At 44.1% G+C, this 121742-nt stretch overlaps 2 protein-coding genes across 2 annotated transcripts; one reads left to right on the plus strand and one right to left on the minus strand.

Moving 5' to 3' along the window:
• Positions 1-4601: 4601 nt before the first annotated feature.
• On the plus strand, positions 4602-61253 carry SCG3 (secretogranin III). The gene is made up of 12 exons (XM_060260208.1): positions 4602-5043; positions 5874-5926; positions 12231-12276; positions 12372-12587; positions 19053-19195; positions 21103-21264; positions 21789-21942; positions 23336-23452; positions 49232-49306; positions 50229-50354; positions 58035-58115; positions 60980-61253. Exons 1-12 carry the CDS (start codon positions 4953-4955, stop codon positions 61096-61098), a joined length of 1383 nt encoding a protein of 460 aa, XP_060116191.1. The 5' UTR covers positions 4602-4952; the 3' UTR covers positions 61099-61253.
• Positions 61254-75546: 14293 nt separating this feature from the next.
• Positions 75547-89184, minus strand: LYSMD2 (LysM domain containing 2). Its single transcript, XM_060260307.1, has 3 exons — positions 88758-89184; positions 83422-83753; positions 75547-76317 (listed from the first exon to the last, which is right to left on the minus strand). Exons 1-3 carry the CDS (start codon positions 88983-88985, stop codon positions 76269-76271), a joined length of 609 nt encoding a protein of 202 aa, XP_060116290.1. The 5' UTR covers positions 88986-89184; the 3' UTR covers positions 75547-76268.
• Between the last annotated feature and the right edge of the window lie 32558 nt (positions 89185-121742).

Genomic DNA, 121742 nt, shown 5'->3' on the forward strand with positions numbered 1-121742 from the left:
AGGTATAATCAAGGAAGAAAAAAAGAATGTGCTGTTGAGGTGTTTTTCTATTGCCTTCCTCTGCATAGCACTCCCAGTCTTCCTTGGTAGTCACCCATCCAAGTACTTGGCATGGCTGACCCTGTTCAGTATTCCAGCTCTAACATACATAGACCAAAGTGAACTATTCAGGCTTCTATAACCAAGGGAAGCTGCTAGGAAAACAACAAATTTAATATTTCAAACTAGGATGCACAGGTAAGGGGTTGAAGGGAGAAGCTAATGACATGGCAGGCTCTACACCCAGACATTCTTTCTTGTTCATGGGATTGTTGCCCATATATGATTTTTTGTTGCACCTTTTTTCAGACTGGCAAAAGCAGAATAACACTCGGGATCGGCATGAACTGGCTCATGAACTAAAGTTTGTGATAAGTTTGGGTAGTTCATGGTTCATGAAGTGAAGTTCATGGCAGGTCAACCTGCACGAACTTTAAAGCTGTTTGTGGCAATTTGTGAATGGATACGTTTCCAGGCAGACTGTCTCCACTCAGTCGAAATGGTTACCAAACTTCAAATCAATGGGGATGGAATTTGGAGGGCTTGGAGTAGAGTGTCTGAGGGAGGTCCTCTGTGACTTTGATGTCTCTAGCTTAAACAGAATCTGTTCTATACACTCCTGAACCTATGCCGGTCAAAATTTCCACCTGTCATTTCCCCAGAAAGCACTTTCCTGAGGGCACCTTCGGTGGGGGGGGGCATAACTCAGACCCTGTAAATTTGAATCCAGTGACACCTTTGAGATCAACAAATTTCTAGGTATAAACACACTTCTAGTGTGCATGCACATGAAAACCTATATCTTGAATAAAACCAGAGTGCTTTTTTGTAGCAGGAACACCTTTGCATATTAGGCCACACACTCCCGATGTAGCCAATCCTCCTGGAGCTCACAGTAGGCCTTGGAATAAGAGCCCTGTAAGCTCTTGGAGGATTGGCTACATCAGGGGTGTGTGGCCTAATATGCAAAGGAGTTCCTGCTACAAAGAAAAGCTCTAATAAACTTTGTTGGTCTTAAAAGTGTCCCTGAAGAAAAGGAGGGATAAAAATTATTGATATTTGCTGTTGTTTAATTAGTCAGTTTAATATCTGTTAATTTTGCTGTTGGCTTGTGATTCTTTGTTATATTCTGCTGCTATTGTTCTGTTTGGTTGTATTCTAATGCTAGTCATACATTCTTATTTCAATTGTTTTATTGTTCCTGCAAGTAGAGATTTGAACCCACGTTTCCCTACTCCTAGACCAACAGTCTAACCCAGGTGTGGCAAAACTGTGGCTTCTTTACACATATTGTGTGTTTCTTGAAGCCCCCACCACCCCATGGCTGGCTTGGTGAAGGCATTTATCTCTTTAAATTCCTTCTCCAAGCCAAACCAGCCAATGTAGGAAACTTGGGAAATGCATTTAAAGTTAAAGTTGCTTTATTTCCACCTCTTTCTCTCTCCCCCCCCCCTCTATTTGCCTGTCTGCCTGTCTAGTGGCTCTCAAACATCTGACATTCATATTTTGAGGCTCTCAAACATCTGATGTTTATTCTATGTGGCTCTTACATTAAGCAAGTTTGGCCACCCCTGGTTTAACCATTATACCAGTAACCTACCGTATGGGAGTGTTGTGCAGGTTACTGAGAAAATGCCTTGAACTTTCAAAAAACGCTATATCCCTGAGAAGTACTATTATTATTAAATCAATAATATTTTCATCTAACAAATGCTTCTTTCAGAATTGTTGTTGTTGCTGCTGCTGTTTATTTGCTTGCTTGTCAGCCAGTCACATCCAACTTATGGCAACTTCGTAGGCCATAAGTTGGTTTTCAAGGCAAGAGATGTTCAGAGTTGGCTTGCCACTGCCTGCAGTGTATACTAGTTTATTGTATTACAGCTATCGTGTTTCTGACTATGTTTCTAATGATGTCTTACTTATCTTCCTTCTGGTTTTGTTATTTTATTTTTGCTGTCTCAAGAATCTTGATAGGAACAAAAGACCGAAAGGATCCTCAACAACTCATTCATTTCCCCTGAATCTGGAATGTGTATTTCTGGGAATTAGGCTATGAATAGAAAGCTGAGGAGAAAAAGAGCATGTAGTAATTATGGTGGAAGGAGGAAACGAAATTGCTTAAGACAAATTTACCTTTACGTGTGCTAGCAAAATTGGGAACCTAATTTAAAGGCCCGCTACAAGGTCATTAGCACAACACTGGGACAGAAAATCAAGGCTTGAATAACTGCTTTTGTGCCTCAGTGCTTTGGTTTAGAGCAGGGATGTCGAACTCATTTGTTATGAGGGAATCTGACATAAATGAGACCTTGTCGGGCTGGGCCATGTCGGGTTGGGCCGAGCCATGTCAGGCTGGGCCATGTGTGGACCCAGCAGACAAACACAAATATAACTTTTTAAAAAAACTTAAAACATGCTTAAAACGTTAGAACTCATTGGTCTTAAAAGTGCTTTCTTTGTATTTCTCCCATGGGATCCAGGGAACTGAATCCTTCCCCAGGGACGAGGGGTGTGTGGGGAAGCCTCAGTCAATAGAAGAAAGAGAGGTTTGGCTCAGTAGCTACTTTACAATTGAGAGAGCCTGGCTATTCCTTACCCCTTCCTCCTCAAGGAAGGAGCCTCAGCCAATAGAGAAAACAGAGCTTTTGCTCTGTAGCTCCTGTGCAATTGAGCAAGCTTGGCAAAGGAAGGAAGTAGATGACAGCCAATTGCTCAGGGTCCTGATAAGAGCCCTCCGGGGGCCTGATTTGGCCCCCGAACTGCATGTTTGACACCCCTGGTTTAGAGTCTGTGCTGTAATTTCTTTTCATACCTCTGCTAGAGGGAACTATATCGAGACATATCACCAAAATAAAAGGATGAGTCAGGATTCACCTGAGCCCATGCATCAAATGTAATTCAAAAATAAGCTTCAGTGGAATATATTACCTTCAGGTAATTACAAATATGTCTTTGACTTGGATGGCTTAAGCTAGCCTGATCACATCAGATCTCAGAAGTTAAGCAAGATTGGTCCTGCTTAGTATTTGGATGGGAGACCACTGAGGAAGTCCACAGTTGCTATGCAGAGGCAGGCAATGGCAAATCACTTTTGTTTACCTCTGGCCTTGAAAACTCTACAGGATCACAAATCAGCTGCGACTTGCAAGCACTTTCCATCCCCCAAGTGTGCATAAATTATATTATAGTTAAAATAGTCTTAAAACTGGGCAGAATCCCCCCAACGTTAAGGACTTTTAATTTGGATGGAAAGTTGTAGATATGTTTAGGTTCACTGGATCATACAGTATCTTCTCTTCTGTAGTCTTTATTCAGTCTTTGTTTTCTGCTTTCCTATCATTTGCCTTTGAAAAAAATCACAGCTGTCCCAAATAAGAACAAATGCAGCAAATGTTTAGAAGTGTGAATAATTCGACTAATTCTTTGAATGTCCGATATGCAAAAGTGACATACTGTTCGTTTGTGTGGATTTTCCTTACAAAATAAAATTTTAACCAGTTGTCTTCACAGTCCTTGAGACATAATGGACTATGAGAGATGAAAAGATACCTTAGGACCAAGAGGCTGGAATCCTTACTGGAAATGCCCCTTACATTATCTGTTTGCTGTTGAAAACTCAGCTACCATTATGTCCTCTGGGTACTTTAGACCTAAAATCCAAGACTCGCTGAAATGTATATTTAGCATACCAGCAGCCTGTGTTTTTTTCTTTGCTTGCTTGGCTGCTGTTTAATGCACATGTACACCCTTAGCCTCTGCCAATACACAGAGAAGCCCCAATGATTTATTTTTCACCTCTCATGCCTGCTTTTTAAAAATTCTCATCATCACAACACAGAAGGTGAACTGTGGCTCAGTTGATTTATTATATCCTGCAGCTGTCGGAAAAATTAAAGTGCCATGTGCAGAGGATGTGAGCAGAATGTAGGTGCTGGGTTACTTTGGATGCTTGCCCCCTGCGATGGGATTGGATTTCACTGAGTGGGAAAGCTGTTTTAATTTCCTGCTTTCCCTTACTGGCCGGAAATTGATAGTTTCTCCATAAACCTCACCAGGTGCGGCATGACATCTCCAATTCACCCTGAAGCTTTGGTTTAGGAATTGCCGCTCTACTGTTCCTGCCCACTCTAAGCATGAACTTGGAAAATGACACTTGCCATATATGAGAAATATTAATCATATGCCTGGTGTATCATGTAAATGGGCACCACTTGTTGTTTTTAAAAACAACATCTCCAGTGATGTGTTTGACCTTTCCTCCTCCCTGCTTGGGAGCAAGATCTTGCATTGTAGGTGGAGATTTTGTATGCTAGCCCATCTGGAGGCAGCAACCCTTTTGCTTGCAGATTTGCAAGCTTGCTGCCTGCCCAGGAGGAGTCATTCTGTCCTTCTATACAGCCGGCTGGGTTAGCCTTGAGAGCTGTGTGTGGGACCAGGTGGTGCACGCATGCTCTTACATCCCCAGCCACCCCTCCCTTTCATTCTCCCTGGCCGCCTCCCCTTCTTTCTCCGCCCACTGCTATCTTGAGCTATTCACGGGGGAAAGAACTGGCTCATCTACTGGTATCAAGAGGGTGGGGGGGAGAGAGGGAGGCTAAGCAAGAACGGATCTATCCGCATCTCTGAGCAAACTGCCTGCTCGCCTTCTCTAGCGGCAAATGACGCTCCTGTGACTTCAGCACTGGCAGGTCTGGACAGCTCCCGGTTCAGGAAGCTGCCGCGGCTGGCTGGGATCAGCTGAGTCTATAGGGAGGCATTGACACAACAAAGGCTGCTAAAGGAAGAGGAAGGAGGCATCGGCATCTCCCCCTTTATCTTGCTCAAACAGCCCCCCTGCTCCCCTCAAGCTCCTCCAAGGAGGCTTTCTTCCAAACCGCAGCTGAAGCAGAGGAGAGGGCTGAAGGGAGTGAAAGATGTTTCTCAAGCTAGCTGTCCTGATACCAGCGCTGGCACTGATTGTAGGCCAGGTACATGGCTTCCCTAAGCCTGAAGGCACCAGAGGAGGTATGTAACTCATTGGAACTTTGCATGGTTGTAGGAGCCATTTTAAAACTTCCCGGTATTTGGGACCTTGCAGTCGCTTACTCCAACAGTTCATTGCTTTATAACATGAAAGAGAGCCTTACGAATCTAATTTCTGCATACCGAGTTGGTACAACCAACTATTATTTACCCATCTCTTTAGAAATGAGTTCTAAATGTATAGATTTTTGTTTTGATAGTCAGCATCGGTGAGTTTGTCTAGTTAAAAAGGAAAATGGTGATTTAAATTTTCTCCCCCTGGACACCTGGACAAAATGAATGTTTAGGTTGGTTTATTGTAGCTTTCCTTTCTGGATGATTTCCATCATTCCGGAGGGTTTTCTGAGCAACCTTGTCTGTAGTGCAGCAATTCCCAAGTCTGTCTTTGTGGGCTTGCTGTGAATGTCAGAGATCTTTTAAGCTCTTGATTTTTTCCAATCCGATTATAGGTTACTGCTATTTTGGTCCAGCTCTTATAGGAGGTTTTTAAAATGTGTGTGTTAGAAGGTTTTCTGATGAGGAAACAGAGGGCTGGTTGAGCATGAGAAGCTATTGAAGGAGCTCTTAGACAAAGGCAAGAACCTCCCCAAGTACTTGTTTCTTCTGCAACTTTAAGGTTCCCTTGTCTGTGAGTTATTTTCAGCACTTTGTGCTTTTTTTACAAGGACTGATATCTATAGAAGTTTAGGAAAATCTTAAATACTGTGATTTGCTTATTTTTACTTTGTGGGGCTTGACTGCATGTGTGTGCGTGTGTGTGTGTGTGTGATTACATATCACAAATGTGTGTATATGTGTGTCCCTTTTCCTAGATAAAGCCATACACAACAGAGAATTAAGCGTGGAAAGGCCACTAGAAGAACAGGTAGGTTAAAAACTGATACCTGAATAAATATCCTTTTGGCATTTTTACAATGAGCAGATAAGTAGATAATCTTGTCTTTTCTGCCAGGAAAATCCCAGTGGTTTCTAGGAATAAATTTCAGAATGGTAACCATATGAGATACTGTAGCAAAAATAGCAAAATTCTTTACCACTGTCAAGGCAATCACACAGCCTGAATGCATGAATGGTTACATGCTTGTAAATCCCAAAGAGCTGAATGGGGCTCATGGCCAGGTGAGCACTAGATTCCAGCCCTGTGACCGTGGCAAGAGCTTATTTCATTCAATACATGGAGATTGGATTCAGTTGGTGAGAGCCAGGGAGGACTGTGAGGCACTCCAGAGAGGGGTCTGTCAAGGCTGGGTGTCAGCATGGCATATGAGGTTCAAAATGGGCAAATGCAAAGTCATGCACATTGGAGCCAAAAAATCCTAACTGTAAATATATATTAGTGGAGTCTGAACTGGCAATAGCTGACCAGGAGAGAGGTCTCGGGATCCTGGTAGATAAGTCACTGAAGATGCCAACTCAGTGTGTGAGTGCAATAAAAAAGGCAAATGCCATGCTGGGGATTATAATGAAGGGGATTGAAAGCAAATTAGCCAGTATCATAATGCCCCTGTAAAAATCTATGGTGCGTGACCTTATTCTGTATGGTTCTGGTTACTGTACCTTTAAAAAGATATTATAGCATTTGAAAAGGTGCAGAAATGGGCAACTAAAATGATTAAGGGGATGGAACACCTTCTCTATGAAGACACGACGTTTGAAGGGTGACATGATAGAGGTTTACAACATTAAGCATGGGATAGAGAAAGCAGAGAAAGAAATAACTTTTCTCCCTTTTTCACAATACAAGAAGTTGTGGGTACTTAATGAAATTAATGAGCAATAGGATTAGAACAGATAAACGGAAGTACTTCTTCACCCAAAGAGTAATTAACATGTGGAATTCATTGACGCAGGAAGTGGTGGCAGCTGCAAACACAGACAGCTTCATATATATGGAGCAGCAGTCGATGACTGGCTATTAGCCTCAAGGTATACATGGAAATACACTGTCCAGGGCAATGATGCTCTGTTTTCTTGGTGCTTGGGGACAAAACTGAGGGGGCTTCTGGAGTTCTGGCCCTGCTGGTGGACTTTCTGATGGCATCTGGGTTTTGGCCACTGTGTAACACAGACTGTTGGACTGGATGGGCCACTGGCCTGATCCATCATGATTTCTCTTATGTTCTTATGACCTTTATGTACAGCCTACCCTCCAGAGAATTTCAAAAGCAGCTAACAGATAAAAACAAGTAGTATGACTCATAAAACTCAGGGACAATATAATGAATTAGGGAACAGTAGTTAATACGGCAGCAACATAAAAAGAGATCAGTTTAAAACATAGGCAAATAAAGGGACCTTCAACTTGTGCATGAATACCAGTAGGGATGGCATCAGATGGGTATCTTAGGGGAATGAGTTCCATAATCAGGGCACCAACACAAAGAAGGCCATGTCTGTGCCTCACCTCTGAAGCTTCAGTTGACAGGCGGGTTTGTATGTGATGTGGTCCTCCTGATGTCCATGCATCTGATGGTGGACATTTGCCTACTGAAATGTCATGCTACATTGGCCTTCAAGATGATTTGGATGCTTGAGCCACCTTGAGCAAAGTGGAAAGGCAGGCTATAAATATTTTAGTGAATAATAAATCAAATGCTTTGAATCATAACCAAAGCACTAGGGGGGGGGGGGAATGATGAAATGACCACCACCGGATTCCTGCTTTCTGCTCCACCCACTGTTTCCAGTAAGAGTCTAATCCCAATTATTTAATGGAAGCACCTCTTTCCCTGTCCGAATAATAATGCTCAATTTTTAAATAATCTGTCTGAGGCATTTGTCTTGTTAAATGCTTAAAAGCATCCTGAATGCATGTCTTGGCTTTAGCATCTGCATGTTTAGAAACATGGATAACCTTTGGTGTGTCTTAAGCAGAGGTGCAAGTAGAAAAGAAAGTCATAGACACTGTTATTATTATTGATTATTATTTATTAAATTTCTAAACCCCCCTCCCTCAGAGGGCTCAGGGTAGTGTAGAACATATTTAAAACATCAGTACATAAATAAAGTAATTTGAAACCAGCTAATGAATAATAATTCTAATAGGGTTGCCAATTTGGGGCAGGGCATCCCCTGGTTTGGAGGCCCTCCCGCCACTTCAGGGCTATCAGAAAGTGGCAGTTGGGGGGGTGGGGTTTGAATGTCTGCTATGCACTCCATTATACCCTATGGAGATTGATCTCTATAGGGTATAATGGAGAATCAATCTGTGGGTATCTGGGGCTCTGGGAGGATCTGGGTTTTTTTAGGTAGAGGCACCAGATTTTCAGCATACCATCTCCTCAAAAAACCCCAAGTTTCAAAAAGATTGGACCAGGGAGTCCAATTCTATGAACCCCAAAAGAAGGTGCCCACATCCTCCATTATTTCCAATGGAAGGAAGGCATTTAAAAGGAATGTGATGGCCAGAATTCCCTTTGGAGTTCAATCATGTTTATCACAACCTTGTTCCTGGCTCCACCTCCAGACTTCCCAGATATCTTCTGAGTTGGACCTGGCAGCCCTATCACTGAACCAGTAGAAGCAAGGACCTTCTGTCTTGGATGACGTCCTGCATGTGGCCTTTTCCTCTAAGGGTGGGGTCATGGGCTGGATGAGATGGAAAAACTGTTGCTGTACTCAACCATAGGCTATGGCTATGCTGTGAACGTAGGAAGATATGTTATACGAATGGTCCATCTAGCTCAATACTGTTCCATCTGACAGCTCTCTGGCAAAGAAGGGTCTTTCCCAACACCTGTTACCTGAGATCCTTTAACTGGAGATGCCAGGAATCGAACTGGAGGACTCTACATGTAAAGTATGCGCCCTTCTAATGAACCACCAATCCTCCCTTTGAACCATGGTCCCCCAAGGTTTTTTTGTAGCAGTAACTCCTTTGCATATTAGACCACACACCCCTGATGTAGCCAGTCCTCCTGGAGCTTACAGTAGGCCCTGTAAGAAGAACCCTGTAAGCTCTTGGAGGATTGGCTACATCAGGAGGGAATGGCCTAATATGCAAAGGAGTTCCTGCTACAAAAAAAAAAGCCCTGGTGGTCCCATCTTGCATGGTCCCATTCCTCCTTTAGCCATGCTCATGTAGTGCAATGTTCTTTTTAAATGGAAACATAGAGGGGTTACGCTAAAGTATGCCTGAACAGTATATTGATATTTTTTAAAGGATAGGTTGTTGTGATGTTCCTAACATTTTTTCTGCCAACAAATCATTTTGACCAGTAGATTGCTGTCACTGTGAGAGCACCTTCCCTATGAGGAAAGGCTGAAAAACTTGGGACTTTTCAGTTTAGAAAAGAGACAACTAAGGGGGGACATAATAGAGGTTTATAAAATTATGCATGGGGTAAAGACAGTTGGCAAAGAGACATTTTTGTCCCTCTCCCCAAATACTAGTACTCAAGGGCATCCAGTGAAGCTGATGGGCAGTAGGTTCAGGACAGACAAAAGGAAATACTACTTTACACAGTGAGTGATCAAAATGTAGAATTTGTTGCCAGAGGATGGCCACAGGAACAAACCGATATAAAAGGGGATTAGATAGATTCATGGAGGATAAGTCTATCGGTGGCTACTAGCCATGGTGACTGAGAGAAACCTCCACATTCAGAGGCACTAAGCCCCTGAATCCCAGAGCCAGGAGGCAACATCAGGCCTCTATGCCCAGTTGTTGGCTGTCCCGAGGAACTGGTTGGCCTCAGCGTGAGACAAGATGTTGGACTAGATGGACCACTGGTCTGATCCAGCAGGGCTCTTCTTATGTTTGTAAGTCACCACCAGTGTTCCCTCTAAGCTGAGTTAGTATGAACTAGTTCACAGATTTTTAGCCCCCAGCTCACAGGAAACTCAGGAAAGTTGGCTCCAGAGCACAATAATTTATGCAGTAGCGCACAACTTTAATACCTGTAGCTCACAAAGTAGAATTTTTGCTCACAAGACTGCAGCTTAGAGGAAACATTGGTCACCACTAGCTTTAAGCTTTCACTAGCTTTTGTAACCATTTCTGATATGTCATGCTGACGAAGAAAAAATATCCCATCAACTATACGTTCCAGCAAAAATATCCCATATCTCAGCCACTATATGTTCAACAAAAATATCCCATCCACTATTTGTGCATTTGTTGCATTTTCATTGTACCATGCAATTCCTGCAGCAAGCCTGGTGAGAGTTCAGAAGGGCTGCCTAATTCTTCAGTTCTTGTTTGGGTCACTCCTGTTGTTCAGCACAAGGGTTGTTGTTTTGGAATATTAAAGAGATCAGATCACTTCTGACACCCGGGGGATGGCATTGGGCAAGCTAACGTCTCTCCACATATGCCAACCTCACAATGTTGTTGTAAAGTTAAAGGAGATGTAAAGAATTCTAAAATATGTACTCTACTGAAAACTCCTAGAGGAGGAAAATAAAAGCAACGAGAACGCTGTGGGCAGTACTCCACCAAGGAGAAAGGCACCACGCTCTTTTCTCTGGCTGAGAACGCCACGTTTAATCTAAGGGCAGAGGTATAGTAACTGATCCACAAGGATCAGTGATTCATTCCAATGATGATCTTTCCCCCACAAAAAAACAGATTTATAAAAATTTGTGGCAATCCATATTAAGGAACTGGAGTTTATTTTTAGAATGGGGAAATTCCTGGCTCAGAAGAAAAGCAAACAAACAGTGGTAACAGATGGCTCCTAAAAGTGTTCGTACTGCAAACAATATCATACTGATGCACACTTTCAATTTTGCTCTCTGGAGATTATCCCTGGCTCAAGATCACCACAAAGTATGCCCCAAGGGGGCTTTGGCTGTTGACAAGGCCAGGTACTTAAAAGGTGCCAAGGGTAACTTTAGGAAGCTATTATTTATTTAAGCAAGGTGCTGATTTAAGTTCACTACACTACCCTGACCTGGGTAACCCAGGCTCGCCCAATCGTGTCAGATCTCAGAAGCTAAGCAGGGTCAGCCCTGGCTAGTATTTGGATGAGAGACCACCAAGGAAATGGACCATTGGCTGATCCAACATGGCTTCTCCTATGTTCTTATGTTCTCAGCCTTCTCGGGTTCAGCTGTGCTGCCTGAGAGCGTTCCTGTTTCAATGGCCTGTGTTGCTCCGACCCGTCGAACTCATCACAACAAAAATACAAAAAAATACTAGGTGTAAAAGACCCAGACACTGGAGAGCTGCCACCAGTCAGAGTAGACAGTGCAGACCTTGATGAATCAATGGTCTGATTCAGTATATGGCAGCTTCGTATGTTCTTGTGTACTCTTAGCATAATCTGCAGCACAGGCCAGGGTTGTTGTAAAGTTACAATGAGAGACTCATGTGTCTAGCTTGACTTCCTTGGAATAAAGGTAGACTAAAAAGGTAATCTGGGTTCCCGGCATCTCTAGTTAGCTACAAGAGTGCTCTCACTAGGCAAAGCCCCATCTCCAATTTGTCTAGCGCAGCCAGAAGATTGATTGTGCCTTAACTGCTCTGTTAGAAGAGGCAGAGAAAAAAAAAACCCTTTTTGTAGGTAAAAGCTGTTTTTCCTCCTTGCTGACTGGAGGTGTGAACTGCCCATTTCATTGACTCAGGCCAGGGAGATCATTAGCATTTCTAAAATGTTGTTGGGTGAGGCTGGAGACTATGAGAAAACCTTTTTTTTTTAATGAAAGGGATAGTTTTGAACAATCCAGATTTTCAAAATACTTCACAAATAAAGTTAATATGTAGTTTCCTATAAATGCTTGTTTGCAAGCCCTGATCAATTAGAACTTTGTTGGGAGTAGGTGGCAGGGCTAGTGAGAGCTAGGAATTTTAGAAAAATGGATATTTATCTTTTTAAAAAACATTTTGGTGGGGGAGAAAACAAACCTTTTTTCAGTCAGATTATTTTTTTGGCTTTACAGGGTCTCATCCTAAATTATTCCTTTAGGAAAGTTTTTTTCCACAGCGTCTCAAGTAAGCAGCACCATCCAAATCATAAGGGGTTAGGGGAGATGGTTTGTTATTTGCTTCAGGGCACCAAAGGTAGTGACTGTATATATTTTCCGGGGCTTTTTTGAGCAGGGATGCACAAAAATACCCTTCCAGCTGGCTTGGTGTCAGGGGCGTGGCTTAATATGCAAATGAGTTCCTGCTGGGCTTTTTCTACCAAAAAAAGCCCTAATATTTTTCATCATTCTCCCCAAAACAGATTGCCAAGGCAGAGGAAGACAGAAAGAAAAAAACCATCCTGACAGGTAACTCTTGTGTGACTTATGAATTGCCCACTCGTAATGCCAGTTGCTCAGAGATGTGAGATTGTTTCATTGTGCCTGTGTTATACATCTTCCAGAAAATAAGCCAGAGTTTAGAAATTATTCCTTTGTTGATGACTTGAACTTGCTCAAGTCGGCAGCAGAAAAAGAGAGGAAGGAAAAGGAGAGGGAATCGATCAGAAGCTCCCTATATGACCAGCAACTTGCCCTTGATGACGCAGATTCCACCAAGAGGCGCAGGCTAGTGGATGACTACGACACCACTAAAAGCGGTCTGGACTATAAATATCAAGGTACTTCATCAGAAGTCATGTTCTTAAGCATTTGCTTTGAATGTATATTATGTATACAGATGAGCCAAAACAGTTAATCTCAGGGGAGAACATGGTCATGCTCATCCAGTATATCTAGAAGAGCAGCCACGAAAAAAAAGAAACCCCAATAAATCATCTCTTGGCAGCTTAAAAGCTAACGAATTTATTTTGGCAGGAGCTATTAGATTTATTGAAGTTGACAACAAAAGCGTTGTGTTTGTGCATGGAAGTTTGTAATATTCATGACACAAAAGGCAGCCTTAAAAAATAGAGACATGGCTTGGAAAACTAAAAATAAGATAGGCCCTATCCACAGGCCAACAGTAACATGTGTCCCTATATGGAGGGCATGCACGGATTGATGCAGGGAGGATAGCTGTTTTGAAAAGTAAGATTAAAAAGTGAAATCCATGCAATACAGGGCTTTTTTGAGCAGGAACGCACAAGAACGCAGCTCTGGCTGGCTCAGCATCAGGGGGTGTGGCCTGATATGCAAATAAGCTCCTGCTGGACTTTTCCCACAAAAAAGCCCTGTGTGAAATAATTGTGATGTTGGGGGTGTGGCCTAATATGGAAATGAGTTCCTGCTGGGCTTTTTCTACAAAAAAAGCCCTGATGCAATGTATGTCAGTCAATAAAGGTAAATAAGATGCAGTCACAAAGGGGTGGGGGAGATCATCACATCCTGAGATGGATCTGAAGACCACCTTACCATTGCACAGAGAGAGATTATTACTGTTTGTGGTTGGGGCAGAGGGTGCCTTGACCCAAAACATAGGCACACACCCTTCTCACCTGCAAGGGGAGAGATAACAAGGCTCCCCCTGTCTTTTATCTATCGTGGATGGGAAAGCTTTGGTCAGAAAACAGCCCAAAGGGAAAGGGTGATGTACCCCTGACACCACCTCCCACATTTGCATAAAAAATAACTCTCAGGTAGTGATCACTCATCTTCTAAGATAACTCGCTGAATTCACACATAAGCCCTGATGAGGTTGTGTGAAACCTGCCAGTGAACAACAGCCTTAAGCTCAGTCTAACCTTATGTTCCGGGAGCTCTTGGAATAGCTCCATTTCTTTCTAGGCATTTTGCTTACTTATTTAACTCATTTGTACTCTGCCTTTCTCCCCAGTGGGGGCCCAAAGCAGCTTAGAACAGTCTCCTCTGCTCCATTTTATCCTCACAACAACCCTGTGAGGTAGGTTAGGATGAGAGACTCTGATTAGCCCAAGATTGTCCAGCAAGCTTGTACAGTACAAGTGGGGACTGAAACCTGAGTCTCCCAGATACTAGTCCAACACTCTTAACCGCTACACCATACTAACTGTGCAGTCTGGGAGGCCCCCTAAATCAAGAGGTTAAAAGCATGACATCCAGGGGTGGAATTCTAGCAGGAGCGTCTTTGCATTTTAGGCCACACTCCCATGATGTAGCCAATCCTCCAAGAGCTTACAAGGCTCTTTTTTGTAAGCTCTTGGAGGACTGACTACATCAGGGGTGTGTGGCCAAAGGAGCTCCTGCTAGAATTCCACCCTGATGACATCATCCTACCTCTTCCAGAGTTTCACCTGAACAAAAGTGCACCCTTCTTAATTTCATTTGCAGGTTTGACACAATTTGTGACTTCTGTTGGCTTCTGTTGCTTTATTTTAATGCTACGTTAATGAGATGAATCCACATTCATTAATCCAGTGTAAGTACTATCCCCTCTTCCCTGGTTTTGTACTCCCAGTTTGTAAAACGTATTAGAACATAGACTACCAGTTTAAAGGGTAGATTGAAATCAAGTGGCGTACACGTGACTAAACTTTAGTTATGAACAACTGGAGCAATCAAAGACACGGAAGAAATACTTGCTTGCTATATAATTGTTGTAGGTTTGCATGTTAACTATTAGCTTTATGGCTTCTAACTTCATAAAGTGGAAGCCACTCTTTTTACCATCCTTTCTGTGATGATGACAGCTTCCCCCAAGGTCATCCTTTGAGCTTCACAACAGAGTGGAGATTTGAATCCAGGTCTTTTCTGTCCTGATATAAACATCAACTTCCAACATGTGTCTGAGTGGTATTAAGGGGTAGCTAATCTGCTTTAAGACATCTTGAGTATGTGCAGGGGTAGAATTCTAGCAGGAGCTCTTTTGCATATTAGGCCACACACCCCTGTTGTAGCCAATCCTCCAAGAGCTTACAAGGCTCTTTTTAATAAATACTTGGAGGATTATCAAAGATTTCAGGTTTTCACGGCTGGTAACATCATTAGGGTTTGTAGAATCTTTCGGGATCAAGTGCCATGTTCTACTGGAGAAAGTTTTCCTTCCAGACGTTTCGTTCTCAGCTGCGGAGAACATCCTCAGTGGCGTTGCAGCCGGAGCAGGCGCTCAGACCTTCTTGGCTGCTGTGCATTGAGTGGGGCCAGGGCTGCTGGAGAGCTGCTATTTCTAGGCTGGAGGGGGTGTGATGAAAGGGCAATTGGTTTGTGGATGTGCCCATTGTTTGGTGGGGCTTCCTGGAAGGGTAGTGATAAGGAAACTTGGAGGATTGGCTACATCAGTGACGTGTGGCCTAATATGCAAAGGAGCTTCTTCTAGAATTCCACCCCTGAGTATGTGATTTTAATTACATGTAGTGAGGCTCAAACCATCTTTCTTGACTTGGGGAAGCTCACTCGAAGCAAACTTTAAGAAGTCTTGGTCTGTGCTGTTGCTGCTGTGCATTTCAGAAGCCGAGCACAGTTTGATACTGAAAGAACATCTTAAATTGTTGCCAAATGACAGCCTGTTATTGTGAATGCATTCCAGATCCATAGTAACCCCCATATGCTGTTAGAACCGTAGATGGTAGCAAGATGGTTCTTCTAATGCATCTATATTTCATAAACACTTGAATGTGGATTTGAAACATAGCATTAGTATATCATTATGATAGATCCAAGTGGGCAGCCATGTTGGTCTGAAGCAATAGAACAAAGTAAGAGTCAAGTGCACCTTGAAGACCAACAAAGTTTTATTCAGAATGTAAGTTTCTATTCAGAATGTGTGTCTTCTAGCACACAAAAGCTTACATTCTGAATAAAACTTTGTTGGTCTTAAAGGTGAAACTTGACTCCTACTTTGTTCTATATCATTATGGTTTATCAGTATATTCAATCTATTGGGGGGGGGGGGATTTCCCAAAGAACAAAAAGTTGTCATGCTATTTTTGAACATGGTGTCCTCATTTATCCATTGAGCATCTGACCCACTCACATCAACAAAAGGGGCTGCTGCACATATCCAAAGAAATCATTTGCAGAACATTCTTTGTTTAAAGGAATTGGAAAACTAGTGTGGGCACTGGGGCTCCCTGTGCATGTCATGCTTGCAGGAAATCAGCAAGCAAATGATTTCAGAGTACATCCATACAGGAAGCTTCCCCACTCCTAATTTGATCCCCCTCCCTCCACATAAAGCTAGCTGCATGACTTTGGGTCAGTCACAGCTCTCTCAGATCTTGCTCAGCCCCACCTATCTCACAGGGTGTCTGTTGTGGGGAGGAAAAGGGAAGGTGATGGCAAGCTGCTTGGAGACTCCTTCGGGTAGTGAAGGGGTGGGATATAAATCCAACTCCTCTTCCTTCTCCTCCTCTTCTTCTGCAATCTCCACTGAATTCTAGTTCTTTGAAAGAGAATACTTTCTCTCTCATTCCCTCTTCCGTGTTTTAAAGAATTTATGTCCATCCCATCTCTTTTTAGTTGCTTTATTTTAAAAAGCTCTGTTTTTTTTTTTAATCTTTGTCTGTTGATGGATGGATTTCATCAACCAGAAGGTAAATCTAGATTCAAGGACAGTAGCACAGAGACCAAAAAGACTTTCAGAGTACATGTTTTTGAGGGTTAAAGCTCCCTTCATCAGATACAAAGTTCTGATTCTCAAAAGCATATACCTCAAAAATCTTCTTGGTCTCTAAGGTCTACCTGCACTCCAGTCTACCTGTTCTAATGCAGACCAACACAGCTACCCTCTGAAATTGTCTCTGAAAGGTACATGGCAGTCTTGATAGATGCAGCACGGGGCTGTAATTTTTCATGCCCACCTTGTTGAACATACATATGAACATATGAAGCTGCCTTATACTGAATCAGACCCTTGGTCCATCAAAGTCAGTATTGTCTTCTCAGACTGGCAGCGGCTCTCCAGGGTCTCAAGCTGAGGTTTTTCACACCTATTTCAGCTTGTTGAATCATCTCTGCTGACTCTACCTCTCAAACAATTTGTTGTGGCAAGAGTAGATAGAGGTTCAATCATGATATGGTAATAATAATTCTAAAAATGCATTGTAGCATTGGTCATCTCCCAGACAGGAAAGTGATCACCAGCCATTGCCCAGCATAAAGGGAATTCAACTCTTATCGAATAATCATGTAGTGTTCTTACCATATAAAAGATGAGCATATGAATCTGCCTCATTCTGAGTAAGACCGTAGGTCCATCTATCTAGCTCAGAATTGTCTATACTGACTGTTGTGTTTTCCGGAGTCCTAGCATCTGCAGTATGAGATTTTCTAACTCAGGGGTGGCCAAACTGTGGCTTGGGAGCCACATGTGGCTCTTTTACACGTATTGTGTGGCTCTCGAAGTCCCCGCTGCCCCATTGGCTGGCTTGGAAAAGGCATTTATCTCTTTAAATAAGAGATGTAAGACTTTAAATAAGAGACTTCTCCAAGCCAAGCCAGTCAGTGGTTTGGTGAATGCATTTAAAGTTGCTTTCTTTCCACCTCTACCTCCCTCCTCCCTATCTATTTTCCTTCCTTCCTTCCTGTCTTGTGGCTCTCAAACATCTGATGTTTATTCTATGTGGCTCTTATGTTAAGCAAGTTTGGCCATCCCTATTCTAACTGGAGGTGCCAGGGTTAAAGCTGGAGCCTTCTTCATACCAGAAATTTGCTCTGCCACTGAGCCAAGCCCCCAAACCAAAGCTGCATATTAGTAGGCTTGAGTACATCTTCAAAATATAACCCCATATAGCTGAGTCAGAGCAGTGCTATATGACTGAGAAAAACTATCCAAGGACCCCACCTTTCTGTCTGAGGTCCTGTAAATGGAGATGTCTGGCACTGAACCTTTGGCAAGCAAAGCACACAGTGTGCCAGGAAGCCACAGCTCCACCCATTCAGTTCCAGGACAGAGACACACATAATGCAATGTGGTCTACTTGGAGCTACCCTTGAAGAGTGTTCAGAAGCTGCAGCTAGTACAGAATTCTGCGGCTAGACTATTGTCCAAGGCAAGCTGTTGGGAGCATATGACCCTAATACTACAGCAATTACTTGCTGAGACTGAGAGCGGAAAAGATCTTGGGGTCATTGTGGGTAGCTCAATGAAACTGTCAACCCATTGTGCAGCAGCAGTGAAAAAGGCAAGCTCTATGTTAGGGATTATTAGGAAAGATAGTGATAATAAAATGGCATATTGTGATGCCCCTGTGCAGAGCTATGGTGCTGCCTCATTTGGAATATCGTGTACAGTTCTGGTCACTGTATCGCCGTATCTCAAAAGGGACATTGCAGAGCTGGAAAAAAGTACAAAGGGAGGAAGCAAGATGATTAGGGATGTTGGAGCACCTTCCCTAAGAGGAAAGACTGAATAGTCTGGGCCTTTCCGGTTTAGAAAGGTGATGAGTAATGATGCATAGGGTGGAGAGAATTGGCAAAGAGAAAATGTTCTCCCTCTCCTCAATTACTAGAACTCGAATGAAGCTGATGGCAGTAGGTTCAGAACAGATAAAGGGTGCTAATCCTCTGAATCCCAGAGTCAGAAGCTACCTAAGGGGAAGGCCTCAACATCTGTGCCTTGTTGTTGGCCATCCAGATGAACTGGTTGGCTGCTATGTGAGACAGGATGCTGGACTAGATGGACTATTTGTCTGATCCAGCAGGGCTGTCCTTGTACTGGCTTCCGATCTGGTCCTGAGCCCAATTCAAGGTATTGTTGTTGTTTTTCCTTTTAAAGTCTTTCATGGCTTGGGATTGGTATTACCTGAAGGACCATCTTCTCTCATATGTTCCTACTGGGAATTAAATTCACAGGGAGAGACCCTCCTGGCTGTCCCACCAATCAAAGAAGCTCATCTGGTGGGTACAGGAGACAGGGCCTTTTCTGTGTCAGCCCCAGCAAAGTGTGCCTGGCCCCCTCATTGTCAGTCTTCAGGAGACAGTTGAAGACAGCTTTATTTAGAACTGCATTTTGATTGGTTTAGCTTTTATTACTTGCAGTCCTTTCTGGTGTTTTTAATGTCTGACTTCTATAGGTTTTATCACGGTTGTTTTTATTGTGTTTTTTTCATAATGTTTTATTTATATTGTACGCCACCTTGAGTTCTGGAAGGGAGAAAGGTGGCTAACAAATGTTTTAAATAACAATGCCAAATGCTGCAAGGTTGAGCACTACTTTGTCATGCTTGCAGATGACCCCGATGGACTTCACCAGCTTGATGGCACACCGTTAACTGCTGAAGATATCGTCCAGAAGATTGCCATGAGAATATATGAGGAAAACGACAGAGGGGTGTTTGACAAAATTGTTTCCAAGCTTCTAAATCTGGGACTCGTAAGTTTGTGGACATCAGTTCCTTTGCCTGCATATCTTGCCTAGATATTTGTTTTAGCCCCCCGTTTACAGTTTAACAAAGCATCAAATTAGTGGATATCCCTTTGAATCAGAGCTCAGGCTTGTGGTAGTGGTTTCATTTCACATCAATATCACCCTGCAGTTAAACCTGGGATTTGAAGCTTGGCCGTGCTGTGCAAGTTGCCAAATTCGTGAATGGTTTTTGAGGGTGAAGAAGCCCAGAAGAGAATCAAAACAGCAAGGATGAGAGAATCACACACACACCCCTTCCTACAAGCTGATGGGGGTTATAGAGCAACTTGTGATATGAAAGGGAGCCATGCTGGCTGAGCCGCCAGTGGGTATAAACCGGCACGGCATGACTGACTTCAAGCAACTAGGACTCATTTACACCAACAGAGAACCGGACCTGAATAATGGCTTTTCGTGTTGCTGTTGAAATATGTCATCAAAGAGCAGATGTTCTGGCTCGTGTTTTCACCTCCAGTCTTTCGCATCAATCGATTAGTAATGTCTTAACCAAGCAGTTGAGTTGCAAGCTGTGCAATGAAACTTTTCAGCTGTTTCAAGCTAGTGACTATTGATCTCAGGGAGAAACCTGTAGAGAGGAGACTGAGCTTCCATTCAAGTTTAATGAGAGAACAGAAACTCCAGTCTTACGGTGCTAAGTCAGACCCAGGGCAGGCATCGTCGGCATGTCCTCAAGTGGGGCAGCTGCCAGGATCCATGACTTCTGATAGGGCCTGCTACTGCAGTCCCCATACCCACCCATTCGCTTGCTAGCACTACACTAACCATGGTCCCAGATGCTGTCATTGCTAGTGCCATTTCAGAAGGGGCTAGGGGAAATGTGGGCAGCTGTGAGCATTGGCAATGGGAGGGCTTGCAAGTGGGAGGCATGGTGATTGGTGGGAAAGAGGGAGAGTGTGAGAAGGAGAGAAAGGCCCTGGGAACTCTCTCCCTGGACCCCCCAGAACCTGGAACTGGCCCCTATCAGACTATTGGTCTTTCTAGCCCAGAATTATTTGCGCTCTTTAGCCATTGTGCAGGGTCTAAGTTAATGGCAGTCCTCATTCCCTAGGGTTGCCAGGTCTGGGTTGGGAAATACCTGGAGATTTTGGGGGTGGAGCCAGAGGAGGCTGGAATGTGAGGAGAGGAGGGACTTCAGTGTGGCATGATGTCATACAATCTCCCTTCAAAGTGCCCCTTTAAGACCAAAGAAGTTTTATTCAGAATGTAAGCTTTTGTATGCATGCACACTTCTTCAGACGAGGGGATAAGGGTACCCTGTCCCCTCATCTGAAGAAGTATGCATCCATACAAAATCTGACATTCTGAATAAAACTTTGTTGGTCTTAAAGGTGCTGCTTGACTCCTACTTTGTTCTACTGCTTCAGACCAACACGGCTGCCCACCTGGATCTATCCCTTCAAAGTGGTCCTTTTCTGTCAATTGTTCTAATCCCAGGAGATCTCCAGCCACCACCAGGCAGTTGGCAACCCTATCACAATGCAACATGTCATGAATTGTTATTATTGCTGAACATGTTTCATAGACGGTCCCCTGGCACTGAAACTGAGTTCCAAGCAAAAAATTAAAGAGTTTTGTTTTTAGATAATTAGCACGGATAGATTGTCAGGAAGCAAAGACGTTGGGCCAAAGTCCACTCATGACACCATTGTTCCACTGAAGCCAACGGGATTGAGCTGATTGAAGTGCAGAGGCATTAGAAGAAATGACTTCAGGACTGCAGCTCAATTCGTTGGGATGAAATCAAAGGACTTTTCCCCCCCTTTGTCTCTCAAAAAAGCTGGTCTACAGCAGAGAGCTGTAATGAGAAATGTCATCTTTCTCTTTCTTTTTTTAATCCTTTTTCTTTCTTTTAGATCACAGAAAGCCAGGCCAACACGCTGGAAGATGAGGTGGCTGAAGTGCTACAGCAGCTAATTGCTAATGAAGCAAAAGATCGGGAAAAGGCGCCTGAAGATCTTGATTACCTTCCAAGCAGAATAGACAGTAAGACTGGAGGAAAACAGGAGGAAAAAATGGTAACGCTTTTCAGCTAATTGTTCTGGCCCACTTACTGAACAGAATGAATAGACACCTCTCCCCCCACACATACTGTTTTTTGCTTTAGGGAATTCAGCTTCTCTACACTGAACTAATTACAGAAGTTCTGAAGGATGATCACTAAGACAGTCATCCGAAATACGTCCCTTGAGTATTTGTACAAAATTAAAAATTGCCTTGTGTTCCATTTTATACTGCAGTGCTGACAAGCAGTGTATGACAGCAGAAGTCTACTGCCCTTGCACATGGAGGGTCCCATTAGCAACCATGGGCTGATAAGAGCTGTCCTTCATTAATTTATCTGATCTCATTTTAAAGCAAATCTAAGCTAGTGGCTAGTACAGCTAGTACATCTGTGAATCCAAATGGAATTATTCCACTTGAAAGGCATTGTCTTACTCTAGCGTCATAGAGGGGGGGAAAGAATGCGATGTGAGCTTGTTTCTCTTTCAGTTTTGTTGCTCATATTTACGTATGTCCATTTTAAACATTTTGCATGGAGGCTCCCAAAAATATGGATCGAGATGATACCTTGGATAATACATGGACTTCCTCCAACATGTTGGAAAGAAGGAATGAATTGCCCCCTGAGGATAATTTTGAAGACCTCCAATATTTCCCTAACTTTTATGAGCTACTGAAAAGCCTTAACTCAGGTCAGTTTCATATCTTCAAAACCACTGTCCTTAGCTTTAAATTATTGTTGTTGTTTTGTTATTTGGCTGAAACCTTTTTAGAACATTTGCAATTTACATGTTGTGAGCCGCCCTGAGCCTGCCCTGGCAGGGAGGGCGGGATATAAATAAAAAGTATTATTATTATTATTATTATTATTATTATTATTATTATTATTATTATTATTATTATTATTAATTGTGTCGAAATCTCAGTTTATAAACACCCCACTTCAACTTTCTAAACAGGATTCATTATGCATTAGTGTTTTAATTGGGTTATTCTTGTCACCTCTAGAAAAGATTATTCTTGGCTGGATATGGTTCCCTGACTTCAGTACTTGAATGTGTACTCCTTTCCTGTTTTGTTCCCGGGTGGGTGGTTGTGTTGGTCTGAAGCAATAAAATAAAGTCAGAGTCCAGTGGCACCTTTAAGAACAACGAAGTTTAATTCTGGGTAGAAGCTTTTGTGTGCACAGAGACTTCATCAGATATAATGAAATGGAAGAAAACCATTCTATAAACCTCAGCTTGAGACCTTGGAGACCTTGCCCGTCTGAGTAGACAATACTGACTTTGATGGATCGAGGGTCTGATTCAGTATAAGGCAGCTTCATGTGTTCAATATGTTCAGGGCTGCTTTCAGACAGCTAATTTGGGCTGTCACAAGAACGGCCCAGGTCTGGACCAAAAGGGCATGTTCAAACGCACGGATCTGGGCCCCATCCCACTCCTGCCCTTCCCTCATTCCCCACTGTCACCATGCCACTTCAGAAAGCTACCATGTTGGAAGGGGTAGCTAATCAATGAAGTGCTTTTGGGGTGCCTTCCCCAGCCATCTGAACCAGGGCTGGATCAGGGGCAGAGGGGGGTGCTTGCCCTGGGCGCTGACAGAGGGGGAGCACTAAATTGGGTATGGAGTCCATTGTGTTCTATGGGACCATAAGATAGAATGGCCCGTAAAGGGGCGTCATTTTTTAATCCCCCCCCCCCTCAAAAAACATGTAGATCCGGTCCTGGTCTGAACCACCAGGGAACTCCAAGGAAGAGGCATTCAAGTGCTTGAGCAGCGTGACTGCTCCTCCGGGGTGTGCGTGGCCCATCCCCATTCCGGCAGTGAGCCACGTGCCATCTGACCACACCAGGGCACTTTATGTCAGCTTACTTCCATGACAGGTGGCTGCCTGCCGCCCCAAGCCACCCATCTATACCTAGTCCAGGACTGCTAAACCACATTGGATATCATTAAACAGGAAGGCAGGATACACATTTTCAAAATCAATATATGAATTCCTTCCTTCTGAGCATGGCTCCATCACGTTCCTAATTTTCAAATCAATCATGTTTACACTTAACGTATTGTTTCTGTACCCAGAGAAAGAAGCCAAGGAAAAAGAAACGTTGATAACTATCATGAAGACCTTAATTGACTTTGTGAAGATGATGGTTAAATATGGAACCATTACGCCCGAAGAAGGTGTTTCTTACCTGGGTAAGTGCACATTTGGAACTTAGTATAATGATGTTGTTCTTCTTGTGGCATGAAGACTGGTAATTATATTGTCATCTTATTCGACTTCAGGGCGGTTTGTGTCAAAGCAATTTTTTTTGTGGCAGGTTATTTTAAAAAGTATCGAACTGCATTGTTTCGTGATTTTGAGGTCTTGTAATTTGAAGTGATTTCAGTCAAAGTAAGAACACTGAACAGACAGACACAATAAATTGGTACAGAGCTAGGCAATCTAGAGCAATAGGGTGTCTTGTGGCCAAGAAAAAAAAATCTACTTTCCAAATCTACTGATTCTGCTATTATCTAGAACAGGGGTGGCCAAACTGCAGCTCGGGAGCCACACATGGCTCTTTCACACATAGTTTGTGTCTCTTGAAGCCCCCACTGTCCCGTCGGCTGGCTTGGAGAAGGCATTTGTCTCTTTAAATCATTTCTTCAAGCCAAGCCAGCTGGTGGTTTGGAGAATGCATTTAAAATGAAAGTTGCTTTCTTTTCACCTCTCCCTCCCCCCCCATCTATTTGCCTTCCTTCATTCCTGCTCTCAAACATCTGACATTAATGACTTGTGGCTCTCAAACATCTGATATTTATTCTGTGTGGCTCTTACATTAAGCAACTTTGGCCACCCCTGATCTAGAACAATGGAAATTGTTTTTCTAGTCCTTGGTCTAGAATATTCAAGCACTATGAGCTGGATCCTTTGACTCCAAGAAGGGGCTGTGGCTCAGTGGTAGAGCATCTGTTTGGCATGCAGAAAGTCCCACTGCAGATGTGAGAAGACATTACTGATGGACCAAGGGCCTGATTCAGTATAAACCAGTTTCATGTGTTCTGCTAAGCTGGATTCTATTATTTTCTTCCACTAAGTCTTCTTTCAATGGAGAATGACTTTTCTGATGGACAGGGCTTTTTTGTAGAAGAAACCCAGCAGGTTCTCATTTACATATTAGGCCACGCTCCAGATGTCACCATTGTTTCACACAGGGCTTTTTGGTAGAAAAAGCCCAGGAGAAACACATTTGCATATTAGGCCACACCCCCTGACACCAAGCGTTCCTGTGCATTCCTGCTCAAAAAAAAAACACCTGCTGATGGAGAAAGGCTTCCTCTGATGAACAAAGGTCTTTCTTTGTTAAAGGCAGCCTTTCTCTGTTGGAGAAAAGCTATGTGAAAAGGATGTGTCTGAATTTATGTATCTGAAGAAGTGTGCATGCACATGAAAGCTCATACCCAGAACTTTGTTGGTCTTAAAGGTTCTACTGGACTCAAACTTTATTTTGGTGAAAGGAACTTACAGGATCCAGTTTAGCAGAAGGGAATCATAGGATCCAACTTGATGACCTGATGATCATTTTATACCTCCACTCAGTAACAGCCCCTGAAACTACTAGTTACCAGAACGATTTCAAGTGACAGTAACTCATAGACCTGACAGATCCAGGTGGGGAGCTGTGTTGGACTGAAGTTGGGGGAGCGATTTGCCTGCTTAATTCTGATAATGGAAGAGACTCTGGCATGTTAACTAGTTATGCAGCCCCCAAGCATACCGTGAACAAAGCTTTGTTGATCTTCAAGGTGCCGCGGGACTCGCACTTTGTTCTGCTGCTTCAGACCAACATGGCTACCCCACCCCATTACAATCACTATGTATTGTTCTAAATAATATACTGATATATTGTTCTTTAGAGGCGTTATGTCAGCAAAATCTGTTCCTGCATATTGCATTGCATTGCATTACAAAGACCTGTCAGTTGATCCTTCATCTGGTTCAACAAGATTTGGGGATATAATCAAGAAATAAATCCCCCAGATTTTCATGGTTAATGATGAAATTGTAGTTGAAAGATGACCGAGGCTTGGTAATTGTTGGGTTCAGTTCAAGGCAGAGCAGAAGGAAGAGAATAAGATTTGGACTATGAGTAGTCAGAGATGTGCCTATGGGACAACATATGCATAATCTGAAGCTGCCAGAAAACTTGATTCCCTTCTGAAAGAATGCTGCATTTGATGGCTCATTTCCATGAACTTTGTTATTCCCGTTATATTTTGGCATTGGCTGACAAAACAATCAGGTCTTGGCAATTTTTTAAATTACGGTTAAAATAGCAGTTGAAAGTAACTCAGTTACAAATGAATGGTTTAGTAAAACAGAAGGAGCTGTATAGATGAGTAAGCAAACTTATTCCCAGGAAGTTACTAAAAAAAAACAACCCTTGTATTCAGTCACAAAAATTGCACTGCGATAGAAAACCTTTTGTGAGGCTCTTTGAGAGTCTTTTGTGTGGTTTTCCCCTCTCTATAGAACTCTTTGCCTCTAGAGGCTCATCTCCAGTAACACAAAGGTGATAGGTAGATTTAAAATAAATAAATCTGTCTGGCTTTTTATGAGTTGCAAGGCTGACAGTGAACCATTTTCTTTTCAGAAAAGCTACTGGCAGAATAGGCAGCTGCTGCTATTATTTTGTAGGGCTGGTTTGAATGGCATGTTGCTTTCCTCTGCTTTAGAGCTTTAATTTTGTTGAACAAATTGTTTCTTCTTTTTAGTCTTTATTGTGTTATTTTTATTGCATTATGGTATGTTTTAATTTCCTGTCAGCCACTATGACAGACTTTTTGTGTGGTAGTGAGCCAGATACAATATTTTTAGTAGAAATGAATAAACATGAGATCCCTTTCGGTTCAGCTCAAAGGTCCACCATCCTGTTTCCAATCCCGGCTAGCCAGAGGCTTGTGGGAAGTTCACAAGCAGGGGATGAAAGTGATGGCTTTCCCCTCTTGTTTGCTCACAGCATCCAGTATGAAGACATAGACTGCATCTGACAGTACTGGGATTCCCATTTTGCAAACAGTTGGGTTTCTTATCATGACTCGGAGCAGATAATAGCACGTTAAAACTCAGGGCACTGCTTGACGTACATGAAACTTAATTGCTGCGTTTAATACTATAGTGCAAGAGTGTCAAACATGCGGCCCGAGGGCCGAATCAGGCCCCCGAGCAACTGGCTCTTGTCTTCTTCTTTCTCCCTCTCTTGCTTCCTTCTACATCTCAACTTGCTTGGCAATGCTTTCTCAATTGCACAGGAGCTACAGAGCAAAACATTTGCTTTCTCCATTGGTTGAGGCTCCTCCCCCTTCTGGCACTCTGAGGGGGGGGGAGAACCAGAGATTCCCTGGTTCCCATAGGAGAAATACAAAGAAAGCACCTTTAAGACCAACAAGTGTTAATGTTTTAAGCACTTTTAAAGTTTTTTTAAAAAATGTTTAGTTGTGTTTGTCTGTGTCCTTTATAAAGTTTATATCTCTGCTGCCTAATCTTAAATAAGTATAAACATGGCTTGGCCCAATATGACCCAGTCCAGCAAGGTCTCATTTATGTCAGATCTGGCCCTCATAACAAATGAGTGACACCCCTGCTTGTAGTGTATATTGTCAGCAGTGACCCTCCTTTTTTTTTTTTGCTTCCCCATTCTTCTTCCCTCCTCATAGCCACAGTAGTTCTAAAAAATATTAGAACTGAGCACCATCCTATGGAATGTTCACACAGTCCGATTCTTCATGTGGGATGACCCACCAGTGATCAACACTGAGAGCCCTTTCTCAGTCTAACCAGTTGTGGAGAAATGCCAACGTCTGACGTTATTTCTAGCTTCTCCTCCTCCTCCTCTGCGATCTCTGTAAGAAGAGAGAATTGGCTGAAATCCAGAGAAGCCAGGCAGAGGGCTTATTTTCCCTCCCGTGCTTGTTTTCCTCCCTCAAAGCTCTCACCTTTCACCCTGCTGTCTTGCCAAGTGCTTTTAAAACTTGGGAGTGTCCAAAGTAATTTGTCGTGTAGTCTTCAGGAAGAAGGCTGCTGTCTTGGAAGTGGTTGTCAGAACGGAGGCCCTACTATGTGCACGTAGGAATCAACATGCGCTTAAATGGTTTATTTGATTGTAACCAGGCCTTGAATTCAGCAGGAACTCACAGGACTACAGCTCCTGAACCTTTCTGACAGCCCCCCTCCTCCCCACCTTCTTATCTTGTCCCTTGAATAGTAGGTGCAGCTGCATAACAATCCCTGGATTAGGAGAGCAGGCAGCCAGCCAGCCACCAGAAGCTTTGCCACACCCCCAGCAGCCCTCATTAACCCCTGGAGAAGCCCACAACATCCTTTCTCCACTTCTTATGAGCAGCGGGTGGCTTGCTTGACTCGAGGGGGGGGGGCAGCCAAGGAGAGCCCCAGGTAAGGGAGGCCTGCTTGGGCTGACTGGATCTCTAGCCAGCCCAAGCAGGTCTTGATTGCCCGGGGCTCTCCTTTCTTGTGTCAGGTTGCTTTTGGCTGGTGGGGGGCAGCATATTCTAATGAGTTATGCTAATGAGCTCCACCACCTATTTTTCTACAAAACGACCCCTGATTGTAACCATGTTAGAATAGTATCCTTGACAAAGTTTGATTTTAAAAAGCCATCTGAACACCCACCTTGGGTAAAGTGATGATGTATCTTGAACAATATGGAATGCCTTGCAAGTACAATTGGAGAGTTATGATCTATGTCAAGGGATTCCCAGTGGGAGCCTAATAATGTCATGAGCCCTGCCGAGGAGGAGCTAAAAGGGTTAACAGACCTGGAAGAGTTGCCAGCCAGTTCCTCAGCTGAACAAACAGCAGCTGGCCCATCAATCACTCTCCAGGCACCAGTGTCAGCTGTTGACGATGAATCTCCCCTGAGCTCTCCTCCTCCCATCTCAAGAGTTTGAAGCAGGCTCTGGAAAGAACTTTCAGAGCGAAGACATGAGGCACGCTGATGCTTCAGATCTCTCAGCCCTGAGTTCTAGTAGAGTCACTCCCACCCAGGGAGCAGGCTGATTGAGACTCCCATATAGCTCCCATCCAGGACCTGGTACCCTTGCGGAAGCAACAGGTCTATTCTCTGACTTGCATCCTGATTCCTGATCCTGACCTGCTTGATTTCCTTGGCACTCTGACCTTTTGGCTTTTGGACATTGACTTCTGATTCCGGTTTGTGATTCTGCATTGGTGACTTGGCTCCTGCTTGACTTCCTGGACTTTGACCTTGGACTGGCTTTGGACTCCTGCCTGTCTGCACCCTGAGAACGTTACAACTAACACCTTTCCTAACAGCTGCCAAGAGTTTTTTTAAAAGTGGGTGAGGCTAGATGGGTTCCTGCTTGATGGAGCTTCTGATTTCCTACTGGAAATCTGATTGGCTGTTCAGATTAAAATGTGGTCCTTTCAGTGACAGCTGCCCCTTCAGAGTTGGTTTTATTCTCCTTATGACTTCTCTTTCCCAGTGTATTTTTAAAATTTACTCCCCTTGTCTCCTGCACTTCAGCTGCCTCATTGTGTGGTTAGCTCTGTCTCCCATCTCTCTAATAGTGGTCATTTTGCGGTTGTGCCCACCACTCTGTCATAATTCCAAATGTGCCCACAGTCTCAAAAAGGTTGGGGGCTCCTGATTTGGAGGGGGGCTCAAAAGGAGTCTTGTAGCATCTTTAAGATTAATGGAGTTATTGTGCTGTGAGCTTTAGTTGACGAGAGCCTACTTATGATGTGTGCATGATGTGTGTCCTTTGTTGACATATATATTTATAATAATTAGTATGGGTGGGAAGTGTTCTAACTTACAAGGCAATAAAATGTAAAAGGTCAAGTCTGTGGCATTGCTATGCAAAGTTCATTGTGTTTTTGGAACAAGCAAGGTGATCATATACAATGCCAAGGACATATTGCAAACTCAATCTAACATTGCTATGCGAGCTTAATAGGCTTGCCAGTCTCCAGGTCTGGACAGGGGTTCCCCCGTTTTTTCAGGCTCCTCCCCACTGCCAGCCAACTAGCCGGAAGGGGGAAGCCCCACCCCAGCAGTCACCATGTGCCTTCAAACCTCAGCAGGTTTAGAAGAGGCTCGCAAATGTTTGTCTTTCTGAATGTGCGTGTGCCTTTAAATCTCGGCAGGAAAGCTGCAGGGAGGTGGGGTAAGTAGACAGAGCTATGTGGCTCTTGGTCCCTCTGTTTGTTTGGAGGAAAACTCCACCCCTTAGGCTGTTCTTGTGTTTTTCCTATGAGTCTGAGGAAGTTAGTTGAAATACATCAGATGGTTATATTCAGCAACGTGAGTAAATTGCCCAGTGAGATCACAAAAGTGTGTGCTTGCTGACTGTGTTTATTGGCTGCTTTATGAGAGTGTGTGTGTTCACTTTCATTTTGTGGAAGTTTAGCTGCTGGGCGGACGAGGAAATGAAGACAGTATTCAGGGGAACTGTGCTGCTGTATTTTTATTTATTTTAGGGAATGGAAAAGTCTCCTGGCTCCACCCTCAAAGTCCCCAGATATTTTCTAAGTTGGACCTGGCAACCCTGGAACTTAATAGCTCTAGAAGTGAATGAGAAAACTTTCAGACTAAGATGAATACAGTCAAAACAGCTTACTAAATTGCATGACACCTCGCTTATAGTCTCACTCTTTTAAGTCTGTTCCCAACTCCCTATCAATTCCTCCATCCATTTTCCTTACAATTTGCTCATTAGCATCCACTTGATCTTTGGCATGAAGCTTTCAAGTCCATTCAAAAGGAGCAAGCACAGCTCGGCCCAAACACCTAAGGGCATTTTTTCCACATTGTCGTCTTTGGCTAAGTTGAGTCTAGTTTTGCCTCTTTCAGGTCTACCTCCTGGCCAGATATCTGTGAGTCACAACAGCACCTGCAATGTCATTTTATATTTTGATCTGTAAATACCATTTAAAGATACAGGGACATTATGTAAATACTGATTGGTTGCCATTATCACTTCTGCGATACAAGTTTGCTAGATAGGGCTAGAATATTTCCCCCTGCAAAATTTTCATTAGTCCTTAATAAAGCTTTTAGCATCTATTCAGGAATGGTAATCATTAGCGATTCCAAATCAGTTGCCTTCAAAACTAGGCCATTTTAAAGTGTTTTATCATCCTAGAGGGGCTGAGCTGTTTGGTTGCAGAGGGCACTGGCTGCAATATACTCACTGATCTAATTATGATCCCTAATAGGGTTTGATTAATATGAATGAGATTAAGAAGACAGCAGATGGAGTTGATGAGCTGCGGTACATTCCTTCTGTAAGGGATTCTTTGTTTCTTTTTTAAAAGAATCTTATTAACTCCCCGCCCCCCCCCCCCAATATACTCATTATGTCCCCAAATCACACAATATGAAGTGTGTACTTTAAGGCACAAATCCAGTAAGAATTTAAACCAGAAATATGGAGAGGTGCTAGAATTAAAGGAAGCCTGAGAATGTGCAGTGAGAAAGATGCCTGCACATATCTTGTGTGATTCCCCTGCTTTTGAGTACTTGTGTGCACTGGACGATCAGCAGCTGAACCCCCCCCCCACCCCTGCCACAAGCCACCCACAAACCCTCTCCGGCCCCCACCTTGGACACAGAGGTAGTTGGAGCAGCTTTTCCTTGGGAAGCAAAGGGACATGAGAGTTCTGACTGTTTCTAGAGACGTGATGCTCTGTTCACATTACAGAGCGTTAGATAAATCAAGGGATGAACATGAACACGTAAACTGTTCCCAGTGGGATTTTTAGCCGCAGATGTGACCTGGCTCCATGCTGACAGGCTGTTACGCTCCGGGAAGCAACAGAGAGGCAAATTCCATCGATGCCTAATGTTATAGGAAACATTTTCTCATAGACTTCAAGCCACTTTGTCAGTGACCTATTTTTAGCTTCGCTGTTGAGAAACGGCTTTGTTTCTGACCTTCGAATACTGATCTAATATTCTCAAGAGTGCTAAGAAACCATGAGAATATTAACTTAAATGGAGTGGTGATGGAAGAAGCTCAGGGTTTTGTTGTCAGAACCGCTACGATTTGTGAAAGAGTTTAAGGGCGTGCAATACTTTGGAGTATTGAGTGCTGTTTGGTAAAGTGCTGTTGGTAGCTGGGTGAAACGCACAGCATTGTAAGTGACAACTGTTTTAGATTTAAAGCATTAAATCAAGTTGTTTTATTTCCTTTACTGACAATCTCATGATGATGCCTCAGGCCTTATTGCCTAAGAATGTTCATCTCTGTTTTTTTTAAGAAGGAGTAAGGGCCATTAAGCATAGATAACACCAGGGCTTTTTTTTTTTTTTAGCAGGAGCTCCTTTGCATATTAGGCCACACACTCCTGATGTAGCCAATCCTCCTGGAGCTTACAGTAGGCCCTGTACTAAGAGGCCTGTAAGTTCTTGGAGGATTGGCTACATCAGGGGTGTGTGGCCTAATATGCAAATATGGATAACATCTAATATGGATAACACCTACAGTTGCCAGTGGTGGCTGGAGATCTCCTGGAATTCCAGCTGTTCTCCAGGCTACAGAGATCAATTCCCCTGGAGAAAATGGCTGCTTTAGAAAGTGGATTATGTGGCATTTCACCCCACTGATACCCCTCTCCACCCCAAACCCTGCCTTCCCCAGGGTCCACCTCCAAAATCTCCAGGTTTTTCCTAATCCAGATCTGGCAACCCCAGTACCACCTCTTCCTGTGACATCCTGCTTAAGATACCTGGAGCATCCTTCCCTTAAGGGTTACAGAATTTCAGAAGGGATGGTTGCTTTAAACGTACACCTCCTGTCCTCTTTTTAAGGGCTGAAATGACAAGCTGGAATTACGCACTCAAAACAATAAATCATTTACTCAGCCAAGTCACATGCTTTAAGCTCCTTCCTCAGCAATCTATAGAGACAGTAAGTTTAAAAGCACATCTTGATAACAGCTGGTCTGGGATTTGAAGGCCCCACATTATGTCATCGTTGCAGGATCTCCTTCCAGGGGGAACAGTCCTGGAGCATCGTTCAGTGAATGATGCTATTACATCTCACAGTAAACTGCACCGTACTTAGCTTCAGAATCCAGGGCCAGATGGAAGAATAGCAAAGCTGAATGTGGAGCTAGATTCCAGTCCCATAGCATCTCAGAGGCCAACAAGTTTTCAGGGTAAGAGGAGTGTCCCAAGGAGGTAGGCTTGCCAATCCCCAGGTCCCAGCAGGGTCTTTCCCACCCCAAGTCAGCTGGCCAGCGGGGAAAAGCCCTGCTCCAACAGTCACCATGTGCCTTCAAGCCTCAAAAGGCTTCAGAAGACTGGGAACAATTTTCTTCTAGAAAGGTGTATGTTCCTTTAAATCTTCCAGCCAGGCTGAATGGGGGTGGGAACAATGTGCAGAACAATGTGCCCGTTGGAAGGAAAGGAGCCCAGAACTTTTGTTTGTTATACAGTCTCTTAAAAAGCCGTTTGCATGCTCTGATTTCCCTGTGTTAGTCTGGTTTCCCTGTGTTTGCATGCTCTGGTTTCCCTGTGTTAGTCTGGCGAACAGGGTTGAGTAAAGAGCAGTCAACAGCTCCCATGGTGAGTAAATTGCCCCAGTGAGACCACAAAGTGTGTGCTTCCAAACTGCATTTATTTTGGCTATCTGCCTCTGTGTGTGTGTGTGTGTGAGAGAGAGAGAGAGAGAGAGAGAGAGAGAGAGAGGAAGTGCAGCCAGCTGCTGGGGGAATGAGGAGATGAAGACTGCATTCAGGAGAACTGCACTGCTGTATTTTTATTTATTTATTTTAGGGAATGGGAAAGTCTCAGGGCCCCACCTCCAAAGTCTCCCATCCCCAAAGTCCCCAGGTATTTTCTGAGTTAGACTTGGCAACCCTACAAGGAGGAGCAGACAACCCTACAGCCCTGGTCCCCTGCTAGCAGCCAGGAGAGACCTGGCAACCCTACTCTGCTGGGCTGCTAGACCAAGCAAGCAATGGCCACCCAGCACCATTGGAATGCTCAGGGGAGGGAAAGGAGGAAGAGTGGGCATAGGCAAAAAAGAGCTGTTCAACTGATTTTTGATCAGAGAGGGTTTAGAGGTAGGATGAGTGATCTTGCTGCATCTCTGGTCTATGTTTAGGGTGGTGTCTGGAGTAGCCTCCACTGGTTGAGGTTCTCCTGTGTCATTTTCCTGGTGTGTTTAAAAAGTGCAGGGCAGACTGAGGCTCTGCTTTAAAAAGACTGCATTGCAATCCTAAAAAGTAGGAAACCTATGGAAAAATTTAACAATGTTTACAAGTCAAAAGTCTTCAGTTTACTTTATTGCGGTCCACGACCAGAGGCACAGCACAATACAAACAGCAGCAACCACAGAGAGATTATAAAAAGACACATGAGTATATAAAATATAAAGATTAAATATTGATACTTTCCAGTCAAAAGCAGTCTGGCAATTACTGTTTCAGATGGTACCCATGTTTGTCTGTGGTAGAACAGCTAGATAGAGACCAACAAGATTTTTCAGGGTATCAGCTTTCAAGAGTCAAAGCTCAGTTCATCAGATATAGGTAGGAATGGAGATCTCTAAATCCTTACATCCCAGTCAGGAGGTGGAAAGGGCATTACAGAAAAGGAACTCAGGATGCAAAGGTACAAGGCCTATTGTCATCAGTTTGGTTAGAGCAGGGGAGAAATACACAGGGGCAGAAAATTAGCATCTGTAGTGAGGTAAGAATCCTACATCCCTATTCAGCCCTGGGGACTGCATTGCTCAGTTAAGCAGAATGACGTCAAGTTCAGCAGTCTTGGGTTGTAAGCACCCATTGAAGCTTCTGTGAGTACTACCACTCTTAGGTCAGCAATGGAATGACCTGGAAGATTAAAATGTTCTCCCACTGGCTTTTTTAAAGGTTGTGGTTTTTATGGATTTATTTCATTTATGTCTTTGCATAGGGACTGGCCAATGTAGCCCAATGTAGAGAGTGGAAGGGCGTCACTGAGATTTGATGGCATATATAATGTTGGGGGAATGAATTCGCAAATGAAGCTGAGATGAACGTGGTATGGCTGATGTTGTTGGGACCGGTGACTGTGTTGTCAGAGTGAATACAGGGCAGAGTTGGCATCTTGGTGTTGCAGGCCCTTGTCCCAGAGTCTGTGTACATTAGGGTTGCCAATCCCCAGGTGGGGGCATGGGATCCCCCAGTTTGGAGGTCCTCTTCCCGCTTCAGGGTCATCAGAAAGCGGGGGGTGGGGGAGAGAAATGTCTCCTGGGCACTCCATTATTCCCTATGGAGACAGATTCCCATAGCGTATAATAGAGAATTGATCCACGGGTACTTGGGGCTCTGGGGGAGCTGTTTTTTGAGATAGAGGCACCAAATTTTTAGCATAGGATCCAGTGCTTCTCCTCAAAATACCCTCCAAGTTTCAAAAAGATTGGACCAGGGGATCCAGTTTTATGAGCCCCAAAAGAGGTGCCCCTATCCATTATTTCTAATGGAGGGAAGGCATTTAAAAGGTGTGTGGTCCCTTCAGAGTTCAAGTATGCTTGTCACAACCTTGCTCCGGCTCCACCCAATGTCTCCTGGCTCCACCCCCAAAGTCCCCAGATATTTCTTGACTTGGACTTGACAACCCTAGTGTACATCTTAGGAAGTGCATTGTTGTGGGTGAGAAGTTCTTTGTTTAGCATAGGTTGTTGGTCATTAATGATGCATTGAATTGGTTTGAGCTGAGAGCTGTATGTGACCGCCAGTATCATTCTAGTTTTGTTGATCTACAACAGGTAGGTATTGTCATTCCAAACATATGTGTTGTAGATCCTGCAGGTGGGAATCTTTGTCTGAGGAATTGGAACAAACAAGGCTGTAGCAGAGAACTTGGCTGTAGACAGTGGATTGTTTGGTGTGTTTAAACTGGTGACTGGAGGTGTGTAGATATGTTTGGTAATTGGTTGTTTTCCAGCGTACAACAGTTTTTATGCTTCCATTACATATTTGTACAGTGGTGTCTAGAAAACATGTGGATTGGTTCATGGTCAGGCTGATGTTGGAGTGGAAATCTCTGAAGGCCTGGTGAAATTCCTCCAGTGTTTCTGTGCCATGTGTCCAACTGATGAATACATTATCAATAAATCTCAGTGTGACGGTAATGAACGGGTTAACAAGAAAACTAAGGACACATAGAGCCTGGGTGGGGGCCAGAGTGCTCGGAACTCTCAGAGGTGATTGACAGCTCACGGCTGAGGGCAGTTAGTGTGAGACGGAGTCTGGGGGAGACTGCTGAAGAGAGCAGTTGGTCGGAGAAGGAGCTGAGACAGGAGCTGAGGAGAGTCTTCGAGAGAAGCAAAGCTCACTGTTCACTCTATTTAGACAGCCACGGGGCTGTGTGTGACTAGAGGAGAGTCACAGTAAAAGGCCTGAGAGGTCACAGAGACACTTCTCTTAAGAGCTAAAGAGGTGGTTGAGGGAAAGATGTGGGTCTAGAAGTCTGAAGGGCTGGGAGAAGAAACACCAGTCAACTTAAGGGACTTGGCACATTATACCCAAGAGGCCAACCCAGAATAGTGTTGGAGAGTGAAAGCTGTATGATCTGTGAAACCTGAGGGACCTAAGTGAACTAGATATTATAAAGCCTAAACTACGAAGAAACTGTTAACTGCTTGAGATACAATATAGCCCATGTATATATATATTTCCCATTCCCCAGTTGAAGATGGTGTGTGTATGTTAATAAATTTCTGTGGTTTACTTTAAAGTTCTCTGTTGCCAGTATATTGGGAAAGCTATCAAAGCTGCTGTGGTCCCCTACCTACAAACTGAGTTTATATACATCTGAAAGCAAAACAAAAACCCCGAAGAGACTAGTAGTGAGAAATCCATATTACACCCACCCCTTGAGTTCCATAGTCGTGAGGGAAAAATTCAAAAGGAAGAACTGAGGTGGAAGAGGGGCTGGGGTAGCCATAAGCCGCATATAGAAGCGATCCAGTGAGACTGCGAGGCGCGCGGTTATACTCAGGTACAAGAGGGATGTTAACGGGCAGGAGATTGGGAAGGACTGTTCCAGGTCAGCCATGAAGGCTACGTTTTAAAACATGAAAAGTACATTTTAGCTGCAGACAAGCCAAAGCAAGGCATACTGTGGGAAAGACAACAAGTTCAGCCTATAAGCCATTAGGCCACACACAAAAAAGGAGTGTCTCTAGTTGTGCCTGGTAGGCAGCAGGAGGGCTTTGGGCAGCTATGTCTCATGTTAGCTCTTAACTGAGAGTCCCATATCCCTGCCTCCCTTTCATCTGCTGTGGGGCACTGGGGAGTAGGGGTAGCCAGAGGAACTTACTTCCCTTTAGTCCATGCCAGTCCTTCGAAGAGGAATAACCGGAGATGGCTCAGATTGTTGCTGGTGATCCCGCCCTCTTTCCCTTGGATTGAATATTCTGATGTTATTTCAATTGTCTGTGCTATGACCTTGAGATATCAGCTTGTTGACCTGGAAGGAATTTTACCGAGAGTTGCAATGCCAGGACCTGTCAGTGGCACATAGGATTGGGAAATACCTGGAGAGTTTGGAAGTGGGGTTTGGGGAGGGACTTCGGCATGGTGCAATACCATAGAGTCCACCTTACAAAGCAGCCATTTTCTGCTTTAATCTCTGTCGCCTGGAGATCAGCTGAAATCCCAGAAGTTGGCCACCCTAGTGGCACATGTTGTTCTCCACCCCTGTCACTCCAAGACCTGAGGACTCTGTAACAGTCATGTCTTAATTTTCCCCACAATGCTATGTTATTGTTGCCCTCCCCTTCTTCGCCTCCTGACTTCTCTCTACCCCAGGGACAAAGAATCAGCCATCTTCCTCCTTCAGTGATGGGCTGCAGTTGTCTCTCCTCCCACTTTGGTCCAGAGCCACCACTACTGTCTCACTGCCTTCCTTAGTCATCAGGATCACACCTTCCTCCTTCACTTGTGACTCACGACTCTCATCCCCCGGCCTCCTTTGCCGCTGAGTAGGGAATTGTTTTGATGAGAGATGGATGTGTCCAGATGCCACCATACATCTCGCCTTCCCCCATGTTTTGCTGTTCTTTGGAAAGTCAGGCAAGTCCTACCTCCTACAGACAAGGAGTCCAGTCTACTTGACATATGGGAAAGTGTTAGATCCATACTTTTCTTCTAAACAATTACATCATTAACATACGTGACCAAGAACTTTAGAAGGTTTTGAAAGTTGAATCTGATCTACTTTTATTGCACGACAGTCTGTCAACCGAACTGTACCCACTGTCATTTTTTGTATATGGACTCCAGGCCAGTACCTGAATTGAGATCTGTGGCCATTCCAGATGAGAGTGGAGAGCAACCAAGGAAGGCTTGTTCTACATCTAAGAAGTTCAATCTGCTGAATTAGGCCAGCTGGCAACATAGGTTTTTTTTATTTAAACATGCAGAAAAAACCACAGAGTAGAGTCCTCCTTGGACTGTTCCATTCAGCCAGCAGGGAAAAGAGGGAATCAAATGTTTCAGTTCTTCTCTAGGACAAGAGCTACCAGCACATGGAAAGCTCAACAAATCAGGACAAAGGCGCTGGCCTGGCTTAGCTTCCTATTCAGTGGGTAATGAGCCGCAATCTTTCGAGTAGGGACTCAGAAGTGGAGAAATGCACAGAACCCAAGAACCTGACACTAATATCGGTAACCTTCAGGAGATGTCCAAGCTAAAGAGATCAGTTCCTCTGGAGAAAATGCCTGCTTTGGAGGATGGACACAATAGCATTATACCCTGGTGAGGTCCCTCCACTCCCAAACCCCACCTTCCTCAAGCTCCACCCCCAAGTCCCCAGGAATTTCCCAACCCAGAGCTAGCAAACCCTACCTGACTCACAGTTTCAGAGGGTAGCCATGTTGGTCCGCAGTAAATCAGCACCTTGGAGACCAACAAGAGTTTCAGGGTATGAGCTTTCAAGAGCTGACTTTCGAGATGTGCCACTGGAGTCAAATCTACCTGACACAAGCGCCAAGGAGGAATAACCTGAAGATCTCTTTGAGATAGTGGCTAAGCTGTCAATCGTTGAACATGACTGGGATATTTGGGGTGGGGAGTTTGGAAGCCACACCAGTATCAACCCATCTGCCATTTGAGGCAGTCCAAACCGTGAAAATGTGTTTGGCCAAGGAAGCAACAAGTTCAGCCAGGAGCAACACAGTGCATGCCTTGGTAGCTTAAATATGTGTAGACCTGATATCCCCCCCCTATCCCAGCTGTCTGTTTCCATGCTCAACAGTGGTGTGAAAAATAAGCCCGAGTATATTTCACCAGACAATGCTTTCCGGTGACTATTGGAAAATAATACTGTCCTATGGCTTTCCTATTCATTCCTGCCTAGCAAGAACTTGGATATGCAGAAGCAATTAGTATAGGAATCCATTGTTCAGATGCGATCCGATTTATTGCAGGGTTCTTTCATACCTGTAGAACTTGTCTTTCATAGTTCTCCTTACCACCATCCTCGTTAAATTGCTGTTTGATTATCTTTTCTCAAATGTGGTCTTACCATCCCTGCTGTTACCCACTTTTGGCTGGCTCTGCTGCTTTTCCATACCGGTCGCATTATACTGGAGGATCTTTTGAAAGACAAAGATCCAAAGAGACTTCTGCATTCACGTCCTCCAGCTGAAAGACCGCAGGTGTGCCAAAGCGAGGAAATCGTATTTCGAGTCAGTGGAAGTAGCAAGGCATAGAACCTGGGTGGCCTGCTCTGAGAACCCTGATCAAGAGATTGGCTGCAGCTCTAAAAATGCGTTCACCAAAGTTATTAGCAGTCAACATTTTCCAGCTATCTGCTGCTATCATTTGTGGGCTTATTTCTCTGGTCGTTGCCTCTGCTTGTCAGATCAATGACCCACATTGCTTTGATGATAATAAGGGAGCAACAACCAGGACTTTGTTTTTCTTGAGCAGTTGTGTAGGTGAACAGAGACTAAAGTTGCAGTCTTAAGAATATTATTCTGGAAGTAAGCCCCATTGAATAAAATTGAACTTACTTCTAAGCAGGTCTCCTTAGTGTTGCTCTCTAAGACATATTACATTTTCCATATGACGGGTCATGGAACATGCTATCAAAGTTATGGCAACCCCAACCTTTTTGAGCCTGTGGGCACCTTTAGAATTCTGACCTAAAGTCATGAGCACAGCCACAAAATGACTGCCACTGGAGGTGAACATAAGAGAAGCCAGGCTAATGGCCATCCAGTCCAACACTCTGTCACACAGTGGCCAAAAAGCAGGCGCCATCAGGAGGTCCATCAGTGGGGCCAGAACACTAGAAACCCTCCCACTGTCCCCCCCCAGCACCAAGAATACAGAGCATCACTTGCCCCAAGTAGAAAGCTCCATCTATACCTTGAGCTTAATAGCCACTGATAAACCTCTGCTCCATATGTTTATTCAATCCCCTCTTGAAGTCGTCTATGGTTGTAGCTACCAGCACCTCCTGTGACAGTGAATTTCATGTGTTAATCACTCTTTGAGTGAAGAAGTACTCACTTTTATCCATTCTAACATGACTGCTCGGCAATTTCATTGCACGTCCACGAGTTCTTGCATTGTGAGAAAGGGAGAGAAAAGTACTTCTTTCTCTGTCTTCTCTATCCCAATCTTGTAAACCTCTATCATGTCACCCCTCAGTTGTCTTTCTCCAAGCTAAAGAGCCCCAAGCACTTTAACCTTTCATTATAGGGTTAAAGCATTTGGGGCTCTTTAGCTTGGAAAAATGACACTACACACAGAGGAAGCCCAAGCACAGGACAGAATTTTTTAAAAATGCCCTTAAGACAAAAGTCCCACATTGTAGTGGCAGCTGCCACTGAAACGATGTTATTATGATCTGCCCGGTCAGTTGTTTATTGTGATCTGCCCAGCTGCCCCGAGCCTGCTTCGACAGGGAGGGCAGGATATAAATCAAATAAATAAAATAAATAAATTGTTCAGTTTACTTACTTAGAAACCAAACCACACTTGCTCCGATTTTCCTGGCGGCCAGAGCAAAAAGTGCCATCCTATGGGAAACAAAAGAATCCACATCTGACAACATAAAAGCTAGTTTATCAGGGTCAGACAAGAAATGTAAAGCGATTGAAATCTTAGCCAAAAATCTGTTCCCAGGGCTCAGCCGGTTGGATCTCCAGTGGCTAGTCAGAAGCCCTTCTGGGCAAGTGCCCACCCACTTTCTAAAAATAATTGATGCCCTTCAGGCAGGGCTTTTTTTTTTCTGGCAAAAAAGGTGCCAGAACTCTCAAGAGGGAAATTAAGGAGAAACACACAGGTGCCCTTCATGAACTTTTAACCATTTTTTTGAGAATTTTGTTTTTATAAAGAGGTGCTGGAACTTAAGAGTTGCCAGGTCTGACTCAAGAAATATCTGGGGATTTTGGGGGTGGAGCCAGGAGATTTTGGGGGTGGAGCCAGGAGCAAAGGTGTGGCAAGCACGATTGCACTCCCAAGGGAATTCTGGTAATCACATTTCAAGGGACTGCATGCCTTTTAAATGCCTTCCATCCTTTTGGAAATATAGGATATAGGCACCTTTTTCTGGGGGTCATAGAATTGGAACCCCTGGTCCATTTTTTTTAAAACTTAGAGCGCGTTTTGAGGAGAGGCCCCAGATGCTATGCTGAAAATTTGGTGCCTCTTCTTCAAAAAACAGCCCCCCCTAGAGTCCCAGATAGCCACAAATCAATTCTCCATTATAACCATTTGGTCTCCACGGGGTATAATGGAATGCCTAGCAGACATTTCCCTCCCCCCTCCCTGCTTTCTGATAACCCTGAAGCAGGCAGAGGGCCTCCGTACCAAGGGATCCCCTGCCCCCACCTGGGGGTTGGCAACCCTACTGGAACTCCATTCTGCCATGATTCCCCAGAACAAAAGCCCTGGCTTCAGGAAAGATGTTGGCAGACACCATGGCACCCACGGGCACTAGGCTGAGGACCCCTGACATTCAGAGGTGGTTTGCCACTGCCTGCATCTGCATAACCACCCTGGGCTTCCTCAGAGGTCTCTCTTCCAAGTACTAACCAGGGCCGACCCCACTTAACTTCCAAGATCTGATGAGATCAGGGTAGCCTGGGCTATCCAGGTCAGAGCAGAAGAAGAAGAAGATATTGGATTTATATCCCGCCCTCCACTCCGAAGAGTCTCAGAGCGGCTCACAATCTCTTTTACCCCCCTCCCCCAGAACAGACACCCTGTGAGGTAGGTGGGGCTAAGAGAGCTCTTACAGTAGCTGCCCTTTCAAGAGCTATGGCTGACCCAAGGCCATTCCAGCAGCTGCAAGCGGAAAAGTGGGGAATCAAACCCGGTTCTCCCAGATAAGAGTCCGCACACTTAACCACTACACCAAACTGGCTCTCCTCTTAGTACTGGGCTAGAAGACTCTTAATCTAATCCAGCCTGTGCCTTATGTTCCCAGTCCCATGTGTGTTTGGTTGTCTGTTTTAATGCTACAATCAGACATTTGAAAGTGTTTAGTAATCCAATTAGGAACGTGCCTGTATAAACCAGCCTTAAATGTTGTCTTTTATTACCATCATCACAATGACTTCACTACTTAAATATTTTTGTTCCAAAATGGAAAAGCGTTTCCATAGCAGACTGTTGGGGGGAGGGGAAAAGGTCTTCCCCCAAGAGAATTATTTAATGCCACATATATTTAGATTCGTTTTCGGTACCAAGTCATGCTGACAAGTGAACAAGTGTGGGTTGAAAGAATGCCTTTCAGGCATATGGTGATTATGCAAAGAAAAACTTGCCTTTTCAAGATATGTTATGGAAACTCTGGAAATCTATACAGTGGGTGGATAATTTGATGTGACGCAAAAAGCCCTTCGCCCTTTCAGTGATTGTGCTTTATTCTTGCCCAATGCTTTCGGCTTCAGGAATTCCATAAGAGACATCCATGTGAGAAAAACAAAGCCTTGCCAACCATTTTGGTCAGCTGTTTTGCAGAACACATTCACATAACCACCATGGCATTGGTGGCAGGGAAATCCTACACATTTAAGACTGTGGATGATAATATGTTGGGTCAGGACCAGGGCCGGCTCTTCACTAGGCAAACTAGGTGATTGCCTAGGGTGCCAGCCCTGTAGGTGTGCCAAATTAGGCACCCCCACCTTTTTGTTTAAAAAAATCCCTTCCCCTCCCTCCCCGAATCACTTCTTCCCTTTGTCGCCACTTCTCCCCACCCCAAATCGCAGCTGCCTTCTTCTCCTTTTCTACCACTTCTCCCGATCTCCTTCCCGTCCCTCCCTGCCACATATCACTGCTGCCTTCTTCCCCCTTTGCCACCATTTCTCCCAGCCTCTTTCCCCTCCCTCCCCACCCCAAATCATGGCTGCCTTCTTCCCCCTTTCTGCCGCTTTTCTCAGCCTCCTTCCCCTCCCTCCCTGCCTCAAAGCCCTGGTCAAGACTCAGGTTTTGACTTGCAAATTCAGTGATAGGCTGGCCTTCTAAGCTGCTAGGTCACCGTCTGGTGGCTGGTTGTGGCCTGCACCACCCAAAAAACAAAGGGAACACACCAAATTCCAGGAAAACCTGTAGGTGTATGCAAACGGTGTATGCGGATGTTGAAGCATGCATCCACAGATGGTGTCGTTTGAGCTATTTGATGCACTCTGATTGAGGCATCTCTTTGATGCACATTTGGTGATTTCCATTTTAGTTTGAGGGCTATCCTATCCAGGACTTTCCAAGCAGATCCACTTAGTGGAGTACCGCCATATATTACCCACCCACAACTGAGCCAATCCCTATGATGGTAAGAATCTTTGTGCTGGTTTGAGAGGCTTTGGCTGGGAAAGTAGAAAATGCTCTACAACCACACACACATGCAAGGTGTTTGGGTGTGTATCAGACAGACAGACTAACAGATTGACTAAGGAAGGAAGGAAGGAAGGAAGCCAATCAGAGGTTGGATCAGGAGGTTGGATCAGCTTTGGCTGGGAAAGTAGAAAATGCTCTGCAACCACACACACATGCAAGGTACTTGGGTGTGTATCAGACAGACAGACTAACATCAGGGGTTGGATCAGAAAAGCCATTAGCCAGTCTGGGCCTCAAGCTCAAAGGGGGCTTCAAATTTAGAAACTTGTTAATTTTTTTGGCCTTTGGAAAGTTTTGCAACTTATACTTTTGCTCAATTAATTATATCTTTTTATAACTGCAGCTTTTTTGCCATCAAGGTATGGCCCACTTATGGCAACCCTGTAGTTTTCAAGGCAAGAGAAGTTAAGAGGTGACTTGCTATTGCTAGTCTCCACGTAACCCAACTTCCTTGGTGCTCTCCCATCCAAATACTGACCAGGGCCAACCTTGCTTAGCTTCCAAGACGTAGGCTATCCAGATCAGGGCAGTTACAGCTAGAGACCTCAAAAGCTGAAAGTGGCCTAGGCCTCTCTAGCCAATTGAAAATGCCTGGGAAGAAAGGAAAGAATTGCCTCCTCCACCTAGCAGAAGTCATAGGTGATGTGAAGAGCAAGGAGCCAGTGCCTGATCCACAAGACATCTGATGAAGGGTTGCCAAGTCCAATTCAAGAAATATCTGGGAACTTTGAGGTGGAGCCAGGAGACATAAGGGGTGGAGCCAGGAGAAAGATTGTGGCAAGCATGATTGAACTCCAAAGGGAATTCTGGCCATCACATTTAAAGGGACTGCACCCGTAAAAAGTCTGCCATGAAAACATTGTGAAAGCAACATCACCCCAGAGTTGGAAATGACTGGTGCTTGCACAGGGAACTACCTTTACCTTTTTACACCCTTTAAATACCTTCCCTCCATTGGAAATAATTAAGGATAGAGGCACCCTCTTTGGGGCCTCATAGAACTGGACCCCCTGGTCCAATCCTTTTGAAACCTGAAGGGTGTTTTGAGGAGAGGCACTGGATGCTATGCTGCACATTTGGTGCTTCTACCTAAAAAAAAAACAGGGCCCCCCAGAGCCCCAGATACCCACGGATCAATTCTGCATTGTACCCTATGGGAATTGGTCTCCATAGGGAATAATGGCGTGCCCAGGAAACATTTCCTCCCCTCCCCTTCTGATGACCCTGAAGTAGGGGGAGGGCCTCCAAACCAGGGGATCCCCTGCCCCCACCTGAGGATTGGCAACACTAATCTGACATCATGCTGCACAGGTTGTGAGTGCTCTCTGCAGCTACTTAAATACACAGAATTGCCTCCCTTCCAGGCTACGATGTCTTGTTGGAAATTATTAGGAAGCTCCAGGTTCTGGAAGGGGTTTTTTTTGCTATAATTGGCGCTCTTGGAAATAGGGGGCCAGATGGGTGAAAGGTTGTTGCCTGGATGAGTTCTTAGCCCATTAAAGAAAGTTGCTAAGGCAACTGGCCTAGCAATGACATGGGAGCACATTAGAGCCCCAGTCCGGACACCCTGTTGCTTAGCTACTGGCCATGAGGATGACATTTCTGCAGATGACTCACCCTATTAGTGTAATTCAAAGCAAATATTTTGCACTCTGATTCAGATCACAGCTGGTGGGCCCATAAGTGTAGCCTTGACTTGAAATGGAGCCAGTTGGTAGCGGCTTGCCTTCTCTCTCTCTCTCTCTCTCACGGTGCATCAGAACGTGGCCTCGAACAAATCATTCTGCGTATTTGAAAGCACTGTGGGGGATTAAAAGGAAAAGGGCACTGTATAGCAGGATATATGGGCTTCCCAAAATCCAGTGTTTTGTGTGCCATTTGAACTCTATAGATCCCTGAGGTTCCCAACTTTCTGTTTAAAATGACATTTCCAACCATTCTGAGCATAGAAATGATAGCAGTATAGTCAGTTGGGAGTAAGAGCGCAAGAATAGCCATGCTGGAGCAGATATATGGTTCATCTAGTCCAGCTTCTTGCTTTCCAAAGTGGCCAGTTGGATGCCACAAGGAATCCCACCAGCGGAGCCCAATGACACCAGTCCTCCCCTGTCGGATAATGCTGTAGCATCTGAAAATAAGAGGCATTCTGCCCAGGACCAGCCTGGCATCCTAGGCAAGGCTAGCTTCTGCCCCCCACACACACACTGATAACATCATTGAGTCATGGGGTGTGTATGCCCAATTTGGCACCCCCGGGAGGCTGGCACCCTAGATAGTTGCCTAGTTTGCCTAGTGGCAGGGCTGGCCTTGATCCTGCCTCTGAACCCAGAGGCCCCGTTCAGCTATTGAGGAGGGGCCATGGCTCAGTCATAGAGCACCTGCTCAGCACTCAGAAGGTCCCAGGTGCAATCCTAGGGTTGCTGACTTCCAGGCGTTAAGGCAAAAACAGGAAAACACTGTGTAATTTACAAAGCAAGAATAAATGCGACCACTCTTATTATGCTTTCAGTTCATTGGAACATCACAAACACAACTTTCAACCGAAATACAGTGGCTCTTCACTGAGCTCAACATACATAGTCGTCTCATCTGCACACTTGGTTCTCCAGACATGTAAGCTTTGTGAGAGCCGTTGCCTAAGCACGGGTTCTGGAAAAAAATACAGGCGGCCAGTGAAAGTGGCATATGAAACACGTAAGGCACCTTGGCCCCGTGTCGCCGTACCTGTGGGATTGAGGACTGCTACCCTCACTACACTTGAATAAATGGTCCACTTGCGTCCACCAAGAAACAGGACATTTGTAGACAGCAAGATATTGTACCTGTACAGCATTGCATATTGATCTGGAACGACTATGTATGTTGAACTCAGTGAAGAGCCACTGTACTTTGGTTGAAAGTTGTGTTTGTGATGTTCCAATGAACTGAAAGCATAATAAGAGTGGTCTCATTTATTCTTGCTTTGTAAATTACAGTGTTTTCCTAATTTTCTTTACCAATCATAACACTGTGGTTTCCTATTTGCCTGACCTCCAGGTGGTGACCGGAAGTCTCCTGGGATTACATCTGATCTCCAGGCAACAGAGGTTTACCTGGAGAAAATGGCTGCTTTAGAAGGTGGATGGCATTATTCCCCATTGAAGTCCCTCCCCTCTCCAAAACCTACCCTCCTCAGGCTGTGCCTCCAAAATCTCCAGCTATGTCCCAACCCAGAGCTGGCAGCCCTGTTCAGTCCCCATCATCTCCAAACAAAATGACAAGGTAGTAAGTGATGTGAAGGACCTCTCCTTAAGACCCGGCCTAGAGTGCTGCTGCCAATCTGATTAGACCAGGGGTGTCAAACATGCTGCCCAGGGGCCGAATCAGGCCCCCAGAGGGCTCCTATCAGGCCCCCAAGCAACTGGCTCTTGTCTGCTTCCTTCTCTCTCTCTCTCTCTCTCTCGCTTCCTTCTGCATCTCAACTTGTTTTGCAAGGCTTGCTCAATCGCACAGGAGCTACAGAGCAAATCCTTGATTTTCTCCATTAGTTGAGGCCCTTCCCCCTCCTGGTCCCCTGGGGAGGGAGGGAAAGAGCCAGAGCTTCCTTTGCCCAGTTCCCTGGATCCCACGGGAGAAATACAAAGAAAGCACCTTTAAGACCAACAAGGGCTAATGTTTTAAGCATGTTTTAAGTTTTTAACAAAATCTTTAGTCGTGTTTGTCTGTGTTTATCTCTCTGCTACCTAATCTTAAATAGATACACACATGGCCCAGCCCGACACATCCCGACAAAGTCTCATTTATATCAGATCTGGCCCTCATAACAAATGAGTTCAACACCCTTGGATTAGACAATACTGACTTTGATTGACCAAGGGTCTGCTTCAGGATAAGGCAGCTTTATGTGATTGTGGCTAATAGCCGACAATAGACCTACCCTCTATGACTCTATCCAGCTTCCTTTACATCCATCCAAACCAGTGGCCTCCACCACATTTTGTGCCCAGGAGTTCCACAACTCAGCTGCCTGTTGTGTGAATCATTAGTTCAGTACTGATTCTGTGAATGAGGCAGATCATGAGAAGGAGGGCAGGAAGGGTTGCATCAGTGCTTCGTTCTCGCGGCCCTTTCTTATACACCCAGAGAAGTGCTGATCATCACTTTGGGGTCAGTCAGTTTTTCTCCAGGCCAGTTTGGCCAGGGATCCTGGAGGTTTTTGCCATCTTCTGGGCATGCAGCAGGGGTCACTGGAGCGGGGAGAGGTATTTGTGAAGGAGGTTAGATTAGATGACCCTGGAGATCCCTTCCAACTCTGTGATTCGACTATTCATTTTGTCTATCTTCTAGTGCGATTTAGTTTTGTAGGGAGAAAGTTTATCTCCCCATGCATCATTTTAGAGACCTCTATCATGTCTGACAAACAGTTTTCAAGAGGTATTAGAACAGGTGACAGTTCTATCAACTGCTGTTAGCCATGATGCCAAATTTAGATGCAGTGTACCACTGAATAGCAGTAGTTGGAATGCTCCAGACCTGCTTGAGGGCATTGAAATGGGATGTACGACTAGATCAAGCTTTAATTTGATCCATCAGAGCGACGCTTCTATTTTTAAGGTTGAATTGGAGTAGTAGAAAAAATGGTCTATTGCTAGGGATGTCAGCCTCCAGGTGAGACCTGGGGATCCCCCAGAATTACAACTTATCTCCAGACTACAGAGATCAGTTCCCCTGGAGAAAATGGATGTTTTTGTGAATAAATGCATTTTTCCCTGGGAAATTTACAATCAGCAAAAGCCTCCATGTTGCATTTTAACAGGATCCCCCCCCACACACACTGTGGGCAGAGAACAGCAAGGGGGGGGCCTTACTTCAGCCCACCTTCATACAAATGTCAATAGGTCTAGAGTAGACAATGGAATGGTCAAGCTTCCCCCTTCTCACCCCCCACCCTTTCAAGCATGGAACAGAGATTTTTGGAGGAATTAAATGCTAGGACACCAGGAAGGAAATGTCTACAATTTTCAGGAAATGCCTCTTTGATCTGGCCTGACTAGTTCAGTGGGAAGGAAAACAGATATAAAAAGCTCTCGCAGGAGGAAGCAGATCTCTTTTCTTGAGTGCTGCATCCATGAGAGCAGGGACAGACTCCTCCCCTGGGAAAGCAGCCATTTTTTACCGTGTGCTGCTCTGAAGAACTAGAGGGAGCTCCCAAGTAATGGAACTTTGTAAGAATCTATAACTACCTAAGCTCTAAAGGGGCCTGTCCTATATTTTAACATCTGATAGGACATGTATAGAGAGAGGGGCAGAAGATTTGTGTTTTACCCATTTCTTTTGAATCCCTTGCTCAGTCTGGTGCTGTGCTAAAAGTTTGCTTGTGAACATTTTCTTTTAGATAAATACTCGATAACTTTTGTTGCTTGTACTGGTTCTCTGTACTGTATAAATCTCCACTGTCTTGGACACACTCATGTTTTGAAAGGAGTGCTGGGGGAAAGCAGGCAGTTGGCAAGTGGCTATTCCTCCAGGGCCACACAAAGCAGTAAATTGTCCCCAGGCTCTGGGCCTTGGGAGACACAGAAACAAGGCCTCAAAACATGGAAGGGAAATTGGAAGCCCTGACCTTCCCAGTGGGTAATTCCTGCAAAAGGTCAGGTGGCAGTGGCAAGTTACTGGAGAGAGAGAAAGAAAAGCCTCTTCATGTGTTGAGAAAAATGTCAGAGGGCTGGGTAGAATGGGGCCTGCAGGCCTGTTCTGCCACAGTTTTGGACTCTATGGCATTGTACCCCAACTGAATTCTCTGTCCTCCCCAGGCTCCACCCCAAAATCTCCTGGGGTTTCCCAGCCTAGAACTGTCAATCCCACCGCCCGCCAGTGGCCAAGGGGGACACAGCAACCCCATTGCTGAATAACACTGGACTGCTTGGATTTCCTGGGCTACACCTAGGCTTCATAGCATTTTATAATCATCACCAGCATTTTCTCATAGCGTGTTTTAAATGCCTGGCTATCTCTACTTCGTGGAAGCAAGCAAACAAATGTCATAACTTTTGCAAATGCATCAGGTCTAGTCCCATGGGACTGATGCTGAAAAATGGTCATTTTCTCTTTTTGTTTTTCAGAAAACCTGGATGCAATGATAGCTCTGCAGACAAGGAAGAAACTTGAAAAGCCCAGTACTAAAAGCAAGCTGTCAGGTTGTGGTTCTTACTATCATCTTTGTTTAGATTTATAAACTGCCCTCCCTTGGAGGGCTCTGGGTGGTACACAATATTAGACCACAAGGGTTCTGTTCTGTTACTGTGCCATTTTCCTACAAGGATTTTCCTAGACGATTTACTGAGTTAGTCAACTGTTACTCAGCTAGTGTGAATAATGAAAACTTGAATTGGCTGCACATCTCTTCCATTCCTTGGTCCACACCTGGAGTAGTTTACTTTCCTTTTATCCCATATTTCCAGATGGCCCTGCAGCACCTGCTTTTGTGCAGAGGGTTCACTGTTCCATTTCTAGGGTTGCCACCCAAAAGGATCTTGGGTAACCGGACTGGGAAAGACAGTATAGGGCTACCTGGGTCAGCATTTGCTCAGTATTGTGGTGGAAAATGCCATCCAGTTTAACGACTGTGTGGTGACCCCCTCGTGGGGTTTTCAAGGCAATCCCCAGCATCTCCAGTTTAAAGAATGAGGAAGTAGAAGGATCATTACTAGAGACCCTGGAGAGCAACTGCCAGTCTGTATAGGCAATACAGACTGTGAGCTTCCATAAGATTTTGAACCCAGTTTTCCTTATTTAACCCCAAAATCATTCTTTTAAACATAAGTTTTTTATCCATCTTACAAACTCCACTGAAATTGTTTAAGCCACTTTAAGCCTCCTCTCCAAAAAGGCCCTGAATTTGTTTAAGAAGGAGAGCCAAAGGCCATTAAAGTTGACTAAAGCTGCTATGAAGTTTGCAATAAATTTAGAAAGTCATCCTGTAGCCATTATCACCCTGTGAGATCAGTACTTATTCAGAGATCTTTATCTCCTAGTTGTTAGATGATGTGCTTTAGAAATGACTACTCTTCTGATGATACCAGAGTTAGTAATAGGATTCCTTGAATGCAACCTCTCTAGACAAGAGCACCGAAGAGGCTGACAGTACAAAAGCAGCAGCAGCAAAAATGGAAAAAGAATATGAAACTCTGAAAGATTCCACAAAAGCTGAAGAACAAAATACAGGAAACAGTGAAGAGCCAAAAGGTAAGTGGGATTCTTCACCGTCACATTTCCAGATAGTTTCTGGTATACATAATCAAGAAGCTTTCCAAATATTGCACCATGGTGGCTGGGATCCAAAGACCATATGCCATATGCCCAAATATTTGCTTGTCTGTCTCCTCCCCCCTTTTTTTGTATTTTTGTATTTATATGTGCATATCTGTGTGAGTGTGTGTGTGCACCTGGAAGTCATGGTGACCTCTAGTGACTGGCCCCTACTGGGGGGCATGGAGGATATTCAGAGAGGTGTCTGAATAAAGCCTGCCCCTGCCTCTGGGCTCTGGTATTCCAAAGAGGTCTCCCATCCAAGTTCTTGCCAGAGTAGACCCTGCTTAGCTGCTGAGATCTGATGAGATCAGGTCAGGGCTCTTGTCTGTCAGTCATCATATTCCAAACTGCTTTCAAAGGCCCCTCAGTTCCAAAATTATTTGCCATGTGACATCAGAGGAAGGATGGCTGCTGGCCAAAACCAAAATGCTCTCAACACACAGGATTTGTTGAATGACTCTTTGGGGAATAGCTCAAGGTTCAGGTGGAGCATATGCTTTATGTGCAGCAGGGGGGTTTTGTAGGAAAAGCCCAGCAGGAACTTATTTGCATATTAGGCCACACCCCCTGACACCAAGCCAGCCAGAACTGCGTTCCTGCTAAAAAGAAAAAAGAAAGAAAGCCCCGACATGCAGAAGGTCTCAGGGTCAGTCCCTGAAATTTCCCATTTAAAAGATCTTGTGTTCTTGGCTAGTGACAGTGGCTGTGTTGAGGTAGACAGCGTGTTGGACTGGAGAGACTTTTCAAAGCCTACTCAGCCTTAAAAGTCCCAGGGGAATCTTAGCTATCACGACCCAACTCAAAGCATTCTTGTTATTATTTAAAGCATAGCCACATGGAACTTCTTGTGGAAGGGTGACCTTAAAGATGTGAAAGAAATAAGGGAGAATTCATGAATCTAGAGCCCTAAAAAAGAAGAAAATGAGAACATCAACCCTTAACACAAGCACCACTCTAACATGGGGTTGACCTATTGAACTGAGAGCAAGTTGTGCCATTATCTTTTCTTGCCAACTCAGAATGCTAGTTTTGCTAACCAAATCCAGCACATTCAATATACCACGATAGCTGGCGGTTCCTTCCTAATGGCATCTGTACCTTTTAAAAACATAAAATCGTTACTGAGTTCAATAGTCTGGGTTGAGCCATATTGATTGGTCTGTAACATGAGAGGATGGGAGGAAAACAAATCAAAAGTCTGTGAGTCGTTTCCAGTAGAGAATTCCGCTGTTTGAACAGCTCAGAATGAAACAGAGAAGATGGATGAGGCAGGTTGCTTTTCAATACCTGTTCCTTGCAGACATGATTGCTTGAGTAACTTGGCAAGCAGCCCTTCACAACTTTGTGTACAGTGAGTTGCTAAACAGTAAGGCACTGGTGGTTTTTTGATCCGTGGATAGTTCATTCGCATGTGCAGATCACCCCGATGCTGCAATCATAAGGTAATCGTTGGCATCTGTGACCTAACCTTCAGAGATGTATGGTGCTCCCTTTTTGTTTATGGAGCCAACATCTTATATTTATTGTACTGGGCTCCTCTCCACCACCAGGAGGGAGAGAGTCTAGGCCCAGTGCCACCACCTTTCTTTCCCTTTGGGGAGAAAATCATTGTATTCTTAGGATGTCTTTGTAGTATTTGCTTCCTTTCCTTTCTTACTGGAATTCCTTTTATTTTTTTATTATTTTGTAAGTATGGGGGGTGTACATGTGCATGCATTCCTGAAAGCCATGGTTGACTTTTGGCGACCCCTACTGGGGGCTTGGGCACCCAGAGAGGTGGGTCTATTGCCTGTCTCGGCATCCTGGCCCTGGTATTCCTTGGAGGTCTCTCATCCAAGTATGGGGAGGGACGGTGGCTCAGTGGTAGAGCATCTGCTTAGTAAGCAGAAGATCCCAGGTTCAATCCCCAGCATCTCCAACTAAAAAGGGTCCAGGCAAGTAGGCGTAAAAAACCTCAGCTGGAGACCCTGGAGAGCCGCTGCCAGTCTGAATAGACAGTACTGTCTTTGATGGACCGAGGGTCTGATTCAGTAGAAGGCAGCTTCATATGTTCATATGTTCAAGTACTGTGGAATGTGGAATGCCTTTATTATAATTTCTGTTGTGACTTATGGATTGTCCCTATTTTAACAAAATTACCTTCTACCTTATCAAAAGACAATATTGTCCCCTATCTGTTGGTGGACAGAGATCCAAGGATAACACTGAACGTGGCCACCATATTTTCCTTAAAGAAATATAAGCTCCTTTCATAGCTCCAGATTGTTGGATCAAGGAAGGAAGGAAGGAAGGAAGGAAGGAAGGAAGGAAGGAAGGAAGAAAGAAAGAAAGAAAGAAAGAAAGAAAGAAAGAAAGAAAGAAAGAAAGAAAGAAAGAAAGAAAGAAAGAAAGAAAGAAAGAAAGAAAGATTTACTTCATTTATGAATGTAGGAGTAGAGCATAGATGGAAGTAAAAAGGAGCTCCCATCAGGCAGTAGATCTGGTACCCCAACTCAGATTACTGAGGGAAGTCTCATGCCCTTGTATTTCTTCTCTGTCTGTCTCTGTCTCTCTGTTCCCCTACCTCCACTGCTAGATCTTCATACACACGCAACCACAGACATACAGACACACAGACACACACATTTACTGTTCCCTAAACTGCAAGGGTAACACCTTCTCCAACCTCTGATAGGCCGCAGCTCAGGAGAAGGGCTGAAACAGACCTGAAGAATATAATAGATGGTTCTCTGTAGGAGCAATTGACTCCCCACCAGCACAGCTGATCCTCTGGCTGGCTTCTCCTGCAGCCCTGTTTAAATGAGGCTGCAGGAGGAGCCAGCCCAAAGCTGTATGGAAGAGTAACAATCCACTCCACACCTCAGGCTGGCTTCTGTTGCAGTGCCATTTCAATGAGGCTGCATGAGAAGCCGGCCCGAAGCTGTGCAGGAGAGGAGCAATTCACTCCCCACCAGCACAACAAAACAGTTTGATTTTGATGCCTCCGATGAGAACGATCCATCCATCGGGATAGGTGATATCTTGGTTCCTGAGATAATAGGTGGAGTCACATAGATAGATCCAGATGGGCAGCTGTGTCGGTCTGAAGCAGTAGAACAAAGCAAGAGTCAAGTAGCATCTGTAAGACCAACAAAGTTTTATTCAGAATGTAAGCTTTCGTGTGCTCTAAGCTTGTTCTATAGTTATGAGAGACAGACATAGTTATTGTTTAAAAGAGGAGATTGTTTCTAGATGCATGATAGGATCATGTCCAGGAAAGTCCAGAGAGAGATTAAGGAAATGTGTGGTTCCACATCTACGAAACAAAAAGGAGACCTTTTAGATAACGTTCAGGAAGAGCTCCAGGGAGAGGCTGAGGAAGTGTGTGATCCCACACTCATGAAAGACAAAAGAGTATTGTTTGGTAGCAGAATTTCTGACAAGGAACAGCCACCTTCCTGATGGCTCTGAGAGTCATACTTACCTGAGGGAGGTGGGATGCTAGAGTGAACAAATCAAATTATCCTTAGGCCAGTGCAAACATAGTCTATTGTCACAGTGCACAGGGCCCATGTTGGAACTGCCTCCTGCCTGCATCCCATCTAGTGACTTCATGCAGACATTCAGAGGTGTCCTGAGAAATCCTGTGCCAATCTTGTTCACTTAAAGGCCTGCCATGGATATAACAACAGTTGAACCTGGGACCTTCTGTATGCCAAGCAGATGCTCTACCTGCATGGTCCCTCCTCTTTATGTTGCAAATTGCCATTAGCATTTTAAAGAGAAATATACTAGTTTTTTTAAAGGAACATATTCCCTCCCCTCGCTGACTTAAATGCTAATAACAGACTAGAGGGCCTGGTTTCAGTTGCTAAAATTAATTGTGGGGTTGAGTTAATGTTAGATCCAGACTAAATTTTCTACTAGTGGAGTGTAATTTCTGCCAATTCCCCCTTCTTGCTGCAGTTTGCCCCTCGTGCTATTCCTCTGTCTCCTAGGAGAAGCACTTCAGGGAGATCAGTGGGCTGCAGTGGCAGGGGTGGGGGGGGGGGCAGGAAAGTTAGGTTCTGATGACAGAAGTGCTTTCCATCAGTGGAAAACTTAGATCCAGTCCGGACCAGATCCATGACTGTAACACATGTACTTTTTTCACAGGTTGAGATCCATGACCTTTTGTCTCATGTCTGTCTCCCAAGGGTGAGACAGTTTTCTAACAGAGATGTCAAACATGCGGCCCGGGGGCCAAATCAGGCCCTTGGAGGGCTCCTATCAGGCCCACGAGCAACTCACTGTAGTCTACTTCCTTCTCCCTCTCTCCTGTGTCCTTCTGCATCATCACTTGCTTTGCCAGGCTTGCTCAGTGCACAGGAGCTACAGAGCAAAGCTCCTCCCCTTGGGGAGGAAGTGGGGGAAGGAGAGCTAGCTTTGCCAGGCTCACTCAATTGCACAGCAGAGCTACTAAGCCAAGCCTCTCTTCCTTCTGTTCCTCAACAAGCCAGTGAGGTGGATTAGACTGAGCGTGTGTTTTTGTCTGTGTTCTTTATAAAGTTTATATCTCCCTTACCTGGCATTACATTTTATGACACACATGGCCTGGCCTAACAAGGTGATGATCCGGCCCTCATGAGTTCGATACCCCTGTTTTAACAGTTAGCTCCACATTGAAGAAAAATGCACAATCAGTACAGGACACTAGTATCCTTTTGTCAGGCCCATCAGGTGTCAGTGTAAATTAAACTGCAGTGATAGACTCATGCACAATGTTCTGTATCACAAGTTAACAATATCACAATATATCACAGTGTAACAATATCATATTCTACTCTCATGCAGCCTTCTACAGACTTGCATATGGATAAGGCAGAGAAGATTGTGGCTGTTTTAGCTTGCTGTGTGATGTATACACCAAATACCAATCTTCTACTCTCTTTAGTCAAATATTCCCAAACTCTGCATGTTTAAAGTGCTGTCTAGTCACAGCCGACTTAATAGTGACCCTAGAGGGTTTTAAAGAGAAGAGACCAAGCAGGTTTTTTGCCACCGCATGCCTCTGCACAGCAACGTTCTAATTCCTTGGTGGTTTCCCATCCAAATACTGAACAGGGCTGACCCTACTTAGCTTCTGAGATCTAACAAGATCAGACTAGCCTTGACTAGCCTAGTCGGCCCTGGTTAGCAATGGGATGGGAGATCACCAAGGAGTTCCAGGGTTGCTCTGCAGAGGAAGGCAATGGCAAAACACCTCTTATGTTCTTATATGGAATTCACTGTTCTTATATGGAATTCACTGCCACAGGAGGCAGCGGCAGCTACAAGCACAGCCAGCTTCAAGAGGGGATTGGATAAACATATGGAGCAGAGGTCCATCAGTGGCTATTAGCCACAGCTTATCGTTGGAACTCTCTGTCTGGGGCAGTGATGCTCTGTATTCTTGGTGCTTGGGGGGGGGCACAGTGGGAGGGCTTCTAGTGTCCTGGCCCCACTAGTGGACGTCCTGATGACACTTGGGATTTTTTTTGGCCACTGTGTGACACAGAGTGTTGGCGTGGATGGGCCATTGGCCTGATCCAACATGGCTCCTCTTATGTTCTTACGTTCACCTCTGTTGATATCTTACTGATACTTAATTCACATGTTCCTCAAATTACTGTCTCAGTGGGATGAGACACGCAGAGGTGAGAGTAAGAGTCTTCTAGGAAACTAATAGCTCTTGTCTTATCTGACAAAATGTGAGCATGTTACATCTATGAGGCTCTTGCAAAGTGAAGCGTTTCAGAAGCCATTAAACTATTATATTACTCAGGGGACCTTATTAAGTTAGCTTTGAACTAATTTTGTCTTGGTTGCAAACCATCAGCAGACTGGCTCAGACTTATTTAGCATTTCAAACACAATGAATAATGTGAACAAGAGAACAATAATGAAAATAATGAAAAATAAAATTCAGCTTTCAACTTGGAAAAGATTATAGGACTGAAGGGGGCACAAGGAAGATCATAGATCTCAGGCAGTATCTAAACAGTAAACCACGTTTACTTAGCCACAATGGAGGGTTTTTTAAAAAAGAAAAATGACACAGTCTCATATTATATATTTCCTTCTTTGGATGTCTTTATATTGCCCCTCTGTTTGAGTTTTATGCCATTTTAAACTGTATAATAACTGTTTTATTGATCTTGTTATTTATTCTGTTTAATTGTATGTTGTATTTTAGAAGGTTTTTAATTGTATGTTGTAAATTGTTGTCACCCACTCTGAGCCAGTTTCAGGGAGAGGGGGTTATAATCAAATAAATAAATAAATGATATACCTTGGTGGGGTCAGTTAGGTTGTTAATCTAGAAAAACTGAGACAGGAAGGCTTGAGTTCTGTTGCATTTACTCCTGAGAGACCTATTCATTTTGTTGTATTATTTTGTTGGAAGCTGCTTTGAGCTTTGGAAAGGAGAAATATAAGAAGTCTGAAAGAAATAATGTGGTGGACCCAGCCAGTTTTTCCACCTAATCTTGCCCACCTTCCTTCTTTATTGCAGCCTCTCTCTCATATGGCTTTTGTTCATGCAGGTGCTGTGATCCCCAGTATAACATTTTGGGGCAGTTAGAGACCTTTTCTCCCTTTTTTTAAATTGGTGAATGCAGAAGAACTGGTTGGATGCAGTCCTAGGGAAAGACAGAACCCAGTTTTGCTTGAACACAGACTCATTACTTCATAATATAGTGCATAACAACCAGGGCTATTTTTGAGCAGGAACGCACAGGAATGCAGTCCCGGCTGGCTTGGCATCAAGGGTGTAGCCTTATATGCAAATGAGTCCAATCCAATCACACCTTTATTGGCACAACGAAAAGAGATATACAGAGACTTGCCAATCAAACAACAATCAGATATGTCTGTTCAAAGCATAAAAGGCTAAACTAAGATTAAGATCACAATAAAACCTGCTTAGAATAATTTTTAACAATTTCAGCCAAGAATTTGGCAACAGCTTTTGTGATATTGATTATGTTATCATTTAATAGGAAACGGCAATCAATCCTATTTTATTGAATGTAGGATGGTAAGGAAAGACTATCTAACAGAACCTTCCGGAGATTAGTATACAGTTGGCAGTTCAATAAGATATCCTGGATGGAATCCGGTGAGCTTGAGCCACATAGACAATGTCTCTTGCTAAAGGGGACTTGAAGAAATCTCCCATAGAGAACATTGGAGGGAAATGCATTCATCCTAGCCAGCATAAAAGCTCTCCGATGTTGCGGATTATCTAGTTCAGATAAATATTCCTGGCTGTCTGATCAAGTCCAAGTGAGGCAGGAGAGCAGGTATAAAACTGGACAGGACACAGTTTATGAGATTCTAGATCTAAGATTCTCTGTTTGATAAATCTAAAATGAGTCCCTGCTTGGCTTTTTTGTAGAAAAAAGTGAAACAATGGTGATGTCAGGGGTGTGGCCAAATATGCAAATGAGTTCCTGCTAGGCTTTTTCTGCAAAAAATGCCCTGGTAACAATTACTGGTTTGTCCTATTAAACTAAGACCGATGGTAGATTTAATTAAATCTACAGTGTAACAAAACACTGTGTCATAGCCAAGCATTTCTAATAGACTGATTTCTCCTTCTTTTTGATTTTCAAGGGAAAGCAGAAGCCTATTTGGAAGCCATCAGGAAGAACATTGAATGGCTGAAGAAACACAACAAGCAGGGTAACAAAGAAGGTAGGTTTATTTGTTTGATTTGATTTATACCCCTCCGCCTCACAAGCGGGTTCTGGGCGGATAACAACAGGAGATTTTACAGAGCTAGGTTGGTGAGAACTGGGGGGTGGGGGGGGATGGATTAGAATTTGGCTTCGTCATATGAATTAGCCTGAACTGTTGAGATACGCATTAGGAATGGATTATGAAATACAAAGCTGAGAGGAGCAAAAGAGCAATGCAATAATATAGGTGTCATCTGACCATATTTCTGAAAAATGTCCCATAATAGGAGGAGCATCACAGAGATAAGAAGCCATGTTGGATCAGGCCAATGGCCCATCCAGTCCAACACTCTGTGTCACACAGTGGCCAAAAAAATTATATATATATATATATATACATACACACACACACACACACACACACACACTGTGGCTAATAGCCACTGATGGACCTCTGCTCCATATTTTTATCTAACCCCCTCTTGAAGTTGGCTATGCTTGTAGCCACCAGCACCTCCTGTGGCAGTGAATTCCACATGATAAGCTCCGTCTCTCAGATAGCTCCGCCTCTCAGTCAGCAGCACACACCTAACCTCTGCCAGAGGGATTACCCCCAAAGGACCTCTGAAGATGTTCTTAAAAGATCAGCAGCCTCATATGGGAGCTGGTGGGAAAGAAGCGAAGAGCAATATTAGGTCAATGAGGGAGAAACGGAAATTGAGCTAAATTACGAGAAATGGGACAAGAGAGGTTGCCAAGGTTGCAAATTATTCATTCATTCATTGAGAGGAAGATGATGATACTGGATTTATATCTCACTCTTCACTCTGAATCTCAGAGTGGCTCACAATCCCCTCCCTCACAACAGGTACCTTTTGAGGTTGGTGGGGCTGAAAGAGCTCTCACAGAAGCTGCCCTTTCAATGACAGCTCTGCGAGAGCTATGGCTGACCCAAGGCCATTCCAGCAGCTGAAAGTGGAGGAGTGAGGCATCAAACCTGGTTCTCCCAGATAAGAGTCCATGCATTTAACCACTACACCAAACTGGCTCCTTTTGTACCCCACCTTTCTCCCCAAGGGGGTCCCAAAGCAGTTTATTCCATTCTCCTCTCCTCCATTTTATCCTCACAACAACCCTGTGAGGCAGGTCAAGCTGAGAGGATGAGACTGGCCCAAGGTGACCCAGCAAGCTTCCATGGCATGGTGGGGACTCGAATGTGGGTCTCCCAGATCCTAGTCCAACACTCAAACTGCTACACCATGCTGGCTCTGTAATCAACCCCAGGAAAATGTTACATCTGGATTCCCTTAGGCATTAATGTTATTTGAAGCAACAGATCAGGAGATATGGCTAGTTGTCACTAATGGGCTCATTTCTACAGTTTTTCCCAGAACTTAGCAAAGTTGCATGCTTTGTCTATTAATTAGTAGAGCACTGTGGAACACATTTACATAATTACCCATACGCAAGTCTGAGGCACAACCTTCTTAGTTATTTTGTCTTCTGGAAGATTGAACCAGATGCCAAAATGAACTTAAAGGAAATGATGTTTAAGGCTTAATTTGCATATTTAATTCAGATATGTTGACTGAGCAATTCTAGAATTTTCTCAGTACCTAGGATGTGGGCTACAGTGGCTCTGTCATAATTGTGTTTGCTGATATATTTCCAACAAGCTGATTTGCAGGGGTGATCTCAGTGATTCCTGCACCCTGGGCAAGGCGCAAGGATGGGGCCCCAGAATCACTGCCTTGGCCGGGGGTGGGGGGGAGTGAGCAAACCCACCCATGCCACCCACTCCCTGTATAAGGCAGTTTCACACATTTTAAATCAATGCAGGGATTACGACACACCATAACCTGCTTTCAATTGGCATGCAGAATTATTATAATAAATAGCATGAATTAAGATGGCCCATGCTAACGTCTTTAATTTGCATAACTGGGTCAGAGTGTTCATCTCTCTGTGGCACAGACCCCGAGCTAGCCTTGTGACAGATTTCTGTGTATTCAGCCTGAACGATCTTTAATCGATCGTGCTTTGACTCCAATGCGGTTATGAATTTTCATTTCCCAAGCGTGCCTTTTAAAAGCCACCAGGAACTGTGTACAAACCCTTCAAAAGTCCTTGCCCGAGCAGTTCATATGCTCATTTCAGTTCAGTTTGTTTCGATACAAGATCAACGTAATTCAGATGTTGACAGAGGGAATGTGACGCAGAGAAGGCTTGTGGTATGGCAGAATGAATGAACACTTGAAGCTGCCTTATACTGAATCAGACCTTTGGTCCATCAAAATTAGTATTGTCTGCTCAGACTGGCAGTTTCTCTCCAGGGTCTCAGGCAGAGGTCTTTCACATCACCTACTGCCAGATCTTTTTTTTTTTTTAATTTAAAAGTTTTATTAAATTGCTATAGAAAAGGGAAGGGGAAAGGAGATAGAAAGTAGATAGAAATACATAAAGAAATGTTGCATTCTGCATATCAATATACCAACAAAGTAATAACAAGGATTCATTAGTTCAAAGTACATTAAAGATAACAAATACTATATGGATACTGTAAGTTCTGGCTTATACAGATCTTGATTGGGTCTTTATACCAGTATATACAGTAGCAAACAATAGCATTTATCATCAGAGATCAACATTTAGAAAATTAACCATGAGTGTAAAGCCAAATGTATAATGGCTCTCAAAGTTTTTTAGCTTCCTCCTTACATTTGCCACCAAGTAGGGAAGATAGATAGTCCATCTCAGCTGTCTCCAACTGCTGCCAAATCTTTTAACTGGAGATAGTGGGGACTGAACTTCCTGCATGCCAAGCAAATGCTCTGCTACTGAGCCACAGCCTCCCCTGGATAAATGCCTTCTGTGTTTCAGATTATGATCTTTCTAAACTGCGGGACTTCATCGATCAACAGGCCGATGCTTACGTGGATAAGGGCATCCTTGATAAAGAGGAGGCAGACGTGATCAAACGTATCTATGGCAGCCTGTAAGAAACAGAAAGGAGGACATCTCTTGAAGCTGTAGGGAATTCTAGTCTAGCTTCATCCTCTTACAGTCTACAACCTGTTTGTTTTCTCTCAGTTTTCAAAGGGATTATTAGAAAGTGTTCTGTCTGCATCGTATTGAATCTTTTCCAGGTTAAAAACCCACAGTGACTGCATATTCACCTTACCTGCTCATTTATCATCCCATTGAAGGCAGGCCTTTGCTGCCCTTTTTCGAGTTAACAGGGTAAAACGCTGAACTTTCCTGTTCCCTTTAACTTAAGATTTGACGCCTGGCAATTCTGCTAGAGAAGCCAGATGTCCTTGTGGGAGGGGTCTCTTGCCCCAGCACCTACTTACTTGCCACATTGTTCAGTTGGATCCAAAGAACCAAAGGAAAAAGGAGCCAAAGGAAAACAGCCACTAACATCATTCTGCAAATGCTTGCAATGAGAGGTCATGCGGTGCTGGGATAAGTTGGTTCTGTCACAGTTCTCATGCTTCCAGCTATGCAAGCAGTGGTGCCAGTTCTCCCACAAGCAGAGCACCTTTGGCTTTTTCTTCTCCTTCCTTGCACAATGCTCTAGTAGTGCAAGGCATACTACAGCCCTTCCATATGCAGAAGCTGCCTTCCGGGTCTGGAAAGGTGCCTTTGGATCTAACTCAGTGACTTGTTAGATGTGCTGTTATTCATTCGTAAAGGGTGTTATCAGGGAACAATAGCAAATAAAATTCCTGCAGCTAAACACTTGCAAAGAAATCTCACTTTCAAGTTCCCATCAGTCTTTACTTGTTCATTGGGTGTCCAAGACTGTCTGGTTTGTAATGCATTTGTGTATTCCACAATTTTCTTGCTGTTTGTGCATTCCGTAGTGTGTCCCCATCTGTGTGCCATTAACTAGCCACTGTATGTTCAACGAATGCATCGGCCTTTAACATAGATCTTGCAGGGAGGAAGAGCCGGATTGCTACGGTCAGGTACAGTAGCAATGTTGTCATTAACATACTTTGTAGCTTTTTAGTAAGTGTTATTTCTCTGTGCATGTATAAAGAATTGAATTCTCCATGTGAGTAGCTTGAGTACACATGTAAATAGCTGTTAATTTCAAATGACAGGAGAAAAAAAATACTGTAAAGATAAACCTTTCTGGGAACTTACAATTAGAGGTACTCAGGAGCATTTGGTCAAATGTTTCCATTTAGATGATGCATTGCTTTTGCCAATCAGGGTGCAATAAGTTTTAACTACTAGTCTGAAGCGAAAGCAAGTGCTGTTTCTTGTTGAGAACATAAGAGCAGCCCTGTAAGATCAGACCAGTTGTCTTTCTTGTCCAGCATCCTGTCTTTCTCTCACAGTGGCCAAACAGTTCCTCTGGAGGGCCAACAACAGGGCACAGAGGCTGAGGCCTTCTAATGTTGCCTCCCGGCACTGGTATTTGGAGGCTTTCTGCCTCTAAACTTGGGAGGTCCTCTTTAGTCACCACGGCTCCTAGCCACTGAAAGACCTATCCTCCATATATCTGTCCCCTTTTTGAACCTTTCTATGCCTGTAACTATCACTACATTCTCTAGCAGTGAATACCACATTGAAATCACTTGTTATGTAAAAGAAGCTTTTCTTGGTTGAGTTTCCCAGACTTCTAGTCTTCAATGTTCAGTTCTTTGTTAACTAAAACTGGAGGTCACAAAACTTTCTTTTAGAGGCAAGACTGACTGGAGATTGTCCTGACTGTCCCAGAAGGCTACTTCATTTGTTCTTTTGATGTTGAAAATGCCTTGCCTGTAAGAAAGAGCAGTGACTCATGCAGGGCTGCAACAGGCATGTAATTCTGCTGAGTCTCTGCATCAGTTGAAGGACCTGTTGAAGGGACTTGACAGAATTATCCCCAGCAGAGGCCATGCAGGGGGCTGGGCACAGCCCCAGCAGGCAGCTTGCTCCGCAGGTGTTGCGGGGTGGGGGCTCACTGGGAGCAGCTTTAATGATTTATTGTCTATGTCACAGTAGCCTGTCTGTCAGGTTGTCTGCTGTTATATACAACACACTCTTTGGGAATAAATGATTTAGCAACAACAGGAATGTGAAAGATAGTCCACAGTCAGAACTTGCAAAGGGAGTAGGAGGCACTGAGCAAAGTTAAGTGAAGTGAATCGTCCCAGTTAAAATGTCTGTAGATGTTTCCTGTTGACTAAGAGCCCATCGCAAACTGCGCTGCTGGGGCCGAGTTTCTTACATTTCTGGTTTCTCATTAAAGCCCTCCATCAGCATCAGGGGAAACATCAGACATGCCTGGGCAGGCAGGAGAAATTATTGCCTAACCCACCAGTTGTCTGCACACCAAAATCCATTGGAATTTGCTTTTCTTCTAGGGTTTTGCTACAATCCAAATTAATGAGGTTTGTCAAAAACGGTCTTGTTCTGGCATGTCCATCTCAAAGTCTTTGTAAGATAGGTTTAGGTGGGTAACCGTGTTGATCTGAAGTAGCAGAACAAAGTTAAAGTCCACGGGACTCAAACTTTGTTTTGTCTGTAAGCATAACCATCCTGTGCATGTTTCCCCACATGTGTTGGATGCTTAACTTTCTTCTCTCTTGTTCACTAAAGCCCCCAGATCACACAGGGTCAGCTTTTTATATGCATTCAGCCTAGGACAAGCTTCTGCAAAAATTCCCAAGGGATGAGTGTTCCTCCTTTATGCAGGAGTGTCTGAACGTTCCCTAGAAGGTAAGAATTTTTTTTTCCTCTGAGCCAGCTCAAGTAAACTCAGAGCAAGAAGTTGCAGAGCATTAAATGGGGGAATAAAGGAAGAGAGACTGAGCTTGCTCATGCCCCTGAAAATCCTGAGAGGTTATTTTTTGGGGAGAAGGGGCTGAAATTGCCCTTTTCCCTGGTGATTAATCATGGGCATCCTGGTTGTTTAAATACTGCTGATGGTATACTAAATTACATAGGTTCTAGAAATACTGCAGCCCCTTCCAAGATGATCACAAGCTGCAGTGACTGTGCACAGTGTAACTAGGCTAGGAACAAGAGGCTTAGGGAGGGACATAGAAGAGGATTCAACTTAACAGAGGCACCTAGAAGAACGCACTGTAAAATTGATGGCAACAGGCTAGGGAGATTACAGGAAGTGATGTCAGATGAATTTGCAGGCAAGGAACACGAAAGGAACATAAAGACAGAGAGGGGGGAGATATAGGGCAAGAATGAAGATGGGTTAAAAACAAAGCTCCCAGTGCTTATTGTTGAGGGGAATTTACAGGATGCCAGTCCAAAGATGGAAGGAGATAAAAAAGGAATGACTGAGAGCTGTTTCAAGTGGAACAGAATGAGCAAAAGCTGGACCAGGAGGTGGTGAAAGAAAGGTAGACTGCAGGTACTTGCTCAAAGGAGTGTAGAAGAGGGAGCGAAGGGGACAGAGGAAAGGATGGGAGACAAAGGAAAGGCTTTAGAGGATGGATGTGGAGAGCTGAGAGGGCAAGGACGAGAGAGAAAATGATGTCTTGAGTTTCACACGGGAGCCTTGAAGGAATGTTCTGAGACAATTCCCTCCCCCCCTCCAAAGTTTAAACTGCCATGATGTCCAGAGAACTCCTTGGATCATGTATCTTTAGAGATGTACATTTCATGTAAGTCACAGCCAGTGTCAATGAATGCTACCTTTTATACAGCCAGAGAACCATACCATGAAAAGCAGCGGATTCGGTTTCCTTTGCTTTATTGAGTGCCCCGGAGCCTAGATGCACTTGACATGTCAGGTTGCCTCAAATGCATCTCTACCATTGGTAACTTGAGATGACAAAGCAAACAGGAATAGCCTCATCCATCACCCTGCACTGCAGAAGAGCTGTAGCTTGTGCTAAAACAGGGCTGGAGGGAGTGATCTCAGTTATTATAATTAGCACTGCAGAGGCCGAAGATCCTGCTTCACAACGTACTGTCAGGAGGATGCTTTCTGCTCTCCCAGCATTTGGGGGCAATTTATAGATCACATTTGGCTAGCATTTTCCTTATTGCCAATAAGGGAAAAAAGTTACCTTCTGTCTCTTATGGTTCTATTCCACCCAATATTCTCTGGGGTTCTCCCCCCCCCCACTACATTGTTAATATCTTTTAGATGCATCAAGATGTCTTCACTATTATGAAAAAAAAATGCTGAAAATGTTAACAAAATATACTACACTCACAACACACTTTTCTAATAGAATCCTGTTTCTGATACTGTACTTTATTAAATGCTTTGCTACAAGAGTTGTTGTGTAGGTTTTTGTTCCTTTGCAATTTGTTGCCTCCTTTAAAAGTTGCGATTTTGCACTGTATGGGTCTCTCTGCACCTCTTGAGACCAATATTCCCCCTAAGCTGGAGCAAAAATTCAACTTTGTGAGCTACTGGCGTTGAAGTTGTGAGCTAGCGCATAAATTAGTGTGCTCTGGGGTCATCCTTCCAGAGCTAACAATCTGGAGGCTAACAATCTGTGAGCTAATTTACACTAACTCAGTTTAGAGGAAACACTGGTTGAGACATTTGTGAGATATTTGATATGGACTCCTACTGACTTTCAAGGCCCACTGAGAACACAAATTTATTACCTGTCAAGTAGATGTACCTGAGGAATTTTGTCAATGGTCTGCCTCCTTGAATTTATCACTTTTATGATGGCTGAGAGTCTAACATTTTACAATCTTATTAGAATCCGGTTTTGTGACTTAGCAGAAGCCTTTTGTGGTCACATTTGTACACACACATTTTTAAGTTTCAATTTTCAAAGCTAAATAGCTAAAAAGTTATCATATTTCATCCATTTCTGTGTACACAATTAGGACAGAGGGTCTCTCCAAGATTCATAATGTTGAGGTCCAAGCCTAGAATAACAACTTGCTGTTTATGACTCTTGGCATGAAAACAGTAATTAAGAAGAACCAGTAAACAATTCCATTGCAGGCTTCTTTCATAAGAGCTAGAGAAAGATCTGATGGGAGAGCTTAAATTTAATTCATTCCATGGCAAATTTTAATACATATAATATCACTTTGCTTGAATAAAACAAAGGGAGAAATGACTGAAGTATGAATTTTTAAAATTGCCAAATATTACATCATTGGCTTTAGTTTTAACCTAGACATCAGAACCACAAGCTTGGGTTGATAGTCCAGAACAATAGCATTATTTAACAATGGGTGTTGAGGAGGTTGCACAGATAGGGAGTATTCTATTACTTTGAGTGTGTTTGAAACCGTAGCAAATTGGATGTAGTTATCATGGCCAATAGTCAAAAAACAACTTCCATTAATTTGTCTAAGCTTTCTAAGCCAGTGGTTGCTATATCCTATAGCAGCAAATTCCATAAGTTAATTAAATTACATGCTGAATGAGAAAGTACTTTTTGAATTTGTTTTCCACAGGGGATTTCATTGGGAGCCTAGTGTTGTGAGACAAGTTCTCTTATCTGCTTTCACTGTTTACTTCTTAAAAATCTCTATGAAGTTCCCCCTGTAGTCACCTTTTCTAAACCCCAAATGCTTCAAGAGCTCCTCATAGAAAAGGTGCCCTAATCTTTACATCATTTGAGCTGTCCCTTTTGGTACCATTTCATCCCCACCCCCTTTTCATACAGGGCAATTTTACAGAGTATTCCAAAGCCAGCAGCAGCAATGACCATATGAATTTTTTTTTTAACTTAAACTTTTTTATTTTTATAAAAGAAACACCATACGGCATATAAATACATAACAAAGGTGCAGAAAATAATTACTTATGATTACATCTTGAGCAGAGGATGTTGCATTGCACAGTACCTACCATAGCTCAAGATAAACAGGTTGCTTACCTGTAACTGATGATCTTCGAGTGGTCATCTGTGCATTCACATTTGTGGGATAGTGCGCCTGTGCTGATCCCGATTGGTACCTAAAAAGCCCAGGATTTTTCACACCAGGCCCCCCGTGAGCATGCGCAGAAGCTCCAGTATGCATACTCATGAGGGCCAACGTGAGGATCCCACCAGTTTCTTCCGACTGCTGGAAGCCCCTATAACAGGGAGACCATCAGCAGTGGGGAAGGAGGGCGGGTAGTGTGAACGCACAGATGACCACTTGAAGATCATCAGTTACAAGTAAGCAACCTGTTTATCTTCTTCGTGTTCTCTGTGCTTCACACTTGTGGGAGATTAGCAAGCTAGACATACCTGGAGGCGGGAACAGACGGTCAACCTGAAGAAATAGCTTGCAGCACCATAGCTCCCAACCTAGTCCTCTGCTGCGTATGAATGTCCAGGGCGTAGTGCTTCATAAAAGCATGCAGAGAGGACCACGTGGCTGCCTCGCAGACATCCAGCAAGGAGAAACCCTTCAGGAACGCTGTCAACATAGCCATAGCCCTAGTAGAATGCCCACGGAGTTTAATAGTCTCAGTGAGCCAGTTGGAGAGCCTTTGAGAGGAAATTTTGCACCCCAAACTAGAGCAGCATAGGACACAAAAAGACGTGGATCCCTACGAAAGCTCTTGAAACGACTCATATAGAAGAGCAGTGTACACTTGACATCTAGCTCATGCAGATGCCGCTTCTCTGTCGAGGTAGGTATAGGGTAAAACATGGGAAGTTAAGGTGGAACTGAGAAACCACCTTGGGGAGAAAGGAAATGTCTGGGGCTAGGGATACACCAGACTCATGGAAAACTAAGTAGGGGTGGTCACAATGCATAGCTCCCCCACACGTCTGGCTGACATGATCGCCACCAAAAATGCAGTGTTCCATGATAGCAGTTGCAGAGAACAGGTTGCCATAGGTTCAAACGGCCATCTAGTCAGCCCATCCAAAACTAAGGGCAAGTCCCACAAAATTGGAGGCGCTTTAGATGGAGGATACAGTTTGAGAAGCCCTTTCAAAAAATGTTTTGTCTGCGGGTGCGCAAACACTGAGTGTCCCTCAATTGGCACATGCAGGGCGGATATAGCCAACAAATACACCCTGACTGAGGAAAAGGCAAGGCCGACATCGATGAGAGACAAAAGAAACTCAAAGATGGGGGGCAGGTCAGCCAGTTGGGGCAGGCCTTCCTTTCCGGCCAAAAACTTAACAAACCGTGCCCACTTCCTCTCATAGGAAAGGTGGCTAGACAGCTTCCTACTGTTCAGGAGGACGTGTTGGACCCTGTCTGAAAAACCTAGGGGTTGATGAACCACACCGTCGATTTGAGAAGAGGTGCACTGTGATGGAACACTTGACCTATCTGAGCCGAAAGGAGGTCTGGTTCTGCTGGAAAATGATGAAAAGTTCCCTGAGTGAGCTGGAGAAGTACCAGGAACCAATTCTGCCGAGGCCACCATGGCGTTATTAGTATACATTTCGGCTGTTCCTTCTGAAGCTTGTTGACTACCCTTGTCAGGAGTGGGAGAGGTGGGAACATATAGAGGAAGCGATCTGCCCAAGGGAGCAGAAGTCCATCTCCTAAGGAGGATCCCCTCCCTCCCTTGGTGCAGAACCGACTGCACTTCCGATTCAGAGCAGTCGTGAAGACGTCTATCTGGGGATGTCCGCATTGCCGAAAAATTGGTTGAAGGTAATCCCTGTTGATTTCCCATTCGTGGAGAGATGCAGCTCCCCTGCTCAGGGAGTCCGCTTGCAAGTGGAGAACCCCTGGGAGATGGGAAGCCTTCACGTAGATGTTGAAGTCTAGACACTTCCGCCACAGTTCGATGGCGAGTGTGCAGAGTTTGCAAGACACTGTCGCACCCTGCCTGTTGACACAGCAGAGGGCTGTTGTATTGTCCATAAGTACTGCCACAGCTTTGCCCATTATCAAGGGACGAAAGGACCGGAGCACAAAATGGTTCGCCAATAACTTCAGATAGTTTATGTGGCAGAGTCAGTGGTTGAGTCTATGGCCCTCCCACACACAAGGAGCCCAGGTGTGCGCCCCACCCCCATAGGGAAGCGTCCGTGGCAATCATGACTATCGTTACAGGTAGGTGGAAGGGTGCTCCCTGACAGATGTTGTCCCGAACACCCCACCATTCCAGAGACTGTAGGACTGAGGGGGGGATCCGGAACTTCTTTCGGGGGGAGCCCCATAGCGGGCGAAACGTTTTTAAGAACCAAACTCGGAGTGGCCTCATGTGAAGTTTCGCAAACAGCAGTACATTGGTAGTTTCTGCCATCAGGCCCAACAGCCTCTGCAGCTGCTGCGCTGTACCCCACTTTCTGAGTCGGAGAAGATTAATGAGAGCAATGATATCCGACGCTCTCTGGTGGGGCAGGAAGGCAGGTGCTGCTCTGTGTCCAGGAGTGCCCCGATGAATTGAACTTTCTGGGAGGGGAGCAAATGTGACTTTTTTGTGATGACTTGCAGACCAAGGGTTTGAAGAAGGTGAAGTGTGATGCAGAGGTGACTGGATAGACAACAGTCCTCCAAATCCGTGACCAGCAGCCAATCGTCAATATAGAGAAAAACAACGGTCCCTTGGAGTCTGAGATGGGCGGCTACGACTATCATCACCTTGGTAAATACCCTTGGTGCAGTACAAGGCCAAAGATGGATGGATGCTGACATGGAAATAGGCATCCTTGAGGTCCAGGGTAGCCATCCAGTCCCCTTTGTTGATGAGGGGTAAAATGGTCTGCACTGTGGACATTCGAAACTTTTGATACACAATGAATTTGTTCAGGTTCCACAAATCCATAATCGGTCTCAGGCCACTGTCCCGCTTGGGAACCAGGAAATATCGGGAGTAAAACCCCATGCCTCCGGCTGTGGGGGGAACTGGTTCTATGGCATGTTTCTCCAGAAGATTGCGGACTTCTTCTACCAAGGGTGGGGAGGGTGGTGAGATGACGAAGATTGAGTTTGTCTGAACCCAATCAACTCTATCGTGTATCCCCTCTCTATTATGGAGAGGACCCATTGGTCTGTGGTGATGGTCCTCCAAGCAGGTAAGTGGGGGTGGAGGTGGGTGGGGCCAAGGGAGGAAGGCATGGCAGACAGCTTAGGAAAGTCAAAGGCCCTCTTTTGGGTTTGCCTGAGGTGGTAGTGGCCGAAGTAAACTTTGATTTGTTGTTTCCCTGGTGGGGCGATCTGCTGTCAGCTTGCACCGAGTGAGGTCTCCTGGAATTATCAGGTGAGTACTTCTGGTAAAGTTTCTTAGGCCACAGCTTGTGCCAAGGCTTAGATTTTCCCGTGTGAGAAGAGGCAGGGACCCCAAGGTTCCACGAGGTTTTTATGCTTTTGTCCATTTCTTGCAGGACACTGTCCGTGGTACAATTGAATAGCCCTTCTCCCTCAAAGGGAAGGTCTTCCACATATGCCTTAGTGTCGGGTTGTAGGGCTGTCGACCGTAACCATGAATGACAGTGAAGAGAAATGGCGGAGGTGAGTGTTTTAGCTGACACATCCACCATGTGCTTGGAGGCGGCGAATTGTTGCAGAAGGCAAACCCTCCTTCTGCAGCTTCCTCGCCGATGATCACTTGTCCTCCCAGAGGGAGGAAATTAAGGGTGTAAGCTGCTCCCAGGTGGAGTACTGGTAGCGCGCCATGCAGGCGACATAATTTGAGATCTTCACACCTAGAGCCCCTGCAGAGTAAAAACATCTGCCTGCATTGTCTGTCTTCTTTCCCTCCTTGTCTGGAGGGGTAGAATGGGTCTTGCGTGCCTTAGACGATGAGGAGACAACCACAGAGTTGGGCTTAGGGTGGGTAAAGAGAAATTCCGCCCCCGTTTCCTGAATACGGTACATATGGTCCAAGCGTTGTGAGGAAATTGGCAGGCTTAGACCAGGGGTCCTTCATTGCCTGTAGCATGACCTTGGTGATGGGAAGAGCTACGGCTGTTGACATGTCCTGTTGCATAATATCGAAGACTGTGTCATTGATGACAGGCTGTGGCTGCACCACTGTGAGGGAGAGAGTTTGTGCCATGCGCTTTACTTACCTTAAGATTTAAGGCCTTCCAACGGGGAAATGGGAAGGTTCTCTGCAATATGAGAGGTCAGGTGATGGTTCGAACTGTGTCTTGTCCAAGTCCTCATCACCGGCCTCGGAGTCGGACATCGAGGATGCGTCTCTCGCATCAGAGCGCTCCGAAGCTGCGAGGTCGACGCGTGAACTAAAGGGCATGTTGGTGTCGATGGTTTCCCTTGGGATTCCCCAAGCCTCTCCTTGTGCCTGTCCAGGGGGGGGGGGGGGGATCGATACCGATGCCGAGGGTGTGCGACGCGGTGGCAAGCACTGCAAGACCCTTGAGAAGTGAGACGTTTCCGAACACTGATCGCAGTCCAACGGGTCGCGAGGAGGGTACAATGGATATGGTGATTGGTAGGGATAAGCCCCATAAGAGTATGGCCATGGGCGCTGTTCCCAGATAGGTGGTGACAGCGGTCTACGAAGGAGAGCTCTCGATTCCACCTCCTGTTCCTGTGAATGTCCTCTGCAGTTCTGTAGGAACTGATGCCTCTACTTCCCATACTGATCCACTGTCACTCAGCCGACAGGAGCCTGACTGAGAGGAGGGCATCTGCTGGGTTAGGTCGATTTCTTGCTCCAACCCCGAAAGGCGGATCGGTTGCGAGCCAAGTCTATCTGACACCGATGGGTTCTCCAGCGGCTAGGCAAAGCCTAGTTTGCACCACCGCCGGATCCAGTATTGAAGCATCCCTGTGTGGGGAAGGCGTGTGAGAATCTATTCTGTCTCTTACGCTTTTCCTTAGACTTGTGCTTTTTCTGCAGCGAAGGCTTGGATCCTGAGTCGTCCCGATACTTTTTTGTTGGTGTGGAGTCAGCCGGAGTCTCCACTGCCTGCTTCCCGGTGCGGTCACAATCGACAGAAGTAGCTTCGGCCGACGATCCCGTCGATGCCGCAATCATAGGCTGGGTGGACTTGCCTGTCGGTATAGAAGGGCCCAACACCATTTTCGGCAGCTGAAGAACCGATTCAACTAAGGCCACTGCCAACCTGGCCACTCGATTTTTCGTTTGCTTGGAAAATTTCAAGCAATGCGGGCACGAGTCAATACGGTGTCCCTCGCCCAGGCAGAGAAGGCACAGAGAGTGACCGTCGGGGGGTGCAATTTTGCTTCCACACTGCAAGCACCGTTTGAAGAACCCCCAACATTTTGCCATAGACGAAGGAAGCCAAGAATATGCTTAACTCTCCCATTGACATCAATGGCATATGAAAGTGCTTACTTTTAGCTGGATTGCACCCATCCCGTTTTGGCTTACTCTGTCATTGCTCATAAAAACAGCAACACTTAAGGACTACAAACCCCCTGTAACAAAATCTTGACTGTCCTGTGACAGCTGCATATTCTTCCTGTTTTGAATTTCCAGATGTTAAAAATTTGTTCCATAAGGCATATTGGTAGTTTTGCTTAGTTTAGGAGAAAACTGTGGAATGGAACTCCGTGCATTAAAACCAGTGTATTAACGTAAGAGGCTGGTTTCAGCACAGTTCTAGCTTGCCAAATAAAACGCTGATGATGCATAAAGCAGGCAATTCCATTTGTCCAAGAACAGCTGCCAAATTGAATTCCCCCCCAAAGAATAAGATTCGTTTTTCTAGATGAAGCCAGCACAAAATCAATGAACAGATTGCAACAGCTAGGACATATGCTTGCAGATGTGGTGGCCATCATAGGCACCCAGGACATCATCTGTGGCGAGGACGACAGATAAGCTTCTCAGTTGCCGAGAACAATGTGATCCAACCGGAGTCGGGGCTTGTATGCAGATGCTCGGGCCATACCCCCTCCCACCTTTGGCTCCGCCCAGCAAAGAATGTTGACAAAAACTTGATCTGTCATTTCTATGTGTGTGAGTGAGTGAGAGAGATGCAGACCTCCCGCACTGCAGCCGGGCCTTTGTGATATAAAAATACTCTCACCCAGCCTGCAAAAAAAAAAAAAGATTGCGAAAGCTATGGGTGTATGAAATGGCTGCAGTCTTTGCACAAAGGATAGGTATTTTTCATTTTTTATATTATACCCAACCATTCTTCATTAATCCAGGATTTTATTCTAGGAGAAATAATGAGCAATTGGTGAACAGGTCTGGAGGAAAGATGCAAACAGCCTGTTTCCAGGATGAGCAGCTTTGTATGGAAGAGTAAATCCTCATTACTTCACTCTGCTGCTTGCAGGAATATGTTTTGACAGGCTAATCTAAGAGCTGACTGTCCCAATTTCATTTGCTGGATGAGAATAACCAGCCCTTCATTTCCTCCAGGTCCTGCCGGTCCCTTCCACAATTGCTGGATTATGCTATTTTTGCTAATTACACCCCTTTGATCAAACCCTTGCATTTAGCTTGTAACAGTCAGTACCAGACTACTGTGTACAACTGACAAACAGTCCATAGCTAGGCATATGGAGTTCGTGCCATATGGAGAGCCAGTTTGGTGTAGTGGTTAAGTGCATGTACTCTATCTGGGAAAACCGGGTTTGATTACCCACTCCTCCACTTGCACCTGCTGGAATGCCCTTGGGTCAGCCATAGCTCTGGCAGAGGTTGTCCTTGAAAGAGCAGCTGCTGTGAGAGCCCTCTCCAGCCCCACCCACCTCACAGGGTGTCTGTTGTGGGGGAGGAAGGTAAAGGAGATTGTGAGCCGCTCTGAGACTCTTCGGAGTGGAGGGCGAGATATAAATCCAATATCATCATCATTATACCCTACCAGGTTTATAGGCTGGGATGTGGGAACGAGTAGAGTTGGAACTAAATAAATGCCCATTCATAACTGTGCCTCACAATTGAAAGTCTTGATTTAATTTCTTTAGTCCTCATGCTTGTTTCAAGTCACATTGAAACAAGACAAAAACCCTTGGAACAGATAATTTTAATTCAAAAATGGTACACAGAAACACTAGGGAGTGTTCTGAAATTTTATTGAACAAAATGACAGTGTTTTTGAAAGCACAGTTCACATGTTTATTCTTTTGCTGCTCATTTTAATCCTATTCTTTATCCATAGACTGGACAATGGCAGTATTAATATATCAACTTCTCATCCATGCATACTTAACTCTAGAGACTGGGGTCATGATCAGACAACATTTGAGGGGGTTAAAATCTTCCAAATGATAAAAAGAGCAGCTGCAGCTTTAAGAAACAGACGTCCTCAGTGACCATTGTTAGATAACTATAGCTAGTGCCAGCAGCCAAACTTTGATTTCCTTCAATAAAAGGCAATGGGAGGAGCAGGGCCTTTTTGACAATTGAGGGAGGACTCACTAGGACCAGGCCTGGCAACAACCAGCAAGAGACTTGCTATCACCTGACCTCCATGACTAGCAGCAGCTCCCCCATGAAAGGCAGTTCTTTGTAATGGTTAGAGATTCCGACTAGGATCTGGGAGACCTCTAGATCTCCAGTGGGTGAGCTTGGATAAGTCACACGCTCTGACCACAACCTACCTCACAGAGGATAAAATGGAGATATAGTGAGGATAAAATGGAGGAGAGGTGGTAAAGTGCTTTGGGTCCACATTATGGATAAAAGGAAGGAATAAATGAAACAATAAATATCTTTGAAGATGGAAGGCAGATAAAATGTAAATTGGCTGACAGGTTGGAAAGTCAGAAGGAAGCAGGGATTCAAATATGGGGTCTGTCAGGAAAAAGGAAATCTTGTGGGGAGGGGTTACAGGGGAATGTGAGGTACTTTCTGCAATTCCTTACAGGTTCCCCTCCTTCCAACTGGGCCTAACTCAGCCAGAGTTCTTCTACGATGGAGGGAAAGCTGAAGTTGGGAGGGAAGATAAATGTTAGGTTGATTGGTGAATGGGAGAGAGCAGGAAAAGGGGAAATGCTATGGCGGTTACAACAAAAGGAAATGAGAAAATGGTGGAGGAGGGTTAAAAGAGATGCCCCCCACAAGTCCTTGTAGGTTCCCCACTTGTAGAAATCCCACTTATGGCTAAATGCAAATGACTTATTAGTAAAGCAGTCCATGTAAAACCCACATAATGCTGCAGAACAATCCAGGCCCTTTCTTTTATCAATAATTCAGACAGGCCATTTGGCATTGAACATGTTTGATGCTATCTGAATTAAGTGAAATGCAGTTTAGTCTTGTTCAAATCCCCCACATGTAAAAAATAAAATTCACGGTCCTGCATTCAAGCTCTTTTATAAAATGGACTGAATTACAGAAAATGTAAAGGGAATAGCCTTACAAAATACTATTCATATTCTTTTCTGATATGTTTCAGCCAAGATAACCAATCATCTGAATTTTTCAATAAGTCTTTTAAGAATAAAAAAATACACAAAACATCAGACATCTGATTGTTCTAATCTTGATTTCTTTCAAAGTTACAGTAGTGAAAAAAGAACAAAGATACTTCAACATCTTAGGAAATTTTAATACATCCAAATGAAACTTAAAAAGAAGTCTTGAAATATATCTGCAAAACGCTAGACTATGCTTTATATATATGACAGGCTCAATAACAGAGGAGTCACCAATCTAAAGTGCATTTTTTTATTAAATGCAAGCTACATGTTTGCACACAAGAAGCTGCTTCAAACATTATCCCAACACAAAGAAAAATACATTTTACTAAGTTTTTCTTCTTTGTTTTAAAAAAGTTAAGTTTCCAAACAATATTCTCTACTTTAAAACCCCAACTTTTTTCCATCTCTCAAAACAGGTGGCTAAAACTGGTTCATTTGTGGAAAACAAAAAAATTCTTTTCTATATATACACTCTGTATCTGTATACACATTTACGCACACTCCCACACATACAACATTCAAGGCCACATATCCATCAACTCTGATACTTTTGCGCAACAAGTTTATCTGCCTCATGGCTCACAATAATACTTTTCTTCATAAATGCTTAATTAACTCTCTTATGCTCAAGTATGTTGTCAGTTTCTTAAAGACTCTACATCAAGGTGGTCTCTGGGATATATTGGTGCTACTGTGCTACTATCCCATAGCAAAAATATGAAGGCAATTACTAGTTTGGAAGGCTTACTTCCCTTAATGATGTATAGTACAAGGACACTGACTTGCAGAAGGCAAATGGTCCAAAAGCATTTTAGTGCAAGTATCATCAGTGGAATTATCTATACATGACTTGTAACAAGTACACGAGAATAAATCAACCCAAAAGGGTTCCTTTTGAATCTTGACATATTTAGTTCTTTAAGAACTGTTTTCATTCCAGCTCTTCATTTGTCCTCTATTGCTGATAGGAAGAAGTTGCATAGGGATTTTCTTCATCATCCTCCCTGTTGAGGCAAAAGGAAGCAGAATTGTGAAAACGCCACTGATGGTTTGCTTTGCAATATTTAGATCACCTTTAACAAATCTACTTTTATATTCCTTCTCAAATTCTAGTCACCATGTACCAAGGGTGCCTAAAAGCAAGGTAGGAAAGGTGCTGAATTTGATTCCTGCCCAGCAGCACTACACTACACTAGAGGACCTCACTTCTGCCTGCCATGCCACTGAGGTTGCTGCCTCTGCTGCTGATTTTTTTTGTCTCTATAATCCCTGCAAGACCCACCGCATTGCTCTGGAAGAAGCAGAGCGGAGAACCCAATTCTATGTCCCCCTCCCCCCACCAGCACAGCATCCTAGGAATCCTTTCTGGCAGAGCAAAGGATAAGGATCCCCCTTGGGAAAACTCCCACTGCAGCTGCGATACCCAATGAAGCCATCCTCAGGAACCGGCTGTCAGTTTCCCTCATGCCCCGATTGTCAGTTGGCACTTGAAAACCACAAGCATGGTTAATTCCGTCACTGTGCTGCAGATAATTTGTATAGCCAGCTCATTCCAGAATCAATAACACTCGCCGAACACTGCTACACTTCATGGATGGAAAAAAAAACATTTCTGGTTTTTAAAACGCAGCATGAAGTATTTACGAGCCAGAAAAATGAAATCACAGATGGAATCTCTACACTCCTAACACACGCAAAGCCAGCTTCTGACTAGTTTTCATGAATCAGAAGAAACAATTATTTACTAGACGTTATTCTTGGCCATAGATTTGATATCGTTTACTGCATGATAGGGCTACTTCAACTGCAATATTCTCAGGAAAACAAAACAAAAATAAAATTAACTCCTTGTTGGAAAATCAAGTTTTGCATAGTCGTGATGGAAAGTACCATCGCGCCAGCCAGGTCAGGGCCAAGTTTTGCACACCAACCTAATACAAACTAGAAAGAAGCTTCATGCTACAAAAAAAGTTCTTGTCAAAGGAGGCCACTTACTGTCATTCACACTTTGTGAACAGATGTTCAATTATCGGAGTGGACAGCACCATCAAGTCACAGCCAACTGATAGTGACCCTGTATGGTTTTTGAGGACAGAGACATTCATCGGTGGTTTATCATTGCCTGCCTCTGCATAGCAACCCGGGATTTCCTTTGTGGTCTCCTATTCAAATACTAACCAGGACCAACTCTACTTAGCTCCCAAGATCTCATGAGATCAGACTAACCTAAGCCATCCAGGTCAGGACAAAATTATCACAATCACTGATAGGTTCTAGCCTAAGCTTTTATGCCCAGAGTCTTCCTCAGATTCCCCCAAGCAATCTTCTATGGTAGTGCATGTGCCCACATAACATAAAGGCACTGAGGACAAAGAATCAGGTGTGCCACATGCAGAGCACAAGCAAATGAGACATATCTGGAAGGAAGAGTTCTGGCTTATGCCACCATATGCCATATGATGACACCTTTCCTGGTGCCCACCAACTGTTTTTAAAAGTTGGTGGGGCCAAGTTAGTCCTAAATGCTCCTCAATGTTTCCTTGCTACAGCTGGCTAATGCAGCTAATGATGAAATTTCAAGCTGCATCTCTTCTTTTCGTAAATACAAATACCCTTTAATCCCTACCCATCTGAATGCAAACTGGATTTGATGTAAGATATATTAAAATACAGATGAGGGTTTCTCAACATTTATTTTGTGCACATGGCACCCTATTACACCTTTCCTAGTGCCCACCAAGTGTTTTTAAAAAGTCGGTGGGACCAGGTGGAGATCGTGCCCAGCAGAGCAGCTGACTATGCAGATTAAATTAACATTGTGTTGGTGGCAACTGCCAACACAATTTTAGTTTTATTCACACCTTTTCCCCAGTGTTGGTTTTTTTAATTACCCTTCTTCTCCCCTGCACTTGGGCTTCCTCTCACAGTTGCCATTTTGTGGTTGTGCCCACCACCCTGCATCAGAATTTGAAAAGTACCCACAGGCTCAAATAGTTGGGGACCCTTGATGCAGATAGCCAGTAGAATAATAATAAATAATAATAATAATAAATTTTATTTGTACCCCGCCCTCCCCCGCCGAAGCAGGCTCAGGGCGGCTAACAATACGGTGACCAATGGTGCACCAACAGTAAAACAGTTACATTAAAAACATTAAATTAACATTAAACTAACCTTAAAAGCCTGAATTAAAACAATTAACTAAAACATTTTATGACGCTATCCTTGACATTCTTCTAGTTGATGCTGATGGCGGATTTTCAGTTATTCATAAGCTAATTTAAAAAGGGTGGTCTTGCAGGCCCTGCGGAACTGATCAAGGTTCCGCAGGGCCCGCACCTCCTCTGGGAGTTGGTTCCAGAGATGTGGGGCTGCGGCCGAAAAGGCCCGAGAGCGAGTATTCTGTAATTTAATTTGTCTTGGCCCAGGGGTAGTCAGTCTGTTCTTTCCTACTGACCTCAGTGCTCTCTGGGGTTCATACGGGGAGAGACGGTCCTTCAGGTAGGCTGGTCCTCGGCCATATAGGGCTTTAAAGGTGATAACCAGCACTTTGTACTGGACCCGGTATACAATCGGTAGCCAGTGCAGTTCGCGTAGCCCCGGCCGCACATGTTCCCATCTTGGGAGACCAAGTAACAGCCTGGCCGCCGCGTTCTGCACTAGCTGTAACTTCCGGGTCCGGCACAGAGGCAGCCCCATGTAGAGGGCGTTACAGTAGTCCAATCGTGAGGTGACCGTCGCATGGATCACCGTTGCTAGGTCCCGACGCTCCAGGAAAGGGGCCAACTGCTTTGCCCGCCTCAGATGGAAGAAAGCTGACTTGGCAGTGGCTGTTATCTGGGCCTCCATTGATAATGAAGGCTCCAGTAAAACACCCAGACTCTTCACCTGCTGCGCCGCCTTTAGCTGCACACCATCGAAGGTCGGGAGGGATATTTCCCCCCCTGGAGTGCCGCGACCCACACAGAGAACCTCTGTCTTTGCCGGATTCAGCCCACTCAGTCTAAGAGACTATATCAATACAGTGTTATTGTGCAGTTTCCACATAAGCCTCACAGCAGCACTGATTAAGTTTCAGAGATTAAATCAAAAATCTTCTCGATCTTTATTGTTGTTTTTGCTAAATTAACTGTAAACAATTGCCAAGTATTTAGCAAAACATCAAGTAACCATGCCACAAACAGCAAAAGGCTGAAGTGACCAAATGAAGTCAACAATAAACATTTTAAAGAATGTATTAAAAATCCATAAACTTGCCGGAACATAATTTATGAAGTATGCATAAATATACAACATATAAAACCTAAACATGGTGTGACACATCATCAAGCTATAAGATGCTAAATTGCCCCAGCATTGTAGAATAAGTTTTAGCACAATATTAGTAGCTATAAAATTAGTAATTATTATAAAATATAACTTGTTTGGCAGGCTTGGTTTTAACTGTTGCCACTGAATACAAAACAACTTACGTAGTAAAGTCAGAACTAGCTGTTAGGATTAGAAGTTTCCAACCCCTTATTTCCCTTGCAATATTAATGGACACTCACAGAATGAGGATATGTTGCTGTTTCCCTGCCCTAGAATTCTTAATAGCAAATGCTATCAACACCATGATATTCATTTTATTTTTGCCTAGCAGAGTCCAAGAATGCAAGTGTGGTCAATAGAAAACAGCATTTGAAGAAACTAAATGGACACAGGAAGGTTTAAACATTCCTCTTCTCATAAAGGTAAAGGTAGTTTCCTGTGCAAGCACTAGTCATTTCCGACTCTGGGGCGATGTTGCTTTCACGTTTTTATGGCAGACTTTTTACGGGGTGGTTTGCCATTGCCTTCCCCAGTCATCTACACTTTCCCCCCAGCATCTCCCCATAAGTCCCTGCAAACAAAAGTTTCTGAAAATATACTTGCTAAGGAAACATCTAGCTCTACTCTGCCTTCTAATGGCCACTTGAGGCCCAACTGCAGCTGCATGGGAGATTGCACTTGGCACAACGTTTTACTTTTAGCAGTGAAATGGTACAGAGGGAAAGGGTTAGCTCTCCCTTCACTGAGGACTACGGCCTGATCCAAACCTCCCCTAACCTCTGCAGCTGAGTTTTATGCTTAAAACAAAAAACATCACTTGGGATATCCCACTTTGGGAATTTACAGTTCGGCTTTTAATTTGCTCAGTATTTTCTCACTAAGAGGGGGTGGGGGGAAACAGGGGAGGAACACTCTGATACTTATGGGAAAGATCATACAAATAATTACACTCTGCAACACTCTACAAAGCTGGACATTGGCCTATCCTCCTTTGCCATCCCCTGTTCTGGCAGATGCTAAAGCCAATCAGTTGCTTCCTTTTGAAAGAAAAAAACCAACCCTGTCTTTCCTTCTGGTGCTTTGTGATTTCCTGTTCTGTTCCTACTCTTAAGAGGCTGCCCTTAGAGACTGCCTGAATTTGGAGCTTAATTAAAACAGGGAATCATGGAGACCAGGTTGGAACTCATGACAGAAGCAAAGAAAGTGGAATTCTTTTATTAGACACTCTGCTATTCTTCGGTGTCATTTAGAACAAAACAGACTTCTCTTTTTAAATAGTCATTCAAAGTAATCAGATGATACCTAGTTCTGGGGAGTAAATGACAAGTTACTTTTCACAAATGAAAACTGAAGCCATTTCATTTACCGCACATTTTCAATAAAAATGCTAAGATTAATGGATGCCCATTTTAAATAAAAATAAGATAATGTGGAAAAGTGCAGAAAGGATTGTTTTACTATTGTGCAACTAGCAGAAATGCAGTAGTTGGCTGGAAGTTGTCTCCTCGAAATCTTTAACAAGCTTTATGCTCCCCCAAAAGCCACTGATTATTAGGTTCAAAAATGAATATAAGTGAACAAAATAACAGCATGGCTACAGCTTGGAAAGGACAAACTGATAATGCAGGACTCTGAAACCCTTTCTTGAAGGCAGCATTTTACTAGCAATGCATCAAATCTAGGTGATTCAGGCTGTAATCCTACACTTACTTGGAAATAAACCCCACTGACCTCCAAACATGATTATGATTAGATTGCATTACGCAAACTGGATTAGAATGCAATGTACTATGCCATCCATATGCCCAATCCTATGATGAATATGGCAAAGAAAACACACCCAGGACAACAAAATGTATACCTTGGTATTTTATTCACTGTAATGTGAGCTCTGAAATTATGTTTTACTTGTAAGACTTATGCCCAGTATTAGAGTTACAAATATTTCCTACAAAAAGAGCAATGCAAATAATCAGTCACTCTTAACCTAGACTTGGACTGGGGAACTTTATGTTTTAAAAAAATGCCTCCTCATTTCTCAGATTCAAATGCTCGAAATCACAGTAAGTCTGAAAATGACATTTGGGTCAAGGGAAAACCTTGACTGTACCTTATGCTGCCTTACCAGTTACAAACTGCCTCCCCCTACTTTAGTCACTGCAGCTTAATTTATGCAGTCTTCCCCTGTGAAATTTCCTGACACTGAAATAAATATCCTCCTCCACACACGATTCTGCATGACAGAGATAAAAAGCAAACCGAGTCCCTGCAGTGTTCATGTCACATAAGTCATCATTGCCAGGTCACTGCCACCTAATTTTATATTAATGTCTCTTCTCTTCCAAGCGTAAGATTCATCAGCAAGATGACCATTTATGCAGAATGCTTCAGGAATATCAGAGATATGTTTGTAAAATGATGCAGTGTGAAATCCATCATTAATAAAAATTAATAAATTCCAGAAACATAACCCTTCCAAATCAGCAGTCAGAGGAAGGAAGGCATAAACTGAAACTGTGACTGCTCATCAGGTTACTGCCATGGCAGGCAAGTGTAGCTACAATACAATAAAATGCAACCTGAAACACAGGTACAGAAATAATCAAACTTAGTGAGCAATAGTATAAATTGATTAAATTGCCATGTAAGGAACATAAAAGTGCTAATGGAAAATAAAGCAGGAAGTACAAGAGAAGAAAACAAACACTAGTTGTAGAACCCCAAATAACTCAGGTGTGTTCATATTAAGAACACACAAAGTACAAAAAACAAATATGATGAAGTATCAATGTGAAAAATCTGCTTGCAAGTGGATTTTACCATTTCACACAGTAAAATCCAATTGCTAAGTGGATTGAAAGTGCATTAGTGTGTCTGTGAAAGCGCCCTAAGGTTACAAATTTCAGAAGCTGTAACAGTTTTAAAATGTCAGAAGGCTCCTTTTTGATTTTGTTACAAAAAACTACATAAGTGTTGAAATGCAAACACTCATGAACTACACCCCACTTTGTCAAATGCATGAAGTTATATATAGATCTGACTGAAGTTTAATTTAATGCATCTGATGATTCATCCTCTAGCCCCTGCAGCTTAAATACTATTAAATTTGTTAGTCTCTGAGATGAAGAAGAAGAAGATATTGGATTTATATCCCGCCCTCCACTCCGAAGAGTCTCAGAGCGGCTTACAATCTCCTTTACCTTCCTCCCCCACAACAGACACCCTGTGAGGTGGGTGGGGCTGGAGAGGGCTCTCACAGCAGCTGCCCTTTCAAGGACAACCTCTGCCAGAGCTATGGCTGACCCAAGGCCATTCCAGCAGGTGCAAGTGGAGGAGTGAGGAATCAAACCCGGTTCTCCCAGATAAAAGTCCGCACACTTAACCACTACACCAAACTGGCTCTCCACAAAACTCCTTGCTTCATCCACGTCTAGAAGTTGCATACTACAAGTCTTCATCCTTTGTATTCATGCGTTGTGAGAGAAGATGCCAACACTTAAAACAGCTTGAATGAAGTCATTCGCTATATATAGCTGTAGTATAGATCATAATACTGTAAGATGTAACAAAAGATGCAATTATTTCATTCCAAGTACGAGTTCAAGAGAAAAGAAAAGCATTCAAAATAACTCAAAATGCTTCAAATTCCTAGGTGCCAGTATTATACTTTTAAGTGCCAACCCTGAACAACAGTGAATAATTGAAATTTCTAGGAGCTAGTCTTAAAAATTATTTTAAAACTGCAGCCACTCAGCTTAAATACCTTGAATTTTTCTGTCCTAGTTTGCAAGTCATACCTGACATCCTCAGATTTTAGTTTCCTAGCTGCCTGCTTGGACAGCTTAATCTGCAAATCTAGTCTGTGTAGAAAATCTTTGGCAGATAACTCTTCAGGTGGAAGGTGATTGTCAGATTCTTGAGGACTGGGTGAAGACTTGTCTTCCTGAACAGTCACCGGATCATCTTCGCAAGAATGGGGACTACTGATTGCTTCATTCTCAGGAGACTCCAGTGAGTTCAGTCCATTAAATAGCAAAGGTTTCTCAGATATAACTGGTATATTCAATGTTTTTCTCAGAAATATGCAGTCATTTGTAAACAGCTTATTTGCCCTTTTTATTTGCTCCATCTGAAAGAGAGACACAATACTGTTTACTATTGATTCATGTACAGTTAATCACATTTAAACAATATCCATAAATTAGCAATTTTTTGCCATTTTCTCCTCATTACAGACATTTCTTCACCAATACTGCCTCTTTCAGTATATTACAGGAAAACATCTCCATAACAAACACACACTGCCCTTTTTGCCACTCTATGTCCACTTTTAATTATATTCTCTACACTGGTGTCCTTTTATAACTTTCCCTGCATTACGGCAGAAATAAATTACAATTAAAACCTGGGTATGATGCATTACAATATCCCTCAAAACAGGCAGCCATCTCTCATGCATACAGCAGAGATTAGAAATCATATACCCTAACAGAATTAAGGCATTCTCAGGGACATCCACTGCAATTTCTGTCCTAAAAACTAATATCTTACAGAGGGGGCTGCAAATTAGGAAATCCAAGGACTCATCCAGCCTCTGGCTTTTCAGAAACAAGATTAAGTGCCCCTTCTTTCATTTGGCAGAAGACAGCTGTTTCAAATAACAAAGGAAAGATTATGTGCAAGGCAGAAAAACAGCCCCATAACTTAACATCCTTTCCTTCTCACCATGCCAATCCTGCACAAATAATTAAAGCATCATAGAACAACAATGGCATATGGTTGAAGGGTTGGCTCTAAGGGCACCAAACATCAACCATCCAAAATTCCCATGATGGTGCAAGAAAAATATAATTAACAATCACAGAACCAGACTGTTGGTTAATATGACTCCCTAGTGACTGCTCCAGCAACAAGTTTGTTTGTCTCTGCAGCTGGACAAAATAGATGTCTCCTACAGAAACCTAGCACTGTAATGAGAGAGGTTTCCAATACAAACTGCAGTTGAACAGGTTAAATCTGTTCTCTTTTGAACTGACATGGAACTTCAGCATTGCCTGTTTTGTGTTATTTATTGAAAACCTCTGCAAGTACACCTTGTCCCACATAATTGCTACCTAAAGCAGCTCAGTTCACACAAAGAAATACAATATTTTCTCTATGGTATTAGTTACCCAAACATCTCAGTAGCAGACACAGAGCAACTTAATAATGCATCAACAGCAATTGTGCAACTCAGGTGCACTTCTTCCAACTTCCCCTCTAGAACAGTGCATGAAGATTTATGGTAACTTGATTTTGAATTTGACTCTCTTCACTGTTTTCTTACTTCTAATTGTGGTTAGAAAAACAGGGAATCCAGCAAAGCAACATTTATTTAATGCCAAGTGATAGAAGTGAAGAAAGTGGCAAAGCAGGAACAATTAATTTCACCATACTAAGGAGTGACAAGTGATGGGGTACCTCAGCCCTTATTGTCTCTGCCTACCTACACCAGAGCACTGAGATATTAAAGACAAGAGGCTTGACAATAGAACTGGATGGCACTATCACAGATCAAGCTTCCAATAACATGAATAGGAAATCAATTCATGTAGATTACTACAATAACAGAAGTTTTGAGTTAACCTGCAGTGCTTGCGTGTTTCAGAAAGCAAAGCTTTCACTTCCACTGCACCCTGTTTCCTTTGAGGGCTTAGTTAAAGACAAGTCAAATGCTGTGGGGGAACTAACAGGAATAGCATTTTACATATGTGTGTGTAGTTATTTGCTTAACAGAAAAGGATGTGGCTTTATGCAAGATTACTTATAAAGGCTACGCAGCTGCCAAATCAGTTTGTTATGCCCTCATAAGGATGCTGCTTATGTTACATGCTATTTCTTCAACCGGCAGCATAAGATATATACCATATATAATTCTCTGAAGAACTATAACATACCCAAAGCAAATTAGATTTGATACAAATGGAAACCACATTTTTACAGATCGTGTCTATTCCTACTTCACTCTCACACTCCCTACACACTCAATATATACCCATTTTCATATGACTCCCATATATAGCATTCCCACAAAGTCCAACAGATGACCAACACTTTTATACTGCTGCTTACTTATCAAATAAATCTGCTCCAGCAATAGCACAGTCTTTTTTTCTTAGTTCTTGAGCACTCACTTTTTAATATAAAATTTATTAATGAATTGCAATGTTCACAAATATTCCCCAAAACAACTGCTTCTGACCCAGCAAGAGGGGCTGGGTGCAGATATTTAAGTAAATTGAAATCTAAACTCTTGAAATCAAACACTGATTTCTGAATTATAGAGGGGGGGGGGGAGAATCAGATTTAGGTGTGATACTGGTGAAGCAAATAGCTGGCTTCCCCATATAACTTTGAACAGGTCCAAGATCTCATTTAAACCATGCTGAAATTTGTACAAAGCACATGTTTTAGCTTAGTTGTGCACACCAAAGATCCATAACTGTTTGAGAACCACATATGATGAACTGTATGCAAAATTAATTATGTTTCTTACCTGGTGCTTACCAGTACATAGGAAATGTTTATTATTTGCTTTCTTAAGATACATGATGCTCCACAGCATTTTATAAGCAAAAACATCAAGTACCTATTCAAAGGAGTTTTCAATGAATTTTGACAGCTGGGCATGAAGTAAACATGGGGAAGTGTCAGATTACAAACACACACAGAATAAACAATCCCAGACACACATCCAGGATCCTTTGCAATGTGTACTGGGACACAACCCAGTGGCAACCCACAATCCAAGAGTTGCATACAAGATCCTAAACAACACTGCAAGGGATCCTGTGGTGCACCTTTCAGATTATATGCTGCTTAGGCTTCCCTAAAATTTACTGCTACCCTCAGGAATTGCTTGGACTTCTTGCAACCTGATTTAAGTTCAAGGCAGGCATGTAACAAAAATGGTAAAATGCAACATGACATAACTGAAGGGGAGGCGGGGGTGTTTAGAGGACTAACAGCTGTTTAAACACACTCCTCCTCCTCCTCACAAACTGTCTTTCACTTCCTCGCATGAAACCACCAGCTGGGCAATGTTGGTTGCCCAGCCGTATCTTTGTACCTACAGCAAAAGAAGCTCATGTCTGTCTGGAAGCTCCTGAATCCCCGGATGCCAGAGAGACTTGTTACTTCACGGTGAGGGGATTGCCACCCTATGCATGCTCAGTGTGAGACCCACTTCTCATAACTGTGTTCGGCAATGGATCACTGTAGGCCCTCTACCACAACACCTCAGTACCTAGCACTTAGGGAATATTGATTGCCTGGAAGGTACTACTCACCCATCAGATCCCAACTGCCTGAGGAATGAGCTGCAGTTTTTTCAAACGAAGAGCTACTCTGCACATGGCCAGAAAGTGGTGTTCTCTCCTCCATGTATCAATACTTTTTAAGGCAATCTCTGGCAACAGTGTTTGTATCCAGTACTAAATACGTAACTTATTGACTTATTTCATTTATATCCCACTTTTCTCCCCAGTAAAAGGTAAATAGGTACAGGTAGTCCCCTATGCAAGCACCAGTCATTTCCGACTCTGGGGTGATGTTGCTTTCACAACGTTTTCACAGCAGACTTTTTACAGGGTGGTTTGCCATTGCCTTCTCCCAGTGGGTACCCAAATTAGCTTACAACGTTCTCCCCTTCTCCTCCATTTTAGGTTAGGACAAGAGAGGCTCAAGGTCACCAAGCAAGCTTCCATGGCACAGCACTGGATACAAACCCAGGTCTCCTAGATCCCAGCCACTTCAACCACTACAAAATACTGGGCAATGCCAGTTATTCTAGCATGTATTTGCTCTTCCAAGGAGAGGTACCAAGGTCCAGTCTGTCTGAATGCTCCTACTTGCCCCCAACACATGCATCACATCCCAATATAAAAACTGTGGTGGCTCATCTTTCTGTTTTAATGTTACCAACTCCAGCTAAGAAAAACCCTGGAGATCTGGGGGCAGACTCTGGGGAAGGAAGGGTTTGAGAGGAGAAGGAACTCAGCAGGGATAGCATACTATTAACTCCCCCCTCCAAAGCAGCTATTTTCTCCAGAGAAAATTATCTTGATGATTTTTAATAGGGATGCCAGATTCCAGGTGGGATCTGGGAACCCCCCCAATATTACAGCTCCTCTCCAGACTGCAGAGACCAGTTCCCCTGAAGACAATGGAAGCTCTGAAGGGGAGGTGGGGGCGTGGAGAGGACTAACAGCTGTTTAAACATTTTCATTGCACTCCACTGATGTCTCTAGGCTCCATCCTGAAATCTCCAGGAGCTTCCCAACCTAGATCTGGCCACCTTCCCATCTCCCCTGCAGGTGGCCAAGAGGAACCTAGCAAGCTTATCTAAAGATCAGTGATAATTCCTGGAGGGCTCTAGCCCGCTTCTGAATGTGGGCAATCCTTTAACTCAGGTACCTGAAGTAGGGCTGCCAAGTCCAATTCAAGAAATACCTGGAGACTTCGGGGATGGAGCCAAGAGACGCTGGGGGTGCAGCCAAGAGCAAGATTGTGACAAGCATCATTGAACTCCAAAGGGAGTTCTGGTCATCACATTGAAAGGGACCACACAACTTTTAAATACCTTCCCTCCATTGGAAATAATGAAAGATACAGACACCGTCTTTTGGGACTCACAGAATTGGATTCCCGGTCCAATCCTTTTGGAGGGTATTTTGGGAAGAAGCATCAGATGCTATGGTGAAAATTTGGTGCTTCTACCTCAAAAAACAGCTTCCCCAGAGCCCCACGAATCAATTTTTCCATTATATCCTATGGGAATCGGTCTCCATAGGGAATCCTGGAGTGCCCAGCAGCCATTTCCCTCTGAAGTGGGGGGAGGGCCTCCAAACCGGGGGATCCTCTGCCCCCACCTGAGGATTGAGAGCCTGGAGATACCCTAATAATCAGTTTTTGTGGGAGGAGCATAAACCCGAAGAGAGACTGAATTGCTGGAGGAAAGCGAAAAGAGGCCAAGCACTCTGCACGTGCTCAGAGGAGCACTGCCTCCAGCACGGCGGAAGGGCCTGCATCCCTGAAAAAGACACACACACGAGATTTTATCGGGGGGTCGCGGTCCAGCCGGGCCTTCACTTACCGTCACTCCGTATCTGAGCGCGATGCCCTGCAGGGTGTCCCTGGGGTCGAGGCGATGCTCCAGGTAGCGCTCGGCCAAAGGCGCCGCCACGCTGGCCGTGCTGCCGTACGAGCGCGTCTTGGCGAAGGCCAGGCTGAGCGAGAGTTCGGCCTCTGTCTCGGCCGCCTCGGGCCCGGGAAGCGGCTCCTCGCGCAGGCACAGCCCCGGCACCGACAGGAAATCGGCCATGGTCCCCCCCTTCTCGGTCTCGCTCAACGGAGGTGGCGGGAAGCCGGGGCGAGGAGCATAGTGGACCGCCCGCGAGAAAACCCGCCGCCAGCAACGCCGGAGGCTGGGGGGGGGAAAAGGCGGGAAAAGACCAACCGCAACAACCGCCCGTTTGCCCAGGTAATGGAACTGCCTCTCGCGCCGACGTCGGCCCCCGCCAGTCTGCGCCTGCGCACAACGTCCACGCATGCGCCCACCGTTCTCACCTGCCTTAAGGTGAAGTCCTGAGGTGCAGACTGTTCTCCTCAACTTGCTCAGCTTTCTGCGTAGCCGCGACTCGGTTTTTCGGCACAGCAGCCCCAACAGTTCCTAATTTGCTCCCTTCGTGGGAACAAAGTTTGAGTCCAGTCAGTGGCACCTTCAAGACCAACAAGGTTTAATTCTGGGTATAAGCTTTCGTGTGCAGGCACACGTCGTCCGGTACATGCATGCACGCGAAAACTTAGACAAATAGTGAACCTTTGTTGGTCTTGAAGGTGCCATTGGACTCAGACGTTGTTCTGTTGCTTCAGACTAAAAGGGCTGCCCACCAGTGTTCCCTCTAAGCTGAGTTAGTGTGAGCTAGCTCACAGTTTTTTGTTTTAGCGCAGGAAAAATGGCCCCAGACCAAACGAATTTATGCAGTTCACAACTTTAATGTCAGTAGCTCACAAAATAGAATTTTTGCTCACAAGACTCCACAGTTTAGACTGCTGGCTGGGGCTGATGGGAGCTGTAGGCAAAAAACATCTGGAGAGCTACCGGCCACCCATGGTTTAAAGGGAGTATTGCCCACTCAATCTCCCTTCATTTTTTTGGGTGGGGGGTGGTCCTCGTCCTTCATGTAGTGTTTGGGACTTGCTTTCAGTGCCAAGGAGCACATAAATGCAGTTAAGGAAAGGGAGGAAAGAGAACCCCTGAGCATATGCAGAATGCCTTCTTTATTTATTTACACTTTTTTAAAAGGTGCCTTGCACTAATAAGGCTCCTTGAGGTATACAAGGTGCAAAATTTGTTTGGAAAAATATTTCTATAGGTAACTAATACTACACAAGTAATACATATCCCAAGGAACAAGTGTTACACTTGCCTTGGGTTAGCTCTGTAGAAAGGAAGCCATTCACAAGTATTCTAATCAAATGGACAAACTCTACTTGACAAAACCAAACAAAAGCTTGCCCTGGGGAAACACATTTCAAACAAGTACATGTGGGTTAAGCCACAGAAGACATTTTAAACATCCTACTAATAGAAGGTGTGAGCAAGAATTAAGGAAAGGGCTGAGTAAGAAGAATGCAGGAACTGAAGGACACAAAAGAGGAAGATATTGGAAAGCTTCAAGAGGCAAATTAAAAGGTAAGTTTATAATAGTCCTGTGTAAGCCTTTGCTGTGTTTTCATGATGCTGCTATTTCATTGTTAATGGGCTGCAGTGTGATGGAGGGTGCTTGCTAAATCCCCAATAGATGCATTTGAAATTAATTAGTTTTATTTGTTTATGAAAAATATATTTGGGGAAGTGCTGTGGTTGTAGCTCAGTGATAAGAGTGTCTGCTTGGCATGCAGACGGTCCCAGGTTCCATCCCCGGCATCTCCACATGAAAGGACAGGGCAACAGTAGATATGAAAGACCTGTGCCTGAGACCCTGGAGAGCCACTGCCAACCTGTGTAGACAATACTGACTTTGGTGGACTGTGAGTCTGATTGAGTATAAATCAGCTTAATGTCTTCTGACTGAAGCAGTCTACAGAGCGACGAAAGATTAATCAGTGTTAACAAAATCCAGTAATATAAGCAACACATTTTATCTAGCAGAAGATTTAGCATATATAATAAAGAGCCAGTGTGATGTAGACAAGTATAGACAGTCAGTGTGATGTAGACAAGTACAGACAGTCAGGGCCGACCCTCAACTGTCTGGCATCCTAGGCAAGGCTAACTTCTGGCGCCCTCCCCTGAACTGATAACATCACCAAGTCACCCAGTTCAGAGCCCCCAAGAGGCCGGCGTCCTAGGCAATTGCCTAATTTGCCTAGCGGCCTCACGATCCTCGCTGGCCAGCTGGGCCCCAGGGAGGCCACCATGTGGCTCAGCTTGGCCTAGCAATCCCCGAGGGCCAGACCAAGTGATCTCAAGGGCCGTAAATGGCCCTTGGGCTGGACATTCCCCACCCCTGCAATAATGTATGCGTTGTATAATTTGCTTATGTCATGAAAGTTATAAGACCCTGTGTCAATCTTATCAATTTGGTGTAGTGGTTAAGTGTGCGTTTTCTGGAAGAACTGGGTTTGATTCCCCACTCCTCCACTTGCAACTGCTGGAATGGCCTTGGGTTAGCCATAGCTATCACAGGAGTTGTCCTTGAAAGGGCAGCTACTGTGAGAGCCCTCTGAGCCCCACCCACCTCACAGGGTGTCTGTTGTGGGAGGAGAAGATATAGGAGATTGTAAGCCGCTCTGAGTCTCTGATATAAATTTGCAGTCGTCTTCTTATATTCCTTGGAGAATTCTTGGGTTTCCTGTAGCCTTGGTGCCTTAAGGGCCTGTTCTCCCTAGATCTATTAATAAATCTATAAGCCTTCCTACCTCACAGGACTCCTGGTGTGTTCCTCATTTGGTCAGGGGACACACCTGGCCACGGGTTACGTGGAACACAGGTAACATCAAGAAGATCACCAGCAGGGCTAGAACTCCAGAAGCCCTCCCATGGTTGCCCCCCAAGCACCGAGAATACAGAGCACCACTCTCCACACATACAAAACAAAGTTAGAGTCCAGGGGCACCTTTAAGACCTACAACATTTTATTCAAGGCCCCAGACAGAATGTTCCATCTTTATGTTGTGGCTAATGGCCACTGATGGGCCTCTGCTTCATATGTTTACCCAATCCTGTCTTGAAGCTGTCTATATTTGTAGTTGCCACCACTTCTTGCAGCAGTGAATTCCATTTGTGAATTACTCTTTGGGTGAAGAAGTACTTCCTTTTATCTTTTCTAAGCCTACTGCTCATTAATTTCCTTGGGTGTTCATGGGTTCTTGTGAGAAAAGGAGGAAAGTACTTCTTTCTCTACCTTCTCTGTCTGAAAAATAATTGTGTAAATCTTTATAATGTCATCCCTCAAGCGTTGTTTCTCCAAGCTAAATGTATAGAAAATGTTCCAATTCAGATTTACATGATGAAGGAGTGGAGTGAAAAAGGATACAATGACCTTATTCTCTCACTGTAATCGTTTCCATGTACATATCTTGAATACAAATTATTCAATTGCTATGCTGCACCAAAAATTGCCTTCAGAGATCCATATCTTCTGACTGTTCAGGAAGTGCTTAGGAAGAATATCCTTGTGGCTGCCACAGATCAATTCTAAAAGACATTAACCTTATAATTTCTTACTGACACACTGAAGAATTCATATTGCTTGTGTTACTGTTGTGTTTCAGCCTATGTCTAGACTGGTAGCTAGTTTTAATAACCACCATCCATCATACGCCTACGTTCCTTATGTTGTGAAATTTCAGCCTAGCTAGCTATTTGATTCCAGCATTCTTGCCTTGCTGTCCTGCTCTGTTGATTGCAGCCAACAGCTATGTGATTTCCAATGTAGACCTGTCCAGTAGTGATCAATGAAAGCAAGCAGTGCAATCCTTTCACTAATTTATGCCAGTTAAACAGGTTCAAATCCAAATCCCCTTGCATACACAAGCATAAAGAAGTTGTGCTAGCACAGTGAGATAACAGAGACCCATTGCTTTCCAAACCATAAACAAGGCCTATGTAAGCAGTAATGAACAGAGCATGAGTTTTTTTTATGTTGGTTGCCCCTTTCTCATCCCAGGACTCATGTGTCTTTCAAAACTATACAGCAGATGAAAACATAACAGGTATGCATCTCTACCCAGCATGAAATTGGAGGGAACTGCTATTAGTCTGGTTCTCATGCACCTAAAAAACAAATGAGTCCTACAAGAACCAAAAGTTTTACAATCCCATTTCTATTTGATGCTGTCACACTATACTATTCAAGAAAAGCAGGGACGTTTTCAGTTGCTCCATTCATGAATCTCACCTGAAATGTCTTTGTGACAAGATATGCATTGGGAGAAGGGCAGTTGGTTTCCTACCACAGTCCCCCCACTCTGCTGTTTGGCCCACAGTGGCTTTCACTGTGTCTAAATAAGCTTTCTTTTTAAATGGCATGACTGAGCTTTTGATTTTACTGCTAGAGAGAGCCTCAGCCGTGTTATGCTTGCATAAGCTGTGGCATAGCCACAGATGTTGTTCTTAAACCATTGGTCTGTGGTGCCTGTGTTCTCTCTCTAAAATGGCTCAACTACCACAAAAACATTTGTTCCATTTGCTTTTTTATATAAAGTGTGCCAAGCGCTGGCATTGTATTTCACAACATTTGCCTCCATGTGGAGATGGTTGCTTTGATTTTAGCCACAATACAATCTGGTGGATTATATGAGGAAGTAAAAGTTGTTTTCTCTGGAACTTGGGTAAATGAATGCAGATGAGATTGAACCATGGGAACTGGTGATCCATTAACCAGAGGTGAAGAGTGATACCACCATTTCAGACAACATTCCAGACAATTGGGTAGAAGGACAGCTATGCAGAGGAGCTCCTGCTAGAAAAAGAGCCCTGGAGTTCCAGATCATTATTCATGAAGTGTTTTCACAGGTGACACTCTTTCAAAAATGCTGATCTGCACAAAGCACAGCTACTGTCAAGTATACACTGTGCTCAACAAAATCCAAATTCTGTGGAAAGTAGTAGAAAAGCAACTTCCAGAAAAAGCTGAATTGTGTAACCAGAATAAATTAGACAACTTTGTATATAGTTGCCTGTTTTGTGTGAATTTTGGGAAGGAGCATGAATTGTGCAACATATGTGTCCCACCCATCTCTGTCCACTAGAACGGGTCCCCAACCCCTGGTCCATGGCCTGTTAGCAACCAGGCCACAGAGTGAGGCAGAGGCACCGAACCTTCCACTTGCCTGGGTCCCAGGTGGATGAAAGAGGCAGTGCAGCCTCACTCTGAAGCACTACCTCTTTCATTTGCCCAGGTCCTGGATGGGTGGAAGAGGCAGTGTGGCAGTGACCTCTGCCTACCCCTCATTTAAAGACCCCCATGGGGGCAGGGATGGGGTGTGGGCAGCCTAGGGCAGCAAAATCCCAGCACCCCTGCCAGTCTGTGAAAAAAATTTCTTCCACAAAATCAGTCCCTGGTGCCAAAAAGGTTGGGGGCCACTGAACTAGAAGACTTATAGTGTAATCCTGTGAACACTTCCTTGGGAGTAAGCCACATGGCAGAAGCTTGAATAGGATCCTGAGTAGACCTGTTTAGGATTGCTCTCTTAGTGACATCTCTGCTTCTGAGATTTTGTCAGACGTTGCTTATGAGTTTTCAGCTTTATCTTAACATTCATATAGCCTAGAAATTTCCTTGTGGTTTAAAGTAAATTATTGGATCCAGGAGTTAGAAGACTTTTGCTCACATCTTCATCATTACGGAGTCAGAGTCATGCCCAGGCCACTAACTCAAGGACAACAGCTTTCAGCCAGCTGCCATTTCCATTTTGCTCCATGGTGATAATTCAATTTCTAAAGTCTTGAATGCAGCACCTGTACAAGTGTTCAAAAAGAGGGTGGGTTTAGGACTGCTGTTAGCATGGCATGTGGTGGAAGCCAGAATAGCTCACTGTGCCTGCATGGTTATGTGGAGCAAGCAGGGCCAGTGCTAGGGGTTCAGATGCTCAAGGCAGACTCCTGCGCACACACACCCCAGCTCCTTTGAGAAAAGAAATTGCGTGCGCAGCATGATGACGTCACCAAAAGTTACATCATCAAGCAGGCCAGGGGACAAGGAGTGTGGTACGCAAGCTCTGGCCCTTCTCAGGCTTCTTCTCCCACTGCCCAGTGCTTGGTCACTATAGGGAACGTTTACTGCCTTGTGCACTCCTGGAAGAGTAGCCATTTGCCAACTGACTGCCTTCCCATTGGTGCTCCTTTTAACATAGTGTGTCCAAGACAGTAGAGGTCTATGTGATACAGAGAACTACCATCAGCATCAAAAGTTATAAAGTATTTATTAAAGAGAAAGCGTTCACATGCATATGTTTACCACAGTACCAGATTGGGAAAGGGATTAAAAATAAATGGGTACAACACAATTCCTCTTTCCTTCTCTCTATAAATTCCCTGTCAGAAGTTCAAATATAGGACAGGATCCTGCTTAGGAAGTTATGGATCTCTAATCTTGAAACTTCATCCAGCTATCCAGACTAGCATATTGTTAATGTTCAGCTCCTCCAGATCTCAGTTAAGAGTTCTGGTCTGATGGACTCAGCACAAAAGAGACCTTCCTCCTTTCTTCAAGGAGTTTATCACCTCTTTCTCCCAACCACTGACCAGGTCAGGCTGGCTCAGAAAAGCTTTTGCTGAAGATTCTTCCTGGAGACTCTTCCTGAAATCTCTCTAGTATTTAACATCTCAAAATCTCTGTTTCCTGCTTAAACAAGAGAAAGAGGGGAGACTGGATCCTCCTATTGTCTCTAGCTAGATCTATTAGCATTTCTTAAGAGGTAGCTAATGTAAGCCGAAATGCCCTCAAAACGAGGTTGGGGAATTTGTTAGGTGGGCACCTGGCTCATTAGGAATCTTTTTACCAATTTATACCAGGCTCAACCATCCAGAGGGTAAATGCTCAATAAAAAGGACTCTAATTTAATAAAAACCAATTGTAATTTATTTAGAATAATAGTTCTTCCACACAAGATAAAAATACAATACAATCACACATTCACACAGGCCTAAGAAACACAGATAGATTGATAGGGAAACATATAGGGGTAAACAGACAGGGTAATATTTACCATCGTAGTCTTCGAGGAAGGTTCCAATGGCGACATAAGAGGACAGGGGAAATGGACCCAAAACTGTGGCCAGAATTGGGGATGGATCTAGACAGCGGACCTGGGATACTGTTAGATGCACACATGAGTGGAGTTGGGTCAGAGGTTATAAGGCCTCACCTCAGCCCTTAGGGGATAGGAGGCAACGGGGAGGAGAGATGGGAGGCTCTGTGATGACCATGAAGGCTGGACATTAGCAGAGCCAATGGTGAGTCCTTTGGTGACATCCAATTGGGTGTTTGCTGTGACCAATGAACTTCACCTTCATCCTGGGCAACCTGGAAACTTCCAGGTTGCGACAGGGCCTGGGGCGGCTCCAAAGGTGTCAGTATGGAAATGGCTAGGTACTTGGGATTAAGTGGGCTTATCTGGGAAGGTGACAATAGGGAATCAAATATTGACCTAGGTATCACCCGGGTAAGACAAAAGACTTGGTTGATGGAGGAGAAGTTCTTCCTCTTTTCTCATCGTCTTCTGGGCAAGAGTTATTGTTTAGGGTATTGCTAGGCAATCAGTTGAGCTATTAATCCATTCATGGAGCAAATGGGTTGCTTGCAGGCTAAGGGTGACTCAGGGTGTGTACGTGAGCTTCTCACTATGAAGGAATGAAGTCCAGCCTGGCAGGAAGATGGCTACAAGTGGTGTTAGCGAGACACAGTGGATTCCATGCTCAGCGCTTCAACACCGGTCGCCTGGAAAGCTCCGTGGCGGCGCAGCTTCTTCCCCACCATGGCGCACCCACGTAGTGACGGGGAAACATCCGTGCACGTTGGCAAGCACTCTACACCGGTTTAGAATGCCTGCACACTTTGGCTTGTTTACACGCATGAGTCCCTTTTAGTCCCTGGATGGTTTTGCTCACACCCTATGGCCAAAGGTGTGTGGGCTCACTTCTCCAGGCGCCCTGGCAACCATGCTGGTGACTATGATATTGGGGAAGGAGGGGTCATTTCCTCACACTAAGGTGAGCCTGGAAACCATTGGCTGACTTTCTCCTCCCTGCCAGTTCTCTGCCCAGAGAGAGGGAACAAACTTTAAAAACTTGGAGTGACGATTTTGCTCACTTCAAACCTTCGCAGGGGAAAAAAATGCATTTCAAGGCATGATGCTTTAAAATCTAGACATGTCACCCTTTCAAAAACCAAGGACCTAGGGCTCTCAAAGACAGTTGCAACAGTTACATTAATATTTAGTTATGGTACCTAATCAGTTAGGTCCAGGAACACCTACAATCATTGGAATGTCCATTTACTGTAATGTCATACCATTTGTTCCGCAATTTCTGGTTGACTGCCCCATATTGTTCCTTCAGTAATGTTCCAGCTTGGATTGTCAGGTCACCTCACCATTGCAGCAGGGGGTGGGCGGAACGTTGTGTGTGATTGTAATGTACTGAGTGACGAGATGTGTTGAAGGCAACATGCTTTATTAGCGAGTACATCACAAGAGGGAGAAACGCGGGCCGGGTCCCGATTATATACATACCACGGAACAACTCTCAGCCTGGCCAGGTCCAATCCTGGCCAGTTAAACTTCCCGCCACAGATCTTGATTGGCGGAGCGTATTTGCGAGCTACGTCTGGGGACCAGTGGACTCCCACTGGTCACCTCTGTAGCGTTCGCTGCGTGATAACTTCAGGACTAAAATGCAAGACACAAGACTCCTCCCCCCTTAGTTCAAGATACAAAGTCTTTCAAGTAGGTTGGCGCCCTGCGTTCCCTGGTCGACCTCCTCGGGGTTATTTGGGGAGTTGAGGCGGCCGCCGTGGCTGGTGGGGCGGCTGATTCCTCATGGTGGGGTGATGCCGGAAGAGTGCTGTCCACCGCTTGTTGCTGTTCCAGAACCTCCTCTCGGGGGGGGGGGGGGTCGTTCCCTCCACTGTGGTGCTCTTCTGCCCGCATAGTCGGTGCGGCCGGCATCGGCTGGGTAGCTCCCGGAAGTGTTGCTGTGAATCTTCCCCCGCTCCCCCGATCACTGTTGGCTCTTCCGGCAAGGTGCGGCGGCGCAGCTGGTCAATATGCCTCCTTAGGATCTGGCCCCCCTCCGACGAGACCTCGCAGCACCCGGGCGGCTACCCACTCCAGCCCGCTTGCAAAGTTCTTTGCGTATAAAGGATCCCCTGGAAAGAATCCCCTAGCTGCTTCCCTGGTTTCGGGGGAACTGCAGAGCTCCGTAGCCCGGTCAGGATGCAACCTGTCTAGCCTAGTGATCAACTTCCTCCCCATTAGCAATTTGGCAGGGCTGAACCCGGTGACGGGGTTGGGGGTGATTCTGTTCCCAAATAGGAAGGCTGCCAGGCGGTGGTTCCAATCTCCCTGTACAATGCAACCCAGAGCCTCTTTAGTGGTGCGCACCATGCGCTCGCTTGGCCATTGGTGGCTGGATGGAAAGGGGCGGACCGAATGTGCTGGATGAGGTATTCATAAGCTCCTGGAATTCCTGGGAGGTGAAATTGTCCGTGACGAGGGTCTCAGGAATCCCATGAGTGCAAAAGACCCTTCACAAGGCTCTGACCGATGCCACAGTGGAGGTTGAAGCTACGGGAATCACTTCCAACCACTTGGTGTAGGCATCGACTAGAATAAAGAATATTTGGCCCTGGTATGGCCCCACAAAGTCTAGGTGTAACTGGGACCATGGCCTCTTGTTGGACTCCCAGCGGTGGACAGGAGCACTGGGCGGATCAGGCTGGGACTCTTGGCAGGGTTGGCACCTTCTAACCCACCCTTCTATCTCCTTGTCCATCCCCAGCCACCATACATAGCTATGTGCCAGGACCTTCATATGCACTATCCCCGGGTGTATTTCGTGTAAGGCTTCCAGCACTTGCTTCCGCAATGGGGGGGAACCACCACCCTGCTACCCCAGAGAATACACCCCTTGTGTATGGACAGTTCATCTCTGCATGATGCGAATGCCCTGAATTCTGTGTCCAGTTTGCCCACGGGCCACCCCCTTCCCACCCAGTCTAAAACGCGGGCGAGGATGCAGTCTCTACCCGTGGCCCTAGCTACCTCAGCGGCATGGGGAAGCCTCTCGGGTAGCGTCTCTAGAAGCATCACATGGTGGGCAGGGGCGGGATCTGGGTCCATAGAGGGCAGCAGCAGGTGGCTGAGGGCGTCCGCGTGTCCCATAGCTTTGCCAGGGTGGTGGACCAGGGCATATGTGTATGAGTTGAGGAACTGGTTCCACCACAGGACGCGCTGTGACAATTTGCGGTGTCTGGCGGTCTGGGGCGAGGAGGCCCAGTAGCAGCTTGTGGTCCGTGGCAATCGTGAAACGCCTACCGTACAGGTAGTCGTTGAATTTATGCACATCTGCCACGATTGCCAAGGCCCCCTTGTCTATCTGGGCATAGCTTCGTTCTGCGGGGGTCAGGGTCCTCGAATAATAGGCCACGGGAACCTCCCTCCCGTCTGGGAGTTGGTGCCCCAGAACAGCGCCCACCCCGTACAGGGAAGCATCGCAAGCCAGAATCACTGGTAGGGATTCATCAAAATGGTGGAGCACATCATTGGAAACTAGGATGTTCTTAACTGCCTGAAAAGCAGCAGCCTGCTTCTTTTCCCAGACCCACGGGCGTGTTTATCGAGGAGCCTATGAAGGGGTTCTACGATGGCCGCTTTGTGGGGCAAAAATGAATGATAAAAATTTAATAAGCCCAAGAAACTTTGTAACTCCGCCTTGCACGTGGGGGCTGGGGCGTGGACAATAGCCCTGATCTTGTCGGCCGTCGGGTGGATTCCCGTGGCGTCTACAGCAAACCCCAAGAACTCTACCCTCAACACCCTGAGGGAACACTTCTCCCGCTTCACTTTAAGTCCCGCCATCTGGAAGCGGCGGAGTACCTCTCGCAGACGGCTGCTGAATTCCTCAGCGTCCAGGGCGGCGATCAAAATGTCATCAAAAAACGGTTGCACTCCGGGGATCCCTTTGAGAAGAGAGTCCGTTATGCTCTGAAAGATCCCCAGAGCTACACTAACCCCAAATTGCAACCTCCTCACCCGAAAAGCTCCCCTGTGAGTCACTATGGTCTGAGCCTCTCCTGTCTTGGCGTCTACCGGGAGTTGCTGGTACGCCTGGGCCAGGTCCAGTTTCCCAAAAACCTTAGAGCCTGCTAGGGCTGCCAGTACGTGGCTGACCACCAGAACAGGGTATGGATTGGCCTGGAGTGCTTTATTTAATGTGCACTTATAGTCAGTGCAAATGCGCACATCTCCATTCGGCTTCACTGGAGTGACTATGGGTGTTTCCCATGCAGCGTAGGATACTGGTTCTAGCACTCCCTGGGCCGTGAGGTGGTCCAGCTTCGCTTCTATTTTTGGTTTAAGAGCAAATGGAACTCACCTGGCCTTCAGCCTTATCAGTCTTACATGGGGATCAAGGGGTAAGGTGATGGGAGGCCCCTTGTAGCACCCCAGGGACCCATCAAACACTTCCGGGAATTCCCAGCACACGTGCTCGAAATTTTGTGTTCACATCTGCTGCACCCCCACTATTTGAATGCCTAGCGGTCAAAACCAGGCCAGCCCCAGTAATGTGGTGAGCTTTTGCTTGACCACTAGTATGTCCAGCGTGCCCTTAAAGTTCTTAAACTCCACCCTTACAGTGGCCCAACCCAAAATCTGTATGGGGTTTTTCTGGAAGTCCCGCAGTATGACATTAGCTGGTCGCAGCTGGGGCCAGCCCCGGGGTCAAAGTTTTCTTAGAGACTCCCCCGAAATTATGGAGATGGAGGAGCCCGAGTCCAGCTCCATTAGGCATGGCACGCCATTGATTAGGACTGACACCCTGACCTTATCGGGGGTGGTGAGCGGCAAGTTCATTACCTGTAGGCTAGTCGATGCGGTCGAGTAGGCATCAGTCGAGTCATGGTTGGTGGACTGGCCTCTGCGGGTGGCCTTGGCCCAGCAAGCCTGCGCTATGTGGCCCACTCTTCCACAGTTCCTGCAGTCCACGTTGCGATAGGGACAGTCCCGTCGCTCGTGTAGATCCCCACAGCTGGCGCACTTGGTGTTGGCTGGTCTCTCTGTCGCTTGTGGCCAAGTGGGCGCTCTCGGCCCTATTCCTGGTTGGCGACGGAGCTGGTGTGCTGCCTCCTCCTCTGGGTTGCCTGGTTCCATCTCCTCCTGGTGGACGGCTTCTGCTCGCGGGTTGCGGTAAGCTTTGGTTGCTCTCTCAAATGTGGTGGCTTTGTTGAAGGCGAGTTGGAGGGTGAGCTCCACTTTTGTGAAGAGCTTTTGCTGCAGTCTTTCATCCTAGAGGCCCCAGACGAATCGATCTCTCAGGGCTTCATCCAGCTTGTCGAAGGGCAGCCAGGTAGACGGCAGCCATCTCTCCCGCCCCTTGATCCCTCTTGTGGAAGAGAAATCGGTGGGCAATGATGGAACAAATTATTTATTTATACAGTGGAAGTTTTTGTGGATATCTCCTGTATTGTAAGAACCCCGTGGCGCAGAGTGTTAAAGCTGCAGTATTGGAGTCCTAAGCTCTGCTCACGACCTGAGTTCGATCCCCGGTGGAAGCTGGGTTTTCAGGTAGTCAGCTCCAGGTTGACTCAGCCTTCCATTCTTCTGAGGTCAGTCAAATGAGTACCCAGCTTGCTGGGAGGAAAGTGTAGATGACTGGGGAAGGCAATGGCAAACCACCCCGTAAAAAGTCTGCCGTGAAAACGTTGTGAAAGCAACATCACCCCTGAGTCAGAAACGACTGGTGCTTGCACAAGGGACCTTTCCTTTCCTGTATTGTAGTGTTAAATAATAATAAAGTATTTTAAAGAAAAAAGAAAATGTATTTCTTCAAAGTTGGTCATTCTGGCAAATTATTGTTCCAAATATTTGCTTATCCTCAAAATTCATGCATCACACTGAAGACTTGTGAAGCTTTGAGGTTTGCTGTTTTTCTTTGCTTGCAGCCTTTGACTATTTTCAGCTCAGGGGAAAGAGAACATGATGTTTCAAGGCAGAGATAAAAGGGAACAAACAATCTGACTGTTGTGTGAATGTTTAAAGCGATAGTTCCTTTAGTTAAGCATGGCAGGACTATAGGAAAAAGAAGAGGGATTACTAGTGTAGCTTTGTCCCCAAGCCTATGCTAGATGCAAGCTGGGCTGTGGTGATAAATTCTATAAAGGAGCACCAACCTGGATCCAGTATTGATACTGTGTTAACTTACTGGGAGACGCGGGGGGCATGGTTTTGTGTGGACAAGTAAACAATTGTTTCCTAATTACCACTGTTATTTCTGTGAAGATATGCTGGAAAATGAAATAACTAGATGGTCTCACAATTAAGTCTTGGTCTAGTTTCCCCCCAGGGGTAAATAATATCTCTCTAAATGTATTGAAGAGAAGGCTGCAATTAGTATATGAAGAAGAATATATTTAAAAAAAAAAAAAGATTCCAGCAATGGTGTGGTATCGCTGTGGAGGACCAGATGGCTTTGGACAACTTTCTCGGCTGTTTAAAGAATTGCATGGCAGCATGTGCATAAAAATGGATATGAACAGATCCGTCACTGTACTTAAAAAGCTAAAGAATTTTGCTTTAAACCTTGCTCTAGAATATGCTCAAGGTGGCTGACAAAGTAACAGATACTGAGCAACAGAATACCGAATGAAGTTTCTCTATAGCAGAAGAAACCATAGTCAATCATTAGAACAAATGCAAAAGCAACAGTTGTGTGGTTCTTTCAGCTAGAACCAGTCCCCCAAACGTCACAAATTACTTTGAGTTCCTCTAGAACTCTTCACCTCTGCCGTATGAGCAGCTGCTCACACACACAGCTTAGAGGAAATACAGGACAGGGAATGAATAGATGTATAAATAAGATCTATCTTTCTTCCAGTATCTTGTGGAGAAACTGAGCATAGAAGTGCAGTTTTGGCCTCTTAATCCTGTTCTGTTTGAATGCTCAAAAATGATCCGCTCATACGAATAAATCAGGGGTGGCCAACGGTAGCTCTCCATATGTTTTTTGCCTACAGCTCCCATCAGCCCCAGCCATTGGCCATGCTGGCTGGGGCTGATGGGAGCTGTAGGCAAAAAACATCTAGAGAGCTACCGTTGGCCACCCCTGAAATAAATGTTAAGGCATTAAGTTGCCAAAAATGAAACACTGGGGAGAAATATGTTGTCATTTATATTGTTCTGAACCTCCTGTCAATCATTGTCATTGGATGTCCTTGAAGTTTCAGGTATTTTTGATACAGCATGGCCACAGCTGTACATCCTACTCTGTACATCCTACTCTGAAAGTGGTTATGCCATAAATTAATAAAAAGGTGTAATACTCGCTGTATTATTTTCAGTCCTTTCCCTAATAGTCTCTAAAACTAGAAGTGGCATTTGGCCAGTAAGCTATCCAACAAGTACTTATATTTGTTCATTCTACATTAGATGAATTTTTTTTAAATACAAACTTTTTTTTTAATATTGCAACCCAACCATATTTTATGGCTTCATGTTTTATTCCACCAGCCTCCTCACTGGATAAGTTAGTTTTCTTTTTGTTAAACAAAACAGAAAGCTGTAGTTTCTTAGTGTGGCACTTCAGTGCGCACAACAACTTAAAAGCAAACATTATTACATTGCAAATTTAGAAATCATCTCAATAGAGTATATGAAGTTCATAAGTCACTGCTAAGCTGCTGCCATCTGTATTCAGCTTTCTTGTACAGCAATGAATCCTGAAATTACCATATTATGTTCCAAAATCACTAGTAAAAAAGGGCATTATAGTTCTTTTTTTAAATAAACATTTGAATTAAAGATATGATAAATGTACAAATAACAAAAATATTTAAGCAATATAAATATCCCTTTTTCAACTTCAACCCTCCCTTTATAAAAACCCCAGCAACAACTAATAATTATAATAACAGTGTCACCAAGATCAAAGGCTAAAAGGAAGATTAGCTCTATTTGAACAACTTACAGTATAATAGCCAAGGTAAGACTTCATGAAAGGAAACTTAACTATCTATAACAAAAAGATAACATGATCTTATAACCTCTATGTTGTTTAACCAAATATATACAAAGTAGGGTAGAGTCGGTTTGTTCCAAAATAGGAAACCACTTCGTTACAAAGTTCTGATACAAGGCATAAGGATCAACGAGATCCAGTTGGGCCGAGATTTTGTCCATTAGAATGTGATTCCAAAATTCTGTTAAACCAATGGCTTATTGATGGCACTTTGTCATTTTGCCAATTTTCGTCAATAGCAGATTTAGCAGCAGACCACAGGATCGTCAAAAGAGATAGTCTTACAGGAGGACATTATAGTTCTGATTTCCTAGGCAGTATTAATTATCATTCCTTGTATGTTAGAGAGTAAACTCTTGGAGTCATATCTATAGTTCAGTTAGCTGAGAATGCCTCCTTATCCATAATCCTCAATCTTGCTCTGCCTAAGTTCCTTCACCATTTCAAAAGGAGAAGTACTAACTGCAACCATGTTCCCAGCACTTTTCCCATGTTCCATAACTCTAATGCTGTTGCTAGCCTGGCCAGGGTGCTTTGCCATGCAAAACAAATGCTAATTGCGCATCTCTTTCTCTTATAACCACAGCAGCAGAGAGTGGGAGAGTTTCCTTCCCTTCTCTGTATATTCAGGGAAATTGCAGGCTTCTTCCTTGTGGTACAGCCTTTTGGGAAGAAGAGTGATGGAGAGCTTAAGGGGATCTCCCGGACCTCAAAGCTGAATTCCTCCATCTCTTTAGAATAGGTGTGAAGGACAAAGATTGTTACTGGGTCCACTGCTCCTAGAGGGTACAATAAAATGCTGTGACTGGTACAAAGGACAGAAGATGTACCTGGGTCCACTGCTCCTTGAAGATACAATAAAATGTGGCGACTGTGCTCCTTCCCTTGAAGTGAGGTGGCATGGTGCAGCTGTGGGAAAAGAGCTATCACCCTTGCTAGTAATTTTTCTTTACCTTTCAGCCCTGTCCCAGAACTGCAGGGCTGGTATGAAACTCCTTCAGTGTATTGCTGCTGCAGACTGGATTTCCATCAGTGCAACATATAGTCCCCTCAAGGTACTTAACAGCCAACAGCATTTCCATGAGACTCAGTGCATAACAAATGTATGTATGTCAGTTTCATACCAGTGTAATTGTCCTGTCTTTCCCCAAAGCATCCTGAGAGATGTAATTTGGTGATGGAGATAATGAATTCTCTTTTGAAGATCCCTAGCTCTTTCACACAACTACAATTCTCAGGATTCCCTGAAGAGAGGGAATAACTGTTAACCCTGTCTAACTGTGTAGTATAAATACTCCTGTCTCTCCTCTTTATCGTAAAGAATTTACAATGAACAGTAGTTGCCCCTAGCCAAACTGCCTCTTTCAAAAAACCCCGATGCCTTGTAGTCAGAGCTAAATCAATGTTAAGGCTGGTGGAATGGAAGGAAAGGAATCAACGCATTAATTAAATGCTGTGGTGTCTGAATAATGCAAAGAGACAGAGCAAAAAGCTCTGTTGTCATGACAACATCATCCCTAGATGATCTGGGATGCATCTCTCTCTGCTTACGTCCCAAAGCTTCCTGCACATGGATATGATGTGAGCTAATTTCCCAGCTATGCGTAAACTCTGTGCAAATGCCTTCCTGAGCTAAAACAGAGATACAAGAAGAAGTCTGCTTGGGCCTTGCCTATAAGGCCATGAGTAGCTGGAACTGGAACCAAAACATGTGCTTATGGTAAATTGTCAATCACTTATCCAAATGATAGCACAATTTCCTTCTGTATAAGTTGTAAAAAAAAAATTAAAATTAGAAGAAGAAGAAGAAGATATTGGATTTCTATCCCGCCCTCCACTCCGAAGAGTCTCAGAGTGGCTCACAATCTCCTTTACCTTCCTCCCCCACAACAGACACCCTGTGAGGTGGGTGGGGCTGGAGAGGGCTCCCACAGCAGCTGCCCTTTCAAGGACAACCTCTGCTAGAGCTATGGCTGACCCAAGGCCATTCCAACAGATGCAAGTGGAGGAGTGGGGAATCAAACCCGGTTCTCCCAGATAAGAGTCCGCACACTTAACCATTACACCAAACTGGCTCTCCTATTAGAGCAGATCAGACAAGTTCCTGATCCCAGCAGAGTTACCAAAAGCTTCTGCCACTGTTACCTGCTTTTAATAGTGATGACAATAATAATAGTACATTTCAGTGATGTACCACTTTAGAATGTTCATATACATTATCACTGTAATTCTTATAACATCCCTGAAAAGTAGCCCAGTATTATCTCTATCTTGGAGACAAAAGAACATAAGAGAAGACATTCTGGATCAGGCCAATGGCCCATCTAGTCTGTTCCATGGAACCCGTGGCCAGGTGTGTCCCATGATCCGAATGAGGAACACATGCAGAGTCCTGCAAGTAGGAAAACTGATAGATTTATTAATAAACCCAGGAATGGACAGCTCTTAAGGCTCCAAGACCTCAGAAAACCCAAGAGCTCTCCAAAGAATACAAGATTGACACCAGGTCTTATATCTGTAGTGACATAAGCAAATTATACAAAACATACACAATTGGATAATCAGGTAACAGACTACATGACTTGGCAACCTTTCATTGGAGCATCCCAGTTTTGGGATGGACCTCAAGAAATTAGCAACTGTTTACATTTCTAGAAACGCATCACTCCAAACTGGCACCTCTCTAACAATAAAACAATTCTTTTCCGTAGATGTACTCCATGGGGTCGCAAAGAGTCGGAATCGACTGTGTGACTGAACAACAACAACAACTTTGTTCCAAGGCCACTTGTGTTGTTTCTAGGCCTGCTATGTGTATGTGTTATCAGAACATGCATTTCAAAAATACCAGGCTCCTCTTGTAAATCTTCCTTTCTGCCCAGCAAATTGTATCAGCCTGTATGCCTTCAAAGGGATGCTAACTTTCCCTTGTCTCCTAACTAGGCCTTCTTCCTGGCCTGAATTGCTCTGCAGCCCACGGATGAGTGGCCAAATGTTATGCTAAAGTGGGTCATGAAGGCCAGTCTGCCAGACTGGAATGTACTTTCGATTTCACAGCCAAGTCAGCCCTCTACACAGAAATGCAAGCTAAAATGGGCTTTTAAGTTGGCCCCTATGTTCTACCTATATTCCTAATGTTTATACTAAGATTTCAGAATAAAGGATCAATAAGAAAATATCAAAATGTGCTGTGTGTGTATTACAAGTCCTACACTCTGTGTCACACAGTGACCAAAACCCAGGTGCCATTAGGAGGTTCACCAGCAGGACCAGATAGGGGGATGATGTTGAAAAGAGAATGGTTTACCAGTGAGATCATGCCAGTGGTGAGATCAACTAGAGATGGACATCCAGTTCCACAGCTCACATTGCTGTACTGGCTCACTGTTTTAACATACTCAAGTAAAGAAGGTCATACGGAGCTGCCTTATACTGAATCAGAATCTCAGTCCCTCGAGGTCACTATTGTCCAGTCAGACTGGCAGAGGCTCTCCAGAGCCCTAGCTAGAAGTCTTTTACTTCACCTATTACTTGATCCTTTTGACTGGAGACACTGGGGATCGAACCTGGGACTTTCTGCATGCCAAGCAGATGCTCTGCCTCTGAGCCACTGTCAAATTCCACCTAGGTCAGATAAATGATTCTCTGGTGACATCTGAAAACAGATTTATTATGGTATACAATTTATGTGCCTGAATCCACTTTGACAGATGCATGTCATGTGTTCCCAATTGGTGTGTATAAATGATAGGGCCTGGATGATTGTGAAATGCAGCAAGTATAACTTGTGATGTTTCTGCTCAAAGTTCAAATAAAGAGGGATTATTCTAGGTATTTGTTGCAAAAGCTATTGTTGCAAAGAAACCAAGCTGTTGAGAGGGAGCTGTTAGTCCCAGGTTAGGATGCATTCAGATCATACTTAGTTTTTTTTCCAGTAGCCATCATCAGCTGTATGAAATTCAAGCTTCTAACTTGAGAACATATTCTTGTTTGTTGTTTGATGGTTGTTTCCTGAACTATGCGAGACAGAGCACAGCTAAAGCAGTGGTAGGCTGGCTTCAGGCTTAAGTAGAAGTCTACCTTTTTTTTTTTTTTTGCCAGTTTTGGTTTCCACCAACTGGAGCCATTTACAAACTAGGAGTCGTAGCACAAGGCCTCAGATTCAGTGGGAGCTCACAGGAGCGCTGCTCCTGAACCTTTCTGAGAGTTCCACCTCCCTGTCCATTGAATAGTATGTGCAGCTGCATAACAATCCCTGGATGATCCACCACCTATTTTTCTACAAAACGACCCCTGAGTAGCACCAACAAAGACCAACAAAGTTTTATTCAGAATATTGGTCTTAAAAGGTGATACTTGATTCCTACTTTGTTCTACTGCTTCAGACCAACACGGCTGCCCACTTGGATCTATCTACCTGGAGCCATTTACAAAAAAGCTGGTGGTGGAGGGAAACAAACTGCAAAATGGCTCCTTCAGAGGGAGGTGCCTGTAGCCCCCATGCCAGGCCACCAGCTTGAATAAAGATGGCACACCTGTGTCTCTCACTCTCATGTGCTACACCATACAGAGCACGCTCAGAGGGCACCTCTCCAGTGTCTGTGAATTGCAGGCATGAGGCATCCCAGCATAGGGGATCTGGATATCAATAGTATACAAAAGAGAGAAGGCACATCTACCTGGGCCTAAGGACAATAACAATGCCCCTGCCTGCCATCCCCACCCTCTTAGGGCTTCTAAACTCTTCAAGTATGTAAAAAATGGCGTAATCAGAAGGTCTAGCTCCAAAAGGCCTTGCCTTTGTCTCCAAAGGGGGAACACCCTTGCTGTTTCCTGCTTCTGCTCCTGAAACTCCCTCCTTTACATAACCTTGTCAAAATCCTATTGTCAAAACTACCTATTGTCATTTTACTTTACTTCTCTATTACTCCGAGAACCAAGACAATATTATTCAAATATCCACTATTGTTGGGGGCCACCACGTTTCAGGATGTGCCCATTATGGAACAATTCACTTTTTGTTTTGAATGGAAAACCTCTTGCTGAGTGTTCCAGACCCATCTTTTGCTGGGCATTCCAGACTCACCTCCTGTTACAGTTTCAGGCCTCACCTGGAGGCTGGCAACCCTTGCTTTAGACCTCCCACGATCCTGACCAGAGTTGGCCATATTGTGATATATGTGCCATCCCTCTCTGTGCTTAAGGAATGTTGGAATTGGATCAAAGGTTACTTTACCTGAGGCATCTGAAAACTGACAGAGCATGCTGTATAGGTTAATAATTAGTTTCCTGAAAAGTATGTAACAAAAAACTTGACTTGTGTATTTTGAACCAGGGCTTTTTTTTTTTTAGCAGGAACGCAGAGGAACACAGCTCTGGCTGGCTTGGGGTCAGGGGGTGTGGCCTAATATGCAAATGAGTTCCTGCTGGGCCTTTTCTTTAAAAAAAAAGCCCTGCTTTGAACTAAGCTAAGTTCACACTGGAAATCTGGGAAATCTTGCATGGTCTCTGTGGTGTCAAGCTTTAAGGCTGCATCTGAATGACCATGTATATGTGTATGCTTCCAAAAAGAGGGAACTGAGTGCTGGACATTATATCGTAATGAAATGTATTTTTCTGTGTAACTGGTATGTTACCTGGTAGCTAGTAGAAATCTGAAGCTCCCCTGGAACTTAATATTTGGATCTTGTTTACATTGTCAGGGCCTGCTGCCCACAATGTTAGTGGTGTTAGTTCAGGTTTGATGTCCTGATTCAAACTGTAGGCTGTTCTAGTCCTCTTCCCATTCTCTAATGTTAAGGTGCTTGCATGTAAATTCAGAAAGCAATCATCACTTGCAGTTCTGGAATAATTAACAGGGTATTATTTATACTTTACTGAGACAGTCATAAAGCCCTAAGTTGGGGGCACTTTTCCAAGTTTCCATCTTAACCACCTCTGCTTAGTGTCTTGACACTGGAAACAAATCAGAAAATGAAAAATAATTTAAATTTTGGCATCGCTGAGACAAAAGTTAAAATTAGTTTGATAGCTGAATGGAGTAAATTGATTCCAGTTTATTTTCAGCTGAGGCCATTGTTAGGAGAGTGGATGTTCTTCCAACATCCAAGTTATGCCCAGCCACAACTGGGCTCTGTGGGAGGGGAGTGTGTGCTTGGCCGTCATTTTCTCCAGCTGTGAAAGGAGAATCTACTGAAGAGGGGTCACTGAGCCCTGAACAATGAACATCTGAAATCTAATCAATTTTATTTGTATACAAATAATAATTCACCCCGCTGGCATTTTAAGTTTGTAGTTTCTTTTTAAAAAATTAATTCATCAGTTTTATCGTACATGTTTTGACAGTATATATCTTACTGTTTTGCAAGCCACCTCAAGAATCTGTCTTTGGCTGAGGAATATGTTATGTAAATAATGTTGACAATCCCCAGACAAATGTTATGAATATCTTAAAGACATACCTGTAAATGTTAAGAGTTATCTAAATATGATTGTCAACATGTTAGTTCTGTATGTAGCGAAGGTGCAGTGATGTATTTACATTTGTGCACATTCACATCATTCATCTGGAATTAATGTCACCCCAGAGTCGAAAACGACTGGTGCTTGCACAGGGGACTACCTTTACCTTTTTATACCCAGCTTGCTGGGGGGAAAGTGTAGATGACTGGGGAAGGCAATGGCAATCCATCCCATAAAAAAGTCTGCTGTGAAAACGTCGTGATGCAACGTCACCCCAGAGTCGGAACCAACTGATACCTTTACCTTTTTTACTTTTGAAGGTCACTGTTCATCACTTTTTGAACATTCAGTGTAAGACAGAATGCATTGGATATTAAAGTGCAGCTGTTCCATCTAGTGGACAAATGATATACAGCAATATTTTATATATTGTACTATAAGCTAAACAGGGAAATCCTGACATGGTATTTTTTTCCTTTCGCCTTTCCTCCCCCCATCTTGCCCTTCTGAGTCACATATGCCAAATTTAGTGACATGAAAGGGAAACTCAACTGACAAAGAGTTTTGTATGAATCTCATCCATAGCAATTGTCATTAACAGGAACCAACAAAACAGTTATAATATGCTAACAAGAATTCTCATTTTCTTAGAATTTATTATTGAGGAGCTTTAAAAGGTATGTTTAGATCTTACATAAGTTAGGCATTAAGTTATGGTGGCTCTACAGAATTCACCTTTGCACCTTGGTTCATGAATGCAGCTCTCACTGACATGGGTTAGTTAAGATTCTTTGGGGAAAATTAGTATAATGAAATCATGAAATGAGCTGTCAGTTTCTTTTAATCTTTCATTCAGTGTAAACTGGTTTTGTGTTCTACAGTCTTCAACATCAGGAAGATTGTTCCACATATGCCATAGTTAGCAGCAACCACCACCCCATTTTCACCAATGCCTCCACATGAGCCAGCCCTTCTCACCACATTTTTACCCAGAAGATTGTATCCACCATATTCTACAGCGAGTGGATGGGTCTAACCCCCTTTTCTTGTTCCATCCTCCTCCCTCTGAGCTCAGCACAGGGACTGAAACTAATAGTAGTAGCGATCCCCTTGCTTTTAAACATCAGTCACCTTTTCTTCGGGAATAGCAGCAGAGGTTGGGTAAGTGGGAGGCAGCCATCAGTGGGCCAGATTTTACCCAGAAGGCAACAGTTGATTTTTTAAAAAATATGCTTGTTCTCTCCCCCCCCCCCACTACCCTTTATTCCCAAGTGCTTCTTGACAGGTTTGTTGTGCTTCTCCAGGAAAAGCACCATCTGTTGTATCCCCCCCCCTCCCCAGAGAGTTTTTACTAATCCTTGCAGCAGCAGGCCAGAAAAAAGGAGTTTCTCTCTTGAGAAATTCTGATGCAGCATGCTAATACTGAAAACTGTCAGAGGGAGAAATATGTTTGGTTTCTGCAAAATACAGTCATTTAAAATATGCAACTTAACAAAGTACCAGAGCAGTGATGAGAGAAAGTAACTTCTATAGTTAGCTTCTCTTATAATTTACTAAACTATAATCTCCTTTGCTCATCTAAGCTATCCCCCTTTATGTCAAACCTAATAACTCTAACACCCATTATCAAAGCAGACAGGTCCTCATTCAGATTCTTTGTTTATTTTAGCTTATGTTCTGAAAGGGACAAGAACAATCAGCTTTCTATGACCTGCTCTATAAAGGCAGCTGCTGTGAAAGCTCTCTCAGCCCCACCTTCCTCACAGGGTGTCTGTTGTGGGTGGGGGGAAGGTAGAGGAGATTGTGACAGCTCTGAGATTCAGAGTATAGGGCAGGATATAAATCCAGTATCATCATCATCATCATCTTCTTCTTCTTCTATATTCACAGGCCAGGCTAGCAGCAATGCTCAGGGCAGCAATAGTTTAGGAGCACAACAAAGAAAGAACAGTTGGCAGGACACGAAGGTTGCCAACCTCCAGGTGGTAGCTGGAGATCTCCTAGTATTGAAACAAATCCCCAGTCAACAGAGATCAGTTCACTGGGAGCTTTGGAAGTGAACTCTAGTCTACAGTATTATGCCCCACTGAAGTCTCTTCCCTCCCCTCTCCAAACCCTGCCCTCCTCAGGCTTCACCCCAAAATCATCAGGTAATCCCAGTCTGGTAACCCTGCAGGGTAGTGTCAGTCTACTTGATGCAGAATCAGATCATTGGTCGCTTTAGCACAGTGCTGTCTGCTTCGATTGGCAACACCTCTCCAAGCTATCAAGAAGCTATCTTCCTCAGCCCTGCAGTATGAGAACATATAATTGGGACTGAACCTAGCAAAACATATGCTTGTATTACTCTTTCACATAGATGCTATAGATTATGTGGGGGAGAGCATGTATTTTTGTATTTTCTCTGTGTGTGTATGCACACCTGGAAGTCATGGCAACCTCTGGTGACTGACCCCTACTGGAGACATAGAGGATATTCAGAGAGGTGACTGAATAAAGCCTGCCCCTGACTCCTGGTATTCCAAGGAGGTCTCCCATCCAAGTACTTCTAGAGTCAACCCTGCTTAGCCTCTGAGATCTGATGAGATCAGGCTTGCCTGGGCTATCCAAGTCAAGGATGATGATTAATGTTATTAAGGAGTACCTATTGAATGACTGACAGAAAATCTAAACCTTACTAGGGCAAGAGTACAACCTAGAATGTCTGGGATCCTGAACAATGGGGCCTACATTGGAATAACCCATTAATTTCCATACTACATTGTACCATCCTGCCAGACTTAATTCTTTTTGGACAAAGAACAAAACTGGTTTGGGCCAGACTGCCTATTTGAACTTCAGAGCCATTAGCAGATGCTTGAGGGGTTGGGCCTATATAAATCTCTGACCGGTAACAGCAGCCTCTAACATCAGAAATTGGGCTTTGCTTGGGATTCGCTAAATCAGGTCATCACTATAAGACCGATTCCTCACTAGCAGTTGCTCCATCCCCCACCCCACCCCCAGGCTTCTGCTTTTCCCAGCTCATGTGATCAATTCCTCACCAGTTGCTGTGCGGCACATTTTGATCCACAGCTCCTTCCAATTTCTCTCATGGTTTTTTGCTCTCGTTTTTTGTAGCCCAATACGTCCTGCTTTAAAGGCGACAGCTCTCCAAAATAAAGGTGAAGCCCTACTATTGGAGATTGCCTTAATAAGAGATGCGAGGGTTTGAACCTAAACTGAGTAGAACATAACAGTCCAATCCTATGTGTGTTCACTAAGATAATTGAGATCAAAGGGACATACTCCCAAGTATCAATCAAGTTTAGTTGCTTTCACCAAGGACCATAAGTTTGACAGCCTAACTGGCCAGGAAGATTCCTCTAAAAGCTCATAAAGGAGATGAAGGTGATGGCAGCTGCCCCACTTTGCTTTTTGACTCTCTGAAAAGTACTCAAAAGGTATACTGTTTGTATAGATGGAGGCGTCATTCCACGATAATAGCAAGGTCACTTGTCCTCCATTGTCTCATCCTTTTCTTTCTTTCTTTCTTTCTTTCTTTCTTTCTTTCTTTCTTTCTTTCTTTCTTTCTTTCTTTCTTTCTTTTTCTTTCTCTCTTTCTTTCTCTCTTTCTTTCTCTCTTTCTCTCTCTCTTTCTCTCTTTCTCTCTCTTTCTTTCTTTTCCCACCCTCCCCACCAAAGGCAGGCTCAGGGCGGCTCACAAACCAAGGGTTGACACAAACACATTAGTGTGACCAATACAATAAACAACAATAAAAACATAAAAACAATTTAAAACATTTGCGTGTGCTACTATCATAATTTCAGGGAGCAATTTAAATTCTGATGGTTAGCTATACTCAGAGGTCTCAGGATCGCCATAGCGTAGCGAACTAGGCCATTGGTGGTGTTCTTATGGGCCAGTCCCATTGCTGCAGATGTTACCATTCATGGAAATGTCTGGCAGAAGAGTGCCTTTTGCAGGCCCTGTGGAACTGTAAGAGCTCTCGCAGGGCCCTAACCTTCTCCGGCAACTCTTTCCATCAACTAGGGACAGCAACGGAAAAGGCCCTAGCTCTCGTTGTTTTGAGCTTCGCTTCTCTGATGCTGGGAACTGTCAACAGGTTTTGAGACCCGGACCAAAGTGTTTGCTGGGGCGTGTGCTGGGAAAGGCGGTCCCTAAGGTATGCAGGACCCTGGCCATATAGGGCTTTAAAGGTAATGACCAGCACCTTGAAGAGAATCCGGTACCCTATTGGTAGTCAGTGCAGTGCTTTCAGCACAGGCTGGATGTGTTCCCGTAAAGGCACTCCCATTAAAATTCTTTAAATGTCATAAATCTTGTGACCATCTCCGCCTCTTGTGGTAGTGAATTTTTCATCACATCTGTATCCCCACAGGCTCTGAGTCCCACAACACCAACTTAGAACAGGAAACTGAATTGTTATGAAAGTTTATTTACAAAAGTGACAACCAGTTAGTGGAAGTCCACATCATATCTTCCAGCAATTCCCATTGCTGCAAAGGCATGAACATGCAACTTTATTCATTTTTCAGACCAAACATCTACCGTTTAACATGTACATAGACTCAGTGCGCTATAAAAATGCATAAACGTTGCACACAATGGCCCACAGCATTCATGGAAAACTTTATTTTAAAAAATTAAAAATATGAAACAGCAATGTGCAAAATAATTGGTTAGCTAATCCCCAACCAGTTGCCTTTTTTTCTAAATAAAGGAAGTTCTAGTTTTATGTGCCATCGTCACATTATTCTAAATATGATTCTCATGTGCTTGAAACCTGTGCTTAGAACAATATTAAACCCATTACTAATTTCTACATACCGTTACAAGGACAAGGAAGTCTGCTTCAGCTTACTTATCTGTATTCGCTGCCTCCAGGGTCCACCTATCAGGTGGGGAGGCTAAGACTGATCTGTTTCTAGGTTACATACTTTACACCTTCCTCACCTAATTTTGATTATCAGCATGTCCCACTTGAAGGACTTAAGGCCAGAACTTGCTATAAAACAGACAAGCTGTGCAGGTTTTGGAGAACTGTTTCCATCTTGAAACGCCTTCTTCAAGTTCTTGGGCACAGAAGTAACTCTTGTATTTTCCTTGGAAGCAGGGAAGCCTGTATGTAAAACCATTGCAAGAGCTGTCGCAAAGAGGATGTGTATACATAAGAGGTTTGCCATGTTGAAATCAATGCATTGGATTTTTTCACTATATTTGAGTATGCTGAAATGACTGAAACCTTCAGCACATGTCCTGGGCTGCAGTCAGTCACACTAAATAATGCACTTTCTCCCCTCCCCCCTTGGATTTTTAATTTTTTTTAATTTTAAAAATTGAAACCACAATTAAGGGCATAAGCAATATAAAAAAACCCATCAAAACAAAATGCAGAATACAGTAGATGTAAAATGACCAAAAACACAATTTGTCTAGTTCTTTTGGAATTTCATCCTGTACAATCAAACTGGCAACAACTGGGATATAAATGTCAGTTCACACAGTAAAATCCAGTTGGAAAGTGGGTTGAAAGTGCATTATTTAGTGTTTGTGATCGCAGCCCTGATCATGAATGAAAACATCTTGTAGGTGCTGGGGAGCAATATGGTCATGTGTCAGTCTGGTCAATGATCTGACATTCACAAAACTGGTAATCCCCCTGCCCTCAAACCACTGAAAAGAAATTAACATTCAAAGAATGTTAATTTCAACAGCAAAATCAAAACCTAAATCATCATACCCAAAAATATAAAGAGAAGTTCTCTAAATAGGTAGTTTGTGAACTACTGTTCGGTTGCCAGCTACTACAAAGTATCTCTTTCTGCATTGCCTAGAAGACCCAGGAAAAGTTTGCAAAAAAATCTGCTATAGGATTTTTGTCCCCCCTCCCCCAAAACTGTTATTTCCCAAGATTCTTTTTCATGTTGCTTAGCTAATTTATTGTGCTCTTCCTATACCATCCCATTTCTAGAACAGAACAAAACTTGGTTGTGTGTGTGTAAAAGGGGGAGACAGCTTGGGATATTTTTCAAGACTCATCTTAAAGAGAAAAGTTTAGTGACTCCTTTTCCAGAAAGACTAGGCCAATGTATCCATTAGACTTCACTGGTAACAGTAGACCCAGGAGTTTCCCAGAATGCCCCAGACCCTGCCTGCAAGAAGCAAGCAGCCATTAAGAAAATCCAATAGGCTTTTCTTACATGGGAAGATCATTTATGTCTTTTGTCCTGCGGGTGGGGTGGGGTGGGGGTCAAATCTGCCTGAAAATCTCAACCATGAACCTGCATCAGGAACCTGATCAGACTTCACATTGGATTGGCAGATCTGAGTTTCCCAGTGACCAGTTCTGTTGCTTGCTGGGAAAACAGTTGAATTGACAGGTGTGTGGGGGGGGGTTGTTTCCCAGATTTCCAGTAGGAGTGCTGTGGTACTATGCTGACCCCTTGATGAAGCCATTTGATTCTGTGGCATTAACTTGTGGCCTGTCACTGTGGGATTTTAAAACAGACATCAAAGTTCACGACATTTACGGTGGCTGAGATTTGTGAGCAGATTCCTCAAAATTAGATTCTTCATATGAATGGAAGACCTGAGGTAGAGACGTTAATTTATCAAGTGGCAACTTTTTGAGCATGCAGTGACCACTTGAAAAACCAGTCATCTCTATGTTCTTAGCAACTGTTGAAGAGATTTTACTATTCCCTTGCTTCTCTAAATTTATGATCACCTGCAGAAGCATGCTAAGCTTGTCCTCAGTATTTCACAGGATAATAACGGCAGGTTCGTATCTCTGAAGAGAGGCAAGAGATGAGAATTTTGCTATCCACCCGCCTTCTCAGATTTCTGAATGGGTGTGGATTCAGGATAAAAGTTCTCACCAACTGGCATTTCTGCTCACCACTTTGAGCCCATTCAGATGACCAAAGCGTAAACTCTCCCGTCAGGCTAACTGTCAAACAGTAAAGGGGATTTTACCAGATGTTGGGTGCAGATGTATGGCAAAAGAGTTTGGCTACGTGCATGCAGCAGTAGCCTACCTATTGACAAACACCTGTCTGTTATTACTGTCATGAATGGGGAAGAAGCGGCAAGATGAACCGAGAGAAAATGGATGATTACCGAGGCTATGAGGCTGGGTTAGGCAACCAAGCGGAATATTACGAAGTGTTGTACACAATACACCCATTATATGGCTTGGCTCAAAGGACAAATACAACAATGACAAATTGCCATACTATAATAAGCAGCCGATATGCCCACAACCAAATTACCACATGAAATTCAGCATCACATATACAGAGGTTACAGTTATAATTACATGCCACTTTGCATACAGGAAGCTCTGATAAAAGAAGAATCAAGGAACACAGTGCCCTAGTTATGTAGGCTTAAACTGCCGTATCCTAAGCAGTCCTCTTGCCAAAGGCTTGGAGGGGGAACTAACCTGTGAACCTGGATATATCCACACCTCCCCCAGGGAGACATCCACACCCTCAATTTCTCTCTTTTGAGGACAGAAAAACCATTCAAGCACAGATTCCAAGAGACTAGGTGGCAATAAGAATCTTTCAGTGCCTCGCATGTTTCTTTCCTCATACAGCCGTGGTGATGGGGATCATTTAAAATGAATGATCTAAAATGAACAAATGATCATTTAAAATGAATGAAATAAAATAAAGGGATTTAAAATGAATGTTCGGGGGTTAAGCCTGCTAAATTTATCTTGAAGTTGGGATTCCCAACATGGTGCCTGTGGGTGTCATGATGCCCACTAACACATTTCCTGGGGCCCATAAAGTGTTTCTAGAAAGTGGGTGTGCTGGCCACTGGCGATCCAATTGGCATTGTTTCAGTGGCACCTGCCATCAGTGTTGCTTTTATTCTTTTTCACTCCGCTTTCCCAATATTCCTTTTCTATCCTGTGCTCAGGCTTCCTATGGGTGTGGCTCCGCCTCCTGCGGCAGCCATTTTGTGGTTGCACCCACTACTCTGTGGTTGCACCCACTACGTCCATACCAAAACTATCCAAAAGCCTGTTTTCTCTGAAAAAAATTAACATATATGATCATTTGAAGAAGGGAAAAAAGCATAAGATTGTCATTGTTGGAAATAATCTTTGGACAGAAGGGAAGACAATTTTAGTATTATATGTTCCCCCTCCCATACTGAGGCAATTAGCTGGGCTTCACCTGTGGGAACGTTATATTCATAAGATATTCCAATGGTGCTGTTCATACTGCTGCTGAGACCTTTGCAAGCCATTTCATGCACAATGGCAGCCCCTGTACTATCTCTGCAGGATATGCAACACTGCTTGCTGGAAATGCTAGAATGGCAATAGATGGGGAGCAGCTGACTTGTACAAAACTGACTTTGTAGTGGTGATGGCTTCTGTTATGGAAACTGCAGCAGCACCAGGGACAGAGCTTGTGTGGAACAGCTGGCCTGCATAAGCAGGATTTCCCAGTAATCACAAGTTTCACAAAAGATGTCCAGCTGTGAAGGGGTCATTATAATATATGTTATAATGTGGCCCTGAGAGACTTTAGATAAAGACTGACATTTGACATGTTGGATGGTGGATGGTGGCTTCAGCATACATACTGTGCCCTGAAAACAGATGGCTCAGAATGCAAAGAACTTGTGCTGAAACCATTTTACTGCATTTTAGAATATATATGTGTATAAAACAGTCTTTGCCCTTTGACTCTTCAGTCTGGGAATTCCTCTTAGAGCTATGGCCTGTTAGACTTCTTTCCTGCATTCTTAGTTGCAACAACAGCATGTCTGAAGTTTCAGGATCTAGATCGCATTTGACATCTTTTTCAATTTGTGCGAGGCCTTTGGAAACAGCAGGGAGCTATTCACACATTAAAACCTGTATGCTTCAACTGGGGCAAATAAGGATAAAGGCAGCCCAAAAAAAGGCTCATACAAGTTACTAGAAACTGGCATACACATATACATGTGTGCATCATTATAGCCTACAAGGGGGAAAAGCAATTTTTAAAGCATTCTCTGCCTGGTCGCTTGGGAGATTATTTTATCTTGCCACTGGTAAATGAATTAATATTAAAAGACTGTGTAAAGGATGTAAGAAAGTACCCCACATATATGAATACGGCACTTTCAGAATTGGAACAGGCATTTCAGCTTGTTCTTAACAGAAGGCGGTGTGGTTCAGATGCCCTTGTATTTGGTGCACTGCAATTGGCCACGGAGATATTATGAAGGCACAGTGTTCGTATACCTCATAGTATTAACTCAGGGACGTTCACTTGGAAATCCGTTCTTCCGTAGAGTGTATCTTCTGCGAAAGGTCTTGTTTCCCAGAGTGAAGCAGAGAAGCTGCAATACTAGCCTCTTTCTGCATTTTCTGTATGCATTTAAAGGGTAGAGGGAGCCTTCTGGTAAAAAGGCAACTTAAAATAAATGAACTGTAGCTTTTTTTAATTAAAAAAACCCACCACCACTTCTACCTGCTTCCTTGAAGGTAGCAACTGCACTACCTTGAGGAGGTTTTCTGAAATTAGGGCAGTAGGAACTAAGGATATTTTCCCTCCAAAATAAAGGAATAGGTAATCTAGAGTTCTTAATTGCATGTAAATATGAGGTGGTTGATTCCCCTATTGCGTTACAGATACAAACAAGGACAACAAAACACACCACAGTAACATCTGCACCCAAGACAATCTAACCAAATTAAATCAAAGCACTGTGGCACCGTCTCTCAATAGCGTAACAGTGGCTGTGTTTTATTCTTTTATCTGGATCTGGAGAATGTGCAGCTTTCCAAGATAAAAATGTAAACTAGGCAATTGGTCCTTTTGAATAGGACCTTTTCACATGTTGCATTTTAATGCACCTCACCTGCAGACCAAAGACATTTTAAGTGCACATCTAAAGATGCAAAGTGTGAATGCATTGAGAATGCTTGCAGACACCTATAACATAAACAACATTCATCACTTTTTGGTTGTGGCCCCCTGCTGAATGTTCGTTTGGTGTTGAACCCTGATGCCTTGCATAATATATGAAACAGACCATAGTCTTCTGCTTCTTATTTTGTTCCTTTCTCACATATTGGAGAAAGACCTTCAGCTTCTGCGGTTAATGATTTTTTTTTTACCTTAAAACTGCAGCTGAACAAGATAATTGATGGAACTGTAGTTTTATTCAGATCCCGTTTTTGTTCATATGGAAATGGAATTCCTTCTTTGTGTTGGTTGTACATTAACGATACAACTTGGTAGCCCAGTCACTAGCCAATTATGGCTCACAGACAGGTCTGCACTTGCAGTTTGGGAATCACCAAATCCCAATAACCAGTAGTAGTAATAAACTCACAAGAATAACTTAAAAAATTAAGTGGTTTAAAAATACAGCAGCTTCTGCTTATTAGAACACTGGTTTAGCTTAAAGAGATTTCTAGTGGCAATTTTGCCCTCTTATGTAAAGCAGCTATGTATATATAGAGAGAGAGATATATATATATAGTGGTTTGAAGCTATGCTAACTAAGTTTGGCAAAACTAGTATTTGTTACATAACATCATCACTGGACAACATATCTGGAACCTGGCTAGCCTAACTTAGACACATGTAAACAAGTAGGCTTTGACAATACTTACAAACGTAGCCAAGATTCCACAGACAGTGGCCACACAACCAAACCTTGATGGGGGAAAGGTAGGACACATAGTGGAATGAAGGTGCACCTGGTTTAATTTCCCTTCTTGCTGACTTCGTTTTTACTTGTGCTCAAGGTCTGACCAGTGACCACATTTGAGGTCAGGAAGGAATTTTCTCCAGGTGACATGAGGGAATGGGTTGGTTACAGTCCTTCATACAACACATACCCTGACTTCTTCTGTGATTATTCTTACAGCTACTCACTCAAAGAGTGCCTTCCTGTGGTATACCTGTTCTATGTTTATGGCACTTTGTAGTCTGGTTTTTTGTAAGTTGATCTACTGGGGTGTTGGTGAAGGGGGTGCTCCTACATTGCAGCGTGAGGTTGGTCCAAATGACTTCTTGGTCCCTTTCAGCGTTATAATTGTGATCTGCAGAAAGTGCTGCCCAGTAAGGCGAGTAGTGCTTTAAAGAGGTGCAGAACGATGCTGGTCCTAGCATGGGGACAAGGTGAGATGTCAAATATTAAAGGTGCAAAAATAGAAGACAGACACATCTGACACAATCCAGGGGGCTGCTCTCCATTTTAAAGGGGCTTGCTCAGGAATCCCCAGCATCTCCAGTTAAAAAGGACCAGGCAGTAGGTGATGTGAAAGACCTCTACCTGAGACCTTGGCAAGCTGTTGCCAGTCTGAACAGACAGTACTGACCTTGACGAACCAATGGTCTAATTCAGTA

Source organism: Heteronotia binoei, chromosome 19 (assembly GCF_032191835.1).
Source record: "Heteronotia binoei isolate CCM8104 ecotype False Entrance Well chromosome 19, APGP_CSIRO_Hbin_v1, whole genome shotgun sequence".
NCBI lineage: Eukaryota > Metazoa > Chordata > Lepidosauria > Squamata > Gekkonidae > Heteronotia > Heteronotia binoei.

Excerpts from the sequence above, each read along its gene's own strand:
- SCG3 (XM_060260208.1), top strand. The coding sequence starts at position 4,953 with ATGTTTCTCAAGCTAGCTGTCCTGATACCAGCGCTGGCACTGATTGTA. Across the intron at positions 5,927-12,230 it reads AAAGGCCACTAGAAGAACAG|ATTGCCAAGGCAGAGGAAGA; the intron begins GTAGGTTAAAAA and ends TCCCCAAAACAG. Across the intron at positions 12,588-19,052 it reads TCTGGACTATAAATATCAAG|ATGACCCCGATGGACTTCAC; the intron begins GTACTTCATCAG and ends TCATGCTTGCAG.
- LYSMD2 (XM_060260307.1), bottom strand. The coding sequence starts at position 88,985 with ATGGCCGATTTCCTGTCGGTGCCGGGGCTGTGCCTGCGCGAGGAGCCG. Across the intron at positions 83,754-88,757 it reads CGCTCAGATACGGAGTGACG|ATGGAGCAAATAAAAAGGGC; the intron begins GTAAGTGAAGGC and ends TCTCTCTTTCAG. Across the intron at positions 76,318-83,421 it reads CTAAAATCTGAGGATGTCAG|GGAGGATGATGAAGAAAATC; the intron begins GTATGACTTGCA and ends TTGCCTCAACAG.